We start from the raw sequence: 117,483 nt of genomic DNA, 5'->3' as shown, positions 1-117,483 counted from the left end.
AGCGTTAATCGGTAAACACGTAACGAAATTTAGTCATTTGTGTTCAAGCATTAGCGTTTTCAACATCTCCCACTGACATCTCTTGTGTTACATTGGGTAAAAACATGGCAAAGGCTAAAATATTGACAGAGTCTGAACGTGGCAGAATTGTCGAGCTGCAAAAGCAAGATCATCGCTGGTGAAATTGGACATAGTAAAACTGCTGTTACAAATTTCTTAAAAGACCCAGAGGGATACGGAACGAAAATTTCAAGTGTTCGACCCAAAAATATGTCACTGACATTGAGCAGGAGGAATCGACGGGTTGTCCGGCAAGACACCAGCCGATCGTCGAACCAGATTAAGGCCCTTGCGGACGCAGAATGCAGCTCAAGAACAATGAGACAGCATCTACGAGAAAAAAGGCTTCAATGGCCACGCCTCCTTCCACACCACGAAACAGCTCGGTTAAACTTTGCTGAGAAGCACCAAACACGGGACGTAGAAAAGTGGAAGAAGGTTTTGTTCTCTCATGAGAAAAAATTTAACCTTGATGGTCCAGGTGGTTTCCAACGTTACTGGCACGATAAGGATATCCCACCGGAGACATTTTCTACACGACACAGTGGAGGAGGTTCCTTCATGATCTAGGGTGTTTTCTCCTTCCGTGGAATAATTGAGCTTCAGGTTTTACAGGGGCGTCAAACAGCAGCTGGCTACATTGGCATGTTGGAGAGAGCATTCTTACTGGCTGAAGGACCTCGCTTGTGTTGAAATGACTGGACCTTTCAGCAGGACAACGCTGCAATCTACAATGCCCGCAAGACAAAGGACTTTTTCATGGCAAATAACGTGATTCTTTTGGACCATCCAGCGTGTTCGCCCGAACTGAACCCCATTTAAAATGTTTGAAGGTGGATGGATGGCAGGGGAAGTCTATAGAAATGGACGTCAGTTCCAAACAGTACATGATCTTCGTGAAGCCATCTTCACCATTTGGAATAACATTCCAGCCAGCCGTCTGCAAACGCTTATATCGACCATGTCAAAGCGATTGTTTGATGTTATTTCCAATGATGGCTGTGCAACTCACTACTGAGACCTCTTTTTGGGTATTTCCTACCCTGTTTAGGACTTCTTTTTGGTATGGTCTTAAACTTTTGACCAGCTAGTATTTAGGCTAATTTCATAGTGTTCACATTTTCTTTATTAAATGCTAAAAAAGTTTTTTATTTTTATTTTCCCTTTTCTTATTTTCATTTTTCGAAGCTCGACGCAAATAAGTGGTTGAGTCTAACAAAGCAAAATGCATATTTTTTTATGTTCATTGGCCTTAAAATTTTGGCCAGCAGTGTATGTGATTAGATATTACTGATGTAAAGACATGACTAACGAAATCCAAGGTCTTGAAGTGATAACGTTTTATGATATTAGATATTACTGATGTAAAAACATGAGTAACCATATCTAAGTCGTGAGATACTGGAGGTAATATAATATAATATAATATAATATATACTTATCTTAATCTGACTTAAATGACGTATATAGTGAAACTTATTTGATGAAGTTCTAGCATCTGTTGACGTACATTATGAGTAAACTTAAAATCCAGGAATTTCCCTTCATATAAGGCTACGCTACGTCATATCCTATGTCATTATATACGCTGCTTCCTTTTCAAGCTGCCCCCCGCTAGTACAGCGGTATGTCTCCGGATTTACAACGCTAAAATCAGGGGTTCGATTCCCCTCGGTGGGCTGAGCAGATAGCCCTTTGTGGCTTTGTTATAAGAAAAACAAACAAACATTTTCAAGCTATTCAAAAGATTCTCATATTCCAGTAATGCGACAGCAAATCGTCAGATCTCCAGCTTACGGTCTCTTTTTATATCATAGCAGATACTGAAAGAGTTTCTCTTCTGTGTTTTTTCTTTATTTTAAAGAGAAAATGTGAGAAACCATTAACGCTAAAACGGGTGTATTTAATGACCTCACTATTATTATGGGATCTTTAATTCTCTTATAAATCTTCATAATAGTCATATTTCTAACATTTAGTTTTCTGTTCGAAACATTGCAAGTTTTTAAATACTTTGTTTTTAGACATGTTTTCTCATACGTGTTATTTACTTCAATATTTTTGGAACTTGGAACTTCTCGGCCGGGAGATTGCGCTGATGATTAATAATACCGATGTCATGACACATAAAAAACACAGCCGCAACCTACGTTCGATTCATTGAGAAGATATGTTGTAGGCTAGTATTCCTGCCGTGTGATTTATGATAAAATAAATGATTTAACTTGAATTTTTAAAACGTTATTCTATCAGTAATGTTCTAACTTCAAAAAACAAAATTCGGTTTATTTTGTTAAGCGCAAAGTTACACAATGGGCTATTTGTGCTTTTCCTACCGCGTGTATCGAAAAATCCCTTTTTTTTTTTTTTTGCCGCCACAAGTCCTCAGACTTGCTGCCAAGTCATCGAGGGGGCATATAGAAAACTAAAAATTAACTCTTACTACACGAAAGTTACCCCAATTGTTTTCTTCACAAATCAGTGTATTACGTTGTTTCACACTATTTTAGTTTACGTTTGAATAAATGTAATAAAAAGTGCTTAAGAAAAGCGTTTTTATTGCTGATGTAGCAATTTATTTAGAATCTTGAAAACATAGATTTCTTTGCTTTCGAATTTTCGTGTAAACTTAAGCAAGAAAAGAGATGTCCGAACGTATCTGTTCGTAAACCTGAAATGAACTGAGGAAACCAAAAACTTTATTTTGTGATCAAAAAGTGACTTCTGACCCTCACATCCAAACCCTGAAACTGGACATGATTCAAAACTCCTCAGATTCATAGTTTGGACACGCGTGACCAAGAATAGCTCTGTTCACAGCGGCATGGGTTCAGGTTTGGCTAAATTTTACGATAAGTTTAATAAAGAAAAAGCACAAAGACTTACATAGATGTACATATGTTACTGATTTGTAGAAACACTTAAATATATATATGTCCTTACAAGAGAAGGAACAACTGAAACAGTAAACCTCACGACTTACATACAAACGAGAGTATTTTGGAAGTGATGAATTACCAAACCTGACGACATACATCAGAATAAAGCAAGGCGATATCTTGAGCCAGTGTAATATTTTTCAGTTTACCCCTAGGATCTTCTATCTACTTCTAACGGTCTAAATCAACACTCTCTAGAACCATAAACATGTACTTGGTCGTAGTATTAATGAACAAAACATGAATATTGGGTTTGGTTATTTTAAATAATAAAATCGCGAAAAAGAATCAGAGGGATTAAAAACGTAATTCCAAAAATCAACAGACTACTCAAAAATAACTTTCCTGTATAGATAACAATGTCGAGTGACAAATAACAATAATTCACTAAATATATTGTTTACTAATTGTCTCGTGACTCATTCACTCTATTACGTCAGAGAGTACATGTAATGTGATCATAAATTTGCATAATCTTTTGCTATATTAATAATACAGTACCTCACCGGTTTCGTAATACATATCTACTTACTAAAATAAACGTGATGAGCCAGAATGTGTGTTATCGTTTAGATGTAACTAAAAATTCGTAGACAAACTAAACAATAGAGGGAATAATGACTGAACAATGAACTAAACCATGACAAAAAATATTAAAATTTGTTATCTCACCCATCTTTCCAAAAGGCATAAATACACCTATTTTCACAATGACGTAATAACATTTTTCTTCACATAAGATGTAAATATAAATATTTTTACAAAGACGTAAATACACCTATCTTCATACAAAATATAGACACTACTATATTCATACAGGATGTAATTATATCAGCATTCCTATTTGACGTAAATACACCTATTTTTCTACAGGGTGTAAATGCTCCTATCTTCCTACTGTGTGCTTTGCTTGAATAAATGCTGTTTTTTAACCCTAATTCTCGCGGGATAAATTATTTAATGAAATGCTTTTAAAAATTACTGTTGTACTTTAGAAATTTGATTGGAATTCAGATATATATATATATAGTTCTTCGGGTAGTCGAGATACAATATCTATCTACTTGCAGATAAATATCTCACACTCTGGTTATAGTTCAGTAAATATCTGATACACGTATGTCTTCTGCGACTTGATATATCACGTGATTTGTGTTAAGTGTTATGGGTAATTTCCATCAGTGACACACGTAAAAAATCACTCAATGAGTTTTATAAAAGTTATTTCAAATATATCACTGGATTTCTGAAGACCAAACGAGACGTATTATGCAGTTCTCTTGTTGTTGTTGTTTTTTTTCAAATATATCATTACATTATTGGCGAACGAGTGAAATGCATTTTTTTTCAGCTGTCATTACAATATTTCATTTTCAAGTAACACTCAGAAAGTATAGTTTAAACGTTGCCTTCTTCTCACGGTTACTTGTCAGGATTCACGTTATTTTAATTTGCACTAGGTGCTGATTCGATTTAATGTATCAAACAGTAATAACCGTAGTTTGTCACATGACACATCGTATTTTATCATTTCGACAGAATATACTCATTTTTTACGAAAAGTATATCGACCCTGTGTAATCTTAAGTAAAGTTTCGAATGAACCAAAGCGGAAACCGTCAAGACGATAAACTCCTACGTGGAGAACATGGTGCAAGTTATGCGATTAAATTTAGTTTTGTTTGATAGTTATGGGGATGCGTTTTGCAAAGCTGAACACAGTCACTGCGTTAATTAATTTCATATCTTCTCGAATGTACAGAGTGTTTTCGAAACGTATAAGTAGTTATCATGACTTTAAAACCGTACGAGTAATAACACCAGTCTTCCTGTTAATAAAATTAAAAATAAAGTCTTTAATTAATAAATTAAAAAAATTGATGTTTTTTATGACAACGTTAAAAATTACTGTTGTTTCATAATACGGGAATTCTTACAAGTCATGTGTACAACGCTAAAATCAGGGGTTCGATAGCCCAATGTGGCTTTGCTATAAGAAAACACACACACACACACACAACTTTTACTTTGTCTTTTACTTGACAACTAATACATTTGTGCGCAATTTGATCAAAGTGTCTTAAAAATACAATAATTCAAATGAGAAGTATATTTAGTTTGAGTGGAATATTCATGCTCAACAAAGGTTTACTACAGTATTAAACTTTACACACCAGTGTACGAAACAAATTTATCCACCAGAGGTCACTTTAGAAAAGGTCTTTTGGTAAGAACAAATAACAACATCAGAACATATACATCAGAGTCATTAAACAGACATTCATGTTTAAAGTTTTCAATAAAACAAACATTTCCATCTTTGAAGTTATAAACTTTCAATTTCCAAATAAAACTAAGTTGTGTCACAGGGTTTATTATTCATAACTTATTAGATAAGACTAAGTTATGTCACAGCGTTTATTATTCATAACTTATTAGATAAGACTAAGTTATGTCACAGCGTTTATTTTTTGTAACTTAATAGATAAAACTAAGTCTTGTTACAGCGTTTACTACTAACTACTTAGAGATGAGACGAAGTTTTATACAGCGTTTACTACTGATGATAGTTTGTTTGTTTGTTTGTTTTGGAATTTCGCACAAAGCTACTCGAGGGCTATCTGTGCTAGCCGTCCCTAATTTAGCAGTGTAAGACTAGAGGGAAGGCAGCTAGTCATCACCACCCACCGCCTACTCTTGGGCTACTCTTTTACCAACGAATAGTGGGATTGACCGTAACATTATACACCCCCACGGCTGGGAGGGCGAGCATGCTTTAGTGCGACACGGGCGCGAACCCACGACCCTCGGATTACGAGTCGCACGCCTTACGCGCTCGGCCATGCCAGGCCGCTGATAATAGATAAGAATAAGTTTTGTTACAACGTTTAGAACTGATAACAGATTAGACTAAATTTTCTTACAGCGTTCATTACTGTTAACTTATTAGATAAGGCTGAGTTTTGTTACAGCGTTTGCTACACGTAAATTATAAGCTTCAATAGAATTAGTTCAACAGTACTAGTTATTGTGGACAGTAAAATTCGAAATTTGACGCTCGCGTTAGGAAGAGCGACATGCAAACAAATATTAATTTTTTTGTGTGGGAAATTCAAAACTGCTCTTTCTATTATCTATTATTATTATTATCTACAAATAATGGAATTAAGATTTTTTGCACAAGATATTAAATCTTACAAAACTCTCATGCCTACACTAAGCTAACCGAATATCGTGAGATATTATTGGGTTGATAACGAAAAATATTGATAACAAAGATGGAACCAAACTGATGAGGTAATTGACTCTATTCACTGTAAGTAGGAACAGTAATGAAATCAGTTGTACTTGATGGTAAAATATCTATCAGGTCTAATTTACATGAAACGCTGGTCTTTATCAGAAGTCGAAATTAATTGTTTTTTGAACATAAAAAGTGACACTTCTCTTGTGTCACTTCATGCAGTCGTCAGCACCAGGATTGACGATCTGATTGAAGATATAATCATTTCACAACTGGTAAAGAAGAAATTAGGTAGAAGATATAGTCAGTTGATAATTGGTAAGCCATATTTGTCTTTGTATTGTGACTATAAAAAATACTGAGCCTGTAAAACCAGCAGAAACCGTTACCCCAAATCAGTAAATCCGGCACTAATTGTTACACTACACACAATTTATAAAGTCGACACAAAACAATGCTTAAAAAATCTTCGACATATTACACACATATATAGATATCTTGTATAAACTCAGGAGAAGTATTGTGTACACAAACGAGGAGAAAGTTTGTTTTATATTTTGCACAAAGCTATCTGAGCTAGCCGTCCATAATTTTGCAGTGTAAGACTAGGGTGAAGGCAGCTAGTAGCCAACTCTTGGAGTACTCTTTTAACGCGTAATATTTGGACTAATCACGGGTTATAATAACCACAGCCGAAAGTGCAAGCATGTTTTATGGGAGGGAGATTTGAACCATTGACTTTCAGATTGCGAGTCAATGCGCCCAAACCACATAGCCACGCCGTAAGTAAGGAAAATATCACTGTATATACTTTCAGGAGGAAGTTGCTGTAAATAAATTTACATCGAAATATCTGTAAATCTTGTCAAGAAAGCACAGATGGAGAGGAAATATGGCTATTGAAAGTTTTCTTAGTGGAGTAACAAATATTCCAACTGACGTGAAAAGAGTAGCAAATCAAGCGACTCAAGATAAGACTTCTGCTGGTGTTATCTTCGTCGATTCAATAAGAGAACTGATAATCGTCAGTTGGAATAAGAATATTCGTCTTGAATCGACAAAGAGAACTGATAATCGTCAACGAATATTCTTATTCCAACTGACGTGGAAAGTAGCAAATCAAGTGACTCAAGACAAGACTTTTGCTAGTATTATCTTCGTCGATTCAAGAAGAGAACTGATAATCGTCAACGAATATTCTTATTCCAACTGACGTGGAAAGTAGCAAATCAAGAGACTCAAGACAAGACTTCTTCTGCTAGTGTTATCTTTGTCGTTTCAAGAGGAGAACTGATAATCGTCAACGAATATTCTTATTCCAACTGACGTGGAAAGTAGCAAATCAAATGACTCAAGACAAGACTTCTTCTGCTGGTATTATATTCGTCGATTCAATAAGAGAACTGATAATCGTCAACGAATATTCTTATTCCAACTGACGTGGAAAGTAGTAAATCAAGTGACTCAAGACAAGACTTCTTCTGCTTGTATAATCTTCGTCGTTTCAAGAAGAGAAGTGATAATCGTCAACGAATATTCTCTACGATATCTAAAACTCTTCTTATTAAATTATATTTTGTCAGACTGTTCAGCCCAAGTGGCTGCTCTTTTGAGAAAATACAGGACTTAGACACTCTCATCTTGAAGAGTGTTTTCTTTGAAAAATAAATCTCTAATATAATAAAGAGTCTCTGAAAAACAAACATATGTTCGTGCTTAATTTTCGCACTTTAAAGAAACAAGTGCGTCACTTGTGTTTCCAACGTATATTTTACTCTTCTGAGAATAGATTTCAAAGAGAAGTAAATTATAGAAAACTGTGATACTGCTATCCCAGTCACTAGAAAGTGGAAACGTTCCAAGGGAACTATGACGAATTTCTTCAGACGACAGTCGCCCTCACGGCATTGCAGTATGGCTACTTTCTTTAATGAGATTTAAACTTAGTTTGGAGCAGAAGGAATACACGGATAACCATATAATTAAAATACAGGAATAACCATATAATTAAAATTTGTAAGAGGTGTAGAACAAAGAGTAATAGCATAGTTGTTTTATTTAGCTTTGTTGAGATAAATTATTTAAGAGTTTCCACTGGTAAGATCCTGTGTTTGTTTGTTTTGGAATTTCGCACAAAGCTACTCGAGGGCTATCTGTGCTAGCCGTCCCTAATTTAGCAGTGTAAGACTAGAGGGAAGGCAGCTAGTCATCACCACCCACCGCCAACTCTTGGGCTACTCTTTTACCAACGAATAGTGGGATTGACCGTCACATTATACACCCCCACGGCTGGGAGGGCGAGCATGTTTAGCGCGACGCGGGCGCGAACCCGCGACCCTCGGATTACGAGTCGCACGCCTTACGCGCTCGGCCATGCCGGGGCCAAGATCCTGTGACTTGAACAAAGAACCGATGTCTGTTTTTTTATAATCCAGTTTTGGTTTCTTATTAAGTCTGAAGTGCGAATAGCCGTGGAAGATTTCGCTAAGAAAGTTGTTTAAAGTTTTACAAGTCAATTAAAGAGAATTTATGACAAACGTTGTTTTTTTCGTTACGTAAATGATTTCAAGTGATTAAATTATACACACACGAACAAAATATTCAAAAATAGCTCAGATTTCTGTTAGAAACATACTTCTAGCTTTAATCTATTTTGATGCAACTAAGCAGCATTTCATGTCTTATGGATGATAAAAAATACATCGTAAAACATAAATAATTCAATGCAAAAACTGATTAAAACCTTGAGTTTTTAAGATTAAATTACAGACCACTGGGGAGTTAGATTAAAAGTACTGTTATTACTGGTTGATTGTAAGAGCTTTTCACACTTCCCTCTTATAATCTACTAATTTATGATTCTATTGTTCCTAAAGTTTGTTTGTTCTATATTACAATGATTATTGGTTCTATTGTTTCTAGAAGTTATTTGCTCTATTGTTACATATTCCAGTGATTATTGTTTTTATTGTTCCTAAAGTTTGTCTGTTCTATATTACAATGATTATTGGTTCTATTTGCTCTATTGTTACATATTCCAGTGATTATTGTTTTTATTGTTCCTAAAGTTTGTCTGTTCTATATTACAATGATTATTGGTCCTATTGTTTCTAGAAGTTATTTGTTCTATTGTTACATATTCCAGTGATTATTGTTTTTATTCTATATTACAATCATTACACTATGTAACACAAATTTTGTTCCTGGATAGTATGTGTTATTTCTTAATTGCTTATGTTGTAAAAGTACAGAAAATGACCATTATTCCCTCCAAACTTTGCTTTTGTAACCTGGATAATGAAATTTAGAAATTAACATAAGGTCTGAATAAAACAACATATGAGTCAAGATTTACATGTACTTATAGTAAAGTTATACAAAAATGAACAAAAATGTTTAGAAGTGAGTAGATTTTGAAATTGCGACTGTAAAGTAAATCTCTTTCACGTATCAGCCTCCAAATTTAGTCTTCCGTCAGTGATAACGAGAAAACCCTCTTGTAGAGAAAAATATATATGTAAAAACAGCTGGTTTGGGTTGAGAAAATTTTTATGTAGAGCAGTGAAAAACGTTTCGACCTTCTTCGGTCATCGTCAGGTTCACAAATAAAGAAAGAGGTACTGACCGATAGCTGACCATATGTTTGAAGGGGTTGTGTAATTGAGTGTAGGAATGTAGAGGGCGTGCTTAGATGTTTGATTATATTTATTAATATAGGTTTAAAGGTGTTTTTTTGTATTGGTTTATTTTAGGCTTGAGTTGTTGTATAAGTAAGGCTTCTTTAATTTTGCGTTTGTTTATGTTTGTTTCTTTATTTAGTATTTGAGTGTTTTTTATGGTTATGTTGTGTTTATTTGACTTGCAGTGTTTGAAAACGTGTGAAGGTGACTTGTTCTTTGAATCTGGTTTCCATTTCTCTACTTGTTTCTCCAAGATAGAAGTCGTGGCAGTTATCACATTGTGTTTTATAAATAATGTTGGTGTGGTGTTTGTCAGTGTAATTTTTACATGGTATAGACCTTAGTTTTGTGCCTGGTTTTTTAAATAAATTTTGTATTAACTGGAATGTCATATTTTATTACTAGTTTTTGCCAAATGTTGGCTATTTTTCTGCTGATGTCGGGAATATATGGTATGCAGCAGTATATGGTTTCATGATTTTTTAAATCGTGTGATATATTTACTTTTGTTTGTTGATTTTGCTTTCTGTCTAGGTGTGTGCGTATAATGTTTTCTATCGTTTGTGGAGGAAAGTTATTGATGTTGATGAAGTGTTGTTTTATTTTGTCTAATTCATCGTTAATTTTATCTGGTGAACATAGTTTTATGGCTGTGTTTATTTGGTTTCTTAAAATGTTGAGTTTTAGTTTTGTGTCATGTGCTGAGTCCAAAGGAATGTATAGTCCAGTATGGGTGATTTTTCGGTGAATTTCTGTTTTAAATTGTGTATCGGTTCTTGTAATTTTGAGGTTAAGAAATGATATTTGATTGCTTTCTTCCTGTTCACATGTGAAGTTAATGTTGGGATGTATAGAGTTAATGTGATTGAAAAATTTAAGTGTGTGTTCTGTAGATGTGAATCCCGCAATCGTGTCGTCTACATATCTGTACCAGTATATTGGTGGACGTAATGCTGTGTTAATTGCTTGTGTTTCAACTTGGGTCATAAAAATATTGGCTAGAACTGGTGATACTGGGTTACCCATGCTTAGGCCATTTCTTTGTATATAGTTGTGGTTGTTCAACATGAAATTTGTCATTATGGTGGTGAATTTTATGAGGGTTGTTTATTGGTTGCTGGGAATGTCTATTGATGTGTTAGGTTCCAAAGCTATCTTGCAGGCTTCAGCAGTTGGGACTTTTGTAAAGAGTTATATAACATCGAAACTGGCCATTAAGGCTTTATGATTAAGTTGCTTAAGATTAGACTTGAAATTAAAAAAAGCCTTTGATGAATGAGTTGGTTGATGTTACATATTTGGAGAATGCTCATGTTATGTATTTACCAAGATTGTAATTAAACGATTCATATGTGGACATTATTGGCCGCAGTGGAGAATCTGGTTTATGAGGTTTGGGGATGCCGTATATTTGTGGTGTGCGTGAGTCGGTCTTGCATAGGTAGGATATATTCCTGACATCAGCAGCAAAATAACCAACATCTGGCAAAAACTAATCACAAAATATGACATTCCAGTTAATAGTAAATTTATTCAAAAACCAGGCACAAAACTAAGGTCTATACTATGTAAAAACTACACTGACAAACATCACACAAACATTATTTATAAAACACAATGTGATAACTGCCACGACTTCTATATTAGAGAAACAAGTAGAAAAATGGAAACCAGATTCAAAGAACAAGTCACCTTCACACGTTTTCAAACACTGCAAGTCAAATAAACACAACATAACTATAAAAACCATCCAAATACTAAATAAAGAAACAAACATAAACAAACGCAAAATTAAAGAAGCCTTACTTATGCAACAACTCAAGCCCAAAATAAACCAATACAAAGGAACACCTTTAAACCTATATTAATAAATATAATCAAACATCTAATCACGCCATCTACATTCCTACACTCAATTACACAACCCCTTCAAACATGTGGTCAGCTATCGGTCAGTTACCTCTTTCTTTCTTTGTAAACCTGACGATGACCGAAGAAGGTCAAAACGTTGTTCGCTCTCTACATAATGTTTTCTCTATCCATACCAGCCGTTTTTACATATATATATATAGTCTCCCATCATGTTTTTGTTATACGCTCCTTGGTAGCGGCGTTCAAAGTCCAGTATATCTTGGTGGAAGCACTTGCCTTGCTCCTCTGAGTATGCTCCCATGTTCTCCTTGAATTTATCAAGATGAGCGTCAAGGATATGGACTTTCAGGGACATCCTGCAGCCCATTTTGCCGTAGTTCTTCATCAGAGCCTCAACCAGTTCCACATAATTTTCGGCCTTGTGATTGCCCAAGAAACCCCAAACTACTGCAACAAAGCTGTCTCAAGCCTTCCTTTCCTTCCTACTGAGCTTCTTGGAGAATTCTGTGCACTCCAGAATCTTTTTTATTTGTGGTCCAACGAAAACACCAGCTTTAACCTTTGTCTCAAACAGCTTAGGGAAAAAGTCTCGAAGGCACTTGAAGGCTACAGACTCTTTATCAAGAGCTGTGACAAATTGTTTCATAAGACCCATTTTTATGTGGAATGAAAGGAACAACACTGGAGGTCCACTATTGGCTTACACTTGGCATTGTGCTTCCTCACAGAGAACTCGGTCCGTTGTGGCCTGTGCTTTCTATTGTGGTGCGCTGCGGTGTCCCTGCTGTCCCAAAAGCAAAAAAAATAACAGGGAAACTTGGTAAAGTCTCCTTGGAGACCTATCAGGAATGCCATCATTTTGAAGTCTCTGATAACCTTCCAGCTATACTCATCATACTTTAAGGCTTCTAGCAAGGTCTGACGCTGTTGTATTCCTCTTTGAGGTGCATCGAATGAGCCAGGGGAAGAGACACATACATATTTCCGTTATGAGGCAGCATAGCTTTGAGGCTTCTGGATCAGATATCAATGAAAAGGCGCCACTTTTTCGAGTTACAGACAACTTCAGTTGCGTCGCACAGACCGAATACATTGTGGCAGAAGCAGAGCCTATCTTGACGAGTGAAGATGCTTGAAAAATGTCGTTGACGCTTCCTCTGACTTGTGACTTACACACTTTCGTCTAACAAACCTCACTCCTTGAGCCTAGATGTCAAAAGCTCGCCATTAGACTTTGTTAGACCAAGATCTCTGATCAAGTCATTGAGGTCTCTTTGGTTGGGGTAGTATGGATTTCTCTTACCAGCTGCACCTCTGAAATTGTAATCTGGATCTTCAACGTCTACCTCCTCTTCTGATTTACTGTTCTCTTCTGGGAATGGCTGCTTTCTCTCTGGCAGAGTGGGTACAGGGAGCTCAGGGCAGTGTAGCACTGGGGCGATGGATGGTAGAAGGTCTGGATACATGATAGCAGATGCATTCTTGCCAAACTCAAACATTACCATACCAGTTATGTTTTATGTTTTATAGTAACGTTACCACATCAGAAGTCCGGCTATGTTGTATAATAACGTTACCACATCAGAAGTCCGGCTGTGTTGTATAATAACGTTATTAGATCAGAAGTCCGGCTCTGTTGTATAATAACGTTATCAGATCAGAAGTCCGGCTCTGTTGTATAATAACGTTATCAGATCAAAGTTCGGCTCTGTTTTGTAATAACCATAACAGGTTAGATATCCGGTTCTGTTGTATAATAACGTTATCAGATCAGAAGTCCGGCTATGTTGTATAATAACGTTATTAGATCAAAAGTCCGGCTGTGTTTTATAGTAACGTTATCAGGTCAGAAGTCCGGCTCTGTTGTATAATAACGTTATCAGATCAGAAGTCCGGCTCTGTTGTATAATAACGTTATCAGATCAAAAGTTCGGCTCTGTTTTGTAATAACCATAACAGGTTAGATATCCGGTTCTGTTGTATAATAACGTTATTAGATCAGAAGTCCGGCTGTGTTGTATAATAACGTTATTAGATCAAAAGTCCGACTCTGTTGTATAATAACGTTATCAGATCAGAAGTCCGGCTCTGTTGTATAATAACGTTATCAGATCAAAAGTCTGGCTCTGTTGTATAATATCGTTATCAGATCAGAAGTCCGGCTCTGTTGTATAATAACGTTATTAGATCAGAAGTCCGGCTCTGTTGTATAATAACGTTATCAGATCAGAAGTCCGGCTATGTTGTATAATAACGTTATTAGATCAGAAGTCCGGCTGTGTTGTATAATAACGTTATTAGATCAAAAGACCGACTCTGTTGTATAATAACGTTATCAGATCAGAAGTCCGGCTCTGTTGTATAATAACGTTATTAGATCAAAAGTCCGGCTGTGTTTTATAGTAACGTTATCAGGTCAGAAGTCTGGCTCTGTTGTATAATAACGTTATTAGATCAGAAGTCCGGCTCTGTTGTATAATAACGTTATCAGATCAGAAGTCCGGCTATGTTGTATAATAACGTTATTAGATCAGAAGTCCGGCTGTGTTGTATAATAACGTTATTAGATCAAAAGTCCGGCTGTGTTTTATAGTAACGTTATCAGGTCAGAAGTCCGGCTCTGTTGTATAATAACGTTATCAGATCAGAAGTCCGGCTCTGTTGTATAATAACGTTATCAGATCAAAAGTTCGGCTCTGTTTTGTAATAACCATAACAGGTTAGATATCCGGTTCTGTTGTATAATAACGTTATCAGATCAGAAGTCCGGCTATGTTGTATAATAACGTTATTAGATCAAAAGTCCGGCTGTGTTTTATAGTAACGTTATCAGGTCAGAAGTCCGGCTCTGTTGTATAATAACGTTATCAGATCAGAAGTCCGGCTCTGTTGTATAATAACGTTATCAGATCAAAAGTTCGGCTCTGTTTTGTAATAACCATAACAGGTTAGATATCCGGTTCTGTTGTATAATAACGTTATTAGATCAGAAGTCCGGCTGTGTTGTATAATAACGTTATTAGATCAAAAGTCCGACTATGTTGTATAATAACGTTATCAGATCAGAAGTCCGGCTCTGTTGTATAATAACGTTATCAGATCAAAACTCTGGCTCTGTTGTATAATATCGTTATCAGATCAGAAGTCCGGCTCTGTTGTATAATAACGTTATTAGATCAGAAGTCCGGCTCTGTTGTATAATAACGTTATCAGATCAGAAGTCCGGCTATGTTGTATAATAACGTTATTAGATCAGAAGTCCGGCTGTGTTGTATAATAACGTTATTAGATCAAAAGACCGACTCTGTTGTATAATAACGTTATCAGATCAGAAGTCCGGCTCTGTTGTATAATAACGTTATTAGATCAAAAGTCCGGCTGTGTTTTATAGTAACGTTATCAGGTCAGAAGTCTGGCTCTGTTGTATAATAACGTTATTAGATCAGAAGTCCGGCTGTGTTGTATTATAACATTATCAGATCAAAAGTTCGGCTGTGTTTTATAGTAACGTTATCAGGTCAGAAGTCCGGCTGTGTTGTATAATAACGTTATTAAATCAAAAGTCCGGCTGTGTTTTATAGTAACGTTATCAGGTCAGAAGTCCGGCTCTGTTGTATAATAACGTTATTAGATCAGAAGTCCGGCTGTGTTGTATTATAACATTATCAGATCAAAAGTTCGGCTCTGTTGTGTAATAACCATAACAGGTCAGATATCCGGTTCTGTTGTATAATAACGTTATTAGATCAGAAGTCCGGCTGTGTTGTATAATAACGTTATCAGGTCAGAAGTCCGGCTCTGTTGTATAATAACGTTATCAGATCAGAAGTCCGGCTCTGTTGTATAATAACGTTATCAGACAGAAGTCCGGCTGTGTTGTATAATAACGTTATTAGATCAAAAGACCGACTCTGTTGTATAATAACGTTATCAGATCAGAAGTCCGGCTCTGTTGTATAATAACGTTATTAGATCAAAAGACCGACTCTGTTGTATAATAACGTTATCAGATCAGAAGTCCGGCTCTGTTGTATAATAACGTTATTAGATCAAAAGACCGACTCTGTTGTATAATAACGTTATCAGATCAGAAGTCCGGCTCTGTTGTATAATAACGTTATTAGATCAAAAGTCCGGCTGTGTTTTATAGTAACGTTATCAGGTCAGAAGTCCGGCTCTGTTGTATAATAACGTTATTAGATCAGAAGTCCGGCTGTGTTGTATTATAACATTATCAGATCAAAAGTTCGGCTCTGTTGTGTAATAACCATAACAGGTCAGATATCCGGTTCTGTTGTATAATAACGTTATTAGATCAGAAGTCCGGCTGTGTTGTATAATAACGTTATCAGGTCAGAAGTCCGGCTCTGTTGTATAATAACGTTATCAGGTCAGAAGTCCGGCTGTGTTGTATAATAACGTTATTAGATCAAAAGTCCGGCTGTGTTTTATAGTAACGTTATCAGGTCAGAAGTCCGGCTCTGTTGTATAATAACGTTATCAGATCAGAAGTCCGGCTATGTTGTATAATAACATTATTAGATGAAAAGTCCGGCTGTGTTTTATAATAACGCTATCAGGTCAGAAGTCCGGCTGTGTTTTATAATAACGTTATTAGATTAGAAGTCAGTCTCTGTTGCATATTAACGTTTCAGATCCCAAGTCAGGGTCTGTTTTATAATAACGTTATCAGATCAGATATCCGGCGCTGTTCTATAATAATGTTATTAAATAAGATGTCTAGCTTTGTTACATAACAACGTTATCAGATCAGAAGTGCGGCTGTGTTTTATAATAACATTATCAGGCCAGAAGTTCAGCACTGTTGTATAATAACGTTATCACGTCAGAAGTCCGTCTCTGTTGTATATTAACACTATTATATCAGAAGTCCGGTTCTGTTATATAATATTATTTTTGGATCTGAAATCCGGTTGTGTTTTATAATAATGTTATCAAGCGAGGAGTCCGGTTCTGTTTTATGATAACATTATTAGATCAGAAGTCCGACTGCTTTGTATAATAATAACCACAATACAGATATTATGGTTATGTTATATAAAAAAAAGAATAACCTATTAAAATTTCTGAATAAAATTCACGCAAAGTACAAAATTCAGTCCATTTTGAGATTTGTCACAACAAAAACGCGTGAACTTCAATCACGTTGAAAGTATTTGCTTTCGAAAAATATGGAAAAGGGTTTCAATCCAAAAATAGTGGTTTTAGTTCTTACGTTACAAATGGCCCTTCAGCAAAGTGACATTCCACAAAAAATGAACATCAGATGGTAATACGCTGGAGAGAGCAACAATGGGAAAAAATATCTTTTTCCTGCCTGGCAAGAAATGGCGCGAAAGTAATACTTAGGCAGGAAGGACTCGAGACAGAAGTGAAAAATCGTGTTCCTCTTCAGTCAAGCTAGTTAGACCTGATGTTTCTTCACTCTAAGTACGACAACAAGGAAACATTCGCTCCCATTACAAGTAAAGGAATTCTCTTTTCACACGAACAAGCCAGATTCTGTTCTTTCGCCTAAACCCGTGTTCGTTCAGGAAACGGATGGCCTGAAACTGTGGTAAACTTTTTCTAAGAGATTATTAAAAGTTCCTTTTCACGGTGACTCAGTAAACATAGCATTAATCCGTCACGATAAGTCACGAAAGAAATCTTCAAGCTGTCACGGTGAGTTACTTAATGTGGTGTTTGCATAACGGATAGTAAAATTAGGTAAGTTAGAAAAAATATTATGGAAAAACCTGATCCCTCCTATTATTGACGTTTTCATATATTATTTTCGTCATTAAAATATTACAAGTTATTTTCACTAAACTAGACCGTGTAAGTATGAAGCACGTTCTCACGAGTCAGTTGTTTGTCCTGACCCCTGATAGCATTTCTATGAACTGCAAATTGAATCACGTGCACGTGCCTTGAACTGTCTCTCTTTATCACAAGGGCTCCAGAAAAAAGTGGGTCAATCGTCCATAAATTTCGAGAGATCTTCACGGTTAAGAAATATGACATAGGTATCTACACAATATGACATAGGTATCTACACAATATGACATAGGTATCTACACAATATGACATAGGTACCTACACAATATGACATAGGTATCTACACAATATGACATAGGTACCTACACAATATGACATAGGTACCTACCACAATATGACACAGGTATTTACCACAATATGACATAGGTATCTACACAATATGACATAGGTATCTACACAATATGACATAGGTATCTTCCAAAATATGACATAGGTATCTTTCAAAATATGACATAGGTACCTACACAATATGACATAGGTACCTACCACAATATGACACAGGTATTTACCACAATATGACATAGGTATCTACACAATATGACATAGGTATCTACACAATATGACATAGGTATCTTCCAAAATATGACATAGGTATCTTTCAAAATATGACACAGGTATCTTCCAAAATATGACATAGGTATCTTCCAAAATATGACATAGGTATCTTTCAAAATATGACATAGGTATCTTCCAAAATATGACATAGGTATCTACCACAATATGACACAGGTATCTTCCAAAATATGACATAAGTATCTACCACAATATGACATAGGTATCTACCACAATATGACACAGGTATCTACCACAATATGACATAGGTATCTACCACAATATGACATAGGTATCTTCCAAAATATGACATAGGTATCTACCACAATATGACGTAGGTATCTTCCAAAATATGACATAGGTATCTTCCAAAAGATTGGATCTTATTTGCAAATTAATTTTAAGAAAATAACTAAAATCAATCATATATAGTCCGTCTATTAAGTAACAATGTCAGCTTACCTTGAAATATATATATTGAAATCATGGTTCGTGTATTAACAAACCATGTCAACTTACCTTCAAAATATCTATATTAAGATCATGGTCCGTGTATTAATAAAAAATGTTAACTTACCTTTAAAGTGTCTTATATTCAAATCAAACTCCGCGTATTAAGAAACAATGTCAAGTTACCTTCAAAATATCTATATTGAGATGATGGTCTGTGTATTAAGAAACAATGTCAACTTACCTTCAAATTAGCTATATTCAAATCAAACTCTGCGTATTAAGAAACAATGTCAACTTACCTTCAAATTATCTATATTGAGATAATGGTCCGTGTATTAAGAAACAATGTCAACTTACCTTCAAAATATCTATATTGAGAAAATGGTCCGTGTATTAAGAAACAATGTCAACTTACCTTCAAAATATCTATATTGAGATCATGATCCGTGTATTAAGAAACAATGTCAACTTACTTTCAAAATATCTACACATTTGTTGTCTTGAATCCACACTTGGTATAATCTCCTATTTACTGTCTTAAATCCACACATGGTACAATTTCTTGTTTATTGTCTTGATTCCACACTTCGTACAATTTCTTGTTTATTGTCTTGATTCCACACTTCGTACAATTTCTTGTTTATTGTCTTGAATCCACACTTGATTCAATCTCGTGTTCATTGTCTTGAATCCACTCTTGATACAGTCACCTATTTACTGTCATAAATCTACTCTTGACAAATCTTCTTTTTTATTGTCTTGAATCCACACTTGGTACAATCTCCTATTTGTTGTGTTGAATCCACACTTTGTACAATCTCTTATTTATTGTCTTGAATCCACACTTGGTACAATCTCGTGTTTATTGTCTTGAATCCACTCTTGATACAGTCACCTATTTACTGTTATAAATCTTCACTTGACAAATCATCTTTTTTATTGTTTTGAATCCACACTTGTTATAATCTCCTATTTGTTGTCTTCATTCCGCACTTAGTACAATTTCCTGTTTATTGTCTACAATCCACACTTGGTACAATTTCGTGTTTATTGTCTTGAATCCACACTTGGTACAATCTTCTATTTGTTGTGTTGAATCCACACTTTGTACAATCTCTTATTTATTGTCTTGAATCCACACTTGATTCAATCTCGTGTTTATTGTCTTGAATCCACTCTTGATACAGTCACCTATTTACTGTCATAAATCTACACTTGACAAATCATCTTTTTTATTGTCTTGAATCCACACTTGTTATAATCTCCTATTTATTGTCTTGAATCCACACTTGGTACAATCTCTTATTTGTTGTCTTGAATCCACACTTGGTACAATTTTCTGTTTATTGTCTGCAATCCACACTTGGTACAATCTAATTTTATTGTCTTGAATCCACACCTGGTACAATCGCCTATTTGTTGTCTTGAATCCATACTTGGTACAATATTTTATTTATTGTCTTGAATCCACACTTGGTAGAATCTCCTATTTGTTGTCTTCTTTAACTGTTCATTAAAGTTCCTGACGTTGCTATAAACGTTCTTCTCTTCGCGTAAATAAATAACAGCGGATAGAAAAAGCTATAAAAATATTTCGAAAATAGCATAACATTTCGGGCCGAGATCCTTCGTCAGTGTCGAAAGTCTTTGTCAAAATTAAACTAGATATAAACTGAAATGTTAGTAACAGAATAAACAAATGAAGAACGTGAAGAGAGTCACATCACGTGGAAGTTTTTTAATCTTTAGATGGCGCAACCGTTACAGTATAACACAAATAAATAATGCATAATATATAAGGAAAAATGAGTCAACACAGGTAAATAAAAGAGACTGAGGTAATCTGACGTAATGAGAAGAAAAGATAGATACTAAATTACTAGCTGAAGACAGAGACAATGAAAGCGAGTGTGGGTAAGCTAGTCACAGTAAACGACCGAATAAGAAGGGAACATTAATTAAAGGAGATTTTTATTTCACTTAGTTCTAATAAAGATGATTTTTCAAGGGTAAAAATAAGAGGTTGTTCCCCTTATTTACGTGAGGAATAGTCTACTCTAAGTCATCTAGAAGTAAAACATATGTTTATCATTGTAACACATGTTGTGAGACTGGTTCACTCGTATTACAGTTAATAATGTCTTCCACTAACCTGATACCCGTCTCACTAATTTATGTTTTGGTTTGTTTGTTTAGTTCCTAAACGCTAGCTTCTCAACAGACTTTCGGTGACAAAACTTGTACCTCCGGTTTTACTAAGTTGCTGAGTTTTATAAACAAACAAAGAGGGTGTAGGAAACATGGATACTTTAGAAGTAATGTGACAACGTGTGTGGGATAAAGACCTCAGGGAGTCATGTAAAGACACGCCTGGATAGAAACTCATTCAGGGAGTCATGTAACAACAAGCATGAATACAAACTCAGTCAGGGAGTCATGCAACAACACCCATGAATACAAACTCAGTCAGGGAGTCATGTAACAACACGCTTATGAACAAACTCAGTCGTGGAGCCAAGTAAAAACACTATCAGAAAATAACTCGGTCGTGGAGTCATGTAACAACACTCATGAATATAAACTCAGTCAGGGAGTCATATAACAACACCCATGAATGCAAACTCAGTTAGGGAGTCATACAACAACACCCATGAATACAAACTCAGTTATGGAGTCGTGTAAAAACACGCTTGGAAACAAATTCAGTCATGGAGTCATGTAACATGAGCTTCAGCTTTACCATTAATCGAAATTACGTTAATCCGAAATGTTATTTTTCATCGTTACAACACGCTTGATGTTGTGAATGATCTGATAAAATATTTATAAACTTAAATTATCTTTCACTCGTATAAAAAAACTAACCGTAGACTAATTAACTCTCTAGGAGAGCCCAGGAACAATATGTCGTGAAGACCATACAGCTTGTTTTGTTAATTTTTGCCACAAGGCAGTTTGTTGTTCTTGCACATGTATTTGAATATTCTATTTATCGAATTTTTTCCCATTGTGAATAATACATTGTTTCGTTTGTTTTGAGTCTAGAATCTAAAAAAAGATAAAATTATATTAAAATGTTTAATATTTTAGAAGGTGTTTATCATTAGCGATGCTTTCTGTAAACTAGTAAGAAAAGAGAAATGAATTATTAAAATTATAATCTCCCTCATACAGAATTTCCATTTCCGAGGAATTATATAGAATTATATAGAACTAACATTCGTGGAGAGTGATCTTATTTGGCAATAAACTAGAAAATTGTACACGACATAATAAATATCTATAGCAGATCTTTTAGAGAGAAAAGTGCTCAAATTTCGCGCAAAGCTACACGAGGGCTATCTGCGCTAGCCGTCCCTAATTTAGCAGTGTAAGACTAGAGGGAAGGCAGCTAGTCATCACCACCCACCGCTAACACTTGGGCTACTCTTTTACCAACGAATAGTGAGATTAACCGTCACATTATGAAGATCACACGGTTGAAAAGGCGAGCATGTTTGGTGTGACGGGAATTCGAACCCGAGACCCTCAGATTACGATCGGGTGTCTTAACCACCTGGCCATGCCGGGCCTAAACCTTTTATCTTGATTTTCATATGAAATGTAAATATCTACTCTGCATGTTGCTGACATATATATTTAAATTTAATGTCACATTTCATCATAGTCTTTCCCTTCTGGTCCTTTGGTGAGACAGTAATAAAATTGGTAGCTCGATTCTCGTCGTTATACACAGAAGATAGCTTATTGTAGATTTGCTATAAAAACACACACGCTTTCCCTTGAGATTTTCAAACCAAGCTATAAGAATGGTTCCTGCTATTTTATAACCTTATCAACTGAGAATAGTTGGAATAGACTGATGCAGCTGGTGTGATAACAGCTCATTTAAGCTGGTGTAACTACAACTAAAGCAGGCTGATAGTTTAGCAATATAACTTACACTTGAATGGAGCGTGCACATAACGCCAGCTAGAATCTTTCATAATTTATTCTGTTTAAAACAATCTCATTCAACCAGCGCTATAGCTCCACCTTCACCGGTTGATTGGTAAGTCTGAAGGCTTATGACGCTAAAATCGAGATTTCAGTACCAGTGGTAGTAACAGCACAAATAACCCATTTGTTTAACTTTTCTCAACACCATCAAAAATATTGGTGATTTGGAAATCACTTTAACACAACCAAGGCATTTTGCATTATGACACTCACCAGCTCTCGTAAAGGGTTTGGTTTGTTTTGGAATTCTCGCAAAGCTTCACGATGGCTACCTGTGCTAGCCGTCCCTAATTTAGCAGCGTAAGACTAAAGGAAAGGCAGTTAGTCATCACCACCCACCGCCAACACTTGGGCTACTCTTTTACCAACGAATAGTGGGATTGACGGTTACATTATAACGCCTCCACGTCTGAAAGTGCGAGCATATTTGGTGTGACGGGGGATCCAAAAATTATAATTTTGTTTTTTTAATCTTGTGCAAAGCTACACGAGGGCTATCTGTGCTAGCCGTCCCTATTTCAGCAGTGTAAGACAAGAGGGAAGACAGCTAGTCATCACTATCCCCCCGCCAACTCTTGGGCTATTCTTTTACCAATGAATAGTGGGATTGACTGTCACATTATAATGCCCACACAGTTGAAAAAGCAAGCATGTTTAGTAATACGGGGGATTCGAACCCGCGACCCTCAGATTATCAGTCGAGTATCTTGACCACTTAGCCATGTCGGGCCATATCGTAAAGAGACACATGAATTACTCTTATGATTCCATCTATGCGAAACACAGTAACATTACTACATTGTAGTTATTAATTTAGAAAAGTTGATTTTAAGGATTTTGAAACGTCGTACTGCATGTGAGATTTGTGTATTTTTTGCCTCTTTTGCGTCACTGCTGATCAATAGAACCAGAAACAGGTAAAGAAACGACGATTCTACCACACAGCATGACGGGAAGATCACCAAAGTGGTAAATGAAAACAAACAGTTTCTTAATTTCAAGGCGAACTTTCGTCAGCTTAAGATGTACATCAGAGTCCTAAATTACGTCCAAAAGTTAGATGACACTTACAGTTACCAAACCACAAAGACATAATCGACTATGAACGACCTCACTTGAAGGATATGTCTACATTATTAACATGATTCATGAGTAATGATTCATGATTCAAAAAGAGGTTGTAGTTTGGTTAGGTTTTCGTTTGGTTAAAATGAAAGTGGTTGTGATTTGGTCAGACAGATTTAGAGCGTCTGCGTGAGTATCCCAAAGTTACAGTAATCATCTTCATTAGTATTCTAAAGTTGTAATACTCGTCTTTGTGAGTATCCTGAAATTGTAGTAATGGTCCTCGTAAGTATCCTAAAGTTACAATAATCATCTTCATTGGTATTTTGAAGCTCTAATACTCATATTTATGAGTATCCTGAAATTGTAGTAATGGTCTTCAAGAGTATCCTAAAGTTATTATTACCACCAGTTTTTATTTGTTATTTATTACGCTTACATTTAAAACGAAACTCATAAAAATATAGCTATAACAGATATTTTAAATAAAAGAGAATTAATATGAAGACAAAGAAAACCGAACACCTTAAAAGACAAACAGGAACACCTCAGATGTTTTAAAGTAACGTCTAATCTTGCACAATATCTTTGACGTCTACCAACACAACCAAAAAACATTGTTACGATCTGATACTAAAGCCCGCCATCAAAACCTGATAGTATTGTTTAACTCTTACAATATATTGTACGTAAGAAACCTGATAGTATTTGTCAAGACATAGTAAAAGTAAGCAGTCTTTCACCGGGAACAAGAAGTAGTAATGTTGAATATCCTTCTACCAGGATCAAGAAGTAATAATGCTGAATATCCTTCTACCAGGATCAAGAAGTAATAATGCTGAATATCCTTCTACCAGGATCAAGAAGTAATAATGCTGAATATCCTTCTACCAGGAACAAGAAGTAGTAATGTTGAATATCCTTCTACCAGGAACAAGAAGTAGTAATGCTGAATATCCTTCTACCAGGATCAAGAAGTAATAATGCTGAATATCCTTCTACCAGGAACAAGAAGTAGTAATGTTGAATATCCTTCTACCAGGATCAAGAAGTAGTAATGTTGAATATCCTTCTACCAGGATCAAGAAGTAGTAATGTTGAATATCCTTCTACCAGGATCAAGAAGTAGTAATGTTGAATATCCTTCTACCAGGATCAAGAAGTAGTAATGTTGAATATCCTTCTACCAGGATCAAGAAGTAGTAATGTTGAATATCCTTCTACCAGGAACAAGAAGTAGTAATGTTGAATATCCTTCTACCAGGAACAAGAAGTAGTAATGCTGAATATCCTTCTACCAGGATCAAGAAGTAGTAATGTTGAATATCCTTCTACCAGGATCAAGAAGTAGTAATGTTGAATATCCTTCTACCAGGATCAAGAAGTAGTAATGCTGAATATCCTTCTACCAGGATCAAGAAGTAATAATGCTGAACATCCTTCTACCAGGATCAAGAAGTAATAATGCTGAATATCCTTCTACCAGGATCAAGAAGTAGTAATGTTGAATATCCTTCTACCAGGAACAAGAAGTAGTAATGTTGAATATCCTTCTACCAGGAACAAGAAGTAGTAATGTTGAATATCCTTCTACCAGGATCAAGAAGTAGTAATGTTGAAAATCCTTCTACCAGGATCAAGAAGTAGTAATGCTGAATATCCTTCTACCAGGATCAAGAAGTAATAATGCTGAATATCCTTCTACCAGGATCAAGAAGTAATAATGCTGAATATCCTTCTACCAGGAACAAGAAGTAGTAATGTTGAATATCCTTCTACCAGGAACAAGAAGTAGTAATGTTGAATATCCTTCTACCAGGAACAAGAAGTAGTAATGTTGAATATCCTTCTACCAGGATCAAGAAGTAGTAATGTTGAATATCCTTCTACCAGGATCAAGAAGTAGTAATGCTGAATATCCTTCTACCAGGACTAAGAGGTAGTAATGTTGAACAGTCTTTTACCAGGAAGAAGAAGTAGTAATGCTGAACATCCTTTCACCAGAAATAAGAAGTAGTAATGTTAAACAGCTTTCAACGGAAACAAGAAGTAATTCTTGATGACGAGAAACCCACTTGAAATAAAATGTATCTCAGAACTGGTTGTATGGGTGTTAATAATTTTATTGATGAAAGAAAACAACGTTTCGACCTTCCTAGTTCTTAACCTGAAGATGACCTAAGAAGGCCGAAACGTCGTTTTCTCCTTATCAATAAAAGTGTTAATACCCCTACCAGCCATTTGGGAACAAGAAGTTTTTAATAATGTTGACTATCTTTCACCACGAACAAAACCTATGGATACTTTTACAGTAAGTAATTGCTGGCGTTGTATGTTATAAAGTACTTTATACCAATCTAATAAAGTTTTGTTGTTCACATAACTTAGGCTGTCCATCTACTGTGACGATATATTAGTGTTTTTATTAACTCTCGTTGTTTGGTACTACAGGTTGGTCAACGAGACACACAGTACACGAAGACATAAAGAATTTTAATACTTACTAATTAAATACTGGGAAACAGAAGCCATCCATTTTGATAAGGTGTTGAATAAAATTTTTCGTGTTGATTTAAACTTTTTAACATTTTAATAAATATTAGTGTTTATTTTACGTGCTAGATGGCAGCAGTAAACATTTAGACAAGCTTGACGATCTGTGTGAAACGTAACTCGTCAGAAGGATTTGATTGTTCGGTGGTTGAGGTAGAAGCGTGATTAGGAGAAAGCGCCTCAGACGTAACAAGAGAAGAGGTCAACAATGATGGGTGGTCAGTTCACTGATTAACAATGAGGCGCACATGCTGGCTTGGACATATCATAACCGCTGGTCCCATGCAGAATATCACTAAAGTTTCTCCAAAGGTCAGGAAGGAATCACGGTGGTGGTGGTCAAGATTGACCTTATACCTCTGTGTCGGAACTGTGGCTGGGTTGTGTTACATAAACTCCCTCAATGGAGACTTTGTTCATGATGATATCGTAGCTGTGACAACCAATCCCGATGTCTTGGGAAAAACTTCTTTGGCTCATGTTTTCCTTGCCGATTTTTGGGGAAAGCCGATGTCAGACCCATCAAGCCATAAGTCATACAGACCCCTGACTGTCTAACATTCAGGTAAGACAGCTTTATCTAATTAACCTGCCTAACCAAACTGTGATTACACATAACCTTGATCAATCTAACCAGACTAATCAAAGTGGGAAAACATATTATCCTGATCTCGCTAACCAGTCTGTCCAAACTATGACTTTACCCTGATCTAGGTAATCAGTCTATTCAAACTATGACTTTACCCTGATCTAGGTAATCAGTCTATTCAAACTATGACTTTACCCTGATCTAGGTAATCAGTCTATCCTAACTATGGCTTTACCCTTATCTAGCTAACCAGTCTATCCAAACTATGACTTTACCCTGATCTAGTTAACCAGGCTAACCAAACTGTGACCTTACCCTGATCTGGTTAACTAGACTAACCAAACTGTGACTTTACCCTGATTTCGTTAACCAGACTAACCAAACTGTGACTTTACCCTGATCTGTTAACCAGACTAACAAAACAGTCGATAGCACGTGTTCCTGTGAAGAACTAAGATTTATCTGTCTATCACACTATTCTCAATGCCGTCTATTTATGTGTATAAATTTGTTTTATATTTAATTACAAGTTGAGCTACTTATCAAAGGATAATATATCATTAACGTCCATGGTAAGCCTAATCGTTCGAGTTGCAGCCTCATTTTGTAATTTATGCTTTGAAAAGTAATTGTTCATCATTGACCCTTGCTAAGATCTTCAAATAATATGAATGTACGACTACGTCATATTCCTCAAGCGCACTCAATCTAGACGCGGATCTTACATCTCGATAATCATTCAGACGAGTTAACAGTTCTGGTTTTATGAACCCGATATAGACTTACCGGCAAAAGTATGAAGTAAATTTACAAACTATATTTAATAGGATCCTCACATCGAAACACAAAACAAAATCTCTATATGACGATATACATTTTTAACTGGTGTTTGAACAATAAAGATGTATCCGTGTGAAACAAGGTACTAAAAACAGGAGATTTAGATAAGTTGTATAAAGATTATTTGGTTTGTTTTTTAATTTCGCGTAAAGTTACACGAGGGTTATCTGCGCTAGCCGTCCCTAATTTAGCAGTTTGTTTGTTTTGAATTTCACGCAAAGCTACACGAGGGCTGTCTGCGCTAGCCGTCACTAATTTAGGAGTGCAAGACTACGTGAAAGGCAGTTAGTCATCACCACCCACCGCCAACTCTTGGGCTACTCTTTTATCAACGAATAGTGGGATTGATCGTCACATTATAACGCTCCCGCGGCTGAAAGGGCGAGTATGTTTGGTGTGACGGCGATTCAAACCCGCGACCCTCAAATTACGAATCGAATGCCTTAACCACCGGGCGAAGAGTTGGTGATGGGTGGTGATAAATAGCTGTCTTCCCTCTAGTGTTAAACTACTAAATTAGAGAAGGCTAGCGCAGATAGTCTTCGTGCAACTTTGCGTGAAAATTCAAAACAAACAAACAAACGTTTTCTGTACTAAAGAGAATAGGAAGCCTATGGTTGGCAATATTGCGGACACTCGTTCTTCTAGTTTGTGTTTTTCATGTCTTTTTCTGCGTCCAGATTTGGTCGATGAAGACCTGGGATGGTCATTTGACATTGCTCTCCCTTTTGCACGTTTTGTTTGTTTGTGAGTGATGGTATTTTATTTACTACATCAGGATCAGGGTTAATTACCCGCCATTTCTCTGACTTCTTTCAAGGGCATGTTGGTAAGTATGGTAACATTAGTATCGCTTCTTTTGGTTGGCACGAGGTTATATACGAGGGCTGTTCAAAAAATACGCGGACTGACGTCATAAAACAAAATATACTTTATTTAGAAGTTACAGGTCTAAAACTCCTTTAAAGTACTCTCCTCCCCAACGCACACACTTATCCCAACGGTGTTTCCACTTGTTGAAACAGTCCTGGTACGCTTCTTTTGTAATGTCCTCCAGCTCCTTCGTCGCATTTGCCATAATCTCGGGAATCATCTCAAATCTTCTTCCTTTCAAGGGTCTATTGAGTTTGGGGAACAAGAAAAAATCGCAAGGAGCAAGGTCAGGTGAGTAGGGGGGTGGGGAAGAACAGTGATCGAGTGTTTGGCCAAAAACTCACGAGTTCTGAGGCACAAATTTCGCAGCAACGCGGTGCATCTTCAATTTTTCGGTCAAAATCTCGTAACAAGATCCAACTGATATCCCACACTCTTCAGCAAGCTCCCTGACAGTCAGACGTCGATTTGCCCGCACCAGGGTGTTGATTTTGTCGACGTGTGGGTCGTCAGTTGACGTGGAAGGACGTCCAGGACGCTCATCATCTTCAATGGACTGTCGACCATCCTTAAAACGTTCATGCCGTTCGATTCATAGCAACATCACCGTAAGCCGTGTTAAGCATAGCAAAAGTTTCAGTCGCAGATTTACCAAGTTTAACACAAAATTTCACAGCAAGTCGTTGCTCATTCAGATCATTCATTCTGAAATCCGCCAAACGAAAAAAATCGCACTTCACTTAAAACTGCGTAGCTAATACACAAATGAAGATATCTGCAATCGGGAAATGGCGTCCTAATCAGCTGATCTGTGCAAACCTAGCAACACCAAGCGGATTCCCCTGGAACCAACTGAAGCCGCGCAATTCAAACAGTCCGCGTATTTTTTGAACAGCCCTCGTACTTCAAAAATAGTTTTACTGGTATGTTTGTTGTTGGCATTGTTTTCAATACTTAAAGACCGTGTACCAACATTGAGTACATCAAAATGTAATTTGTAGATTTGTTTGTTTCTAACGTCGGTAAGTTTATATTGAGGTCACTAAATTTGTTGACTCGTGTCAAAAGTCATGCAAATTTGAGACCCACGACTAGGTCAGTATGTCTGAGATGAGTGTGACGTAGCTGTCCATTTAAGTTATATAAAGATTTCAGCACAAAGCCTACGTATGGAAGTTACTCATACAAAAACTGAGGTATGTTAATATTATGAACCGTATTCATTGTTTACAAACTGCATAACGAGTCTGTGCCACACAGAATGTGTCACGAATGTTTCAACATGATCTCGACGGAGAAAATAAGACACGATTAACCTCTTAACGGTATCAACACAGCAGCGCCATACGTGACTGTTGAGTAAAATAAATCAAGTCATACCGCAGTGTGTTGTGCAGCCAAAACAATCTGCAGGTTACACTGCGTACTGTTAAAGATATTATATGAATGAAACAGCTTTAAACGTGACCGCTAAGAAGGGCCTGGTATGGCCAGGTGGTTAAGGCACTATACTCGTAATTCGAGAGTCGTGGGTCCGAATCCCCGTCTTACCAAACATGCTCGCCCTTTCAGCCGTGGGAACGTTATAATGTTACGATCAATCCCACTAGCTCAGAAAGACCTCGTGTAGCTTTGCGCGAAATTCAAAAAACAAACAAACAAACCGCTAGGATATATATTATATATATATCACCTTTAAACATGGCCGGTAAGACAAATATTATATACATATATAACATCTTTAAACATAACAGGCTGGTTCAATGGTTGATTAGAGTTCATTGGCGCAAAGTTAGAAGTTAAATACTATAAAAAGCAAGAAGTAAACAAATTAAAATCCAAGCAATGCCCCAGAATGTAAAGTAATTAAATGAAATAGAATGAAAAAGGTCAATGGCTCATAAAAATTGGAAGTACATTCAGGTTGGACTTGTTACCATCGCTAATGATTTTATCCAACGTCAAAGGTAAACCCCGAAGAAAAAAGGAAAATGTGGGTTGTTATGATCTAAGTTACACAAAGGTCACACATTGGTGAACCAGTCCCACATGAGGAAAACGATACGTAAAAAAACTGTGACCGTTTTGTGCCTAAATTACGACAAAAGGAAGAGTAGGAGACTATCTATTCACAAATAGTATAGGAAGGAAGACATAACCCCATGTGTAACGCCATGGTTAGGATTGAAGCTCGGTAGCATATTGTAAAGAAAGTTGCAAACGTCGGAAGTAAAGAAGAAGTGTATAGAATTCAATGTTCAGACTCTGGACTGATAAAGCGTGGAAAGCCCCTGTGACCACAGTCACAGATGGTGTACAGACCTCAACATCTTCAAGGCAGAGGGCCTGGTAGAGAAATTGGCCAGAGATTTATAGTCCAACTTGGATCGCATGAGAGCAGGATAGATCTTGAGCATAGAACATATGTCCACGCCCCAAGAGGTGGAAGAGAGGACATGGAGGACGTTCATTGTCCTTGTTCACTTCACATGAAGCTGTTTAATATGAGAAATGAAAATAAACTTGTGGTCAAAGATAAGCCTAAAGAACTTCCTCTTCTCTCAGGAACCACAGAAGGGACAAAACCGTTGAGACAGAGCTCAGGACCAGGTTATAAGCCCCGTTGGTGGTAAACATGAATGCAAACAGTTTTATAAGAGGATAATGTTTAGCCTTTTGCTGTGTTTTACTCCAACAAATGAGTGAGAACAGTGTGAAGCTGCCGTTAAATAAACCTCATGTTCGAAAAGAAGAAATGTGGAAGTCATCAACATAGAGGTAATTTGCAACAGTAAAAAGAAGTTGTTTAGTGATAGCGTTGATCTTGATACTGTAAAGGGTGACACTCAAGACATAACCCTGAGGCACTCCAAGTGTTTGTGTAAAAGAAAGAAACAGGGTGTACGACCAATACGGACTTGGAATCTATTATCAAGCAAAATTCTACAAATAAAAATGGGCAAATGGTCAGACTACTTTCGATCTGGTAATAAAAGAGATGCTGGACATGGACACAAGTCTCCTGGATATCAATGCAGTTGGAAAGAGTGGGGTACCTGCTCGTTTCTAAGATTTCTGTGCCTGCTGGCTAACAGGTTGCACCATAAACGAGGACACTCTGGGAGAAGTGTTTTCAGGGATAGAACAAACAGCTACATAAATGATGTGATCAGTTATTGTATCCACGAAGTTGTTAATAGATGGAAGACCAACAACAGCAGGATCAAGTTCCTAGAGTGTAATTAAGGAAAGCCAATCATCCTGCAACAACTTCCACCATGACACACGGGTCAGGTGGCATCAACCATGACCAATATCTTTCATATCGATAAAACAAATTACTACTTCTACATGGGTCACTATCAACCCTACAAGAAGAATGAAGGTGAACAGATGAATAGGTCAATAGCAGCAAAAAGACCAACTAAGTGCATGTAAGTAGGTAACTGAATTAGCACTGAAGAGAGAAAAGTGGTGTCCATGGAACAACTCTTCCCATCAATACCAGCATCACCACCACAGAAGGGATTGTATCTATTAGAATCTCCCAAGATGAAGACAAAAGATGGCGGCTATTCTATAAGAATATCAAGGTTTAAATGATCATATGTTTCTCCTGGCAACAGCCAAAACATCCAAGTGTGTATTGAGTAGCACGAACATGGTGGGTATATGGTGAACAACCAGCAGTGCCTCATTTCCATGAACTCATCCATCACACAACCCGCCATTCCAGTATAAAGAAAACTGCTGAAAGTTAACAGTGTCAGCAAATCTGAGAAGTATTTCCTGTTTAAAAAGAGACACGTGCAATGATAGGAATCTAGCAAGACCTTAATATTATCCAAATCAGAAAAAAAACTCGACAGCTCCGCTGTATCAAAGTGCCCATTTTTATTTATAAAAAGCAGAACCGGGTGGAGAACCTTTACGTTTGCGACTTCAACATTTTTTCTTGGTAGGAACATTTCAATTGACCGTCGTAGAACCTGAACTAGGATGATTGGACAAATCTTTGTCAGAATAAGGAGACTCCAGTTACTGAGGGCCTGACCGAATAATGGTTATACAGCTGGTGGCCGAAGGAGATGGATAGAATGGTGGGGACAGAGACAGGAGTAGACGTTGGATTGTCAACCGTAGTATCCACAGAGGGCAATAGACTCTTGACATGGTGTGAGAAAGACCTACCTGCACTCATACCATAACAGTGGAACGGAGTGCAGTAATATATGTCCAAGATAGAACTAAGAGCAATAACTTCTGGTGCATAGAATAAGAAATGTTGTTGACAGCACATAGACGTTGTACCTCACTTTCCTTCACCCACTTAGGTCAATAACTGGAAAGTATGAGAGGTGGGAACCACCACAATTGACGCATGAGGGTCCAGTTAACGTGCATAGGCCTCACGATCTATGCCATCACAACGAGCACACGTCAAAGAACCAAGACGAGATGCCTTAGAATGTATGAATCGTTGACAATGGAAATGTCTGAGAGGGTTATGAATATAAGGCCGTACCTTACAGCTCAGGTAATCTGCCTTGACAGAAGCAGACCGACGGAACAATGTTAAACATAGCTGGTAAGATAGATATTATATATATAAAACAACTTTAAACATAGCTGGTAAGATAGATATTATATATATAAAACAACTTTAAACATAGCTGGTAAGATAGATATTATATATATAAAACAACTTTAAACATAGCCGGTAAGATAGATATTATTATATATAAAACAACTTTAAACATAGCTGGTAAGATAGATATTATATATATAAAACAACTTTAAACATAGCTGGTAAGATAGATATTATATATATAAAACAACTTTAAACTGGTAGCTGGTAAGATAGATATTATATATATAAAACTTTAAACATAGCTGGTAAGATAGATATTATATATATAAAACAACTTTAAACATAGCCGGTAAGATAGATATTATATATATAAAACAACATTAAACATAGCTGGTAAGATAGATATTTATATATAAAACAACTTTAAATAACAACTTTAAACATAGCAATATATTAAACATAGCTGGTAAGATAGATATTATATATATAAAACAACTTTAAACATAGCTGGTAAGATAGATATTATATATATAAAACAACTTTAAACATAGCTGGTAAGATAGATAGATATTATATATATAAAACAACTTTAAACATAGCTGGTAAGATAGATATTATATATATACTTTTATATATATATAAACAACTTTAAACATAGCTGGTAAGATAGATATTATATATATAAAACAACTTTAAACATAGCTGGTAAGATAGATATATATATAAAACAACTTTAAACATAGCTGGTAAGATAGATATTATATATATAAAACAACTTTAAACATAGCTGGTAAGATAGATATTATATATATAAAACAACTTTAAACATAGCTGGTAAGATAGATATTATATATAAAACAACTTTAAACATAGCTGGTAAGATAGATATTATATATATAAAACAACTTTAAACATAGCTGGTAAGATAGATAGCTGGTAAGATAGATATTATATATATAAAACAACTTTAAACATAGCTGGTAAGATAGATATTATATATATAAAACAACTTTAAACATAGCTGGTAAGAACATAGCTGGTAAGATAGATATTATATATATAAAACAACTTTAAACATAGCTGGTAAGATAGATATATATATATATATTTAAACAACTGGTAAGATAGATATTATATATATAAAACAACTTTAACATGGTAAGATAGATATTATATATATAAAACAACTTTAAACATAGCTGGTAAGATAGATATTATATATATAAAACAACTTTAAACATAGCTGGTAAGATAGATATTATATATATAAAACAACTTTAAACATAGCTGGTAAGATAGATATTATATATATAAAACAACTTTAAACATAGCTGGTAAGATAGATATTATATATAAAAAACTTTAAACATAGCTGGTAAGATAGATATTATATATATAAAACAACTTTAAACATAGCCGGTAAGATAGATATTATATATATAAAACAACTTTAAACATAGCTGGTAAGATAGATATTATATATATAAAACAACTTTAAACATAGCCGGTAAGATAGATATTATATATATAAAACAACTTTAAACATAGCTGGTAAGATAGATATTACATATATAAAACAACTTTAAACATAGCTGGTAAGATAGATATTATATATATAAAACAACTTTAAACATAGCTGGTAAGATAGATATTATATATATAAAACAACTTTAAACATAGCTGGTAAGATAGATATTATATATATAAAACAACTTTAAGCTGGTAAGATAGCTGGTAAGATAGATATTATATATATAAAACAACTTTAAACATAGCTGGTAAGATAGATATTATATATATAAAACAACTTTAAACATAGCTGGTAAGATAGATATTATATATATAAAACAACTTTAAACATAGCTGGTAAGATAGATATTATATATATAAAACAACTTTAAACATAGCTGGTATAGATAGATATTATATATATAAAACAACTAAAACAACTTTAAACATAGCTGGTAAGATAGATATTATATATATAAAACAACTTTAAACATAGCTGGTAAGATAGATATTATATATATAAAACAACTTTAAACATAGCTGGTAAGATAGATATTATATATAAAAAACTTTAAACATAGCTGGTAAGATAGATATTATATATATAAAACAACTTTAAACATAGCCGGTAAGATAGATATTATATATATAAAAACTTAAAAAGCTGGTAAGATATTAGATATATATAAACAACTTTAAACATAGCTGGTAAGATAGATATTATATATATAAAACAACTTTAAACATAGCTGGTTAAACATAAACATAGCTGGTAAGATAGATATTATATATATAAAACAACTTAAACATAGCTGGTAAGATAGATATTATATATATAAAACAACTTTAAACATAGCTGGTAAGATAGATATTATATATAAAAAACTTTAAACTTTAAACATAGCTGGTAAGATAGATATTATATATATAAAACAACTTTAAACATAGCTGGTAAGATAGATATTATATATATAAAACAACTTTAAACATAGCTGGTAAGATAGATATTATATATATAAAACAACTTTAAACATAGCTGGTAAGATAGATATTATATATATAAAACAACTTTAAACATAGCTGGTAAGATAGATATTATATATATAAAACAACTTTAAACATAGCTGGTAAGATAGATATTATATATATACTTTAAACATATAGAAGATTATTATATATATAAAACAACTTTAAACATAGCTGGTAAGATAGATATTATATATAAGAACTTTAAACATATTATATATATAAAACATAAAACAACTTTAACATAGCTGGTAAGCTGGTATATATATAGACAATTACATAGCTGGTATATATAAAACAACTTTAAACATAGCTGGTAAGATAGATATTATATATATAAAACAACTTTAAACATAGCTGGTAAGATAGATATTAAAACAACTTTAAACATAGCTGGTAAGATAGATATTAATATACTTTAAACATAGCTGGTAAGATAGATATTATATATATAAAACACTTTAAACATTTAAACATATTATATATATAAAACAACTTTAAACATATAGTAAGATAGATATTATATATATAAAACAACTTTAAACTTAAGATAGAAACATATATAAAACAACTTTAAACATAGATAAGATAGATATTATATATATAAAACAACTTTAAACATAGCTGGTAAGATAGATATTATATATATAAAACAACTTTAAACATAGCTGGTAAGATAGATATTACATATATAAAACAACTTTAAACATAGCTGGTAAGATAGATATTATATATATAAAACAACTTTAAACATAACCGGTAAGATAGATATTATATATATAAAACAACTTTAAACATAGCTGGTAAGATAGATATTATATATATAAAACAACTTTAAACATAGCTGGTAAGATAGATATTTATATATAAAACAACTTTAAACATAGCTGGTAAGATAGCTGGTATATAAAACATAGAGCTGGTAAGATAGATATTATATATAAAACAACTTTAAACATAGCTGGTAAGATAGATATTATATATATAAAACAACTTTAAACATAGCCGGTAAGATAGATATTATATATATAAAACAACTTTACATAGCTATAGATATTATATATATAAAACAACTTTAAAAGATAGATATTATTATATATAAAACAACTTTAAACATAGCTGGTAAGATAGAGATATATACAACTTTAAACATAGCTGGTAAGATAGATATTATATATATAAAACTTTAAACATAGCTGGTAAGATAGATATTATATATATAAAACAACTTTAAACATAGCCGGTAAGATAGATATTATATATATAAAACAACTTTAAACATAGCTGGTAGCTGGTAATATAGATATTATATATATAAAACAACTTTAAAATACAACTTTAAACATAACATAGCTGGTAAGATAGATATTATATATATAAAACAACTTTAAACATAGCTGGTAAGATAGATATTTATATATAAAACAACTTTAAACATAGCTGGTAAGATAGATATTATATATATAAAACAACTTTAAACATAGCTGGTAAGATAGATAAGATTATTATATATAAAACAACTTTAAACTGGTAAGATAGCATGGTAAGATAGATATTATATATATAAAACAACTTTAAAAACTGGTAAGATAGATATTACTTTAAACATAGCTGGTAAGATAGATATTATATATATAAAACAACTTTAAACATAGCTGGTAAGATAGATATTATATATATAAAACAACTTTAAACATAGCTGGTAAGATAGATATTATATATATAAAACAACTTTAAACATAGCTGGTAAGATAGATATTATATATATATAAAAACATTACTTTAAACATAACTGGTAAGATAGATATTATATATATAAAACAACTTTAAACATAGCTGGTAAGATAGATATTATATATATAAAACAACTTTAAACATAGCTGGTAAGGTAAGATAGATATTATATATATAAAACAACTTTAAACATAGCCGGTAAGATAGATATTATATATATAAAACAACTTTAAACATAGCTGGTAAGATAGATATTATATATACTTTTAGCTGGTAAGATAGATATATAAAACAACTTTAAACATAGCTGGTAAGATAGATATTATATATATAAAACAACTTTAAACATAGCTGGTAAGATAGATATTATATATATAAAACAACTTTAAACATAGCTGGTAAGATAGATATTATATATATAAAACAACTTTAAACATAGCTGGTAAGATAGATATTATATATATATATAACAACTTTAAACATAGCTGGTAAGATAGATATTATATATATAAAACAACTTTAAACATAGCTGGTAAGATAGATATTACATATATAAAACAACTTTAAACATAGCTGGTAAGATAGATATTACATATATAAAACAACTTTAAACATAGCTGGTAAGATAGATATTATATATATAAAACAACTTTAAACATAGCTGGTAAGATAGATATTATATATATAAAACTTTAAACATAGCTGGTAAGATAGATATTATATATATAAAACAACTTTAAACATAGCCGGTAAGATAGATATTATATTATATATAAACAACTTTAAACATAGCTGGTAAGATAGATATTATATATAAAAAACTTTAAACATAGCTGGTAAGATAGATATTATATATATAAAACAACTTTAAACATAGCCGGTAAGATAGATATATATATATATATAAAACAACTTTAAACATAGCTGGTAAGATAGATATTATATATATAAAACAACTTTAAACATAGCTGGTAAGATAGATATTATATATATAAAACAACTTTAAACATAGCTGGTAAGATAGATATTATATATATAAAACAACTTTAAACATAGCTGGTAAGATAGATATTATATATATAAAACAACTTTAAACATAGCTGGTAAGATAGATATTATATATATAAAACAACTTTAAATTAGCTGGTAAGATAGATATTATATATATAAAACAACTTTAAACATAGCTGGTAAGATATAGACTTTATTATAGATATATATATAAAACTTTAAACATAGCTGGTAAGATAGATAATATATATAAACAACTTTAAACATAGCTGGTAAGATAGATATTATATATATAAAACAACTTTAAACATAGCTGGTAAGATAGATATTATATATATAAAACAACTTTAAACATAGCTGGTAAGATAGATATTATATATATAAAACAACTTTAAACATAGCTGGTAAGATAGATATTATATATATATAAACATAGCTGGTAAGATAGATATTTATATATAAAACAACTTTAAACATAGCTGGTAAGATAGATATTATATATATAAAACTTTAAACATAGCTGGTAAGATAGATATTATATATATAAAACAACTTTAAACATAGCCGGTAAGATAGATATTATATATATAAAACAACTTTAAACATAGCTGGTAAGATAAAACAACTTTAAATATATGGTAAGATAGATATTATATATATAAAACAACTTTAAACATAGCTGGTAAGATAGATAAGATTATATATATAAAACAACTTTAAACATAGCTGGTAAGATAGATATTATATATATAAAACTTTAAACATAGCTGGTAAGATAGATATTATATATATAAAACAACTTTAAACATAGCTGGTAAGATAGATATTATATATAATAAACAACTTTAAACATATTATATAAGATAGATATTAGCTGGTATATATAAAAAAACTTTAAACATAGCTGGTAAGATAGATATTATATATATAAAACACTTTAAACATACTTTAAACATATATAAAACAACTAAACATAGATAGATAGATATTATATATATAAAACAACTTTAAACATAGCTGGTAAGATAGATATTATATATATAAAACAACTTTAAACATAGCTTATATATATAAAACAACTTTATTACATATATAAAACAACTTAAAACATAGCTGGTAAGATAGATATTATATATATAAAACACTTTAAACATACTTTAAACATAAAACAACTGGTACATAGATAGATATTATATATATAAAACAACTTTAACATAGCTGGTAGCTAATAAGATAGATATTATATATATAAAACAACTTTAAACATAGCTGGTAAGATAGATATTATATATATAAAACAACTTTAAACATAGCTGGTAAGATAGATATTATATATATAAAACAACTTTAAACATAGCTGGTAAGATAGATATTATATATATAAAACAACTTTAAACATAGCTGGTAAGATAGATATTACATATATTAAACAACTTTAAACATAGCTGGTAAGATAGATATTATATATATAAAACTTTAAACATAGCTGGTAAGATAGATATTATATATATAAAACAACTTTAAACATAGCTGGTAAGATAGATATTATATATATAAAACAACTTTAAACATAGCTGGTAAGATAGATATTATATATATAAAACAACTTTAAACATAGCTGGTAAGATAGATATTTATATATAAAACAACTTTAAACATAGCTGGTAAGATAGATATTATATATATAAAACAACTTTAAACATAGCTGGTAAGATAGATATTATATATATAAAACAACTTTAAACATAGCTGGTAAGATAGATATTATATATATAAAACAACTTTAAACATAGCTGGTAAGATAGATATTATATATATAAAACTTTAAACATAGCTGGTAAGATAGATATTATATATATAAAACAACTTTAAACATAGCCGGTAAGATAGATATTATATATATAAAACAACTTTAAACATAGCTGGTAAGATAGATATATACTTTAAACATAGCTGGTAAGATATATAAAAAACTTTAAACATAGCTGGTAAGATAGATATTATATATATAAAACAACTTTAAACATAGCCGGTAAGATAGATATTATATATATAAAACAACTTTAAACATAGCTGGTAAGATAGATATTACATATATAAAACAACTTTAAACATAGCTGGTAAGATAGATATTATTATATATATAAAACAACTTTAAACATAGCTGGTAAGATAGATATTATATATATAAAACAACTTTAAACATAGCTGGTAAGATAGATATTACATATATAAAACAACTTTAAACATAGCTGGTAAGATAGATATTATATATATAAAAAACTTTAAACATAGCCGGTAATATATATAAAACTTTAAACATAGCTGGTAAGATAGATATTATATATATAAAACAACTTTAAACATAGCTGGTAAGATAGATATTATATATATAAAACAACTTTAAACATAGCTGGTAAGATAGATATTATATATAAAAAACTTTAAACATAGCTGGTAAGATAGATATTATATATATAAAACAACTTTAAACATAGCTGGTAAGATAAAAAACTTTAAACATAGCTGGTAAGATAGATATTATATATAAAACAACTTTAAACATAGCTGGTAAGATAGATATATATATATATATATAAAACTTTAAACATAACTATTAAAACATAGCTGGTAAGATAGATATTATATATATATAAAACAACTTTAAACATAGCTGGTAAGATAGATATTATATATATAAAACAACTTTAAACATAACCGGTAAGATAGATATTATATATATAAAACTTTCAACATAGCTGGTAAGATAGATATTATATATATAAAACAACTTTAAACATAGCTGGTAAGATAGATATTATTATATATAAAACAACTTTAAACATAGCTGGTAAGATAGATATTATATATATAAAACAACTTTAAACATAGCTGGTAAGATAGATATTATATATATAAAACTTTAAACATAGCTGGTAAGATAGATATTATATATATAAAACAACTTTAAACATAGCTGGTAAGATAGATATTTATATATAAAACAACTTTAAACATAGCTGGTAAGATAGATATTATATATATAAAACAACTTTAAACATAGCTGGTAAGATAGATATTATATATATAAAACACTTTAAACATACTGGTAAGATAGATATTATATATATAACAACTAAACATAGCTGGTAAGATAGATATTATTATATATATAAAACTTTAAACATACTTTAGATATTATATATAACAACTTTAAACATAGCTGGTAAGATAGATATTATATATATAAAATATAAAACATATATAAAACAACTTTAAACATAGCTGGTAAGATAGATATTATATATATAAAACTTTAAACATAGCTGGTAAGATAGATATTATATATATAAAACAACTTTAAACATAGCCGGTAAGATAGATATTATATATATAAAACAACTTTAAACATATATAAGATATTATTATATATAAAACAACTTTAAACATAGCTGGTAAGATAGATATATATATATAAACAACTTTAAACATATATATAAAACAACTTTAAACATAGCTGGTAAGATAGATATTATATATATAAAACAACTTTAAACATAGCTGGTAACTTTATAGATATTATATATATAAAACAACTTTAAACATAGCTGGTAAGATAGATATTATATATATAAAACAACTTTAAACATAATAGATATTATATATATAAAACAACTTTAAATAGCTGGTAAGATAGATATTATATATATAAAACAACTTTAAACATAGCTGGTAAGATAGATATTAGCTGGTAAGATAGATATTATATATATAAAACAACTTTTAACATAGCCGGTAAGATAGATATTATATATATAAACAACTTTAAACATAGCTGGTAAGATAGATATTATATATATAAAACAACTTTAAACATAGCTGGTAAGATAGATATTATATATATAAAACAACTTTAAACATAGCTGGTAAGATAGATATTATATATATAAAACAACTTTAAACATAGCTGGTAAGATAGATATTATATATATAAAACAACTTTAAACATAGCTGGTAAGATAGATATTATATATATAAAACAACTTTAAACATAGCTGGTAAGATAGATATTATATATATAAAACAACTTTAAAAACATTACTTTAAACATAACATAGGTAAGATAGATATTATATATATAAAACAACTTTAAACATAGCTGGTAAGATAGATATTATATATATAAAACAACTTTAAACATAGCCGGTAAGATAGATATTATATATATAAAACAACTTTAAACATAGCTGGTAAGATAGATATTACATATATAAAAAACAACTTTAAACATAGCTGGTAAGATAGATATTATATTATATATATAAAACAACTTTAAACATAGCTGGTAAGATAGATATTATTATATATATAAAACAACTTTAAACATAGCTGGTAAGATAGATATTATATATATAAAACAACTTTAAACATAGCTGGTAAGATAGATATATATATATATAAAACATTACTTTAACTTTAAACATAGCTGGTAAGATAGATATTATATATATATAAAACAACAACTTTAAACATAGCTGGTAAGATAGATATTATATATAAAATAGCTGGTAAGATAGATATTATTATATATATAAAACAGACTTTAAATATAAAACAACTTTAAACATAGCTGGTAATAGATATTATATATATAAAACAACTTTAAACATAGCTGGTAAGATATTATATATATAAAACAACTTTAAACATAGCTGGTAAGATAAAACATATATAAAACAACTTTAAACATAGCTGGTAAGATAGATATTATATATATAAAACAACTTTAAACATAGCTGGTAAGATAGATATTACATATATATAAACATAGCTGGTAAGATAGATATTATATATATAAAACTTTAAACATAGCTGGTAAGATAGATATTATATATATAAAACAACTTTAAACATAGCTGGTAAGATATATATTATATATATATAAAAAACTTTAAACATAGCTGGTAAGATAGATATTATATATATAAAACAACTTAAACATAGCTGGTAGCTGGTATATAGATAGACTTTAAACATATTAGATATATATATATAAAAAACTTTAAACATAGCTGGTAAGATAGATATTATAGATATATATAAAACAACTTTAAACATAGCTGGTAAGATAGATATTATATATAAAACAACTTTAGCTGGTAAATAGATATTATATATATAAAACAACTTTAAACATAGCTGGTATAGATAGCTGGTAAGATATTACATATATAAAACAACTTTAAACATAGCTGGTAAGATAGATATTATATATATAAAACAACTTTAAACATAGCTGGTAAGATAGATATTATATATATAAAACAACTTTAAACATAGCCGGTAAGATAGATATTATATATATAAAACAACTTTAAACATAGCTGGTAAGATAGATATTACATATATATATAAAACAACTTTAAACATAGCCGGCTAAATATATATATTATATATATAAAACAACTTTAAACATAGCCGGTAAGATAGATATTATATATATAAAACTTTAAACATAGCTGGTAAGATAGATATTATATATATAAAACAACTTTAAACATAGCTGGTAAGATAGATATTATATATATAAAACAACTTTAAACATAGCCGGTAAGATAGATATTATATATATAAAACAACTTTAAACATAGCTGGTAAGATAGATATTACTTATATATATAAAACATTTACTTAAAACTTTAAACATAGCTGGTAAGATAGATATTATATATATAAAACAACTTTAAACATAGCCGGTAAGATAGATATATATGGTAAGATAGATATTACATATATAAAACAACTTTAAACATAGCTGGTAAGATAGATATTATATATATAAAACAACTTTAAACATAGCTGGTAAGATAGATATTATATATATAAAACAACTTTAAACATAGCTGGTAAGATAGATATTATATATATAAAACAACTTTAAACATAGCTGGTAAGATAGATATTATATATATAAAACAACTTTAAACATAGCTGGTAAGATAGATATTATATATATAAAACAACTTTAAACATAGCTGGTAAGATAGATATTATATATATAAAACAACTTTAAACATAGCTGGTAAGATAGATATTATATATATAAAACAACTTTAAACATAGCCGGTAAGATAGATATTATATATATAAAACAACTTTAAACATAGCTGGTAAGATAGATATAAGATATATATATAAAACAACTTTAAACATAGATAGATATTATATATATAAAACAACTTTAAACTGGTAAGATAGATATTATATATATAAAACAACTTTAAACATAGCTGGTAAGATAGATATTTATATATAAAACAACTTTAAACATAGCCGGTAAGATAGATATTATATATATAAAACAACTTTAAACATAGCTGGTAAGATAGATATTATATATATAAAACAACTTTAAACATAGCCGGTAAGATATATATATATATATATAAAACAACTTTAAACATAGCTGGTAAGATAGATATTATATATATATTATATATATAAAACAACTTTAAACATCGCTGGTAAGATAGATATATATATAAAAAACAACTTTAAATATAGCTGGTAAGATAGATATTACATATATAAAACAACTTTAAACATAGCTGATAAGATAGATATTATATATATAAAACAACTTTAAACATAGCTGGTAAGATAGATATTATATATATAAAACAACTTTAAACATAGCTGGTAAGATAGATATTATATATATAAAACAACTTTAAACATATATTATATATATAAAACAACTTTAAACATAGCTGGTAAGATAGATATTATATATATAAAACAACTTTAAACATAGCTAAGGTAGATAGATAGATATTACTTTAAACATATATAGATATTATATACTTTAAACATTAAACATAGCTGGTAAGATAGATATTATATATATAAAACAACTTTAAACATAGCTGGTAAGATAGATATTATATATATAAAACAACTTTAAACATAGCCGGTAAGATAGATATTATATATATAAAACAACTTTAAACATAGCTGGTAAGATAGATATTACATATATAAAACAACTTTAAACATAGCTGGTAAGATAGATATTATATATAAAAAACTTTAAACATAGCTGGTAAGATAGATATTATATATATAAAACAACTTTAAACATAGCTGGTAAGATAATTATATATAGATATTATATATATAAAACATATTATATTTAAACATAGCTGGTAAGCTGGTAAGATAGATATTATATATATAAAACAACTTTAAACATAGCTGGTAAGATAGATATTAATATATAAAACAACTTTAAACATAGCTGGTAAGATAGATATTATATATATAAAACAACTTTAAACATAGCCGGTAAGATAGATATTATATATATAAAACAATAAACATATAAGATAGATATTACATATATAAAACAACTTTAAACATAGCTGGTAAGATAGATATTATTATATATAAAAAAACTTTAAACATAGCTGGTAAGATAGATATTATATATATAAAACAACTTTAAACATAGCCGGTAAGATAGATATTATATATATAAAACAACTTTAAACATAGCCGGTAAGATAGATATTATATATACAAAAACAACTGGTAAGATAGATATTATATTAAACATAGCTGGTAAGATAGATATTATATATATAAAACAACTTTAAACATAGCTGGTAAGGTAAGATAGAGATTATTATATATATAAAACAACTTTAAACTGGTAAGATAGATATTATATATATAAAACTTTAAACATAGCTGGTAAGATAGATATTATATATATAAAACAACTTTAAACATAGCCGGTAAGATAGATATTATATATATAAAACAACTTTAAACATAGCTGGTAAGATAGATATTACATAGCTGGTAAGATAGATATATAATAACAACTTTAAACATAGCTGGTAAGATAGATATATATATAAAACAACTTTAAACATAGCTGGTAAGATAGATATTATATATATAAAACAACTTTAAACATAGCTGGTAAGATAGATATTATATATATAAAACAACTTTAAACATAGCTGGTAAGATAGATATTATATATATAAAACAACTTTAAACATAGCTGGTAAGATAGATATTATATATATAAAACAACTTTAAACATAGCTGGTAAGATAGATATATATATAAAACAACTTTAAACATAGCTGGTAAGATAGATATTATATATATAAAACAACTTTAAACATAGCTGGTAAGATAGATATTATATATATAAAACAACTTTAAACATAGCTGGTAAGATAGATATTATATATATATAAAACAACTTTAAACATAGCTGGTAAGAACTATTATAATAAAACAACTTTAACATAGCCGGTAAGATAGATATTATATATATAAAACAACTTTAAACATAGCTGGTAAGATAGATATTATATATATAAAACTTTAAACATAGCTGGTAAGATAGATATTACATATATAAAACAACTTTAAACATAGCTGGTAAGATAGATATTACATATATAAAACAACTTTAAACATAGCTGGTAAGATAGATATTATATATACTTTAAAATACTGGTAAGATAGATAATATTTAAACATAGCTGGTAATAGATTATATATATACTTTAAACATAGCTGGTAAGATAGATATATATATAAAACAACTTTAAACATAGCTGGTAAGATAGATATTATATATATAAAACAACTTTAAACATAGCTGGTAAGATAGATATTATATATATAAAACAACTTTAAACATAGCTGGTAAGATAGATATTATATATATAAAACAACTTTAAACATAGCTGGTAAGATAGATATTATATATATAAAACAACTTTAAACATAGCTGGTAAGATAGATATTATATATATAAAACAACTTTAAACATAGCTGGTAAGATAGATATTATATATATAAAACAACTTTAAACATAGCTGGTAAGATAGATATTACATATATAAAACAACTTTAAACATAGCTGGTAAGATAGATATTATATATATAAAACAACTTTAAACATAGCTGGTAAGATAGATATTATATATATAAAACAACTTTAAACATTGATTAGTCATTGCTTTTCAACCACCGATGTTATGATTGGTCTGTTATTTCTCACGAGGAGATTAATATGAAGCATACATTAAAGTTAAAACCATTGTTTTCATAACAACATTTTAAAGAATATTATTGCTGTAAAAATCGCACTGTGTTGTTAGCGTGTAAGGGTTAAACCACAAACAAGGTGTCATGGCGGAGGAAAGCCACAACTCTAGTGATGGAGCCTTCATTATACAAAGAAGAATGCGACAAGCATACTGGAATTATTTCGAAAATTTGAATTTCCTCGCCCTAAGACATACACTGCTGGCCAAAATCTTAAGGCCAATGAGCATAAAGAAAAACTATGCATTTTGCGTTGTCAGACTCAACCACTTATTTGAGTAGAGCTTCGAAAGATGAAAATAAGAAAAGGGAAAATAAAAATAAAAAACTTTATTAGCATTTAATATGTAAAATGTGAACACTATGAAATTAGCCCACATACTAGCTGGTCAAAAGTTTAAGACCACACCAAAAAGAAGTCCTAAACAGGGTAGAAAATGCCCAACAAGAGATCTCAGTTGTGAGTTGTACGGCGTTGCGAATAACTTCAAACATTCATTTTGGCATGGTCGATATAAGCGTTTGCAGAAGGCTGGCTGGAATGTTATTTCAAGTGGTGAAGATGGCTTCACGAAGATCATGCCCTGTTTGGAATTGACGTCCATTTCTATAGATTTCCTTAACCATCCACCCCCAAACATTATAAATGGGGTTCAGTTCGGGCGAACACGCTGTATGGTCCAATAGAATCACGTTATTTGCCATGAAAAAGTCCTTTGTCTTGCGGGCATAGTAGATTGCAGCGTTGTCCTGCTGAAAGGTCCAATTATTTCCATACAAAAAATTTTTTAAATTTTTTCTCATCAGAGAACAAAATCTTCGTACACTTTTCTACGTCACATTTTGGTGCTTCTCAGCAAAGTTTAATCGAGCTGTTTCGTGGTGTGGAAGGAGACGTGGCCTTTGAAGACGTTTACAGTTTTTAAAGCCTTTCTCTCGTAGATGTCGTCTTATTGTTCTTGAGCTGCATTCTGCGTCCGTAAGGGCCTTAATCTGATTCGACGATCGGCGGTGTCTTGCCGGGCAACCCGTCGAATCTTTCTGCTGAACGCCGGCAAAATTTTCTTGGGTCAACCACTTAAAATTTTAGTTCCGTATCCCTCAGGGTCTTTAAAGACATTTACAACATCAGTTTTACTACGCCTAATCTCACCAGCGATGGCACGTTGAGAGAGACCTTGCTTTTGCAGCTCGACAATTCTGCCACGTTCAAACTCTTTCAACCTTTCAGCCTTTGCCTTGTTTTTACTCAATGTAACACAGGAGATGTCAGTGGTAGATGTTGACAACGCTAATGCTTGAACACAGGTGTTTACCGATTAATATTTCTTTTTAGTCTGGCCTAAAACTTATGACCAGCTAGTATTTAGGCTAATTTCATAGTGTTCACATTTTTCCTGTTAAATGCCAAAAAGTTTTTTACTTTTTCTTTTTTATTTTCTTATTTTCATCTTTCAAAGCTCTACTCAAATAAGCGGTTGAGTCTAACAACGTAAAATGCATATTTTTTCTTTATGTTCATTGGCCTTAAGATTTTGGCCAGCAGCGTATTATAATTTCATCATCCTGAGATCTTTTCTCGTCATAAGGGATTTCAATTTCCCATTTAAACATGATTTACCCATCATAAAATAGTCCAGTTTCCCCACGTAACAGGTCATATTTCTTTTGTCTCTAGGGAATCAAATTTCTTAACACTAAATATAAATAATAAACTGAATTTTCTCTCGTTTCTAGACTTTATCCATATCTTAAAGTACAATCATTTATATCAACTTTCAGACCAGAAATTCATTTTACAAAATGGCTTCGTCTTTAAGAAGTTCGTCAATATTAAATTAGTTCAGTTACATCTATTATTTAAAAAGTTGAACTAAGCGATGGAAATTCTGTGTTAGCTCACACGTTTACAAATACAGGATTGTGTACTTGAGCAATAGTAAAGGTAATAAAATATCTGAGGGAGAACAACAAGAGCAGCAACAGAAATTAAAGGAAGCATACTAATTAGTGATTTTCAACAAACTTTATTTCGGGATTAAACGCACTAGTTGCATATTCCCTTTAATGAAAATGTTCTGCCCTCTAAAAAGTAGAAGATAGTAATAAGCAACAACGTAAAATCATAAACAACGGTTCTGTAAACTAGTGCCACTTGACGTCTAGAATACACGTTTTAACACAGATAATCATAAACAACGGTTTTGTAAACCAGTGTCACTTGATGTCTGGAATACACGTTCTAACACAGAGAATCATAAACAACGGTTCTGTAAACCAGTGCCACTTGATGTCTAGACAACACGTTTTAACATCATCCAACAACCTGCTTAATCTCGAACAAGTTTGTTCCTTTAAATTATAAATGTGAACAAGAAGCCTCTTACTTAGGAGTACGTTAGTACTGTTTTTCATTTTATAATTTTTGCTATTTACTGTAGTAGATTTGAGGTGAATCGTATGAAACGTAATTCGTATTTTGAAATATCGCTTCTTGTCTAGAATATGATCCAGAAGAAAAAAAGAAACATTTTTGTTGCTTCGTTTCGTCAACGTTTCATCTGTTGAAACAATTTTTTTGTTTCTTTTACCAGTGTTCGTACCAACTCGAAAGAACTCTCCACTTCTACACGTGTTAACTAGAAGGACTTCTTCACTGCTAAACGTGCTGGCCCGGCATAGCCAGTTGGTTTGAGGCGTTCGACTCGTAATCCGGGGGTTGCAGGTTCGAATCCCTGTCGCACCAAACATGCTCGCCCTTTCAGCTGTGGGGGCGTTATGATGTTACGATCAATCCCATTATTCGTCAGTAAAAGAGTAGCTCCAAGAGTTGGTGGTGGGTGGTCATGACTAGCTGTCTTACCTCTAGTCTTACACTGCTAAATTAGGGTCGGCTAGCGCAGATAGCCCTCGTGTAGCTTTGGGCGAAATTTAAAAACAAACAAACAAGAAAGGCGTAACCGCTATTAATGGTACTAATTAGAAATAAGTATCCACTTTTAACTGTACTAAATAAAGAATGTGTTCACTAATAAACGTTCTATTCAAATATCTGTCTCTAGAAAGCTGATATTTTTTAACAGGGTCTAGATTGGTGAACAATCAGAAAGATGTAGTGACAATGTCTCCAGAGAGCTGTCATACTTTTAATAAGGTTTAAGTCGTTAGTAATTAATACTTTTGGTGTAGGTTTCTAATCGGATCTTTATAGACAAGCCTTATTTCATCGGCTTTCAATCCCTGGTATACAATTAACAATTGATTGCTCTACAACCTTTCAAGGACAAGTAGTGTTTAGTGTAACATTTCACGCATCGTTTAAGAGTAAACCTTCAGTTAACCTAGGTAATTTAACAGTTAATACACGTCACTATCCTTCGTTCAGTAGAGGAACAACGCCCTCTGTTATCAGTTAACAGTTTAGTATAACTGCAGTCATCATCCGGCCTCGAATTACTTCGTGTCGGTTAGCAGTCACCATGGAATGTAAACGAACGTGTGTTATGAACACTTCATTAGCGACGACTATGGAATACCAAAGGTGTGTTTTTACAGTTTCTCTAATTATATCTTTCATTAGACACAAAGTTTCCGGTCCAGATTTATTGATTCGTGTCAGAATCAGAGATTCAAGAGTGCTTACCAAACCTGGTCTTAGGTCGGTTTGTTGGAGAAGCTAATTTAATCCAAGAAGCAACTTCCCTCTCGGCTATTAGCTTAACACGAAGTCCGCAGCTTGGAAATCCACAAAAACCTCTGTGCAGCGGACCGAGGACAATGTGATGATTTCCTCATTTTTCCTGTTTATAATTAAGATGGTACCGACAGAAGTTCATTTGGTTCGATAACTTAATATTCAAATATATCTGCATCAGTAAAAACGAATGATTTTGTCCAGTTGTAAGAAAGAAAAAATTACTCTCAAAAGTTAGAGAACGTATTTTCACCATGGTAACACGCACTTAAGACTGTGAATCTCAGAAATGATGGTGTGCAACCAGTTGTGTAACGTACTTGTGTGTGTGTGTGTGTGTGCGTGATTCACAAGAGTGATGATCGAATTCCACTGTTTGTTTAGAGTAGACTAAGGTCTGACGGTGTGTGCTTGTAGACTAGCTCCTGTGTTTCTTTTGACATTTCAGAATTTAGCGACCATATTTTCGCGCGGAAATGCTGCAACAACCTAATATGTATACGATTATTTGTTCGTTGAATTTCGCGCAAAGCTACACGTAGGCTATCTGCTCTAGCCGTCCATAATTTAGCAGTGAAGGACCAGAGGGAAGGCAGCTAATCATTACTATCCACCGCCAACTGTTGGACTACTTTTTACGAACGAATAGTGTGATTTACCATCACATTATAACGACATGCCGATTACGAATCGTTTGCCCCTAACCACCTGGCCATGGAGGGCCACATGTGTACGATATTTTACAAAGTGAAAGACAAAAAGAATAACCAGCAAGTTTCTAACTTGGTTTTGGGAGAAAATCTCTTTCACGAATTAATTGATAGTGATCAAAGCATATTTTTTGTTCTAATAACAGGTGTTTCAAAGTTTGTCAGTTTTTCTCGCAAGATTTGAACTCGCACTAGTGAGTTTTGGGCTCAATCTAAAGTTCACAAACATTATGCAAACGTGATTAACGTAATAAAGGTATAATTGATAAAGATAATCAGTTAATACCCATTCTCTGATCCAGACTAGTGGTTAGAGTATCGGCAGGTCCAAGGTTTGATTCCTCGACATATTGAAAGCTCTACGTATTTTTAATATTAAGCGCGTTATAAAAAATTGCAGTTAATTCCTTTATTTATCCAAACCCTAACCATATATGCGGCGGGTGTTTCATGGTGGTTATCCTCCCTCTAGTCAACAGTTCAAAACCAGATATGTCTCGGTCTAAGAGATCACGCAGTGGAGTAGCTTACCAAATAAAACTAAAGCCAGAACGAATTTATTTGGTTGTTATTGATGTTTTGAATTAAGCACAAAGCTACACAATGGGCTATCTGTGATCTGACCACCACGGGTATCGAAACCCGGTTTTTAGCGTTATAAGTCCGTAGACATACCGCTGAGCCACTGGAGGGCGAATTTATTTGGATTTTATTAAATCATCATTGGAAACCTGCGTTGTAAACGATATTTTCAGGATAAATTTCGAAATTATCTCACAAAAAATGGCAAACTAGGGATAATTCAGATATAAATCCTACACGAAATATTTAAACTCAGCACTTTTAATATAGCTATAAAACCAGGGTAATGGGTAAAGCAGATTTTCCTCGTATTCCAACTGTTCTATAGTTTCTGATCTTCTCTCCATCTTTACAACCAAACAAATTTAAAATAAAACTTTTTTTTTGCTAGTTTCTGTACTTTATTTTTACTATTAGCATTTATAAGTGGCGCTAGCTATTGACGGATATGCGTATTGGGCAATATTAAGCAATTTGTATCATTGCATGTATTTCGGACTGTAACTAACCTATCGTGTATCACCTGGGTTCCAGGTTTGAAAGGTACATCCTAGAGAGTAATGAAGTGTTTGACATTCTTGCTGGCTGGTCTGTTGCAGCTTACGGAAAGGTAAAAAAAAAAAAAATCGATATTTTTGCAACTCCTTCTCTAGACGTCGAGGAAGGTTAACCAACCTTCGAGGCAGTTTTGTACTTAATAATTGAAGGACTTTCTGCTGTCCCTTTGGTTAGGTTTTGTGGATGTCCTAGCATGCGCACTGCCATGTTCAAGATGTATAAGCTATCACTCGGATCATTCTTAAAATATGTAACAAAACAGTAAGCAATAAACTATTTTCTCTCTATGTCTGCTCGTCTTCTGATCTATTTAGAAAAATATCTGCGTGTGTGTGTGTGGGGGGGGATTCGATCGCGGGTCTCTTAGACAAAAATAATGTATGTTACAAACTACACTCTTTATAACAGAGATAAGGACTTTTACACTTATAGTTATATGTAAATATAACTCATGTGCAAATCTCTAAATTACCCGCTAATACAGCGGTAAGTCCAAGGATTTACAACGCCGAAATTAATGGTTCGATTCCCCTCGTTGTACTCAGTCGATGCGGTACACAAGTATGTAAAGATTAACAATCTACAGTAGGTACAAGACTAATTAGTTCCAATTTCTTTTGTTCTTCTGACGTTACGAGATGGGGACGAGAGTCTGAAACTCTGGAACGTCGAGGTTTTACAGCCAGTCGATACACACTACCAGCATCACGTGTGATTAAATGTTTCTTATGAAGCTTAAGAAAGTCTTTTCAACAATAATATTTTCCATTCACACCAACGAAACACATTTGCGTCAAACAACGCTTCTATTTTCGTTCTTAATTTTATGAATTTTATTTTATTTTATTACCTATTTATTACCTATTTGCGTCTAAGAATTATTTTTATTTGTCGTTATTTACGAGACACTTGAAATAATCATACCTATGTAATTTGGAGATGTATCATACCTATGTAATTTGGAGATGAATCATACCTATGTAATTTGGAGATGTATCATACCTATGTAATTTGGAGATGTATCATACCTATGTAATTTGGAGATGAATCATACCTATGTAGTTTGGAGATGTATCATACCTATGTAATTTGGAGATGTATCGTACCTATGTAATTTGGAGATGAATCATACCTATGTAGTTTGGAGATGTATCATACCTATGTAATTTGGAGATGTATCATACCTATGTAATTTGGAGATGTATCATACCTATGTAATTTGGAGATGAATCATACCTATGTAATTTGGAGATGTATCATACCTATGTAATTTGGAGATGAATCATACCTATGTAATTTGGAGATGTATCATACCTATGTAATTTGGAGATGTATCATACCTATGTAATTTGGAGATGAATCATACCTATGTAATTTGGAGATGTATCATACCTATGTAATTTGGAGATGTATCATACCTATGTAATTTGGAGATGAATCATACCTATGTAATTTGGAGATGAATCATACCTATGTAATTTGGAGATGTATCATACCTATGTAATTTGGAGATGTGACAGAGAAAGAAGAAAGATTGTTTGGATTATTTATTTACTTAACTGTTTAGTGTGGTAGATTATTTATTTACTTAACTGTTTAGTGTGGTAGATTATTTATTTACTTAACTGTTTAGTATGGTGGATTATTTATTTACTTAACTGTTTAGTGTGGTGGATTATTTATTTACTTAACTGTTTAGTATGGTGGATTATTTATTTACTTAACTGTTTAGTGTGGTAGATTGCTTGTATTCGTAGGTGGAACATGTTGATTGGAGGGGAAGGCGTATTCTATTACCATTTGGTAAATGTTCTTCTCCACGTGATCGTGACGTCGTTATTTACCTACATGTGTTTGGACATTCTTCGGTGGTCTACGGAAGCTGCTGCAACAGCTGGTCTTCTGTTTGCTTCTCACCCTGTCCACACTGAAGCGGTAAGTAGTGACACCATCAACTAATGTCCACACTGAAGTGGTAAGTAGTGGCCTCATCAACTGATGTCTATATTGGAGTGATAAATAGTGACCTCATTAACTAATGTCTATATGGAAGCGGTAGATAGTGACCTCATTAACTAATGTCCACACTGAAGCAGTAAGTAGTGACCTCATCAACTAATGTCCAAACTGAAGCAGTAAGTAGTGATCTCATCAACTAATGTCCACATTGAAGCGGTAAGTAGTCAACTTACGTTAAGAAAAAAAATCATCTAGACAATTACCGTTTAAACTAAAATGTCCTGGCTGTTACCCGGTCAATTACTGTTAAAAATAAAGTGTCAGATTGTTAACTGGTTAAATACCGTTAAGACTGAAATGTTAGATTGTGTCCTGGTCAGTTACCATTGAGGCTAAAGTTTCAGATTTTTCTGCGGTCAGTTACCGTTCAGAATAAAGTGTCCAGGTTGTTACCCGGTCAGTTATCGTTACGAATGATGTGTCAGACTGTTAACCGGTCAAATACTGTTAAAGACTAAAGTGCTAGATTGCCACCCGTTCAATTACCGTTAGGACTCAAGTGTCAGATTTTTAAGTGGTCTGTTACTGTTGAGACTGAAGTGTCAGATTGTCACCTGGTCAGTTATCGTATACTGTGATCCAATTTAAGAAAGGAGTGAGAACAGTCTGAAGCTGCCGCTCAATAAACCTCATGTTCGATGACCACAAGAAATGTGGAAGTTGATGATGTAGAGGCTATTGGCAAGAGTAGGGGGAAGTTGTTTAATGGATAGCACTGATCTTTATACTGAAAAGGGCGACACTTAAGACACAACCTTGAGGGACTCCTTATTCCTGTGTGAAAGAATGGGAGTGGGTCTAACGGACATAAACTTGGAATCTCCTGGCAAGTAAAAAACTATGAGTAACAATGGGCAAATGGCCACGCAATCCATAGGAGTGGAGATTCCACAAATGGTCAAAGCTCCATGTAGTGTAATAAGCCTTCTCATAATGATAGATCATGAAGATAGAAACAAGATGCTTTCTCTTGAGGAAGGCTTCCCTGGAATTCTGTTGCCACAAACCATATTAGGTGGGCTACAGGAGGTTGTTTGATTCAAAGACCCAAATGAGACGAGCATCACTCATCATCTTGGAAACCTTACAAATACAGCTATTTAAAAAAAAACTGGGCGATAATTAGAAGTAATTTTGTGATCATTCTCAGGCCTTGAAAAAAGAAGACCAATAATCTTGCACCAAGCATCGAGAAGCACATTCTTCTGCCAAATTTGGTTAAAAACAACCAACAGAAGAGGAAGAAGGCAGGAAAGAGACGGCGCAGCATCTTATAGCGAAGTTCATCAGGTCTGACTGGCGTCCTATCAGACTTCTGTGGAGTGAGCTTAAGTTCCAGTGGTGGAACTAACCGTAGAGATGGTCAGTCGGTGGAACTAACCGTAGAGATGGTCTGCCCAAAAGGAAAGTGGTGTAGATGTTTCCACCCAGATGCCTCCAAGACATAACTCTTTGACTGAATTTAGAGATCCAGCAAGTCCTATTAATTCCATTTGTATGTAAAAAGGAAACATTTCTCTGATGATTTTTCAGTCAAGAAATGATGAATGAGAAAACGAGGTAGATGAACAGCAGGAGTCAGGAACTGGAGATTAGATTTCTCCAAGCGTGATCGCTTATCAATTAACAAATTTTTAATTATTTGTTTCGGGGGTCACCGGTTTGGGAATCCATTAGATAAAAAAAAAACTTTAATGACTAAAGATCCCACCCACCATGCATCGATACGAGGGGACGCCCTACAATCCTAAAGAAGAGCGTGTGTTTGTGTTTTTCTTATAGCAAAGCCACAAAGGGCTATCTGCTCAGCCCACCGAGGGGAATCGAACCCCTGATTTTAGCGTTGTAAATCCGGAGACATACCGCTGTACTAGCGGGGGGCGCTAAAGAAGAGCACTATAGCGACGCCAGGGTTTTGTGGGCACTATTCCCAAATATTAGCATTACACATAATGTAGACAATACATGTTGAAAACGTCCAACACTGGAGTTTAGTTGATCTTAGCCCAACAGGACCAGCCAAGTTATCCTTGAATTATCCGAGGACCACCTGTCTACAGGAATTCAAGACCAAAGTAGTGTGTTCTAGTGTACCTAATATAAGTCACACATCAGGATGATAGTTATCCACCACCAGGAATTTCTTCTTGTCTTCACGAAACGCCACGCACGACAAACACGTGAGAGGATACTTGGATCCCAAGGAATATAAGTCTAAGGTGCAGAACATTTTCTGGGATCCACCCTTACCTCGTAAAGGAATCTTTCTGGTGAGAAAATCAAACAAACAGGTAAGTAAACAGAAAGGGAAACAAACAGTAGCTAATTTATTATTAATTTTTTTGCTCCAAAGATAAAAAAATTAGTAATATATCAATATTAAATAAACTTTAGAGAGACTTACAGATGACTTGTGTACAATCTTTGATACCCATCATATTGTTAATTTTAGGTATCCAGCATAGTTGGAAGAGCCGAGTTGCTGAGCGGAATGTTTTTCTTTCTCTCTTTTATTACTTTTTGCAAGTAAGTATTGTATTTAATATCATAAAAATCTGAACTCTTAAATAAATGCTTTTACAAATGTCCTAATGATCAACACAATTGTATGAGTTTTATATTACCTTACTCTTAGATTTCGATAGATAGAGAAAAAAAGAGAGAGAGAGAATGTAGAACGTTTTTTGATTAGGTGATGGAAGTATAACAAATAGCAATGGCTTCTTTTATACTGGTTTGGTTTGGTTTTTGGAATTTCGCACAAAGCTACTCGAGGGCTATCTGTGTTATTCGTCCCTAATTTAGCAGTGTAAGACTAGAGGGAAGGCAGCTAGTCATCACCACCCACCGCCAACTCTTGGCTACTTTTTTACTAACAAATAGTGGGATTGACTGTCACATTATAACGCCCCAACGGCTGGGAGGGCGAGCATGTTTGGAGCGAACCCGCGACCCTCAGATTACGAAGCGCACGCCTTAACGCGCTAGGCCATGCCAGGCCCTTCTTTTATACTCCTTGGAAGAAATTATATCATATTTGTCGACAACTGAAACTCCCTTTCTATATTTAAGGAAGTGAGTTCATCAGTCAAAACAATTTTTTAATGAGAATAATATTAGGTTTACTGTTTGTGTTATACATCATAACATCGTGAAAACATCACAAAAACTAAAAACAAAAAAAGCATAAATGAAGGGCCTGACTTGGCCAGGTGATTAAGGCACTGAGGGTCGAAGGTTCGAATCCCCGTTACACCAAACATCCTCGCTCTTTCAGCCGTTGGGGCGTTATAATGTTACGGTCAATCCCATTATTCGTTGGTAAAAGAGTAGCCCAAGAGCTAGCGGTGGGTGATGATGACTAGCTGCCTTCCCTTACACTGCAAAATTAGGGATGGCTAGCGCAGACAGCTCTCGTGTTGCTTTGCGCGAAATTCAAAAACAAACAAACATGAATGAAGACTTTTTTTAAAAACCCCTAGCGACGTCCATATGTTATTGCTACTGGAAATAATAAACTTTTTGAATGTGAAAAGAGTTATAACATCCTTCCCGTAAACTTCGTGCACATGTTTTTACGAAAACCCTTATAAATAAAGCAAACAAGGGTTTGAATTATATAAAAATGATTTAATTTGTTCTAGGTGAAATAATTTAGCCCTATAGGACCCATGTCTCTCTCACAGTATAGGGGTTTATAGCGCACGAACTGTTATATAATTCTGCGCTGGCACAAAAATATTAGATTCATCTGCCTTGATACAGGATATTTCTATCGAGTAAAGTCCATATCTCATATTATCATACTAAATACATTTGATTAAATAAGATGGTCTTGATATGCAAACGTTATCTCCTGACAAAATCTCCTGAATTAACTTCTGCTGGGTTAACTTAAGTAATCTTCATCTACAAACCGCGTCTCCTGACCAAATTTGTTGCATCAATAACTTGAGTAGAATAGATCTATATACACTGTCTCCTCACTAATTAAGAATGTTTAATTTAAGTAAGATACATCTAGAAACAGACGGATAACTCTGATTTATAAGTATAAACTACATTAGTTATAACTCACACCTGAAATTTTGTAAAATAACTAAAACACTTCTGTTTACTCGTCTGCTTCGAAAATATTGTTAAAACTGTATCTAATGTAATTAAATATATAGAGGGACAAATTTTAAGTTATATGAAAAAATATCAAATATTATTTCTGGCCAAAATCTAAATATCGAAGGACAGACTCAGAAAACAAGAAGTGAACTTACGTTTCTAGCATTAAATCCAACATTAATAGTTAACACTATTTCTTAAAATTAGTTTTTATTGTAATGTCGTTAACCACCTTATATAGAAAAGTAATGAGGTCTTTCAGCCTAACGATTAACTAACATTTCGTTTGTTCTAACTACTGAAACTCGTAAATTGTTGTAACGTTATTCGATTATACGCTTCTTTCAGCTGTTGAACTAACTTAAGTAGACTGCAGCTACAAACAGTGTTTCCTGACCAATTCTTTTGAATTAACTTAAGTAGACTAGATCTATATAAGTTATTTTGAACTTCGATTTTCGGTATTTCACTTCCTTTTACTAATGTAAAATCAAATAGACTTTCATCATTAATTGAACGTACTTTAGATATTTAACGTGAAATTGTATTTACGAATTCCGCAAACTAAGAATATGGAATTTTCACGAAGTATTGAGATAATTAAGGCGTCTTTTTACAAGAACTTTGTAACTCATTAGATAGTTATGCGACATTACCAGAAGACTAGTGGAACCTTGCATACTGAGCATGGCGATAAAGACAGAACATTATTTGATTACACATTTGTTTTAGCTACTAGAACTTGTAATAATATTGTAGCATTCTTCGATTACATGCTTGTTCTTTCTACCTAAGCCTGAATATTGTTGTATAATATTTCTTCCATTAATCGTTTGTTCCAGCTCGTAAAATTTGCATATTGTAGCATTCTCCCTCGATCAGATGTTTGCTCTAGGTACTCAAACTTGTTTCTTGTTGAAACATTTTCCCATTAGCTGCCTGTTATAGCTACTAAAACATGTTATCTTTGTTGCATTCTTGTTAAAACATGGATTAGGCAATTGCTAGGCCTAGATTAGTCTGTTAGTAAGTTTAAATGTTGAAGTCTGTGTTTTTGTTTACTTATTAATTCAAACGCTAGCATTTTTGTTTGATCAGAATGTTTACAACGGATTGAGCAGTGTTAAAAATGAGATGTTATGATAGACGATCATTCATATATAATCTAGTGAATTTATTGCTATCAACCAGTTAATTGGCTGAACTAGCAAAATAAGTGTAAATTTTGTTTCAATATTGTTTCTGAGTTAGGCCGATCATTAGTTAGTACAGTTACGACAGAAAATGTTCGTACTCCTGCGTCCCGAGTAGTTTTTTGCTCATAACTTAAAAAGTATCACGATTAGGCTAATAGACGTGTGATGTATTATAAATATTATACTAACACACATCTACATACATTTTTATGTAAATTAAACGACAAATAAACTGTTTATAAACAAATAACCAAAAATAGGAGGAGCAGAAAATGTTTGTACATTTCAGAATGTGTGAAAAAACTGATATTCCCGTAAAATTTTGTTTAGTTTGGCGAATAAACTACATTATACAATACCAGAACTAGACACTGGGTTCATAATTATTGGAATTTAGCCAGCAAAAAATTTACTTTCGGCAATTTAGCGCCGTCTCCGTTATTATCTGCTTGGTCATCATGGCGAACAGGAAACAACTGTCCAGTGATTTAAAAAACCGAATTATTGTAAAATACAAGTCTAGTGTGTCTCTTTCCGGTATTGCTACACAACTTAATGTGCCGAAATCTACTGTTCAAAGTTTAATTGCGAAGTTTAAGCTTACAAGATCAACTGCTAACCTCCCTCGTTCCGGACGCCCCACCAAAAGTTCTCAGAGGAATTAGTAGGGACCCTCGTTTAACACGTAATGACATACATGTAAGGGAAACTGGGGTTGAAGTAAGCACCTCTACAGTTACGAACATATTACGCTCTTCTGGGTTCAAAGCATGCCGTCCACGTAGAACTCCATATTTAAAGCTTGTTCATTTAGAAGCATGATTGATGTATGCAAGAAAGCATGTAGATAAATCTTTTACCTATTGGAAGAATATTCTTGTCAGACGAGTCTAAAATCGAGCTTTTAGGCCACAGTGATGTTCGTAATATTTTTCGTAAGAAGGGGGGAACGAAATCTTCCAAAGAACACCGTCCCTACAGTTAAACACGGAGGTGGCTCGATCATGCTATGGAATTCCTTCAGCTCTTCTGGTGTAGGCAGCCTTCATTGCGTCAACGGAATCATGAAAAAAGAAGAGTACGTTGATATATTAGACACTTATATCAAGAATGATGCTCGGAACTTGCAGCTTGGGCGTCGTTGGATCTTCCAGTACGACAATGACTCTAAGCACACATCAAAATATGTGCAATCTTGGTTGCAGAGGAACCATATAAGCGTTCTGGAGTGGCCATCGCAGTCACCCGATCTCAACCCAATTGAAAACGTTTGGCATGAGTTGAAGACTAGGGTTCATCAGCGTCATCCGAAAAACTTGCAAGAGTTGGAGGCCTTCTGTGAAGAAGAATGGAAGAAAATACCAGCAGAGTAATGTCAAACGATCATGGAGGGCTGTGAGGAGAGATTGTGCCAAGTAATTCACCTGAAAGGCTACACAACTGACCATGGAAAAAGACGCACAAACAATTTCTGCCCCTCCTATGTTTGGTTATTTGTTTATAAACAGGTTCTTTGTCGTTTAATTTATATAAAAATATATGTAGATGTGCGTTAGTATAATATTTATAACATAACATACTTTCATTATCCTAATTGTGATACTTTTTAAGTTATGAGGAAAAAACTACTCACGACGCAGGGGGTACGAACACTTTCTGTCGTAACTGTGCATCTCGTCAACTTGTAAACATTAGAACGTGAAGTAGAATAAATCAAGTTTGTTCATCATTAAGTGCACTGAACTTGGCGTTATTTAATTAGTGAAAATTACTCTAAACACTTAATTTCGTAAATAACGCAATTTCTTCTAAACACTTATAATTTACTGAATCGTTTCGCCTTTTTTGTTTGTTCGATATTTTGAAGATGCTAATTATTGTAAAACTATTTTTCTGTAGATGGAAAAGGAAGGACAACGTGCCAGGTCAATCTTTTCTTCTCCCAGCTTCCAGCGTCATAACAGCGTGGTTGGCCTTAATGGCTAAAGAGCAAGGTGTTACGGTGCTCACTGTTTCTTTGTGTTATCACTTACAAACTGTTTGTACTCGAAAGCGAGAAAGGTTAGTAGTACCTCTTGTTATACTAAGATTTCGGTGTTTAGATTCTGTGTGGTTATTTTCGAATATTGTCTTGTGAACAAGGAATTCCTAACAATGTAAACTGATAATGTTTGTCTATTTGTTTGTTTTTGAATTTCGCGCAAAGCTACTCGAGGGCTATCTGCGCTAGCCGTCCCTAATTTTGCTGTGTAAGACTAGAGGGAAGGCAGCTAGTCATCACCACCCACCGCCAACTACTGGGCTACTCTTTTACCAACTAATAGTGGGGTTGACCGTCACATTATAACGCCCCCATGGCTGGAAGGGCGAGCATGTTTAATGCGACCAGGATTCGAACCCGCGACCCTCGGATTACGAGTCGAACGCCTTAACACGCTTGGCCATAAAATGATAGCGAAATATCTTTCTTGGATGTGAATCGATGCCCCACAAGGAAAAATTAGGGAAAAATTGAATTAGGGATTTAATGATTTGTTTGTTTTTGAATTTCGCACAAAGCTACTCGAGGGCTATCTGCGCTAGCCGTCCCTAATTTAGCAGTGTAAGACTAGAGGGAAGGCAGCTAGTCATCACCACCCACCGCCAAATCTTGGGCTACTCTTTTATCAACGAATAGTGGGATTGACCGTTACATTATAACGCCCCCACGGCTGAACAGGTGTGTGGTGCGACCGGGATTCGAACCCGCGACCCTCGGATTGCGAGTCGAACGCCTTAACATGCTTGGCCATGCCGGGCCAGTTACCCGTTAGACAGATATTCGACACTTCATTACTAGAAGACTAGCGGAAGTACGTGCTGAACATGGCGATAAACACTCAGCGAGCAAAACCAGAACCATTCAACAAAACGGGTTGTGTTCGTTCCATGACGATACGTTTAAAGATTGCGATTACATGGCATGAATTAGCTATTTAAAAAAAAAAAAGTTAATTTATATTTATCCATAGACATGACATCGTTTTAAACCTTCAACAAAAGGCATACCATCAACTCAGTTTGATAAAATAGTTTTTGCCAGGGAGCTAATCCACCTTTACGCTCTACCAGTCATAATGGCATGACTTTGCTCTCAACATCACACCAGCGATTACACGACGTCACGTAGCCTGTTTACCGCTTCGTCAAACTGTTTCGTTTACTTTGAACACACTCAGTCGAAAATCGAGCTTAGAAAACTCATACATTAATAAAAAGTTTGTAAAACGTGTCGTAATATGTTTCTGCTGAAGCCAAGAAGCAATATTAAGTTTAAAACTTAAATACGAAAGTTTAAAATTCTTTAAATTTTAAGCTTCCACTTAGTGCGTGTGTTTTTTTATATAAGAAAGTCACATGGGGCTATCTGCTGTTTCAGATAGAGAAGCCCAACATATATGTATCTCCTACTCCAAACCTTGTTTTAAGAAAATCCAATATGTATTTCTCCTTTCACAGACTTTGTATTATATAAACACGATATGTGTATCTCTCCTTCACTAGACTTCCTCTTAGACAATTCCAATATATGTGTTTATCCTTCTCAATACGTCCCACTCTGGGATTTACAACTCTAATATCAGTGGTTCGATTCCTTTGGGTGAACACAGCAGATAGCCCGATGCGGCTTTGCTATAAGAATAAAAAACACACATACACACCTTACTAATACTTTCTACTGCAGGAATACAATAACACAGTATATGTTTTTCACCCTCTCAAGATATTGTTACAAAAATACAATAATACACTATGTATGTTTCACCCTCTCAAGATATTGTTACAGAAATCCAATATATGTCTTACTCAAGACTTTATGTTAGAGAAGTCCAATACATGTGTTTATCCCATTACATCTTTTGCGTCAGAGAAATTAAATATACGTGTTTCTCCCACTAGAGAATTTGTGTTAGAAAAATTCAAGATATATTTTCTCTCATTTCCGACATTGTGTTAGAGAAATCCAACATATGTATCACTTCCTATCCACATTTTGTGTCACAGAAATCCACTATATGTGTTCTCCCTCTTCAGACTTTGTGTTAGAGAAATCCAGTTTATATGTTCGTCCCTTTGTAGACTTATATCTTTTCCTCTAACTTTGACTTTTTATTAGAAAAATGCAAAATATGTGTCTTTTTCTACAGACTTTCCCTTACAGCAATCTAATATATATGTATTTCTCTCACTCTGAAATGTGTGTTAGAGAAATCCAATACATGTGTGTTTCTCCCGTTCCAGACTTTGTTTCGGAGAAACGGAATGTATTTCTTTCACTCCAGGTTTACTGCTACATAAATCTTTTATATGTGTTTCTTCCTATTCAGTCTTTGTGTTAGAGAAATCCAACACATATGTTTCTGTTACTTCATATTATGTGTTAGAAAAATCCAATATTTCGTTTTCTCCATCACCAGACTTTGTGTTAGAGATGTTCAATATATGTGTTTCTCCCTATTCATATTTTATGTTAGATAATTTCAATTTGAAAGGATCATTTGCTATGAAATTTAAAGATTTCTATCAACAGTAATAACTGAAGAGTCCTGTTATCTCTCTTTTGATAGGCCCGATGGTCGCACCAAACATGCTCGCCCTTTCGGCCGTGAGGCATTATAATGTGACTGTCAATCCCACTATTCGTTGGTAAAAGAGTAGCCCAAGAGTTGGCTGTGGGTGGTAATGTCTAGCTACCTTCCCTCTATTCTTACACTGCTACATTATGGACGGCTGCGCAGATAGCCCTCGTGTAGCTTTGCGCGAAATTCAAAACAAACAAACAAACTCTCTTTAATTATTTGGGTTTGATTCTCTTAAAAGGGAACGTGTTTTTTGAAAGTGATTAACTGAATTGTATAATAAACTTTACAACTCAGCCCCTAGTCCCACAAACTAACGTTTTAAATTTAAAGGACCATAATTATCCTTCATGCGCTAAAGGTAAATTTTCGTACTTTTAATATTAACATCCGTGATTTGATAATTCATAATGTTGCTTTGTACTAGACTTTCTCTGATTGTTTGTTTAAAATTCTGACAAAGTTTCTTCAAGACTATCTGAGCTAGCCGTTCATAATTTACGAGAGGGAAGATAACTAGATATCAACACTAACCACCAACAACTTGTTGGTTACTCTTTACCGACGAATAGTGGAATTGATCATGACTTTAGACGCTTTCAAGGATAGAATGTTAAGAATATTTGGAGACTGGATTCGAATACCGTTACCCTCATATCGCGACGCGAGTGTCCCAACCATTAAGCCTAAGTTAGGCCCTTTCAACCAAGGTCAAAACAACGAGATTAAAAACGGTAATCTTCGAGACAAGTGATGTTTGCTGGGCCTTCAGCTATTCGTTTCTATAAAGACGGAAGAAAGATAGACTTGAAAGCAAACAGTTTCCAAGAGAAAAAAAGAAAGTAAACCATCGTTTGATCACGTGTTCTTCTGCTGTTGTATCGATTTTTATGTTTGTTGTTAGGAGAGTTTAGTCGCAGATGTCTTTCTTCTTTTCTATATAGTATAACAAATGTGATATTATGAACATTTGTCATCGTATCTCACGAGCAGAGACAGTTGTAAGTTTTCACGCGCTTGTTTTTTTTAATTTCTTTTATTACTAAACAAGCTGAGGTACCCGTCTTTTGTCAGGCTTATGAGCTTTAGAAAAGTGTGGTTGAATGCTATGATAAATAACACAAATATCCTAACATTTACACAATTTATTTATAACACATTATTGCAACATTCGTTATTACCTCACCAGTAGTTTTTTATAAGGTTTAAGAACTCAGTGTGTATATACTTAATATATGGCACACACTGTGAATTGCTGTAGGAAACAGTTTTGGAGTAGTTAGTTCACTGCAGCATTGATATTTCTAGGGAACGGCCTGGGGTTATTTCTTTTAGAATAGTTTTGAACTTTTGCCAGTATGATATTGAATATTGAGTCATTTTAACTACAAATACTTCATACATACAAACGTAATGTACTGAATTTCAAAAATACAAGTTTTAATACATAAATTATAGCCATACATACCAAGAAAAATGTGATGAAGCCGTGGCTTGCTTGGGCTCACCGGTTTCTACGGCCCTGTTTTGCGATGAATGTTTGTTGTTTTTTTTTAATTTCGCGCAAAGCTACATCAGGGCTATTTGTGCTAGCCGTCCCTAATTTAGCAGTGTAAGACTAGAGGGAAGGCAGCTAGTCATCACCACCCACCTTTGGGATACTCTTTTATCAACGAATAGTGGGACTGTCCGTCACATTATAACGCACTCATGGCTGAAAGGGCGAGCATGTTTGATGCGACGGGGATTCGCACACGCAATTTTCAGATTACGAGTTAAGTGCCTTAGCCACCTGGCCATGCCATTCTGTGCGATGTTTAAGTTGATTTTGTATTAAGAGGTAGCGACCAAAGTTGTGGCGGTCAGGGTTTCATCCTGTTACCCGCTTTCAATATCCAACTCTTAATGTTCTTCCACAATGTTTCACGTGATTACTTGACGGTCATTGACTACAGAAGTGTCTTACGAACCAAAGCTGAAAGGTTACAGGTCAAAGTACGACATTGGTATGACTAAAAATAACAAAAAACGCCTATTCAGATCATCCTTATGAAGGTATAGAAACTTCATATGATTTTATGTACTACTACGATAGTGGCGGCCATTTTGTCATTACATTCCTCTATAGAAAATTTAATAAACGTGTAAGGACGTGGTGCCATCTATGAATGTAGGTAACCTTAAACTATAAAGTCAAAGTTAACCCAACGTCAATGGTAATAAATGCTCAATAACAGCAATAACGGAAGGCAGAGAGGGTTGTTGTCCCCCAGTAACATACCCCTTGTTCCAAAGCTAATCCATGAAAGTTTTTTCGAGATATGCTCAGCAACCTAGGAGTAGATAGTTAAAGGACAGACAGACACACAGATTTTTGCGCTTTATATATCTAAGGTTTGGATACGCTGTGTAAAATTGATGCAATTTTTACCTGCTTGTTTCAATTAATTATATAGATAAATAATAGTTTATCAGTTAAGTCTCCTAAACAAATTCACACATAAAACCTTTCTCTCTTATTTTGGTATTAAATAATCCCCCAGGTTTCTTACTGGTATGACAAGATAAACAAAATCTAGTTGGTTTTACCCTTGAAAGATAAAGTCGAAATAGCATAAACTTTACTTGGTCCATAATAAAAGCAGGAGTCAATAGTTGACATAAACTTTACTTGGTCCACAATAAAAACAGAAATGAACACTTACCATGTACTTTACTTGGTCCATAATAAAAGACAGGAATCAGCAGTTACCACAAACTTTACTTGATCCACAAAAATAAACAGGAGTCAACAGTTACCATAAACGTTACTTGGTCCACAAAACAAAACAGGAGTCAACGGTTACCATAAACGTTACTTGGTCCACAATAAAAACAGAAATGAACACTTACCATATGCTTTACTTGGTCCACAATAAAAGACAGGAGTCAGCAGTTACCACAAACTTTACTTGGTCCACAAAAATAAACAGGAGTCAGCAGTTACCATAAACTTTACTTGGTCCACAAAAATAAACAGGAGTCAACAGTTACCATAAACGTTACTTGGTCCACAAAACAAAACAGGAGTCAACAGTTACCATAAACTTTACTTGATCCACAAAACAAAACAGGAGTGAACAGTTACCATAAACTTTACTTGATCCACAATAAAAACAGAAATGAACACTTACCATATACTTTACTTGGTCCACAATAAAAGACAGGAGTCAGCAGTTACCACAAACTTTACTTGGTCCACAAAAGTAAACAGGAGTCAACAGTTATCATAAACGTTACTTGGTCCACAAAAATAAACAGGAGTCAACAGTTACCATAAACGTTACTTGGTCCACAAAACAAAACAGGAGTGAACAGTTACCATAAACTTTACTTGATCCACAAAACAAAACAGGAGTGAACAGTTACCATAAACTTTACTTGATCCACAATAAAAACAGAAATGAACACTTACCATATACTTTACTTGGTCCACAATAAAAGACATGAGTCAGCAGTTACCACAAACTTTACTTGGTCCACAATAAAAGACAGGAGTCAGCAGTTACCACAAACTTTACTTGGTCCACAAAAATAAACAGGAGTCAACAGTTACCATAAACGTTACTTGGCCCACAAAACAAAACAGAAGTCAACAGTTACCATAAACGTTACTTGGTCCAAATAAAAACAGAATCTTGCAATATAATTAAATATTAGTAGTCTAAATTTTAAAAACCATGTTCTGTAGAATGAGTTGCTAAGAATCATTATTGGTGTCGTTGAACATATAACTTGGGTCACTTCTTTAACTACAGGTTTCAATTAACACACCAAACATAGTTATTAATAAAAAGATTTTACAAGGAACAACCCAAAACTGTCTGGTGTTTTCATGCGAAAAAGGACTAACTCAGGTTAGAAAATTATGTTTGACATCTTGTTATAAATCACCATAGTTCTATTAGGGCAAAACATACTTTAAACAGTAAAAGTTCAGTTCAAGTAACGCTTTAAAGCCTTTAATACTGGTTGCTAAGGTTGTATAAAAATAAAAATTATGAGAAAAGTGCGTGTGTTAGACTTACAAGGAAATGTAATTCTGCTCAAAGCTGCCCTTTTGTAATTATTAGTAATATTTTGCCAGTGTACAGCACAAACTTAATACATTACATAAACAATTTGAATAATACTAAATAAGTTACCACGTAGGTCGTAGGGATACTGAAAAGTTTATTCGTTTCTTCTATATCATGCATATGCTGAAGAAAGATCATAATTTTATTATAACCAATGTTATCTTTACCCCTTGAAGTTAGCTTTCTTACAAATATCATGTGTTTATTTAACAATTTTAAGTACAGGGTGAAACGGGGATTACCAGCTAGTACTGGATGAACTTTACATAGTTGTGACGTGTTCATACTTCACGCTTTGTACACTATACAATAGGTATCTTTAGGGAATTAACCTCTATATTGTATATGAAGTGAAAGATAAAAAAAATCACTACGTATAATATTAATTTTATTACATACATCAGTACAATATTTACTTAAAAGGCACGAAGATTTATTTAAAGTGGTGTTATAGATGTATGTGTTTTATTTCAAAAACTACTTTTCTACTGGTAACATTTTATATAAGCTTAGTGAGGTCTTAGATTACCCATGTAATTGCCAGTTGCTATGCATTACATATACGTATATACTTTAATTACACATAAACTATAGATGCTCACTATATTCTCAAAATATCTCCATGAAAAATCTCCAACTGAAGCTTAACAGTTTATATCTCGAACTAATGTTATCAAGTAGTCATAGCTACAGTAAATCATCATGAACCGTATCAGCTTGCTGCTCTCTATGCTTATTCTCATTACAATTTATAAAGTTAGTTACCGTATTAAGTAATGATTTGCTCATGGTTGAACACAAAAAAAACAATAAACAAGATAAATACAAAAATAGAAATTTAAAAACCTGCAAATAGGGATTGTAAAAAACTAAAGAGAGAAGGCTGAAGATATTGTAGACATTGTTTACTCAAACTATAAATACTTATTTGATTCTATCAAGTTTATTCTACGCATGGAGCCGAAATACAGATTTGTAGTTTGAGTGAATAATGTCCACAGTATCTCTAGCCTTCTTCCTTTACTTTTTACGGTTCCTATTTTGTAGGTTTTTATATTCCAAACTTTTTATTTATCTTATGATATTTATTTATTATTAAATGTATTCAAATAATAGCTCTTCTTGCAAAACTTCTGAGTGTCTATAGAGTGTTTGTGTGTTTTATGCTTTTGTTATAGCAAAGCCACATCGGGTTATCTGCTGTGTCCACTGTAAGGGATCGAATCCCTGATTTTAGTGTTGTAAATCCGAAGACTAAAGTCTATAGAACAAATAATCAGTGAAATAAAGGTCTTCTTCCTATAATGAATAGATATTATTATATCATTGTAAATCTTCATGACGGTTCCTTATAAATACCAACAGGGTGTTAAGTTGTGTTTCTGAACCATATGGGTCTAGTGAACTTATCTCTTATTCCGACCTATATTACAAAATATTAAACAATGCTGCTAGTACAAGGAACACATGTTCAACAATAACATACGTTAACAATTATATAAGCTGGAACACAAACACCGAATTTCATACAGGCGACACGTGTTATATAATCAACTCACAATGACACATTGTATGGGCGGCACGTTATACAAACAACTCATTACGAATTGTGTAAAAACAACACGTTCCACAAAATTTGCAGACAAACGTAACAGGTCGATATTGTTACCAACTAAATCTATATTAACTGCAGTCCTTTTGTGTAATATAATATAAATATTTTTATCATGTTATTCGAACTACATTATACATAAAGATTCCCACGACATTCCACAAACAATTCATTTAACCTTGCCAATATATGAGTGTTACGGCTTAGTCTGTGATCTTACAATGTCTAAAAATATATAGCCATCCCAACAAAATAGAACGAAATTTTTGGTATAGAATACTCCAATCACCACTACGAATATCTAACGAAAGTTTTACAGAAAATTTTTCCAACCAACGCTGCAAGATATGACGAAATTTTTTTTATCAAGATTCACCATATAATACATGTGAGGCAACTCCTAACTGTGCTGGTGATTTATGATAAATGTACCACAGATTTTGGCGCCAAGTACTAAGCTACTCTCAATACCATGTTTCACCTAAAGGCATACCTGTAGCCAATTTATTTTCTTCCGTTCCTCTATGCAATTAACTTAATAGACAACTACTGATTGGTTGAAATATTCAGGGAGTAGGGATCAAACGTCAAGATCATCCAATAACAAACCAAAAACAACGTATCGCTGACAGTTGAAACATCACTACCTAATTTACTTGTTCTGATGTTTTACTTATTTCAGTCATATTCGTGGTTTGATGAATGGCTTGTAGAACAAGCTCTGGAACAGAAAAATAGGTGTTGAGAATGAATCAGGTGGTCTTTATTTTTATCGTTCATTTTCAAATTATCAGAGCGACTCACGTCGCTCATGCATGTACAGAAATCACATTGAACATGTTAGCACAGAGACCAAATTTAAAAGGCTAACCAAATAATCAAATTCAACATGTTAGCACAATAAACAACTTCAACAGTTTAGCCAGGTAAGCAAATTCAACAGGCTAACCCAATAATCAAATTCAACATGTCAGCACAGTAATCAAATGCGACATGTCAGCACAGTAATCAAATTCAACATGTTAGCCCAGTAATCAAATTCAACATATTAACACAGTAATCAAACTCAACATGTTATAGAGTAATCAACTTTTACAAGATACTATTTTAACAAGTTTCCGAAGTCACTGTACCAGATGATATAATTCAGTAGTTAATCTGTTCACAAACTGTAATTGGACAATGCAATACTCTCACGTGAGAATAGATTAGTTGATTCTCAACAGTGACCGTTTAGAAGGCTGTAAGCTAGAACATGTAATAATCTGTCATCAGTACTCAGACTCAGTAAACCTCAGTACGTCAGCTATAATAAGATCAGATTTAACTGTGTTACTCTGTAAACCAGAGCAGCTGAGATGATAATTAACGTGTTAACAGTACCTAGATAAACCACATATACTCTACCTAAGTAACATCAGCCAGTACGAAATCAACATACCTTTTTACTGTTTCTAATTTACACATCAGGTAAAAAAAAAAGTTTAAGCTGTTAAGCTGGATATGAATTGGTCGCTGCTTAATCTGGTGAGAAATTAAAGCATTCTGACCCTTTCTAAATAAAACACGTGTTGTTGTTGTTTTTCCCAACGTTTGAAGTAAAAGTTAATATTAACTGATATTTTCCTAAGAGGGTGTTTCAGCGTAACAACTTGTAACAACCTGGGGTTATTAGTGGTACCTTTACACCAACATCCTTACAATAGTTCCAGAATGTCAGTAATTCGTGTATACATTCCAGCTGTTATAACCACATTCTTTACGTCTTATCTAAAGGTGAGGAATCCTCTTCCGGGTTAGCAGTTGTCAAGGAAACGCCTGAGACGGCACGTGAACGAAAACCTTGAAGAGCACCGACTTCTGCAGGATCAATTCTTTGCAGAAAGCAGTTCTCGGTTCGAAACGCCCCCCGCTGCGTTCCTTGGTTTTGTTTCTTTTTAGTTTTTCTTCCTCAAGTAAAACTCTCAGAAGTCACAAAACCTTTCAAGTGCTGAAGTAGCCGAGTCATGCAGTAACCTATAAACACGTCTTTCTAACAAGAAATAAGCTTTCTTATCGCCAAATAAACACAATTGCTTCATTCAAAAGTGTCTTAGTTTGGATGATACGTCTGTTTTACGAGCTACTTATGTATCAATATAAAATAGTATCATGAAAACAACAACAACAGTGGATTTACGTCAGCTAAATTTCATGGGACTTCTTTACTCTGACTTATCACTGTCGCGTGTCGAAGCAAGTTTGCAGAGTTCGCCTCCCCCCGGTGGAACAGCTGTAAGTTTAGAAACTACAACTAGTTCGGGTTCGAATTCCCTAGATGAGTACAGCAGAAAGCCCAGTGTGGTTTTACTATAAAGCAACCAAGCAAACCATAAAAGGAAATAGATTCGTTTTACTCCAGAAATTGATTACTCCAAGTGCACGTGAGCGCTACAATGAATACTCCAAGTGCACGTGAGAGCTACAATGAATTTTGAAACATTTAATTGCTCATATAGGAAAGAAATCCCAAAAATAAAACAAGATGACTTGTATGTTGTACTGCTGGTCTTCAAGTGAGACACTGCATTTCTCCCCACACTGTAGCAGCAGGGAATGGCATCGTGTATTATTTATGTCTTATTACCGTATTTTCCTAATGACCAATATTTACCTCTACCTAACTATATCTATAATAAAAACTGTTATTGAAGAGCAGTGAGTTCACACAGTTTCAAATTAGAGGCTTTCGCGTTGCCGCAAAAACCTGTAAAATAGTAAAATGTATACTTTGGTCAAGTGTTACGTGATTGGTTTAACAAATATTTTTGTGGCTAGATTATTATTGACGTTCGATTGTTTGGTACCTCATGACGCAAGGTAGCTAGGCTAAACAAGCATTACAAACGCTAAATAAGAAGTTAAATATAATAAATAAACAGAAAACAAGATAAAGATGAAACAATTGTCATAAATTAGGTAAAAAAAACTGAATAAAAATTAAAAGGACAATGACCCGTAAAAAGATAAAAACGCAAGTTAGACCGTGTCACCATCATTAATGACACCTTCAAGATCAAGCATAACAAATCCTTAGAAAATACATGTCTAAAATGGTGCCATCTCTCACATTCGTAACAACGGCGCGAGAGTAAAACGTGGGATGTTTTGACCTGAATGTTACAAAGGTCACAAGTTGGTGGATCAGTAGCAGATAAAAGAAAACGAGGCGTTAAAAAGCTATAACCACAGCTTGACGGAAACCAGACGTCTAAAGAACATTAGGTTTGATCTAGAAAAGCTTATTATAAAGTTGCTTACTGCCAACTGACGCGAAGCCGAATCTTGATCATAGGACCTCAGTCCATATACGGACGGACTTAAATGCAGCGTCAGCGAATATCACCGTATGCAGGTATTCAGAAAAACTCAACAGAAACAGAATACGGCGAAAAGTGGGTAACCGTTTCTGAATGCCCAAGAGAACAGGATGAGAACTCACGAGAAAACATTTCTATACCAGAGAGAGATTAGAGAGTCAGTGTCCAAGAGAACAGGATGAGAACTCACGAGAAAACATTTCTATACCAGAAGAGAGATTAGAGAGTCAGTGTCCAAGAGAACAGGATGAGAACTCACGAGAAAACATTTCTATACCAGAAGAGAGATTAGAGAGTCAGTGTCCAAGAGAACAGGATGAGAACTCACGAGAAAACATTTCTATACCAGAAGAGAGATTAGAGAGTCAGTGCCCAAGAGAACAGGATGAGAACTCACGAGAAAACATTTCTATACCAGAAGAGAGATTAGAGAGTCAGTGCCCAAGAGAACAGGATGAGAACTCACGAGAAAACATTTCTATACCAGAAGAGAGATTAGAGAGTCAGTGTCCAAGAGAACAGGATGAGAACTCACGAGAAAACATTTCTATACCAGAAGAGAGATTAGAGAGTCAGTGTCCAAGAGAACAGGATGAGAACTCACGAGAAAACATTTCTATACCAGAAGAGAGATTAGAGAGTCAGTGTCCAAGAGAACAGGATGAGAACTCACGAGAAAACATTTCTATACCAGAAGAGAGATTAGAGAGTCAGTGCCCAAGAGAACAGGATGAGAACTCACGAGAAAACATTTCTATACCAGAAGAGAGATTAGAGAGTCAGTGTCCAAGAGAACAGGATGAGAACTCACGAGAAAACATTTCTATACCAGAAGAGAGATTAGAGAGTCAGTGTCCAAGAGAACAGGATGAGAACTCACGAGAAAACATTTCTATACCAGAAGAGAGATTAGAGAGTCAGTGCCCAAGAGAACAGGATGAGAACTCACGAGAAAACATTTCTATACCAGAAGAGAGATTAGAGAGTCAGTGTCCAAGAGAACAGGATGAGAACTCACGAGAAAACATTTCTATACCAGAAGAGAGATTAGAGAGTCAGTGTCCAAGAGAACAGGATGAGAACTCACGAGAAAACATTTCTATACCAGAAGAGAGATTAGAGAGTCAGTGTCCAAGAGAACAGGATGAGAACTCACGAGAAAACATTTCTATACCAGAAGAGAGATTAGAGAGTCAGTGTCCAAGAGAACAGGATGAGAACTCACGAGAAAACATTTCTATACCAGAAGAGAGATTAGAGAGTCAGTGTCCAAGAGAACAGGATGAGAACTCACGAGAAAACATTTCTATACCAGAAGAGAGATTAGAGAGTCAGTGTCCAAGAGAACAGGATGAGAACTCACGAGAAAACATTTCTATACCAGAAGAGAGATTAGAGAGTCAGTGTCCAAGAGAACAGGATGAGAACTCACGAGAAAACATTTCTATACCAGAAGAGAGATTAGAGAGTCAGTGTAAATAGTGCAGTTAAGTGTACATTTTAGCTTCTTTGTGATCCAGGGCAAGAGAACTGGCATACAAATCGGCAGTGAACACAGACACCGTAAAAAGGGTCGTGTGAGCAATCACCGAGCTACAAGTAGCCATGACAGAGCCCACAGGGTCAATTGATTTCGAACTATCCATAAACATGAGAACAGAGAAATGGTTCGATAGATGTTTGTCATAGTGAATACTGTGTTTCCAATCTGATGTATCCGTCTGCATGAGATGACTCAAAGAAAGGTCACGGATGGAGACAGTAATGAGTCGTGGCGGAAGGCAGCTGTAGTGTCAGTAACAGATATAATAAGTGGTGTCTTTATGTTTGTAGTTACAACTTGGTCATCTCTGTATGTAACTATATTATTGTACACATACAACACCAGTGTTGTGTTAGTACAACCAGTATTATCTTTATGTAAATACATTGTTGTGTAGGTTGATTATTGTTACCTAGTTACGGAAACAGATGACCTTAGTCAGTTTTCTTGAAAGGTTCAAGTTTTATATTATTAAAATCGATGTAAATTAATGAAATAAAACAGAATTGTTTTTATTGTTTTATTCTTCCTGGAATGTTTGTCACTTTGTCTCATTTTACAAATCTATGTGTGTTTCTTTGTTGTAGGTCAAGAAAAGAAGTCCCAAAGTGGCCAGGGGTGGACAGGTATACCCTGACGATTTTGCTCGTGGTAAGTGTTTAGAAAATTGAACTGACTGATTTTGTTTGATATGTATTTTAAAAGTGTAAAAGTATAGCATGGAAAACAAATGGAAATTATATGTTGATGATGGTAAACATGATGGGTAGAGATGGTAAACATTAAGGAAAACTGTAACATTCACCAACAGTTTTAAAAATACATTACCAACACAGCATGTGGTATGTTTTAGTAGGTCAACTTCTTAAGTATAAGAAAGTATACAAAATAAAACAAATACTGGACAACGTTGACCACATTTTGATAACATAAAATGTGATAGTTATAAAAATACTAAGTAAACACCAAATCAAATCAAAATGTGAATACTGTATTCATTTCACCTACTTTCTTTATGATAAGGATAACATTTACACAATGACCAGCACCGTTATAATAACAACCAAACTCGTTGTAAAAGAAGAGTCGTATCAAGTCCTCACGTGTATAACTTGTCTAAATAAGTAATTCCAGTTATTTATCCAATAAACTTGAGAAATGATTTTATCTCTATATGTTATACTTTTATATTATTACTTGTTATCAGAGCTCTTGTAAGGCACGTCACAGTCAATGAGAAGGGGGGAAGATAAAGGTAGAGAAGGTGGCGGCATAGTTTAATGAATTGTCACCAGAGGTCGCTGGCAGAACGCAGTAATGTAACATAGCTACATAAAGTGAAACCATAGGGGCGTTGTTATGGAGGCGTTGCTAAGCCGCTGTGAGTAGCGGACGTGACGTCATAGTTCCATATAGTGGAGATTATATTTCAGCATATAATCAAAAGCTAGATTTAATCAATCGATTTATGTATAAAACACTAATTCATTTTTTTTCACATTTCCTGACCTTTTATGTGTAAATCACTTATCATTCTTGGTTTGGCTTGTTTGGAATTTCGCGCAAAGCTATACGAGGGCTATCTGCGTTAGCCATTCCTAATTTAGCAGTGTAAGACTAGAGGGAAGGCAGCTAGTCATCACCACCCACCGCCAACACTTGGGCTACTTTTTTACCAACGAATAGTGGGATTTACCGTAACATTATAACGATACCACAGCTAAAAGGGACGATCATGTTTGGTGTGACGGAGGTTCGAATCTGCAACCCTTAAATTACGAGTCGAGTGCCTTAACCACCTGGCCATGCCGGGCATCTTATCATCCTTAAAAGGATGCTTATTTAACATGCACACTTACGACAATCGTTTTGCACTTATGACTTTATAGTTTTTCATTTACTTATGTTTCACAAAGATAAATGGTGTTCTACTTGTACGTTTGATTTCTAAGGCAAACTGTTTTTAATGTGTCCCAACTTGTAATTACATCATTAATGTCCTTATTAAAATTATTATTTAACGATAAACATGTAATAATGATGTTACACATGTCAGTTTTATTACCGTCATCTGAACGAAACAAATAATATGTGTTTATTCAAGAACTTAACTTATATATTTTATTTTTTGTTCTGTGACTTTTACATTTGATGTCCTGAAAAGAACACTTTTTTAACATATAAACTTACTATACACATATAACGCACGTTTCACTATCTTTAACCTAAGCATTAATTTAACAAACTCTGCAGTAAATCATCTTCCTACATAATAAATGTGTTTAATGACCATTATTGAATAACAACATTTAACATTTTTACATAACTCTTTGATAACAGACATAACTGAACAATCTTGGACACAAGTCAACGACAATAACAAGCATAATACACGCAATATTTTTCTCACACATTCAGGCGAATACGGTCCTTTCATTACGTTTTGTTGTACGTTTACATTCAACATTTCGTCTTCACGATCTTCTTCTGTGTAATCACTCCTGGTACATCAAACTATTCTCCATTCTCATCTCAACAAATGTAAATACAAACCCAGTGGCTACCACATGTATAACCAGATCCAGATTGTTGGTGTACAATTGTTTATCTACGTGATTGGGTAGTTTCTTACTGGCAAACACATCAACAAACATTATTTTCAATTACATAAGACTTGTGAAAGTATCGAATACATTTCTAAAGTATTCATAGCTTCTTTCAAACAATGTTCCATGGGATACCTGCAGTTTTGCTTTTAAAATTCAACAAGACAACAATTATAACATATATAATATCCATTATTTGAATGAGCCAGTTATTATTACCAATAACTTACTGTCGTAGGAAATACGAAGGTCGTCACATGACCAGCCTCCCACTAACTTGTGTACACACAAACGAACTTAGTTTATGAACACAAAATATTAATGCTTTACAACAATTATTTTGGAAGAACTGTTCAACATGTGTGAGATTTCATTATAGAACAAATGGTGACACTCTAGTTTATAACAAACAGTCTAGCTATTATTTGAATTTTCCCACGTTATATTTTGAAAAGAAAGATACACTTGATATATCTATATATGTGTAGAGTAAGTTCACTTGTTCAAAAAGCCTTTTCAAGACATAAAATATGAAATTTACAACAGAAAAATATAGTTTGTATGTTAAATTGTTAAATGTTTATAAAACGCATTAAGTATGATAAAACCTTTCATTACAGATAACTGCAAATTACTTGTCTCATTCAAATGAATATGTAATAAAAATTGACATGTGTAACATTGTTGTAATAGTTTTATTATTAAATAATATCTTTAACTAGGACACTAATGATACAATTACATGTTGAGACACAACAATTTGCCTTTGTAACACAATGTACATGTAGAACACCATTTATCTTTGTAAAGCATCCATCTCTAAAAAGTAAAGAGTATAAAATGATTGTCGTGAGTTTGCATGTTAAATAGGCATCCTTTTGAGGATCATAAGTGAATTACATATAAAGATCAGGAAATGTGAAAAGAATGGCTAAATATAGGAAAATTACTTAATGTTTCATACATAAGTGTAATATATTAAAATCTAGCATTCGATTACATGATCTCATTATGACTGCTGTACGACTTCATGAACCTATGGCGGCCTAGCAACATACCCCTGGTTTCGCTTTGTAGGACTATGACAAAATTGTCTCTAATAACATCATTGCGTTGTGCCAGCGCCATCTAGTAGCACTTCGTGGATCTATAACGTCATAATCTCTACCTCTATCTTCTCCTCACCATTGCCTAAGATCCCCAAGTGTATGACTTCCTTTGTCCGCGTGTCTTGCAACTGTCCAACTAACAATCGTCATTATTTTAAACTTATGTAAATAACTTTAAAATTTATTATAAATGAATTTTTTCATTTATATAATACAAACTAGTTTCTTAGACTTTGCACCCCTGTTTCTCTTTGTTTGTTTTCTTTAATTTCACGCAAAGCTAGAAAAGGGTTATCTGCGCTAACCATTTGGAAATTATTGCCATTCATCACTACGTTAATCGGCTCGGCATGGCCAGGTGATTAAGACACTTGACTCGTAATCTAAGAGTTGCGGGTTCGAATCCCCGTCACACCAAACGAGAGCTATCTGTGCTAGCCATCCCTAATTTAGCAGTGTAAAATTAGAGGGAAGGCAGGTAGTCATCACCACTCACTGCCAACTCTTGGGCTACTCTTTTACCAACGAATAGTGGGATTTATCGTAACAGTATAACGATACCATAGCTGAAAGGGGCGAGCGTGTTTGGTGTGACGGGGATTCGAACCCGCGACCCTCGGATTACGAGTCGAGTGCCTTAACCACCTGGTCATGCCGGGCCTCACCGTTCCTCTTCATCATATATAGCGGTGTGTTGTACAAATTTGTTCCTAAAGATTGGGTAATTTTAAACAATTTTATAGGTTGAAAACGATAAAAACGGAGACATGCATATAATGATTTGACACTTACTTTGTGAACTGTATATAACATACACTAATTAAATACTTTTAAAAAATAAATGAAAGATTGCTTATTGAGTTTATTGTGAAGTATATATAATTATGCCTTTAAATTAAAAAGTGTTTCAGGCAAGTTTCTTCCAAAGAGAAACTTCAATAATAGTTTATTTTTAGATCTCATATTACTTAACCTTCAATATTCTATGTTACTTTATGAGAGAACTCAGCAGATTTTAAATTCTGTTGAAGTTGTCTAAAGCTCAGCCGAGGTCCTTCTTGTTTGCCTGTGTTTCCCTCATCCTTTTTCTTTTCTTTGCTGTAATACCTCATATGTCTATTTGTCCAGTATTACAAACTGTAAAAACTGGTGGAATGATATGATAAAATGCCTGTTTTATTTTTACAATTTTTTTTTTATTCGCTGATTAAAATTTACTGCTCATTAAGATAAAGCTATTCTGAGCACATAAGTATGGAGTTAAAAAGTCGTTAGGTATTTCAGACCTTTTAAGCGCACCAATTAGCGGCAACGAATTTGAACAAAAGAAACGTACAACTGAAATCAGAGAGCACCGTATTCTGGCAGTCACCTGAACTAACTAAATTAATCTTTCCCCGTGCCGTTTAGACATGTAGGAGTTAATAATTACTGTTTCTACCGAGTTCTGTTACTTCCTCATTTCACCATTATATAGTTCTAAACTTCGAAAATAAGCAGGTTTTTTTTCTTTCAGTAAAAATTGTCAAAGCGTTCCTCATAAAATGCCACTTTTTACTGAAATTTGTTTGGTTTGATTTTGACAAAGAATTATTGTTTGTTTGTTTTTGAATTTCGCGTAAAGCAACACGGGGGCTATCTGCGCTAGCCGTCCCTAATTTAGCAGTGTAAGACTGGATGAAAAGCAGCTAGTTATCACTACCCACTGCTAACTCTTGGACTGCTCTTTTACCAACTAATAGGGGAATTGACGGTAACATTATAATGCCCCCACGGCTAGAAGAGCGAGCATGTTTGGTGTAACGGGGATTCGATTCCGCGACCCTCCAATTACAAGTTAAGCGCTCTAACTACCTGGCCATGCTGGGCCCGATAAAGAATACTTTTACTGTAACTTTGAGTTTCAAGAATATGCTTTTTGGGACCTTGACTTTCATAGAAAAACTTACTGTGACCTTGATTTTGAAGACTATTTTTACTGTGACCTTCACTTTGAAGAATATTATTATTGTGCTCTTGGCTTTCAGACTGTGAATAACTTTATATAACAGCCCCCTATAAGACCTGATTTGATTTCAAAAGCAGTTTGGAAAACGTGTTAACACATAAATTGAGTAAAATTCTTAACAATCCCTGAGAGCATTATTCTCTAACTAGCGGAGACTCGATAAACATTTACAGTTGAATTAGTATAATTTATTACAGTACATCTAAATTACAGGATTTCTTGGTCAATACAAAATAATTTAAATCGCAGGCATTTTTCTTAAGCCTAACATTAGCTAAGCCTTTATGAAGTATGAATTGGCTATATTTAATAAAGATATAATATCGTAAATTGTGTGCGTTTCTTGCTTTAGCTGCAGTTAAACTGTCTAACTTAATACTGTAAATAAATAGTATAAAATAAAATGAAAACACTTTGATAAGCTTTTAATATATTGTTGTGCAAAATGCCTACTAAAGTGTGTTTTCGTCCTATATATATATATATGATCCTGCTTACCTCTTCAGGACCATGTCTATGAATTTCAAGACTAGAGAATTTAGTGTTCAAACAGTAAGTTAATTGCACTGATAGCCCATTGTGAAACTTTTTACTTACTTCCAAATAAACAAACAGAAAAACCATTACACTAATACTACTTTTCAAGACTATGTCTGTGAATGTTAAGCGTATAACACTTAGTGAGAATAATATTAAACTGTTTGTCGGAACATGCATTTTGATTCTATATTATTGTTTGTTTGTTTGTTTTTTTACAGTATTGAATTATTTTATTTACAACTGGTTGTAAATTTGGGGCGTTCTTAAACTGGTCGTAGGACTCTTCCATATTGCCACAACGTCTGCGAATTATGAAGTAAGCCTAAAAGTTGGAGCTGTTATGGGAATATCGCTTGCAAATGTGATAAAAACATTAGGGTTAACTATCCCTCCCTGGCGAATACCCGCCTCTGAAATAAAATACTCTAAGAAGTTACACTCCACATTCACATTACATGTTATATTATCTAAAAAGCTAAACAACCAGTGAATAACACCTGTCGGTATATCCATTTGTTTCTTGTGTTGTATCGTAGCCTGTTATGTCATATAGTGTCGAGTGCTTTCTTTATAGCGAGAAAGCGGGAGACAGTGTATTTGTCTTAATTAAAATTATTTATTATGATTTTAACCCAACTAAATAACCCTGTTGTTTGCCGAAATTTTCTGAAATGATTTTGAGCTTTAGGTAATTTTGATGAGATCTCCAAAAAGTGGAGAATCTATTATTAATAGCTGTTTCTACAATTAGGCCTACACAACCCTTCAGACTAATTGGTCGGTAGCTTTCTGGTTTATTCACTGGCTTTTCCTTCCTTGAGAAACATAAATATGCTTGCCACCAAGAATCGGGACACGGCATGGCCAGGTGGTTAGGGTGCTCGACTCGTAATCTAAGGGTCGTGGGTTCGAGTCCTCGTCACACCAAAGTTGCTCGCAATTTCAGTCGTGGGGCGTAATAATGTGACGGTTAATCCCACTATTCGTCAGTAAAAAAGTAGCCCAAAAATTGGTGGTGAGTGGTGATGATTAGCTGCATTCCTTCTAGTCTTACACTGCTAAATTAGAGACAGCTAGCGCGGATAGTCCTCGTGTAGCTTTGCGCGAAATTCAAAAACAAACCAAGAGACGGAGATATAACCAAGATGTAGGAAGAGGTTTTTTACACCTGACCCTCCTGGGTATAAAAATTTCCAACATATCCAAATACCCATAAAGAAGCGAAGCGAAATATAACCACGATTGAGAGATACGTTAAATACTGCTGTTAAATAGTTAAACAACTTATAAATGTCCATTGTGAACAGAATAGCTTGTACATTCACACCCGTCTGTTGAAATGAAGTGCGCGCGCATTTTCAGGACAAAGAAAACTAAGTATCGTTATAATAAATAGTGAAGACATTGAGATTTGTAGGTCCTACAACTGAAACAATATATAAATCACTTACAACAGTGCAGTAGTTCTGTGAAAATTAGCTCATATTGTTCAGAGTGTAATCAATTGAGAAAACGTATGAATTTCTGGTTCTTACTCTGCTCGTTCTGAAAGTATTCTGGATTAAACTTTCGAATTTTGTTTAAAAAAAAACACGGTAGAAACGTATACCATGAAATAAATGTATCCGAATACAACATAGAGTTGTATAAATACCTAGGAAGTATCATAGATCCTAAATATAAAAATGTGGCATGTATACAACGATTCTTGTTACATATTATAATTTCTCTCAGTTTATTTGTTTTTGAATTTTCGTGCAAAGCTACACGACGGTTATCTTTGCTAGCCGTCCCTAATTTAGCAGTGTTAGACTAGAGGGGAGGCAGCTAGTCATCACCACCCACCGCCAACTCTTGGGCCACTCTTTACTAATGAAGATTGATCGTTACATTATAACGCCCCCATGGCTGAGAGGGTGAGCAAGGTGGGTGCGACGGGGTTTGAACCTGCAACCCTCAGATTACGAGCCGAGCGCCCTAACCACCTGGCCATGCCGAGACCCATTTCTTTCGGACGAGTCTCTAATTTCTTGTGTTAGTCTGAGGCGGAATCGCACGGGGCCGAGGAAAATATCTGGCTTAAGCAGGTTTTCCAGCTTAGACAGTGAACATGCATTTATTTTAATATATAATACTCGTTTGACTCAAGAGAAGTAAGACGTTTGTAAATAAAGTTATTATACTGTTTATGCTATATTTATTACAATAAGAACAAAAATAGACATTCAAAATATACGTAAGTAACTTAACACTTGTTATGAAGCAGGAATTACTATTTCCTCACTATCTTTTCCATTTTGTTAATCTTCTGAATCTCTAACACATCTGTTATCATCTTGCGATTCTATTATAGATTATAAATCAGTTTCTGTTAAAACATTCTTGTCAACGTTCACAAAACTTTCCACATTCACAAAATCATCTGCATCAATCTTCTCAATCAGAGTTTAGATTTCACTACAATCATCATAACAAACAACTTCTCCACAATCTCCGCCATTTTCTATAAATCCAGTTTCGAAAGCACTTTATTATGCACTTGATTGAATGATTTAAAAATACAATTGCATCTAACATGCCAATTTTCATGATCATTTCAGATGCTCTCTTACAGTCGTCCATGTTTGCAATAATATGCTGAACCATCAATTTTCTGTATTTCAATTTTATACACTGAATAATTCCATTATCTAGTGGCTGTAGAACTGATGTTGTACATGGAGGTAGAAAGACTAAATGAACATAGGAAAGCTAAACTATGGGACGTGTTTGTGTAATGTGAAGGTGGTTGTTATCTGTACGACGTGTGTGTGTAATGTGAAGGTGGTTGTTATCTATACGACGTGTGTGTGTAATGTGAAGGTGGTTGTTATCTATACAACGTGTGTGTGTAATGTGAAGGTGGTTGTTATCTATACGACGTGTGTGTGTAATGTGAAGGTGGTTGTTATCTATACAACGTGTGTGTGTAATCTGAAGGTGGTTGTTATCTATACGACGTGTGTGTGTAATGTGAAGGTGGTTGTTATCTATACAACGTGTGTGTGTAATGTGAAGGTGGTTGTTATCTATACGACGTGTGTGTGTAATGTGAAGGTGGTTGTTATCTGTACGACGTGTGTGTGTAATGTGAAGGTGGTTGTTATCTATACAACGTGTGTGTGTAATGTGAAGGTGGTTGTTATCTATTGGGCATGTATATGAGATCCTTTAAGGGCTTTCTGATTATCTGTTTAGTTTAGATAAGAATGATCTAACATAAAACATTTTATTTATAATTTTCTCTTTTAACTCCAGTTAAATGTCCTGGTGGGGTTTCGAGTGTGGCTACTCAATGGAAGTTTACCTCAATTCTCTGACCAAGACAATCCAGCTGCATTTTCCAAGTCACTCTTTACCAGGTTTGAGCCTTTCCTATCATTTTATTCATTTCATTAGAACGTTTTCTAAGTTTCTTGCTATTATTTAATATGCAAACTATGCATTCTCTATGTTCTAATGTGTAACGTGAAGGCGTTGTTAACTATCGGACGTATACGTGTAACGTGAAGATGGTTGTTATATATATATAGGGCATGTATGTCTAACGTGAAGGTGGTTGTTACATACATAGAACATGTAAGTGTAACGTGAAGGTAGTTGTTGACTATCAGATAAGAACCTTTGACTAGTTACTCTAACTCAAAGAAGGTGTTCTCTATGTTCCTAATTATCAAGTGAGAAATTTTACCTGGTTATACTAATTTAAACACGATGCTATCAATGTTCGTAATTATCAGGTGAGAGCTTTTCCAAGTTGCTACTAATCAAATACTGTTTTGATAACCTTCTGTTTCCCAAGAAAGATATTATTTAGGTTGCTGTTTATTCTTCAGGTAGAATATTTTTCAAACTGCTGTTCGCTGAGAAAGTTTATATACAAGTTGATATTCACCATGTAAGACCTTACCTAACTTTACATCCAACATATAACATTTCTTCAAGCTGTCTTTTACTAGATAAGATATTTTATTTTAGTTACTATTTACCAAATAAGGTGTAGCATGTGGTCACTATTTATGAGATAAGAGGTTTCATTTAGTTACTATTTACAAGAAAGGTGTTTTATTTAGTTACTATTTACCAAATAAGTTGTAACATGCAGTCACTATTTACCAATTAAGGTCTAATATGTGGTCACTATTTACCAGATAAGGTATAACATGTGGTCACTATTTACCAGTTAAGGTCTAATATGTGATCATCCGTGATGACGAGAAAACCCACTTGTAGAAAAAATTATTTATTTAAAATTGGCTGGTATGGATAGAGAAAGCATTATGTAGAGGAACGAACAACGTTTCGACCTTCTTCGGTCATTGTCAAGTTCATAAAGAAAGAAAGGATTATTGACCAGTAGCTGACCACATGTTTAAAGGTGTTGGGTAATTGAGTATAGGAATGTAGAGGGCGTGCCACGACTTCTACATTGGAGAAATAAGTAGAAAAATTGAAACCAGATTCAAAGAACACAAAAAGTCACCTTCACACGTTTTCGAACACTGCAAGTCAAATAAACACAACATAACCATAGAAAACACCCAAATACTAAATAAACAAACATAAACAAACGCAAAATTAAAGAAGCCTTACTTATACAACAACTCAAGCCCAAAATAAACCAATACAAAGGAACACCTTTATACCTACGTTAATAAATATATCAAGCATCTAAGCACGCCCTATACATTCCTACAGTCAATTACACAACTGCCTCCAAACATGTGGTCAGCTATGGGTCAGTAACCATTTCTTTCTTTGTGAACCTGACGATGACCGAAGAAGGTCGAAACGTTGTTCGCTCCGCTACATAGTACTTTCTCTATCCATACCAGCCATTTTTAAATAAATAATCTGTGGTTACTATTTACCAAATAAGGTCTAACATATGGTAACTGTTTACTAGATAAGGTGTTTTATTTAGTCACTATTTACCAGATAAGGTGTTTTGATTAGTTACTATTTACTAGATAAGGTGTTTTATTTAGTTACTATTTACTAGATAATGTGTTTTATTTAGTCACTATTTACTAGATAAGGTGTTTTATTTAGTTACTATTTACTAGATAAGGTGTTTTATTTAGTCACTATTTACTAGATAAGGTGTTTTATTTAGTCACTATTTACCAGATAAGGTGTTTTATTTAGTTACTGTTTACTAGATAAGGTGTTTTATTCAGTTACTATTTACTAGATAAGGTGTTTTATTTAGTTACTATTTACCAGATAAGGTGTTTTATTTAGTTACTGTTTACTAGATAAGGTGTTTTATTTAGTTACTATTTACCAGATAAGGTGTTTTATTTAGTTACTATTTACCAGATAAGGTGTTTTATTTAGTCACTATTTACTAGATAAGATGTTTTATTTAGTTACTGTTTATTAGATAAGATGTTTTATTTAGTTACTGTTTACTAGATAAGGTGTTTTATTTAGTCACTATTTACCAGATAAGGTGTTTTATTTAGTCACTATTTACCAGATAAGGTGTTTTATTTAGTCACTATTTACTAGATAAGGTGTTTTATTTAGTCACTATTTACCAGATAAGGTGTTTTATTTAGTCACTATTTACCAGATAAGATGTTTTATTTAGTTACTGTTTACTAGATAAGGTGTTTTATTTAGTCACTATTTACCAGATAAGGTGTTTTATTTAGTCACTATTTACCAGATAAGGTGTTTTATTTAGTTACTATTTACTAGATAAGGTGTTTTATTTAGTCACTATTTACTAGATAAGGTGTTTTATTTAGTTACTATTTACTAGATAAGGTGTTTTATTTAGTCACTATTTACCAGATAAGGTGTTTTATTTAGTTACTATTTACTAGATAAGGTGTTTTATTTAGTCACTATTTACTAGATAAGGTGTTTTATTTAGTCACTATTTACCAGATAAGGTGTTTTATTTAGTTACTATTTACTAGATAAGGTGTTTTATTTAGTTACTATTTACCAGATAAGGTGTTTTATTTAGTCACTATTTACCAGATAAGGTGTTTTATTTAGTTACTGTTTACTAGATAAGGTGTTTTATTCAGTTACTATTTACTAGATAAGGTGTTTTATTTAGTCACTATTTACCAGATAAGGTGTTTTATTTAGTCACTATTTACTAGATAAGGTGTTTTATTTAGTCACTATTTACCAGATAAGGTGTTTTATTTAGTCACTATTTACCAGATAAGGTGTTTTATTTAGTTACTATTTACTAGATAAGGTGTTTTATTTAGTCACTATTTACTAGATAAGGTGTTTTATTTAGTTACTATTTACTAGATAAGGTGTTTTATTTAGTCACTATTAAATAGATAAGGTGTTTTATTTAGTCACTATTTACCAGATAAGGTGTTTTATTTAGTCACTATTTACCAGATAAGGTGTTTTATTTAGTTACTGTTTACTAGATAAGGCGTTTTATTTAGTCACTATTTACCAGATAAGGTGTTTTATTTAGTCACTATTTACCAGATAAGGTGTTTTATTTAGTTACTATTTACTAGATAAGGTGTTTTATTTAGTCACTATTTACTAGATAAGGTGTTTTATTTAGTTACTATTTACTAGATAAGGTGTTTTATTTAGTTACTATTTACCAGATAAGGTGTTTTATTTAGTCACTATTTACTAGATAAGGTGTTTTATTTAGTCACTGTTTACTAGATAAGGTGTTTTATTTAGTCACTATTTACTAGATAAGGTGTTTTATTTAGTTACTATTTACTAGATAAGGTGTTTTATTTAGTTACTATTTACCAGATAAGGTGTTTTATTTAGTCACTATTTACCAGATAAGGTGTTTTATTTAGTTACTATTTACTAGATAAGGTGTTTTATTTAGTCACTATTTACTAGATAAGGTGTTTTATTTAGTCACTATTTACCAGATAAGGTGTTTTATTTAGTTACTATTTACTAGATAAGGTGTTTTATTTAGTTACTATTTACCAGATAAGGTGTTTTATTTAGTCACTATTTACCAGATAAGGTGTTTTATTTAGTTACTGTTTACTAGATAAGGTGTTTTATTCAGTTACTATTTACTAGATAAGGTGTTTTATTTAGTCACTATATACCAGATAAGGTGTTTTATTTAGTCACTATTTACTAGATAAGGTGTTTTATTTAGTCACTATTTACCAGATAAGGTGTTTTATTTAGTCACTATTTACCAGATAAGGTGTTTTATTTAGTTACTATTTACTAGATAAGGTGTTTTATTTAGTCACTATTTACTAGATAAGGTGTTTTATTTAGTTACTATTTACTAGATAAGGTGTTTTATTTAGTCACTATTAAATAGATAAGGTGTTTTATTTAGTCACTATTTACCAGATAAGGTGTTTTATTTAGTCACTATTTACCAGATAAGGTGTTTTATTTAGTTACTGTTTACTAGATAAGGTGTTTTATTTAGTCACTATTTACCAGATAAGGTGTTTTATTTAGTCACTATTTACCAGATAAGGTGTTTTATTTAGTTACTATTTACTAGATAAGGTGTTTTATTTAGTCACTATTTACTAGATAAGGTGTTTTATTTAGTCACTATTTACCAGATAAGGTGTTTTATTTAGTTACTATTTACTAGATAAGGTGTTTTATTTAGTTACTGTTTACTAGATAAGGTGTTTTATTCAGTTACTATTTACTAGATAAGGTGTTTTATTTAGTCACTATTTACCAGATAAGATGTTTTATTTAGTCACTATTTACTAGATAAGGTGTTTTATTTAGTCACTATTTACTAGATAAGGTGTTTTATTTAGTCACTATTTACCAGATAAGGTGTTTTATTTAGTCACTATTTACCAGATAAGGTGTTTTATTTAGTTACTATTTACTAGATAAGGTGTTTTATTTAGTCACTATTTACTAGATAAGGTGTTTTATTTAGTTACTATTTACTAGATAAGGTGTTTTATTTAGTCACTATTAAATAGATAAGGTGTTTTATTTAGTCACTATTTACCAGATAAGGTGTTTTATTTAGTCACTATTTACCAGATAAGGTGTTTTATTTAGTTACTGTTTACTAGATAAGGCGTTTTATTTAGTCACTATTTACCAGATAAGGTGTTTTATTTAGTCACTATTTACCAGATAAGGTGTTTTATTTAGTTACTATTTACTAGATAAGGTGTTTTATTTAGTCACTATTTACTAGATAAGGTGTTTTATTTAGTTACTATTTACTAGATAAGGTGTTTTATTTAGTTACTATTTACCAGATAAGGTGTTTTATTTAGTCACTATTTACTAGATAAGGTGTTTTATTTAGTCACTGTTTACTAGATAAGGTGTTTTATTTAGTCACTATTTACTAGATAAGGTGTTTTATTTAGTTACTATTTACTAGATAAGGTGTTTTATTTAGTTACTATTTACCAGATAAGGTGTTTTATTTAGTCACTATTTACCAGATAAGGTGTTTTATTTAGTTACTATTTACTAGATAAGGTGTTTTATTTAGTCACTATTTACTAGATAAGGTGTTTTATTTAGTCACTATTTACCAGATAAGGTGTTTTATTTAGTTACTATTTACTAGATAAGGTGTTTTATTTAGTTACTATTTACCAGATAAGGTGTTTTATTTAGTCACTATTTACCAGATAAGGTGTTTTATTTAGTTACTGTTTACTAGATAAGGTGTTTTATTCAGTTACTATTTACTAGATAAGGTGTTTTATTTAGTCACTATTTACCAGATAAGGTGTTTTATTTAGTCACTATTTACTAGATAAGGTGTTTTATTTAGTCACTATTTACCAGATAAGGTGTTTTATTTAGTCACTATTTACCAGATAAGGTGTTTTATTTAGTTACTATTTACTAGATAAGGTGTTTTATTTAGTCACTATTTACTAGATAAGGTGTTTTATTTAGTTACTATTTACTAGATAAGGTGTTTTATTTAGTCACTATTAAATAGATAAGGTGTTTTATTTAGTCACTATTTACCAGATAAGGTGTTTTATTTAGTCACTATTTACCAGATAAGGTGTTTTATTTAGTTACTATTTACTAGATAAGGTGTTTTATTTAGTCACTATTTACTAGATAAGGTGTTTTATTTAGTTACTATTTACTAGATAAGGTGTTTTATTTAGTTACTATTTACCAGATAAGGTGTTTTATTTAGTCACTATTTACTAGATAAGGTGTTTTATTTAGTCACTGTTTACTAGATAAGGTGTTTTATTTAGTCACTATTTACTAGATAAGGTGTTTTATTTAGTTACTATTTACTAGATAAGGTGTTTTATTTAGTTACTATTTACCAGATAAGGTGTTTTATTTAGTCACTATTTACCAGATAAGGTGTTTTATTTAGTTACTATTTACTAGATAAGGTGTTTTATTTAGTCACTATTTACTAGATAAGGTGTTTTATTTAGTCACTATTTACCAGATAAGGTGTTTTATTTAGTTACTATTTACTAGATAAGGTGTTTTATTTAGTTACTATTTACCAGATAAGGTGTTTTATTTAGTTACTATTTACCAGATAAGGTGTTTTATTCAGTCACTATTTACCAGATAAGGTGTTTTATTTAGTTACTGTTTACTAGATAAGGTGTTTTATTCAGTTACTATTTACTAGATAAGGTGTTTTATTTAGTCACTATTTACCAGATAAGGTGTTTTATTTAGTCACTATTTACTAGATAAGGTGTTTTATTTAGTCACTATTTACCAGATAAGGTGTTTTATTTAGTCACTATTTACCAGATAAGGTGTTTTATTTAGTTACTATTTACTAGATAAGGTGTTTTATTTAGTCACTATTTAATAGATAAGGTGTTTTATTTAGTTACTATTTACTAGATAAGGTGTTTTATTTAGTCACTATTAAATAGATAAGGTGTTTTATTTAGTCACTATTTACCAGATAAGGTGTTTTATTTAGTCACTATTTACCAGATAAGGTGTTTTATTTAGTTACTGTTTACTAGATAAGGTGTTTTATTTAGTCACTATTTACCAGATAAGGTGTTTTATTTAGTCACTATTTACCAGATAAGGTGTTTTATTTAGTTACTATTTACTAGATAAGGTGTTTTATTTAGTCACTATTTACTAGATAAGGTGTTTTATTTAGTTACTATTTACTAGATAAGGTGTTTTATTTAGTTACTATTTACCAGATAAGGTGTTTTATTTAGTCACTATTTACTAGATAAGGTGTTTTATTTAGTCACTATTTACCAGATAAGGTGTTTTATTTAGTTACTGTTTACTAGATAAGGTGTTTTATTTAGTCACTATTTACTAGATAAGGTGTTTTATTTAGTTACTATTTACTAGATAAGGTGTTTTATTCAGTTACTATTTACTAGATAAGGTGTTTTATTTAGTTACTATTTACCAGATAAGGTGTTTTATTTAGTTACTATTTACCAGATAAGGTGTTTTATTTAGTTACTATTTACTAGATAAGGTGTTTTATTTAGTTACTATTTACTAGATAAGATGTTTTATTTAGTCACTATTTACTAGATAAGGTGTTTTAGTTAGTTACTATTTACTAGATAAGGTGTTTTATTTAGTTACTATTTACCAGATAAGGTGTTTTATTTAGTCACTATTTACTAGATAAGGTGTTTTATTTAGTCACTATTTACCAGATAAGGTGTTTTATTTAGTTACTGTTTACTAGATATGGTGTTTTATTCAGTTACTATTTACTAGATAAGGTGTTTTATTTAGTTACTATTTACCAGATAAGGTGTTTTATTTAGTTACTATTTACCAGATAAGGTGTTTTATTTAGTTACTATTTACCAGATAAGGTGTTTTATTTAGTTACTATTTACTAGATAAGGTGTTTTATTTAGTCACTATTTACTAGATAAGGTGTTTTATTTAGTTACTGTTTACCAGATAAGGTGTTTTATTTAGTTACTATTTACTAGATAAGGTGTTTTATTTAGTTACTATTTACCAGATAAGGTGTTTTATTTAGTTACTATTTACTAGATAAGGTGTTTTATTTAGTTACTATTTACCAGATAACGTGTTTTATTTAGTTACTATTTACTAGATAAGGTGTTTTATTTAGTTACTATTTACCAGATAACGTGTTTTATTTAGTTACTATTTACTAGATAAGGTGTTTTATTTAGTTACTATTTACCAGATAAGGTGTTTTATTTAGTTACTATTTACTAGATAAGGTGTTTTATTTAGTCACTATTTACCAGATAAGGTGTTTTACTTAGTTACTGTTTACCAGATAAGGTGTTTTATTTAGTCACTATTTACCAGATAAGGTGTTTTATTTAGTCACTATTTACCAGATAAGGTGTTTTATTTAGTCACTATTTACTAGATAAGGTATTTTATTTAGTTACTGTTTACTAGATAAGGTGTTTTATTTAGTCACTATTTACCAGATAAGGTGTTTTATTTAGTTACTGTTTACTAGATAAGGTGTTTTATTTAGTTACTGTTTACTGGATAATGTGTTTTATTTAGTCACTATTTACCAGATAAGGTGTTTTACTTAGTTACTGTTTACTGGATAATGTGTTTTATTTAGTTACTGTTTACTAGATAAGGTGTTTAATTTGGTTACTATTTATCAAATATAATATTTTTATTCAGTTAGTATTCACCATATAAAGTGTTTTTCTTTGTTGCTGATTGTTTCTTTAGTTGCTGTTGGTCTGATAAGATGTATTCCTTTGTTTCCATTCACCATGTTAAATATTTTACTTAGCTGCTGTTCGCCAGGTATAACATTTTGCAAGTAGGTGTTAAACACGTTCAATCTTTTGTAAGTCAATGGGCACCTAATAAGGATTTTTGTTTTAATCCACAATCATCATATATTAACCTTTCTGCGAAGACTTCTCTTCACCCTACAATTGCCTTGTATAAACGCTGGCAATAAATCACTGCTATACAAACAATATATTAAGTAAACTCACGAAACCTAATAATGTTAGCTAATAAATGCATACAGAGCTCCAGTCCCAGTTATTCAACAAACGAACGCTAGTGAATTCAACTCGAACATTGTAAATGTCGTGTAAAAATTGAATCTCTTGGTCTGTGATTTAAAACGAATGGGTAAAGTAAATATAAATTCAGGTATGCTCTGAATCTTGAATTATTTTGAACAGAATTTTTACTTCTCAGATCTAAAGAATTTAATGTTTTAACCATGAGAAAAATGAAGTCGTATATCCTGTAGTACGTAAGTTGGAACTGAATTATTGCTTACAACGATTCGAGAGATTTCCATGTCAATAATGTTTATTCACAGGTAAAAAGATTGTGTCTGAAGAATTCGAATGACAGTTTCTGTGCACGTATAGCTGCTAGTTCAGGTCTTAAATAACCTTACTATACTTTTTAGAATATTAATAAATAATATTTTCCTTGGCGTTAGATTCGTAACGCTCTGTGTTCTTGTGAAAACAAAATAACATACTTTTTTTATGGTGTGAAAATGTATGATTCGTTTCTCCAATATGTTGAACTTTGTTCTTTCTTTGAATAAAATTAGTATTTATTACTGACGTAGTCTGTGTTTCACATACGATTTTCCTTTTCTGATAACTCGATTAACTTATTTAATCATTTCATATGCGACATTCTTATTGGTGTTTTATAAATATTGCCTTGTACGTTTGTAACATAATGTTTATATATATATAATCTGTTGTTTTATAGGGTTCTCACATATTCTTATCTAACTGCGTTCAATTTGGGCCTGCTTCTGTATCCAGCTACTCTCTCTTATGACTGGCAGATGGGTAGTATTCCTCTCGTGGAGTCGATATGGGATCTTCGGAATCTTGTCACAATACTTACTTTTTTCGGGATTGCAATGATCATCTGGTTCGTGACATCATCATCTCAGGTAAGACGAGGTAGGTGTTGTGGTCGTTGGGTGGGTCCTTGTAAGCTACCTTAACAACTTTATGAAAACATCATATACAGAACGTGGCACTGTCAATAAATATTTTTACCTAACGTATTTCTGTAACTAATAAATTGGATGTCAACTTATATTAACATCCAAACTACTTACTTAGAGCGAAACTAAAAATCAACCTGTTGATAAGTGTAGGTAATTAAATATACTTTTGTTACATTCTTGCCCAGAAAGATTAGAATACATCATTTGGTAGTCTCGTTTGTAACGACATTTTCGGTCGTAAACCCAATAATATTTCACGAGACTCAGCCAACATAGGAGATTTCGTTTGGTCATAAATGCACATAATAAACAAACGAAGTAAAAACATCTATAATAAAAGCACAATAATAATAAAAGATAAAAATATCAAAATAAGATAGATAAAAAATTTTTTTAACAAATACTATTGATTAAAGTAATAATAAATAAACAATAAAGTTGACTCTCACACTTTTTCTTTTATTCGTTAAATCTCGATTTTTTTCTGTTTTATCTCCTTCTATTACTATAGCCTACTGATCATCAGTCCTTTATTTTACCCTTCAATATATCTGTGATACAATCATTATGCTCATTGATTAGTATCATGTTTTATGTCCATTTGTTATTTTACACCTCGTTTAACTATTATACATCCTTATACTTTAATTATCTGTTGATACCACTTCATGTCTTGTTTATATTTTCATCTCTCCCTAGTGGCTTAGTGGTATGTCTACAGACTTACAGCGCTAGAAGACGGGTTTTGATACAAGGAGCAGAGATAGCCCATTGTGTAGTTCTGTGCTTAACTTCAACGAAAAAACTGTTCATACCTTTCACTTATATCCATATACAAAATTACCTTTATTATACAGATGTGCTACATGCATTTATCTCGTTCACATGTTTGTTTTCAGGGCAAAGAAATAAAGCTTTAGCTATTCTAAAGACAGGAAACAAATGCTTCGTTTAGGAGAATTAGAACCTTTGTATCCCTACATCCTTTAATTCTGCTGTAAAATTACATTCCACAGTTTATTCAAAGCTAGCATCATTAACGTTGTTTGTAAAAATTCGTGTGTTTATGTTGCGTATAATGATGATGTTTTGTTGTGACATTTATTATACTTTACTATTATGAAGTTACATTTCTTTTCGTAATGTTGTATGAAGAGATTTAAAACTAGCTTAAATCTTATGGGATGACAAACCATGTAAGATACCATTGGGATTACGGCCAATAGTATCGTTAACCGCTGAAGAATCAGTGCAGTGTAACTAATACAATACTTTTGTCGTGTTGTTCTTCGTGAGTAATAAATAAGCTGCTTATTAGGCTAGTTTTTAGTACTGGTTAATGTAAATAACAAGTTTTGATCAGACGTTAGTGGGGGATAACAGAACTCACCTGTTAAGCAGAGTAACAAGTCAGTTTGTAATGTTTGACTTAGTAGTGGTTGTAGGATTTGTGACAGGTCATTGCTGGGTTTTATTACCAACATCATTGTGATCTGTGTATCCACCATAGTTTATGACAGGTTGTTGACGCGTTTACTACCAACATCATCGTGATCTGTGTATCCACCAGAGCTTAGGACAGATTTGCTGGGTTTGACTAACATCATCATTCTGATCTCTGTAGCCAACAGAGTTTAGAGAATGCCTAATTGTGGGATCATCTCAAGATGTCACAATTTTTTACAACATAGCTAATATATGATAACCGATTAAAGCTTTAAAAATGACGTCCTGACAAACTCTGATGAAAAACAACGACAAGACATGAACTTTAGGTTTGAATTTCATTATTTCAAATGCAGTTTTTATTTTCTTATTTAGAATGGCGAAACTAAGTTGTTAACGATAGGCTTAGCAACTTGTGTTTTCCCTTTCCTACCGGCTTCCAATCTTCTCGTGACCGTAGGATTCGTGGTGGCTGAGCGGGTTCTCTACATACCAAGGTAAGACTAACTAACATTCAAGGTTTAACGTTTACGTTACAGTAAAACTCGTGTTATTCAAGTGGATCGTCTACGCACTGAGTTCAGATAATACTTAATAACAAGAGAGGCACATCTTTTGGAGAATCTTTCAGATCCAAATAGGATAAAAATAACGCAGTGAAGGTTTAATTCTTTGTCCACTAATAGGTACTTCTGACATGAGGATCACAAACCATGTAGAAATATCTTGACACGTAAGTTTTATGAAATCTTCTTTTCTCCGTGTTTGGACATTTATTATATTCTTACTGGGTATTACAACCAAAGTTTCCTTCTTAGTGCTGGATTCTTTGTTCTCGTTGTTCATGGACTTCACAAGCTGAAGAGCACGAAGTACACATGGAGTTGCAGAGTCTTGACTCTGGTTATTGTGACCACCTTCATGTTAAAGACGGCGAGAAGAAACACTGTATGGTCATCGAGAGAATCTCTCTTCAGGTGGGTTTCCAACATCGAGTCACCTGGTGCTGAATCAAAAAATTAACAGACGAATGAAAAATGTTCCAACGGTTATTACGAACGTGATTATAAAACACGTTAATATAAGTAAATACTGTCTTTAATTCTAAACAGGAAACTGACAATATTCAATCTTTTTAATATTTTTAAGTTTAAAATAGGATAATAAACCATATACAGTCCCTGTAACCCGAAAAAGTGATAATTTAGTTTTAAACAGGACAATTAACACTATACAGTCCCTACAACTTGAACAAATCAAACCAGGAAACTGGCCGACATATATTTGTTCTTACGTAAAAAAAATATAATTTGCTGCTGTTGAATTTTTGGTGAAATAAAAACTTTATTTTGTTAGAACTAATGTTTTATGACAAGGTTCCAGTTTGAAAAAGTTCATAAGCCAGTGCTGCAATCTTAGCTAAGAATTTCTTCCAGATCTGGACTGGAGTCGGTTCCCCAGAATGCCAAGATCCACTACAACTTTGCAAATCTCCAAAAAGATCTGGGTGACGTAGACCTTGCCGTGAAACATTACCGGATAGCTATCAGGTAAAATCCGGTAGTTGTTTATACGGGTCTTAATATTTCAAACAATGAACGTGCTACTTACATATGACGACTTAACATGGTAAAATCCGGTAGTTGTTTAGACGGGTCTAAATATTTCAAACAACGAACGTGCTACTTACATATGATGACTTAACATGGTAAAATCCGGTAGTTGTTTAGACGGGTCTTAATATTTCAAACAATTAAAGTTCTACTTACATATGATGACCTAACATGGTAAAATCCGGTAGTTGTTTAGACGGGTCTAAATATTTCAAACAATGAACGTGCTACTTACATATGATGACTTAACATGGTAAAATCCGGTAGTTGTTTAGACGGGTCTTAATATTTCAAACAATGAACGTGCTACTTACATATGATGACTTAACATGGTAAAATCCGGTAGTTGTTTAGACGGGTCTTAATATTTCAAACAATGAACGTGCTACTTACATATGATGACTTAACATGGTAAAATCCGGTAGTTGTTTAGACGGGTCTTAATATTTCAAACAATGAACGTGCTACTTACATATGATGATTTAACATGGTAAAATCCGGTAGTTGTTTAGACGGGTCTAAATATTTCAAACAACGAACGTGCTACTTACATATGATGATTTAACATGGTAAAATCCGGTAGTTGTTTAGACGGGTCTAAATATTTCAAACAATGAACGTGCTACTTTAGTTGTCTTGATATAAATGAGGTAAACTGCTTTAGTTGTTTAGATGAGTTATATTGTCCGAAACAATGATCATGCTACACTCTCCAACTTCGTTAATATCGAGCAAGAAAATCATTTTTCCTCAAGAGTTTAGATACTTTATAATCCGCTAAGATTATCTGTAACAGTTACGCTTTGATCTTAATCTGAGATTAGAGCATTTCTTTACTCAATATTTACATGAGGGTAAACCAAGTTTCACAGGCTTTCAAAACAGTATACTTTACGTTAACAAAACACTTACACCTCAGAACATCTGTACCCAAGCCTATCAGGACACAAACTTTAAGATACCTGAGTCACTAAACTAACAGAACACTTACACCTTCAGCATAACAATGTCGTTAGTCTAATTAGCCTCTGAAACTTCATGTTATATTGGTATTGTAGTCAGTTCTCTAACACGATACGATATGTTTCAGTTTGTGGCCGGACCATGCCAGTGCACACAACAATTTGGGCACTTTGCTTCATGACTCAACAGAAGCTGAGCACCACTTCAGAACTGCTATTTCCATCAACCCACTACACGCCAGGGCCTACTTCAATCTAGCCAATCTATACAGGTACGTCGGGTCGTTTTAAAAGTAAGTAAAGAATACAGAGCTTCCTTATAAGATACAATAGATAGGTATTATTGGGAAGTTAACACATCTTATCTAGTACTTTAAGGTTCTATATAAGATACAATAGTCATGGGTCATTGGGAAGTTAATACATCTTGTCTAGTAGTTTAAATTCCTTTACAAGATACAATAGACAGGTATCATTGGGAAGTGAATACATCTTGTCTAGTAGTTTAAGGTTATTTACAATATACAATAGACAGGTATCATTGGGAAGTGAATACATCTTGTCTAGTAGTTTAAGGTTCTTTATAAGATACAATAGACAGGTATCATTGGGAAGTTAATACATCTTGTCTAGTAGTTTAAGGTTCTTTATAAGATACAATAGACAGGTACCATTGGGAAGTTAATACATCTTGTCCAGTAGTTTAAGGTTCTTTATAAGATACAATAGACAGGTATCATTGGGAAGTTAATACATCTTGTCTAGTAGTTTAAGGTTCTTTATAAGATACAATAGACAGGTATCATTGGGAAGTTAATACATCTTGTCCAGTAGTTTAAGGTTCTTTATAAGATACAATAGACAGGTATCATTGGGAAGTGAATACATCTTGTCTAGTAGTTTAAGGTTCTTTATAAGATACAACAGACAGGTATCATTGGGAAGTTAATACATCTTGTCTAGTAGTTTAAGGTTCTTTATAAGATACAATAGACAGGTACCATTGGGAAGTTAATACATCTTGTCCAGTAGTTTAAGGTTCTTTATAAGATACAATAGACAGGTATCATTGGGAAGTTAATACATCTTGTCTAGTAGTTTAAGGTTCTTTATAAGATACAATAGACAGGTATCATTGGGAAGTGAATACATCTTGTCCAGTAGTTTAAGGTTCTTTATAAGATACAATAGACAGGTATCATTGGGAAGTTAATACATCTTGTCCAGTAGTTTAAGGTTCTTTATAAGATACAATAGACAGGTATCATTGGGAAGTTAATACATCTTGTCCAGTAGTTTAAGGTTCTTTATAAGATACAATAGACAGGTATCATTGGGAAGTTAATACATCTTGTCTAATAGTTTAAGGTTCTTTATAAGATACAATAGACAGGTATCGTTAGGAAGTTAATACATCTTGTCTAGTAGTTTAAGGTTCTTTATAAGATACAATAGACAGGTATCATTGGGAAGTTAATACATCTTGTCCAGTAGTTTAAGGTTCTTTATAAGATACAATAGACAGGTATCATTGGGAAGTTAATACATCTTGTCTAGTAGTTTAAGGTTCTTTATAAGATACAATAGACAGGTATCATTGGGAAGTTAATACATCTTGTCTAATAGTTTAAGGTTCTTTATAAGATACAATAGACAGGTATCATTGGGAAGTTAATACATCTTGTCTAGTAGTTTAAGGTTCTTTACAAGATACAATAGACAGGTATCATTGGGAAGTTAATACATCTTGTCTAGTAGTTTAAGGTTCTTTATAAGATACAATAGACAGGTACCATTGGGAAGTGAATACATCTTGTCCAGTAGTTTAAGGTTCTTTATAAGATACAATAGACAGGTATCATTGGGAAGTTAATACATCTTGTCCAGTAGTTTAAGGTTCTTTATAAGATACAATAGACAGGTATCATTGGGAAGTTAATACATCTTGTCTAGTAGTTTAAGGTTCTTTATAAGATACAATAGACAGGTATCATTGGGAAGTTAATACATCTTGTCCAGTAGTTTAAGGTTCTTTATAAGATACAATAGACAGGTATCATTGGGAAGTTAATACATCTTGTCTAGTAGTTTAAGGTTCTTTATAAGATACAATAGACAGGTATCATTGGGAAGTTAATTTTCCGTTGCCTCAATTGTACATAGAACACTTCGTTATTTTAGTGAACTAACCCTCGTTTATGTTTCGGTACAATTTTACTTGATATATAATGTATTTTTACACCGTCATAGTGTCTCATTCTTTGTTTACTTGGACTTTTTATCATGTTATCTTCTGTTGTTAGGTGTAGCTGTCATCTTCTACAACACACCTGTTGTGAAGTCTTTAGTCTTCAGTTAATGTTAATTCTTGATCTTAATGGCGGAGTTTTCTACCCTTTTATCTTTTCATTCTTAGCAGTAAAAGCATTTATATATTTTTACTAAAGTGAACCTTTTGTAAAACCTAATAATCTGGGTTTCTGTAAACTGGGTGTTTGATAAAACTTACTAAATTGTAAAGTGATCATGGTAGGACTCTTACAAAACTCATTCATTTATAAAACTTACTAAATTGTAAAGTGGTTATGGTAGGACTCTTACAAAACTCATTCATTTATGAAACTTACTAAATTGTAAAGTGGTTATGGTAGGACTCTTACCAAACTCGATCCTTTATAAAACCTACTAAAATGGGTGTGTCATTACTCTTACCAAATTCTGTCTTGTATAAAACCTACTAAAGTGGGTGTGTCATTACTCTTACCAAATTCTGTCTTGTATAAAACCTACTAAAATGGGTGTGTTATTACTCTTACCAAATTCTATCTTGTATAAAACCTACTAAAGTGGGTGTCTCATTACTCTTACCAAATTCTGTCTTGTATAAAACTTACTAAAATGGGTGTGTCATTACTCTTACCAAATTCTGTCTTGTATAAAACCTACTAAAGTGGGTGTGTCATTACTCTTACCAAATTCTGTCTTGTATAAAACTTACTAAAATGGGTGTGTCATTACTCTTACCAAATTCTGTCTTGTATAAAACTTACTAAAATGGGTGTGTCATTACTCTTATCAAATTCTGTCTTGTATAAAACTTACTAAAATGGGTGTGTCATTACTCTTACCAAATTCTGTCTTGTATAAAACTTACTAAAGTGGGTGTAATAGGACTGTAAAGAAACCTTGACAGAACTAATTCACTGTAAAACTGTGTTCAACTTTATGACAGAACTAATTCACTGTAAAACTGTGTTCAACTTTAGGAACGTTTGTGTTGAAATATTGCTTAATAGTTTGAACAAACTGAAAGTGTTCTACAGTGAAAGTCACGTGCTCATTACACACGAGATGTAGCGAATACCTTTCTAATTCTAATCATTACTGTAGTTGTCACTTTCCAGTTTCCAGTCTTGTATCGTCCTTTGGGTAATGAATATCTCTTCTGTTTTTCTCTTTATGTGATTTTTTTCCTTGTTCGTAGGAGAAAAATTCACAGAAAACAGAATAGTTTACTGTGGTTTTACTGCTTTTAAAAACCAAAGTTTATTCACTTTTCAAACTATAGTGTCTCCATAAATCTGAACCGTTTCTCTGTTTCTCCAACTCTGACTGACCCTAACAGAAGTCATTTGATTGAAGCAACTTCCCGTGGAAATGTTTACGTCCTTTAAAAATATTATCAAACTTCGAATGTCCAAGAGAAACGTCAAGATAATCTGGAAATCAGTTTATAGTATAAAAGTAAAAATATTTACTTATCTTCGAATGTTACAAGATCTCTTGAAGAACGACAGCATTCCATTAACTCGTGATTTCTACTTCCGAAGACAATAATCAGAGTTGAAGCAAAAACGTCATAAATAAGCCTGTTTTTTATACTGTCTCGTCTACAGCAAACAAGATAAAATCCAAATCGCTGACACATTTTTAAAGAGAGCGATTGAGGTCGATCCAGATTTTGCCGAAGCCTACTCATCGTTGGCTTCTCTCCGGGCACAAATTGGGAGAATCAAAGAGGCAGAGGAGCTTCACCTAACGGCACTTCGGTTAAATCCGGTTAATGTGGACGCCCTGAATAACTATGGCGTATTCTTACAAGGCTTGGGTGAGTTATTTGTTCAAATACAAGAGAAAGAAAGAAATAACTGAGTTTGCCAGTGTTTGAGCTGTTAGAGTGTCTTCTTTATAGATAAAATGACATGTGAAATCCAGTTCTTACATTCAATCGTCTATTGTTAAGTTAGTAACAGTGTAGAAAATCTAAGTGTGGGTTTTTAATAGTAAGAAGATTGTAATATTAAAAAATTCCTGGCCTCGTAAGTAGTGGTAAGTGACCAACGTTCTTTATTGAACATCGACTGGTGGTAAATGACTAACCTTCTTTATTCACCATCGACTGGTGGTAAGTGACCAACCTTCTTTATTCACCATCGACTGGTGGTAAGTGACCAACCTTCTTTATTCACTATCGACTGGTGGTAAGTGACCAACCTTCTTTATTCACCATCGACTGGTGGTAAGTGACCAACCTTCTTTATTCACCATCGACTGGTGGTAAGTGACCAACCTTCTTTATTCACCATCGACTGGTGGTAAGTGACCAACCTTCTTTATTCACCATCGACTGGTGGTAAGTGACCAACCTTCTTTATTCACTATCGACTGGTGGTAAGTGACCAACCTTCTTTATTCACCATCGACTGGTGGTAAGTGACCAACCTTCTTTATTCACCATCGACTGGTGGTAAGTGACCAACCTTCTTTATTCACCATCGACTGGTGGTAAGTGACCAACCTTCTTTATTCACCATTGACTGATGGTAAGTGATCATTTTACTTAACATTGACTGGTGGTAAGTGATCATTTAATTCAACACTGATTGGTGGTAAGTAATAACTTTATTCAGTATCGACTGGTGGTAAGTGATCACTTCATTCAGTATCGACTGGTGGTAAATGATCAATTTTATCAATATGGTTTTATGTATTTGTTTTATTAATTTAACTAGATAGAGAGCTTTCTTCGGGTAACTAAAATGATGTAGCTGAAATGGATTTAACCTGAAGTAGTCTATTCATCTTTAATAGTTTAACCCTTTTAATTGAAATAACCTCCCACCATGTTTAACCCTTTACCATAGAGTAACTACATGCAGTAGGAAGAATAAAATAGATTTGGTTGTGGAGAAACATCAGAAACATAATATATAAATATATCAAGACACTTCCCTCTGAAAACATGGTCTTCACCAAGGATAGAGAGATCGAGAACAAACGGAAATGTGTACTTAGATAACGGAAGAGGCAAGTTACCATGACAACAACGTAGAATATATACTTAGGCGCTTTGTTTAGGCTAGTACCCATGACAATAACCTGAAATATGTACTCATGTCATCACAGAGATTAGTAACCAGGATAACAACGTGAAATATATACTTAGACGATTTCTAGTGGTTAGTAACCATGACAACAACTTGAGATATGTAGTCAGGCGTCACAGAAGTAATAACAAAATTGAAAGGAATATAAAATTACTGATCCGTAACTACACTGAGTGGTACACTTAAAACTGTAGTCGTAATCAGTCAATATAAAAAAATACTGATCCGTGACTACACTGAGTGGTAACTGATGACTGTAGCTGTAACCAGTCAGTATAAAAATACTGATCCGTGACTACACTGAGTGGTACACTGATGACTGTAGCTGTAACCACTCAATATAAAAATACTGATTCGTAACTACACTGAGTGGTAACTGTAGCTGTAACCAGTCAATATAAAAATACTGATCCGTAACTACACTGAGTGGTACACTTAAAAGTGTAGTCGTAATCAGTCAATATAAAAAAATACTGATCCGTGACTACACTGAGCGGTAACTGTAGCTGTAACCAGTCAGTATAAAAATACTGATCCGTAACTACACTGAGTGGTACACTTAAAGCTGTAGCTGTAACCAGTCAATATAAAAATACTGATCCGTGACTACACTGAGTGGTACACTGATGACTGTAGCTGTAACCAGTCAGTATAAAAATACTGATCCGTGACGACACTGAGTGGTAACTGATAACTGTAGCTGTAACCAGTCAGTATAAAAATACTGATCCGTGACTACACTGAGTGGTACACTGATGACTGTAGCTGTAACCAGTCAGTATAAAAATACTGATCCGTAACTCGACTGAAGGATGTAGATATAGCTATTTAACAGTAGCACTGAATACAACAGGTAAAATCACGAAATGTATGTAAACAGCAGAACCTATCCGGAGCCAGCAGTCAACAAACCGTTTCGGTTCTACCAACGTTGTGTTTAATGAATAGTTAATTTAAACACTCAGCAGTTGATATCGCTAATCATATTTTTTAAATAATTTATTTTATGTTTTAGCAAAACCAAGACACATGCTTTTAGTTGCGAAGCGTAGATACACATTCAGCTGCGGAACCTAGACACAATCTCTAAGCTGCGAAGCTGGACACACAAGTTCAGCTACGAAACATCGGCACACACTTTCAGTTGTAAAAATAAAATAAAACATAAGGAATATGTGTTTTTTCCCTTAACTGACAAACTTAGACGATGTGTTCGCTTAGATGGTTTGACCAGAAACCAAGAGTTACGTGTTAATAAGAGGTATGTTTTCTCCAATAAGATCGGAGCGATGATGCATTGTCCTACTATAGAAGAGCTCTTGTATTACAACCTAACCACACGGTAGCTCTCGTAAACGCAGCGAAGACTCTTCGTTCTTTAAAGTTTGTTGACGACGCCGAAAGTTTATATAAGAGGTAGGCGGCCATAACTTTATTGTAGTGTATCAAACTACTAGGCTTAGACCAATCGGGTATTCTGTTGTTTTTAATGTTACACTATCTTTCTGAACCCAACCTGTCTTTGTTATTGCTATCTTATAAGAAATATCATTGCAGTATTACATTTAATATCCAACAAGATTGTCCAAAATTGTTGACAATGTTCTGTTATGTGAAACTTCAGTTTCTTTTTGATAAGATGGTTCCATTTATTTCGAGCAAAAAAAAATTATTAGTTTTGTAAAAGGCATGATAATTAATACTCTACGTGCTTCGGTTGTACTACAATCAATTTATGATTTTACACCAACGTGAAAGGGTGATTTGTCAAGCTCCATTCCACAAGAGTTTTATTAACAAAACTATTTAAACATATATGACTCTGACTCAATCAGTATAAACAAACCATGTGCAGACACTGACTACATCAGTATACAAAAAAACTTTGTACATAAACTGACTCCATCAGTATACACAAACATGTACATAAATTGACTCCATCAATATACACAAACATCTACATAAATTGACTCCATCAATATACACAAACATGTACATAAACTGCTTTCACCGGCATAAACAAAATGTACGTACACTGACTCCATGAGTATACATAAGCCCAGTACAAACACTGACTCTATCAGTATACAGAAACCCACTACATACACTGACTCCATCAGTGTACGTTGATCATAGTGTGATATTTTTAAGACAGTTCACCACAATCAACACGACTTCAGTGTTTCATTTTTAATCTTTATTCTTCTGGTTAATGGTTTGTACTATAAAGTTCAAGAACCAGAAGGTTCAACTTTTATCCTGGTAACAGATGCTTATTTACGTCAGTAACCACGATACAACTTTTTTCTGATTGGTAGATTTTCATGTCGTGCTGAAAATGTAGAGAACCCAATGTGGCTCTGCGTCTTAAAGTGTTTTACAGACACTTGTTGCTATATTTTCTCGGTTATGTTCCAGTAGCTCATTTTATTATTATTATTTTCAGCATTCAAGAATCTCTTGATGATCTGTGTGTCACATATATCTATTCAAAATGTCACAATTCGTTTCTGGAACTTCTTTCGTCAATACGTCATTACAATGATCTGCAGTGTTGTTTAATTTTCATCCACCGCTAAGGTCTATACTATTGTTTCATTGTTCCGTTATTGTTAGGGTATCTATTATTTCCATAGTGGTGTCACTGTTAAGTTCTATATTGTTTCATTGTTGTATCATTGTTAGGTTCTATACTATTTTCATTGTTGTATCATTGTTAGGTTCTATACTATTTTCATTGTTGTATCATCCCAGTCATACATACTATTGTATCATTATTCTATCAATGTTAGGGTATATATCTTAATGTTCCATTGTGAAATTGATCTATACTATTGTCTCTTCGTTGTGTTATCATTGCCGTGATATAAACTTTGATTTCCTCGTACTATTGTCATACTACATTTTTAATTGTTGTCTCATCGTTTTGTGTTACTTCTTCATTGTTCAATCACTGTTATATTCACTACCACTATTTATTTGTTGAACTATTGAGATAATCTATATATTATTGTCATCATCTTGTTGTTCAGTTATTCCTATTATTTCTACTTTGTTTTTAACTAAGTTTCTTCTTCCAGAGATATATTAAATATCTTTAAGATTTAAAGATCCAAGACGAATGATTGGCTGGTCTTAACTTTAACTGAACGTTCTAAATGTTTTGGTAACCTTCACCTTTTAAAGTCGGTATCCAAACTTGCTTTTGGTTTTCAACACACTATTTTATTTCAAGAGCCAGTTTTAGGTAAAAATTTAATAACTTGTGACCTTCTCATTCTAGAGCTTTAAAAGTTCAAAACGACCCTCAAGTACTGGACAATCTCGGTGTTTTATACATCAAGTCAAGGAGGTTTCTGGCTGCTAAAGAAGTCTTCCTGACACTGATAAATCAGTATAGCCATTATCAAGATGGGAAAATGCATTACGTAAGTAAGCACTCTAACCTCTCATAGTAAGTAAGCATTCTAACCTCTCATAGTAAGCAAGCACTCTAACCTCTCATAGTAAGTAAGCACTCTAACCTCTCATACCTCACAGTTTGTCCTTTTAATTCTTTTTTGGCCCGGCATGGCCAGGTGGTTAAGGCATTAACTCGTAATCCGAAGGTTACGGGTTCGAATCCCTATCACACCAAACATGCTCGCCCTTTCAGCCGTAGGGGCGTTATAATGTGACGGTCAATCCCACTATTCGTTGATAAAAGGGTAGCCCAACAGTTGGCGGTGGGTTATGATGACTATCGGCCTTCCCTCTAGTCCTACACTGATAAATTAGGGATGGTTAGCGCAGATAGCCCTCGTGTAGCTTTGCGCGAAATTAAAAAAAAAATAATTCTTTTTTACCTGAAATTAAAACGCTATAAATAACAACAGTCAACAACACTATACACATTAATTAAACTTAGTATTCCGAAAATTGTTTTATCTCGAAGTCTAAGGTCAAGGGAGGTCAAGATCAAACTACACTTTAATCAGCGTGTGTTATGGGGTTAAACTAGTTTCGGGGAATTCAACTCTTCATCTGTAACTCCGAACACAAATTAACCAAAGAGAGATAAGTTGGAACTACATCTTAATGAATTGTAACAGACGTACTGTTGGTGAGAACGTGCTTTATATTTCTAGTTGCTATTAGCAAATCCTATACACTGGACACGTTAAGTAAAGTAAAAGTGTCATTGGCCAGTATTCAGTTCTTCATGCTCTATAGCCGCCACACAACAACGGATATAATAGATAAACTTAGTATTCCCAATACTAAGTTAGCAGTCTAAGCAAGGAAAAGCTGTTTATAAAGGTCAAAGAGACAGAGTTCATATAAGATAAGTGTGTTATTTATTTCTCTTGTAGAAACCGTTTAATATTACTTCATTCTCCTCGATAAGCTGTGTTATTTATTTCTCTTGTAGAAACTGTTTGATGTCATTTGTTTCTCCTTGATAAGGTGTGTTATTTATTTCTCTTGTAGAAACTGTTTGATATCACTTGTTTCTCCTCGATAAGCTGTGTTATTTATTTCTCTTGTAGAAACTGTTTGATGTCACTTGTTTCTCCTTGATAAGGTGTGTTATTTATTTCTCTTGTAGAAACTGTTTGATATTACTTGTTTCTCCTCGATAAGGTGTGTTATTTATTTCTCTTGTAGAAACTGTTTGATATCACTTGTTTCTCCTCGATAAGCTGTGTTATTTATTTCTCTTGTAGAAACTGTTTGATATTACTTGTTTCTCCTCGGAAAGGTGTGTTATTTATTTCTCTTGTAGAAACTGTTTTATTACTTTGATATTACTTGTTTCTCCTTGATAAGGTGTGTTATTTATTTCTCTTGTAGAAACTGTTTGATACCACTTGTTTCTCCTCGATAAGGTGTGTTATTTATTTCTCTTGTAGAAACTGTTTGATGTCATTTGTTTCTCCTCGATAAGGTGTGTTATTTATTTCTCTTGTAGAAACTGTTTTATTACTTTGATATTACTTGTTTCTCCTCGATAAGGTGTGTTATTTATTTCTCTTGTAGAAACTGTTTGATGTCATTTGTTTCTCCTTGATAAGGTATGTTATTTATTTCTCTTGTAGAAACTGTTTGATGTCATTTGTTTCTCCTCGATAAGGTGTGTTATTTATTTCTCTTGTAGAAACTGTTTGATATTACTTGTTTCTCCTCGAAAAGGTGTGTTATTTATTTCTCTTGTAGAAACTGTTTTATTACTTTGATATTACTTGTTTCTACTTGATAAGGTGTATTATTTATTTCTCTTGTAGAAACTGTTTGATATCACTTGTTTCTCCTTGATAAGGTGTGTTATTTATTTCTCTTGTAGAAACTGTTTGATGTCATTTGTTTCTCCTCGATAAGGTGTGTTATTTATTTCTCTTGTAGAAACTGTTTGATATTACTTGTTTCTCCTCGAAAAGGTGTGTTATTTATTTCTCTTGTAGAAACAGTTTTATTACTTTGATATTACTTGTTTCTACTTGATAAGGTGTGTTATTTATTTCTCTTGTAGAAATTGTTTGATACCACTTGTTTCTCCTCGATAAGGTGTGTCATTTATTTCTCTTGTAGAAACTGTTTGATGTCATTTGTTTCTCCTCGATAAGGTGTGTTATTTATTTCTCTTGTAGAAACTGTTTGATATCACTTGTTTCTCCTTGATAAGGTGTGTTATTTATTTCTCTTGTAGAAACTGTTTGATGTCATTTGTTTCTCCTCGATAAGGTGTGTTATTTATTTCTCTTGTAGAAACTGTTTGATATTACTTGTTTCTCCTCGAAAAGGTGTGTTATTTATTTCTCTTGTAGAAACTGTTTTATTACTTTGATATTACTTGTTTCTACTTGATAAGGTGTGTTATTTATTTCTCTTGTAGAAACTGTTTGATACCACTTGTTTCTCCTTGATAAGGTGTGTTATTTATTTCTCTTGTAGAAACTGTTTGATATTACTTGTTTCTCCTCGAAAAGGTGTGTTATTTATTTCTCTTGTAGAAACTGTTTTATTACTTTGATATTACTTGTTTCTACTTGATAAGGTGTGTTATTTATTTCTCTTGTAGAAATTGTTTGATACCACTTGTTTCTCCTCGATAAGGTGTGTTATTTATTTCTCTTGTAGAAACTGTTTGATGTCATTTGTTTCTCCTCGATAAGGTGTGTTATTTATTTCTTTTGTAGAAACTGTTTGATACCACTTGTTTCTCCTTGATAAGGTGTGTTATTTATTTCTCTTGTAGAAACTGTTTGATGTTATTTGTTTCTCCTCGATAAGATGTGTTATTTATTTCTCTTGTAGAAACTGTTTTATTACTTTGATATTACTTGTTTCTACTTGATAAGGTGTGTTATTTATTTCTCTTGTAGAAACTGTTTGATATCACTTGTTTCTCCTCGATAAGGTGTGTTATTTATTTCTCTTGTAGAAACTGTTTGATGTCATTTGTTTCTCCTCGATAAGGTGTGTTATTTATTTCTCTTGTAGAAACTGTTTGATACCACTTGTTTCTCCTTGATAAGGTGTGTTATTTATTTCTCTTGTAGAAACTGTTTGATATTACTTGTTTCTCCTCGAAAAGGTGTGTTATTTATTTCTCTTGTAGAAACTGTTTTATTACTTTGATATTACTTGTTTCTACTTGATAAGGTGTGTTATGTATTTCTCCTGTAGAAACTGTTTGATACCACTTGTTTCTCCTCGATAAGGTGTGTTATTTATTTCTCTTGTAGAAACTGTTTGATGTCATTTGTTTCTCCTCGATAAGGTGTGTTATTTATTTTTCTTGTAGAAACTGTTTGATGTCATTTGTTTCTCCTCGATAAGGTGTGTTATTTATTTTTCTTGTAGAAACTGTTTTATTACTTTGATATTACTTGTTTCTCCTTGATAAGGTGTGTTATTTATTTCTCTTGTAGAAACTGTTTGATATCACTTGTTTCTCCTCGATAAGGTGTGCTATTTATTTCTCTTGTAGAAACTGTTTGATGTCATTTGTTTCTCCTCGATAAGCTGTGTTATTTATTTCTCTTGTAGAAACTGTTTGATATTACTTGTTTCTCCTCAATAAGGTGTGTTATTTATTTCTCTTGTAGAAACTGTTTGATGTCATTTGTTTCTCCTCGATAAGGTGTGTTATTTATTTTTCTTGTAGAAACTGTTTGATGTCATTTGTTTCTCCTCGATAAGCTGTGTTATTTATTTCTCTTGTAGAAACTGTTTGATGTCATTTGTTTCTCCTCGATAAGATGTGTTATTTATTTCTCTTGTAGATACTATTTGATGTCATTTGTTTCTCCTCGATAAGATGTGTTATTTATTTCTCTTGTAGATACTGTGTGATATTTCTTGTCTATTTAGGCACAGCTGTTAATGCAAGAACGTAGTTTTAAAGAAGCTGAAAACGTCCTACTCTCTGCAATAAAAAGAAATGATACTTTCAGGGATGCTTACCATCAGCTGGCTGTACTGTATACCAACACTAACAGAAGTGCTGAGGTAAGCTGGCTGTACTGTATACCAACACTAACAGAAGTGCTGAGGTAAGCTGGTTGTACTGTATACCAACACTAACAGAAGTGCTGAGGTAAGTTGGCTGTACTGTATACAAACACTAACAGAAGTGCTGAGATAAGTTGCCTGTACTGTATACCAACACTAACAGAAGTGCTGAGGTTAGCTGGCTGTACTGTATACCAACACTAACAGAAGTGCTGAGGTAAGCTGGCTGTACTGTATACAAACACTAACAGAAGTGCTGAGATAAGTTGCCTGTACTGTATACCAACACTAACAGAAGTGCTGAGGTAAGCTGGCTGTACTGTATACCAACACTAACAGCAGTGTCAAGTTAAGTTGGCTGTACTCTATACCAACACTAATAGAAGTGTCAAAGTAAGTTGGCGATACTGTATACCAATATTAACAGACACAGAATAGTGAGTATTTACTGTATATATTTAACATTCGATTGTTTTACTTTGTAGGAAATTATGTCTTGCTTCAAAAGATAATGTTTGTTTTTCATAATTTTCTGTCCTGGGCTTAAAAAGGCGAATTTGTTTTTTTTATGAACTGATATTATATTAAAAAAATCGAGTATTTTATTCTGTGAGAACTGGTGCCATACGTAAGCGAAATGATTAAGAATTGATGCGATGCTCACAAAGTTAATTATTTTATTATGTGGGAACTGGTGTTATATTCTTTAATTAATAATAAAAAGATTGTCATTTTGGAGGTTTTCTTAAGTTTTGCTACAATAAAGAAAATCCATCTTTGTTTACCAAACCACGACGCTCTAGAAAACGACCCAGCAATTCGATCTTTTAATTTTCGTAACTGATGAAGAACTGAGTAGAAGTGTAAGGAACTGCTCGTGTCTTTTCTTACAGGGATTGGTTCACATTCTGCAAGCTATCAGCCTGTGTTCCAGCTGTGATCACACTTGTGCTCAACTTTATGTTTGTCACGGAGACATCGCAAAGGAGCTGGATGCTCTGACCACAGCTGCCCAGGTAGAACTTGTTTTCATTACGTAAAATTCGAGTATAGAGTGAAATAAATCGTAGTGAAAAATTGTACTTAGTTGATTGTAAAGTCATTGTTATACTACACTTGATTTCTGTACGATAAATGTTTAATTTTAAATTATTGGAAGCTGATTCTCACTATCTTTTAATTCTTTTAACCGCCGCCAGAGCTACGATTTAGCGTTACAGATCGACCCCAACATAGCCCATGCTCATCTGAATCTTGGTGTCATCCATCACTTACAGGTAAATACTATTATTACAATACGTAACCCTGGTGTATTAGCTGTATCGTTTCTCGTATTTCTACAATATTTAAATATGAGTATCGGCTACATGTTAGTTATAAATAACTATCCCAGTCTTTACCGAAAGCGATAGTCGTATGAGTGAAAAAAATTGAATTCGGACGTGTCCGTTTGGAAATATCGTACATCCGAGAAGGATGCGGAACTTGGACCTTGCCGAGAAGTAACGCCGTATCCAGACTTTGTCGAGATAAAATATCATATTTGAACTTTATGGAAATGTTCAGATCAGACTCTGCTGGAATTAAAGCATGCTAGAAAACCGGGTTTATGTTAGTTTCAAATTTTGTAGTGCATACTGGAGAGATTAACACATTTGGATGAAAGATAAGATAAAATGACCTTTACACTTCTGATAAATATACAATAATACATTTTTATTTAATCCAACGTTTCGCCTTAGTGGCTTCTTCAGGGTTAATATACACAACTCAAAGTACAATGTTCCTTATCGTAAATGTCCGAATCCTCACTCGGTAAAGTCCGTGTCGGATATTTCCAATCGTAAATGGCCTTATTCAATGTTTTTTTCACTCGGAAACATCCAATACGATGTTCGTTGTCGGTGAAGTCTGAGCTCACAATTATTCTCATTCGGAATTATGTAAGTTAACTTTTAAGTAGCTCCAAAGGCGGAACGTTGGTTCAAACAAAAATATATTATTGTATGTTTATTTGGAATATAAATGTAGTTTTTTTCCTTAACGTTTATCAAAACAGGTTTATGATAGAAATAAACAGACGAAAGTATTTTAAAGATTGTCCGCTAATAAGATATATCCATGTAAATGTTTGCAAACGAAACAATTGGCATACATCGGAAACTACATTTTGGCATTGTTTGTCACCACATAGGTACTGTGACGTCATGAAACTTGCCGTTTTTGAGATAAAAAATGGCAACTCTTTCAGACACAAAATATTCACACCTTCAAATTTAAGGATGTGTTCAGATCGGAGACTTTTAGATTCCAAGACTATGATATCCCCTATACTTAAATGGCATTGAAAAACTAAGAAATATGAACAAATTCGAGAAAATAGGACTATCCACACAAAGTAGCTCCCTCCCCCAGTGGCATAGTGCTGTGTCTAAGGACTTACAACGCTAGAAACCGGATTTCGATACTCGTAGTGGACAGAGCACAAAATAGACCGTTGTGCCTAACTTTAAAAAAAGAAACCTGTAAAATGTCGTACCCCAGCCGTAGTAAGTAAAAATCGACGTCTTTCAACAGGTGAGATTCCATGAACACAATTGCCGATGGCAAAATGTCATCAACATGCCCTAGACAACGGTAAGCGACATAGCTAGCAACTGTGTTTGTAATATAAATATGTGTCAGGTGTACACAAGTCACTTCCACGACATACCTGAAACAGCTGAATAATAAAGTATACAAACTATTCTATATGCAGTTGTTTCTAGAGAGTTTAGGACCGTGTTCTCCCGTAAACACTACTGTAGATAACTTTCTATACAGTACCCCTTACTCTGGAGACTGTAAAACACTAAAGCCATGGTTGTGTTATCCTGTAAACAGTACTGCAGATCAGTTCCCATACAGTATCCCTTGCTCTAGAGACTGTAAAACACTAAATCCATGGTTGTGTTATCCTGTAAACAGTACTGCAGATCAGTTCCCATACAGTTCCCCTTACTCTAGAGACTGTAAAACACTAAGTCTATGGTTGTGTTATCCTGTAAACAGTACTGCAGATCAGTTCCCATACAGCACCCCTTACTATAGAGACTGTAAAACACTAAGTCCATGGTTGTGTTATCCTGTAAACAGTACTGCAGATCAGTTCCCATACAGTATCCCTTACTCTAGAGACTGTAAAACACTAAGTCCATGGTTGTGTTATCCTGTAAACAGTACTGCAGATCAGTTCCCATACAGTATCCCTTACTCTAGAGACTGTAAAACACTAAGTCCATGGTTGTGTTATCCTGTAAACAGTACTGCAGATCAGTTCCCATACAGTATCCCTTACTCTAGAGACTGTAAAACACTAAGTCCATGGTTGTGTTATCCTGTAAACAGTACTGCAGATCAGTTCCCATACAGTATCCCTTACTCTAGAGACTGTAAAACACTAAGTCCATGGTTGTGTTATCCTGTAAACAGTACTGCAGATCAGTTCCCATACAGTTCCCCTTACTCTAGAGACTGTAAAACACTAAGGCCATGGTTGTGTTATCCTGTAAACAGTACTGCAGATCAGTTCCCATACAGTACCCCCTTACTCTACAGACTGTAAAACACTAAGGCCATGGTTTTGTTCTCCTGTAAACAGTACTGTGAATCGGTTAATATATAGTGTTTCCTATTTGGTGTTTTGTATCTATTTTGCGATACGTCACTTATTGTTTGTGTCATGGCTGGACTGTATTGAAGCTCTTATGTTTCCTTGTAGGGTCGGTATACTGAAGCGTTGAAGCACTACCGATTGGCACAAAACCTAGATCCGAACAACCTGGTAGTTTTGGAAAACCTCAAGAAACTGAAGAAACAAGTGCTCAAGTCGTCATTACAAGACCGTATAGGTGACAACCACGTTTGCCAGACATGGTGATGACGCGTTTTGACTCCCCAGTGACGTTGCAATACTTTCTCCTGCGTTACGTAGGAGAACGGTAAAATCTTGAGATAAGTCATCTCAAAGCTGAGAGAGTCAACTCCACAAATAGTTGAATTATCTAGATAGGGGGCGCTGCTTTGCAGCTACGAATCATTAAACGAATACTAAGTTTTGTAAGAAAAGTAGAGCGTGTTACATAATATATTAAATCATAGTTTAGAGAGAGAAAAAACACCTAACAGAAAGATTGTATTTTTTGCCAAAGACAATGTCGATAAATGTTTTACGTTTACGCTGTACTGAGTTTTGTTTTCTCCTGGAATTTTAAAGAAAAGAACGCTAAGAGAGGGACATAGAATTTGAAATTTGCTAACAGGACCGAGCAGGATTTTGAAGCAACTTTAACAATTGGGTCAAGTGATATACAGTATAATGTACTAAATCATTCATCACAATTCATACGAGAAAAACAATACATGAATAGATGAATAGTCAGTTATTTTAACAAAAAACTCTAAGAAAGAATTCAACTATTTACTTAAGATAACGGACTTAAGCCTAGAAAGTCTACCATCAAAAAGTGTAGCATATAATGTCCTAGAATAACGTATGAAAACCTCGAAAATTATTCTCTAAAGCAGTGAATATCCTAAAATAACACGATGATCTACTGAAACCTAGGAATTACTCCCGAAATATAATAAATTTTAAAACCATAAGATGGCGTACTAAAAGCTAAAAAGAAACCCCTGAAACAGTTTAAATTTTAAAACCCTATTATAAAACACTGAAACCCAAATATTATTCCCCAAAACAACCTAAGTCCTAAAATTACAAGATAATGTACTTTGTCCTAGAAAATTACGCCTTGAAACAACCTAAATTCTAAAACCCGAGAAGGGCGTACTAAAACCTAGAAATTACTCCCTCAAACAGAGGATGTACTAAACACCTTAAACTAGTGTATTAAAACATAGAAATTACTCTCTCAAACAGAGGATATACTAAACACCTTAAACTAGCGTATTAAAACATAGAAATTACTCCCTCAAACAGAGGATGTACTAAACACCTTAAACTAGTGTATTAAAACATAGAAATTACTCTCTCAAACAGAGGATGTACTAAACACCTTAACTAGCGTATTAAAACATAGAAATTACTCCCTCAAACAGAGGATGTACTAAACACCTTAAAATAGCGTATTAAAACATAGAAATTACTCCCCACAACTATTAAATTCTAAAAGCAGGATGACACATTAAAATCTTAAAGAAATTTACTCTGTGAAACTATGTAAGTCTAATATCCCAGAATAACTTACTAAAACGTAGAAAAGTTCTTCCCTTAACACTTTGAGTTCTAAAATCCTAGGATGACTTACCGAGACCTATAAAATTACTCTTTAAAACTGTGTCAGCTATAAAAACCATAAAATGACGAACTAAAACCAACAAGTGACCCGAAACAGTGCAAGTTCTAAAACTTTAGTATGGCGTACTAAATCACAGAAAATTACTCCTTCAAAAACAGAGTTATAAAACTCTAGCATGACGTACTTGATGCTGTAAAAACAAGGTAATTTCTAAAACACCTGTATTAAAATCTAGACGTTACTTCCTCAAACAGTGCAAGTTGAAACAGTCTTAAGTTCTAAAATCCTAGGATAACATATTAAAACTTAGCAAATTACTCCCTAAAACAAGGCAAGTTTTAAAATCCTAA

The 117,483-nt window shown here is 33.3% G+C and overlaps 1 protein-coding gene across 1 annotated transcript; it reads left to right on the top strand.

Moving 5' to 3' along the window:
- The first annotated feature begins 54,778 nt into the window (after window positions 1–54,778).
- Window positions 54,779–117,082, top strand: LOC143248753 (protein O-mannosyl-transferase TMTC1-like). Its single transcript, XM_076497436.1, has 17 exons — window positions 54,779–55,045; window positions 57,582–57,655; window positions 62,341–62,502; window positions 76,280–76,343; window positions 85,253–85,356; window positions 94,682–94,871; window positions 96,753–96,874; window positions 97,196–97,354; window positions 97,814–97,927; window positions 99,081–99,224; window positions 102,849–103,060; window positions 105,620–105,755; window positions 107,623–107,767; window positions 111,693–111,830; window positions 112,727–112,849; window positions 113,033–113,110; window positions 115,594–117,082. The coding sequence occupies exons 1-17, from the start codon at window positions 54,875–54,877 to the stop codon at window positions 115,750–115,752; spliced, it is 2,295 nt and encodes a 764-aa protein (XP_076353551.1). The 5' UTR covers window positions 54,779–54,874; the 3' UTR covers window positions 115,753–117,082.
- Window positions 117,083–117,483: the final 401 nt, after the last annotated feature.

This window comes from Tachypleus tridentatus, chromosome 4 (genome assembly GCF_004210375.1).
Source record: "Tachypleus tridentatus isolate NWPU-2018 chromosome 4, ASM421037v1, whole genome shotgun sequence".
In the NCBI taxonomy this organism is placed as follows: Eukaryota; Metazoa; Arthropoda; class Merostomata; order Xiphosura; family Limulidae; genus Tachypleus; species Tachypleus tridentatus.
This window is presented reverse-complemented; position numbering and strand designations above follow the sequence as displayed.

Coding starts and splice junctions, on each gene's coding strand:
- LOC143248753 (XM_076497436.1), top strand. CDS start 54,875: ATGTTGATTGGAGGGGAAGGCGTATTCTATTACCATTTGGTAAATGTT. Junction 103,061..105,619: donor CGTATTCTTACAAGGCTTGG/GTGAGTTATTTG, acceptor TTCTCCAATAAG/ATCGGAGCGATGATGCATTG. Junction 105,756..107,622: donor GCCGAAAGTTTATATAAGAG/GTAGGCGGCCAT, acceptor TTCTCATTCTAG/AGCTTTAAAAGTTCAAAACG.